Raw genomic sequence first — 101,943 nt, forward strand, 5'->3', positions numbered from 1 at the left:
GAATTGGAGTCCCGGCTCCGCGCTGTTGAAAAACCCGTAAACAGCCGTAGCTACTTAGCTAGCGCGGGGCTAACTAGCTCAGAACCACCCCGTAGCGACCCTCCAGCAGAACCCGAGCAGCCGTGCTTAGGCTGGCTGGGTGACGGTACGCAGGAAGCATAGTTAGCAGGTAGCAATTAATAGCTACAGTTCGTTCGAACATCTTATTCTAGTTTTCCTAATCCAGATTGCAAAACTGTAAAACCACTCTTGTTTGTAGTTTTATATTGTCCACCAGGCCCTTACTCTGAGTTTTTGGATCAGATCTCTGATTTTTTTTTAATCTAATTTGGTGCTAAATACTGATAAGGTCATTGTAGTGGGGGATTTTAATATTCATGTGGACATTGAAAATGATGGCCTCAATGTAGCCTTTAGTAATATCTTATACTCAATTGGCTTTACTCAAAGAATACATAGCTCCACCCACTCCTGCCATCATACATTAGACCTTGTGCTGACTTATGGCATAGAGTGTGAGGAAATAACGATCTTTCCACATAATCCAGTCCTCTCGGACCACTTTCTGATAACCTTTGAGTTTTTTATAACGGAGTTCTCAAGACATGAAAGTAAATTTCACTATAGTCTGTCTCTATCTGACAACGCAGTTGCATCTTTTAAATCAACTGTTCCATCTTTACTGTCCTCACCATCTCAGAGGCATGTAGCAGAGGGCAATATTTTCAGTTCTAGCCCCTCACATATTGATGCCTTAGTTCATCATGTTAATTCCTCTTTACGTGTGGCATTAGATGATGTAGCCCCTTTAAAAAAGAAGGTAATTAGGGACAGGAAGTTGGCTCCCTGGTTTAACTCTCATTTACGAGCCTTAAAACAAAACTCTAGGAAATTGGAGAGAACATGGCGCTCTACGCACCATGAGGAGGCCTACCTATCCTGGAAAAATAGTCTTGTGCTTTATAAAATAAGCTTTGACAAACTAGAACTGCTTATTTCTCAGCATTAATTGAGGAGAATAAGCATAATCCTAAATTTCTCTTCAGTACAGTTGCTAAACTTACACAGAATCGTAGCTCTGAGCCATCTATTCCCTTAGCCCTCAGCAGCAATGACTTAATGGGATTTTTTACAAGTAAAATTAATTCTATTAGAGACAAAATCTTTAGCATCCTCCCTAATGTGATTTCTTCTTCCTCAGTAAGTGAGGCAGCATCAGAGGTGACTGTAGAACCTCATCTGTGCTTGAACCATTTTGATCCGGTTGGGCTTTCAGATTTATCAAAAATATTAGCTTCATCTAAACCTTCAACTTGCATTTTGGATCCAATCCCAACCAAATTATTTAAAGAAGCATTTCCTTTGGTTACTGCCCCCATTCTAGATATAACCAATCTATCCTTAGTAAATGGATATGTACCACAGGATTTTAAGGTTGCTGTAATCAAATCTTCACTTAAGAAGCTTTCTCTGGATCCAGATGAGCCAATGAATTATAGACCAATATCTAACCTTCCATTTTTATCCAAAGTCCTGGAGAAAATAGTGGCCATCCAAGTATGTGAGCATTTAAACACTAATGCTCTGTTTGAGCAATTTCAGTCTGGTTTTAGAGAGTATCACAGCACTGAAACTGCATTAGTGAGAGTTGCAAATGATATTCTCATGGCCTCAGATAAGAATCTTGTGTCTGTTCTAGTCTTGTTAGATCTCAGTGCTGCCTTTGACACGGTTGATCACAATGTTCTTTTAGAAAGATTTGAAAATGTTGTAGGGATCAAAGGAACAGCGCTAGGCTGGTTTAAATCCTACCTGTCTGAGAGATTTCATTTTGTAAATGTAAATGACAAATCGTCTTCATACTCCAGGGTTACTTGTGGAGTACCACAGGGTTCAGTGCTTGGACCAATTCTTTTTTCTATATATATATATATATTTATATATGCTCCCAATTGGTAAAATCATTAGACAGCATGGGATAAACTTCCACTCTTATGCTGACGATACTCAGTTATATCTATCCATTAACCCTGATGAATCTAATCAGTTGGGTAGATTACAGGCTTGTCTTGAGGACGTAAAAAATTGGATGGATGACTCTAAACTTTTTGCTTTTAAATCAAGACAAGGCGGAAGTTCTCATCTTTGGACCAGAAATCCAGAAAAGGAAATTGCTTAGTCAATCACCTGACCTGAATGGCATTAAATTAATCTCAGAGAACAAAGTAAGGAACCTTGGTATTATCTTTGACCAGGACATGGCATTCAAATCCCAGGTTAAACGGGTTTGTAGGATTTCCTTTTTTCACCTTCGGAATATTGCTAAGATTAGAAGCATCCTTTCCAGGAGTGATGCTGAAAAACTAGTTCATGCATTTATTACATCAAGACTGGATTACTGTGATTCATTACTCTCAGGAAGTCCACAGAATGTTGTTAAAAGTCTTCAGCTTGTCCAAAATGCTGCAGCTAGAGTTCTGATGAGAATTAAAAAGAGATCATATCTCTCCTGTCTTAGCTTCCCTACATTGGCTACCTGTTAAATTCAGAATAGATTTTAAGATCCTTCTTCTCACATATAAATCTCTTAATAATCAAGCTCCATCATACATCAGTGATCTGATTGTTCCATATGTTCCTAACCGAGCACCTCGCTCTCAGACTGCAGGTTTACTGGTGGTTCCCAGAATATCTAAAATTAGGATGGGAGGCAGATCTTTTAGTTATCAGGCTCCTCTCCTGTGGAACCAGCTCCCAGCTTTAGTCCGTGAGGCAGACACCTTGTCTACTTTTAAGACTAGGCTTAAAACATTTTTATTTGATAGGGCCTATGGTTAAAATCTGATGTTAGCCTAAATCTGGACAAGTGGGGGAGTACAGGGAGGTGGAGTGTACAGTCTGTAAAGACGGCTCTCCCTTGCCCTGCCTCCAACATGCCTCCATCTAAATAGGATAGATTATCCAGAGTTATCTCTGTAGTTATGCTGCTATAGGCTTAGACTGCTGGAGGATACACTGACCACTTTTCACACTCTACTACTTTCTTCTACAACTGCTCTTTAACTGTATTATTTTCTGCAATTTCAGCTGTTAACTTTATTTTCTCTCTAAGTGTTTTTCTCCCCAGAAGAAGCAACACTGATGTTCTGCTGAGCTGTGGTGGCCTCATGGAGGGGGCCATTGTCTAGCACACTGCTGCTAACCACTTAAACATGCTCCCTCTCTTGATATAAAACTTTTTGCTTTCCTTGACGTTGGATGTGCTACTGCTAGTTTATCTGTTTAATTATAGATCCACTAGGACAGGGGTGTCCGGTCCTGGAGGGCCGGTAACCAGCAGGGTTTGTGGTTTTTCTGCTTCAACACACTTGATTAACTGGTTGAATCACCTGTGCAGCAGCTCATCAGGCTCTGCAGAAGCCTGTTAATCACCTGCTGATTGAAATCAGGTGTGTTGAAGCAGGTTAAAACAAAAACGTGCTGGATACCGGCCCTCGAGGACCAGGATTGGACACCCCTGCACTAGGATAAATACAATAAAGTTTATCTCTCACCAAATAGAATATTTACTAAGAAATCACAATAGAACTATAGACACATTAGTATGTGTGCGTGCCTGCCTGCCTGCCTGCCTGCCCGCCCGCTCGCTCGGTCTTTTCGATCCCCAGTGAGTCGTGGAGGATGGCTGCTTATACTGAGCCAGGATTCTCTGGAGGTTTCTTCCTTTTAAAACAGAGTTTTCCTCTCCACTGTCACTTTATACTTGCTTAGTATGAGGATTGCTGTATAGTCACTGACACTAGTCGGTGACTTGATGCAATTTGCTGGGTTCCTTATATAGGAAACATTATTTCTGATTGGCTTAATGAACTGACCTGAATTGGAATGTTTATTATGTGAAGTGCCTTGAGACGACTCTTGTCGTGATTTGGCGCTATATAAATAAAATTGAATTGAATTGAAGTTTTATTAATTTCATTCTTTTGGCACCACCTAACTGTCCCTGTCTCCCCCTCCTCCACAGTGGTACCTGCAGCATCCACATAAACAGAACAGCAATAAAAAAAAAGCTGATAATCTGAAGTTTGTGTGTGGAGTGTCATTCCTTATGGTTGCCCAGTTACTACCTTCTCACCTTCCTGACCTGGAAGGACGGGTGGGGAGTGGGGTCTGTAACAGTCCTCCAGCAGTCTAAGCCTATAGCGGCATAACTAGAGATAACTCTGGATAACCTAGCCTTTTAGATGGAGGCATGTTGGAGGCAGGGCAAGGGAGAGCTGTCTTTACCAACTGTACACTCCACCTCCCTCTACTCCCCCACTTGTCCAGATCTAGGCTAACATCAGATTTTAACCATAGGCCCTATCAAATAAAAATGTTTTAAGCCTAGTCTGAAAAGTAGACAAGGTGTCTGCCTCACGGACTAAAGCTGGGAGCTGGTTCCAAAAGAGAGGAGCCTGATAGCTAAAAGATATGCTTCCCATCCTATTTTTAAATATTCTGGGAACCACCAGTAAACCTGCAGTCTGAGAGCGAGGTGCTCGGTTAAGAACGTATGGAACAATCAGGTCATTGATGTGTGATGGAGCTTGATTGTTAAGCACTTTATATGTTAAAAGGAGGATCTTAAAATATATTCTGAATTTAACAGGAGCTGATGTAGGGAAGCTAAGACAGGAGAGATAGGATCTCTCTTTTTAATTCTCATAAGAACTCTAGCTGCAGCATTTTGGACAAGCTGAAGACTTTTAACTACATTCTGTGGACTTCCTGAGAGTAATGAATTACTGTAATCTAGTCTTGATGTAATAAATGCATGAACTAGTTTTTCAGCATCACTCCTGGACAGGGTGCTTCTAATCTTGGCAATATTCCGATGGTGGATAAAGGAAATCCTACAAACCTGTTTAACCTGGGATTTGAATGACATCCTGATCAAAGATAACACCAAGGTTCCTTACTTTGTTCTCTGAGATTAATTTAATGCCATTCAGGTCAGGTGATTGACTAAGCAATTTTCTTTTCTGAATTTCAGGTCCAAAGATGAGGACTTCAGTCTTGTCTTGAGTTAAAAGCAAAATGTTTTGAGTCATCCAATTTTTTACGTCTTAAAGACAAACCTGTAATCTAACTGACCAATTAGCTTAATCAGGGTTAATGGATAAATATAAGTGAGTATCGTCAGCATAGAAATGGAAGTTTATCCCATGCTGTAATGATTTTACCAATTGGAAGCATATATATATAGTAAAAAGAATTGGTCAAAGCACTGAACCCTGTGGTACTCCACAAGTAACCCTGGAGTATGAAGAAGATCAGACAGGTAGGATTTAAACCAGCCTAGCCCTGTTCCTTTGATCCCTACAACATGTTCAAGTCTTTCTGAAAGAACATTGTGATCAACTTTGTCAAAGGCAGCACTGAGATCTAACAAGACTAGAACAGACACAAGATTCTTATCTGAGAACATGAGAATATCATTTGTAACTCTCACTAACGCAGTTTCAGTGCTGTGATACTCTCTAAAACCAGACTGAAATTCCTCAAACAGAGCATTAGTGTTTAAATGCTCACATACTTGGATGGCCACTATTTTCTCAAGGACTTTTCACACACACACACACACACACACACACAGAGTTTACTCGTATATACATTTATTTATTTTCCTGTGATGAGGTGATTTTGTTCTTTCTTTATTTCTCTAATGGAGGCAGCATTCTACCAGAGCAAAAGCACCAGCCCACACTGACTGGCAACGCACCACACTGAACTCTGTCCCAGCTTGTAATGATGAGTGTTGGGGAAAGGACCACGGGTGGTGATGAAGAGCCTCTGAGGTGTCTCGACCCGTGGCGGCGCTGGGCAGCTCCTAACCTGCACTGAGGGCCACGAACACCCAGAGGGTCAGACTGTAGCAGCTGGTATGTTGCTAAAAACAGCATCATCACAGCAGATGCTGATCTCTGTCTGTCTTCAGAAGGAAGCAATTATTGAGTCAGAGAGAAAGAGGCTGAAAGACACACCTCTTTTTAATAAAACCACATCAAATCACCTGACGACTGACAGGCTCAGCTCATGACTCACACTCTGAATGTAAACGGGAAGTGATTAGAGGCAGAATCAGGACATCACATGAAGACACCCCTCTATTTATCTCCTGATAATCAGCATGTCTTCCTGCTTAAGCCAGGCCACATCACCTACTACTCCCTCTCCAGCTGCTCTTCTTTCATCTGCATGACTTGTCTCCTCCGGTGTCCTTACATAAGTTCGCCCTGGTAAAATTCCACACTACTCATTCTGCTTCTCTCGACGCTGAGTGTTTCAGCCTGTGGCGACAACAATTTCTTACTGTTCAGATCAAGACGCCCACTCATAGGATGTTTTCCCAGCTGCTCACTAAAAGTCTACCTCTCTTCAAATAAGTCTCAGACCGAGGGAAGAGGCCACACCTTTAAGAGAGTCTGAATACACTGCATTATTGTCATGGACGGTTCTGGCTCCTGATGCTGGAGCATCTCATGAAAATCTGCTCATAAACTGTTGGCCAAAGATCTGAAGGAAGCTGCACTTTTACGTGTATTATTTAGAGAATATTAAATGACTTGAGATGTGTGTGGAAACAATAAAACCTCAGATACCGACTTCTGCAGCCGCAGTTGATAAAAAAAAAATGAACTTTATATGACAGGGTGTAGGCGATTTAAAATGAAAGCAAACCGGCAGAGTATGATTAAGCAAGAGGAAAATCAAGAAGATAAATAGGAAATGAAAGCATGAAAGACAGGTGGTGTTTGTGGGACGAGCAAAGAATACAGATATCAAAAGTAATGAGGATGAACATAAAAACCAGTTTGTAAATAAAACTGAAAGTAAAGGTAATCTAAATATTAAGTTAATCAAAAGTATTTTAAAAAGGACCACAGACAATAAAAACTTGCAGACAAGGTGTCATGTTCTGCGCCCTGCGTCCCCCCCATGTGTTCTCCAGCCCTCTCTAGGTTCCCCTCATGTGTCTCCTTGCGTTCCTCATGTGACTCCTTGTGTTCTCCAGCCCACTCCTGGTTTTCCCCTTAGGTTTCTGTGCCCCCTTGGGTCTCCGACCCCTCCAGGTGTCCCTCTAGTCTTCTGTGCTCCTTGTGTTCCCCACCCCCTCAAGGTGTCCCTCTAGGATCCCCCTCATGTGTACTCAAGCTTCCTGTGCCCCTTCTTGTCTCCAGCTCCCACCAGGTTTCCCAGGTTCGCTTATTCTTTAGTTCTCTTTGTATTTATGTTATCGAGCTAGTTTTTCCCTGTAGTTTTAATAGGTTCAGGTTTTCTTTTAGGTTCCTTCCTTGTTCCTTCCCCACCGGTTTACTAGTTCTCCCTTTCTCCTCAGATCATTTGTTATTTATCTTGTTCTTCTAGTCTTTAGGTTTAGTAATTATTCATAGGTTATGTTTTATTTCCCCCTCCTCAGCTTAGATTCCTCTCCCTAATTAGTAAATTGATTTCACCAGGCTTCCTCGGTTTCTCTCTTCCCACGAACCTGCAGCTCATCTCCCAATCATCCTGCCCCTTGGTATAAACTCCTGTCTGCGTCTCAATGTGTTGTCGGTCCATTGTTTGTGTCAGCGTTGTCTCGTTTCCCCTCTCCTGGTCTCTGAGTCTCTGTTGGTGCTTTAGGATTTTTGGATTTTGGTTTTTTGCTTCCTGCCCTTTTGGATTTTATTTTTGGACAATTATTCCTAATAAAGGATTTTACGTTTTCACTACTCCTGCCTTGTGTCATCCTGGGTCTGCATCTTGGGTCCTAACCTCCTCCTGGCTCGTGACACAAGGATTATTTTTAAGAGGCGTTGCTTACAGCTCTAATTGTGGAAGTCGGGAGAGAGGCTTGACCCTCCCGCTGTCCTATCAGGTGTCCCCTCCAGGAAAGGTGACCATTGAGCAGGATTGATGGTTTATCCCTTGAGGTCCACGTGGCAGAGGTGAGGTGGTGCTCACTCCTCACCCCTGCCACATGGACACAAGGGATAAACCATCAACCCAGTGGTCACCTTTCCTGGAGGGGACACCCAGACAGTGGGAGGGTTAAGGCAAGATTGATTTTTCCACCTGTAGATGGTGGCCTCTAACAAAAAAAAGGTGTGGTTAACTGAAAAACCATTTTTAAATAGTTATTTCTAATTATAATCAGTCACTGAGTTTTACATGCAGGGTGAACCTGAAAATAGTCTCCTACACCTATCTCCTGCATTAGCTTCTGATAGGATGCTAATGCGGGATAAAATGGATTGTGAAACTCTAGGAGTAGAAAAGCCTGACAGATCCGCGTCACTTATGGACTCACCCATGTTGACTCACAATGGAGAAGGTTGTTGTTGGTTTAATGTCCAGGAAACAGCAGAGAATGTCTCGACTAGTGTAAGCTAACCGTTAGCATTGGCAGCTCCACCACACAGCAGAAGCTCCTTCAGGCTTGTGCTATTTGTGAAGCTAAAACATCAACGTTGCATAGCAGACAGACTCCAATCAGAGGCGAGATGTCCAAATATCAGGAGCTGAGAGTCCGAAACCTGCTGCCGCCAGCTGACTTCGGCCCTGCCCCAGTGCTCGCATTCATACCAGAGACCACTGCTAATGTTAAATGAGTGAAACACACCTTTAAGGAAATTTAGCATTTGATTCATAGAGTGTAATGTGGCTGTTTAGGTTTTTCCCCAAAATATTCCAGCTACTTCAAAACTTATAAACTGATCGTTACTCATAAAGAGTTGATTTTTGTAGGAACTGGATCAGCTCACCAGCTGCAAGTTTTTAAACCACAGCAATCAAAGTCAGAGATGACAGATAACTCACCTGATGAGTCACAGGATGGAGGATGACAGATGAGAGATCTAGACCAGTTAGCTCCGAGATGTAACATGACACCACCAAGAGCGCACACTCATGCACACACACGCACACGCACACGCACGCGCACACACACACACACACACACACACACACACACATAGACAAAGTAGACACAAAGATCTGATTAGGTAACTTTTTTTTCATTCACGAATAATTTTAAAATGTAAATCTTTACTTTGCTAAAACAAAACTATTTCAATAATTATTCAATCAACAGCTGCAGGAGCAAATGTGGAAATCAGAAGCAGGCTACATGTTGATCCGCACAAATATAAGTTTTCTGATATTCCTAAAGGCGACTGTAAACGCTTATTCAAATCACCAAAGAAGATGCATGTTCCAAAATTAACCAAGTTTTCCGCACTTATATTTAACATAAAACTCTCCACTGAGCTGCAGCCATGTGCAGAGCTGCCAGAGTTGAGCCTTCATGCCACCAGAGTTTGCACAACACTTCTCAAAGTGAACAATAACTGGACGAATCAAGGTCACTCACTGACCAACTTTATTTCACTGCAGCTCTTCTGTCTGCCAGTACAAGCTTCCAGCACTTTTCTCCTCTTTATCCAGATGATTCACCAAGCTTGTAAAGTTTTCACTGCTCCATCCCACAGGCTGCTGCGTGAGTCAGTCAGTCAGTCAGCCGCTGCTGTGTAAGTAACCCAGCAGACTGGCAGGGGAGAAGCCAAACACTTCATTGTTCCTGGTTTGACCTGAGAGCTGAAAGCCGAGCACCAAGGCCCCCTTTTGCCTTCACCTGAGGGTTAGTTAATAGAGAGAGCAAACATGGCTGTTCTAGTATTTGGACAGAGCTCACACACTTCTAAGAACTGGGTTAATTTGTGTGGGCTGTGTGTTCTGTTTTATTAACTTGGTCTGGGGGAAATGTTGCAATCGTGAATAACCTTTAGCAGAACAGTTAAGCTGATGAGAAGCACGGCATTAAAATCAGCGGTGTTAAATACGAAAATGTGATGTATTCTCTGTGTGTGTGTGTGTGTGTGTGTGTGTGTGTGTGTGTGTGTGTGTGTGTGTGTGTGTGTGTGTGTGTGTGTGTGTGTGTGTGTGTGTGTGTGTGTGTGTGTGTGCACGCGCGCGCACGCAGATGTAGGGACCAGCACAAGTTGCAACACTCCTGAGAGCTGCTCATTCACACAGGCTCATAGGCTACAGACACGAAGAAGAACAAGTTTTTCTGCTGCGCTGGGGGAGGATGAGTCCTTTATTTAACTCTTTGAGGTGAGGTAAAACACTTCCAGAAGTGTGTCTTCGTCTGTGATGACAGTTGAATTTTGTAAACAACAGCTGACTGGGTCATCCTCACCATCCCAGAACAGGATCTCGGTGTTCCCACATCTCCTCCAGCATCACAGACTGACAGACAGAGCTGATTGAGACAGATGGTGTGACATCCTGGAGCTCAGTTTAGTATTTTGCTGCCTGACTGCACAGACTCAGTGGCTGCCCGAATGTCTACACTCTGTGCAGAGAGGCTGGCTAATAATTTGTCAGCCCCTGTGGGGTTTGAGGCCAGCGTGTCAACAACAGGCCCAGTGTTCTTCCGGCCAGCTATGAAGATTAGAGTGATCCGGCCAGTCTGCAGGGAGAAGTAGGGTAGTAGGAGAGAGGAAGCATGGGAGCGTGGGTGGTAGTCCTGGGTCTTTCTCCCTTAGGGAGGGAGTGAAGCTCAGACTGTGTTTTGCAACGGTCAGTCATTTGTAACAGACAAAAGGAGCACTGGTGGCACGCCGCTACGGTACACTGAGACTGTCAAAAAAATCAAAGACACGAGTGAATGTGCAAGATAATTCATTCTTCCCTTTTAGGACATTTAGGATCATCCTATGATGCAAACACTATTTAGAGTTTTCCAACACAAGCAGTGTTATGCAACAATGTTCCCTCCATTGCAGGTAATAAGACTTACCCCTGTAGACATGGTGCCAGACCATAACAAGACCAAACATGCACATCTTCAGATTTTGACCAAAACTACAAATTCAGCATTTACCCAGCTCCAGTTCACACAACGTCATTATTCTGCCTAAATAATGACATTTTAGCAGCCTGAGTGTTGCAGAAGCTCATGAAGGAGACCTATACACATCTGACATCTAGTGGCTGCTGGTGGACTCTACAGGCACATTGATGAAAGCGAAAGCTCATGATGATATCGAAAAACTGAGGATGTCAGAAAATTTACATGGTCAGACTCTTCAATTTATACAACAATCAAGAGAGTTTAGTTTTAAATTTGCCCCAAAACTGAACATCTAATGTAAAAGTTCCTCCAACAAAAGCAAGAAGTCGCTGTCCTGCAGGTATGCACCAAAAATTGACTCGATTAAGGTTTTATTTGTAAAGAAGAAAATGCAAGCTTTTGAGAAATTTACTTGGGAATAAAAGAACAAATGTTTCCACTCCTTAGACGAAGATCCAAATGCATCATGAATGAAAGTTTACTGTAACTACGACACGAGGTGAAGGAGGAGGTCATGCTTTGGAACGAAAGCTGTTCAAGCACAAATAAGATATTATCTAAATCCGCCGTTTGCACAAAGCAGCAGTAGCAGAACTGTGCTCACAGTTAAGCACACACAAGATTAAACCAGAGACATGTTAGCCTTTCTTAATGTTTCTGCAAATAAAACAATCCTATTCGTTGAACAGGTGGATGAAACTCCGACATCAGCTCGGAGGTGGTCGAATGAAGTGACGGTCAGGGTGGAGAAAATCACAGTTTCATCACCAGACTTCTTACGTCAAGATGACTAACAGGATAGGCAACAGAATGCCTCCCTTTTTGTTCCTGAACAAGCTCTTCCTGTGACTAAGATGCCTTCAGATCGCACCTGTTTGAAAACATGAAAACAATTAAAAGATGCAGCTCAGAGAGCCAGTGGATGGCGATTTTCCCAGATTCCCTGTTGTTTGTGACTGTAATGAAACCATCACTAAATGACTGTTAAAGCAGCATGAAGGTGAAAGGTATTTCTCTGCTGCCACTGTGCTCACTGGACCTTTTCCCACCACTTCCTAAACAAATGAGTTGCTTACATTCATACGTTCATCTTCCTGAGACTGTTCGCAGTCATGTAGAGAAAGTCGGAGACCACGCCTCGCACTCATCCTGTGTGGGATTTTACATGAATATACAAAAGATCTGCGAGTACCAAACCCAACTCTTCCTCACATTTTAATTTTGTGGATTTGAGTAACTTTTCATGTCTACGGTCTGATCTCCTCCTGGTGTACAGCAAATGACTGGTGCTGAAAGAAAACCCATCTTAACAGCATTTTTTGCATCATGAATCTGGATTTGTAGCTTTAATTACATCAACTCAATCCTCAAAGATTAAAAAGAAATCTAAATTATAAATGTACCTTGCTTAACCACATTTACCCAAAACAAACACACAAAACATGTCATGGAATCAGCTAAAAGATCTCAAAAAGCAACACATTCTGCCCTGTTCTATTAAAATTCAAGATCAAAAGAACCCAGAGCAACATCTGAAGCACCACAGCATGCACTAGAGTAGAGATCAATGCAGATGTCCAGTTTTTTCTAAGAGGGCGCCATCTAGAGGTGAGAAAATGTATTCCATCAAAAGCCCTTCTCCCTTCTCCCTTCTTCCGTGATTAGAGAATAGAATAGACTGTTGATCCCACAGCAGGTACATTCACTTGCTTTAGCAGCACAAACACTTAGAGAAAAGAAAGAAGAGAATTATAAGATTACAGGTAAATACAAAAGCAGTAAGCTATTATTGCAACCTTGAACCAAGAAAAACAGCGAATAAAAGGAAACTTGGTTCGCCAGAACTAAGCAGCATACAGGACACAGACATGTACATCTGGTATTACACAAGTATGTTCTGAGTATTGCATTGATGTTATTGTGTACCAGGATAATGCCAGTACCAGTTAAACTGAGGAGTTATACACTTACTGCAGAGGGGATGAATGACCTACAGTAGTGTTTTGTTTTACATCTGGGATGTCTCAGTCTGCCTCTGAAGAAATGCTGGAAGCAGTGGCTTTCATTTGTCAACGAGTACCTCTAGCCAGGCAACAGAGCTCTTAGAGGTCATGATTCAACAACCGGAAACAAACAAAAGGGTAAAAACAACATGCACGGGGGAGTTCCGAGGTAAAAACATCCACTGATCAAAAAGAACACCAAGAAAAGTCTCACATTTAAATCATTTAGATGATTCTTAGGAATTTTGTGTAAATAATTGGTGGACTGATGAGACAAAAGTAGAGCTTTTTAAAACGTTTCCCCTTTAAACACTGCATACAACCAGCACCACATCTTTATATCTTATACAGGTCTGGACAGCTGTTTTTTTTTCTAAATCAGTTTGACAGCTGCACTTTTAATTTAATCAGATTATTTTTTTCTGATTGTAAATTTGTTTGAAACATTTTAATTTGACATAATGCCCAAAATAGAAGAAATCCACTGGAGGGCCAATCTCTCAGGGACCGACTGACTGATCAGGTACATCTACACAGTATTAAGTTAAAATTGATTTTATGGATTAGGAGATTTTTTTTTTTAAATAAGATGCATTTTAGGGATAACACCTAACAAACAATACACACTCAAGTCCAATGCAGGTTTATTCAAACACAGTGGGAGGAAGTAGATCTGTGGATGAGCAGCACTTCATGCAAAAGATGCAACATGCAAAACCAACAGCAGGTAAAATACAAAACATGATACAAAATTATGTCATGAAGCACCACGAGAAATGTAGTTTGTCTGTATTAAGACCAGTACTTTTATGAAACAATGCATTATACTACTGTGGTGGTGGCTTTCCAATGCATTTTTCTTTATATACATATATGAGCAATGTGATAACTAGCCTACATGTGAAAACTTTGGTTTGTGAGATGAGGTTTGTTTTTGTGACGACAACTCTGCTCAAGTGGGAGGGAATTTACAGTTTGTTTATCTTCTGACTGAAAGTTACATCTGAGAGTAGCAAAGTTTAAACCATAAGCAAATTTCAAGGAAATTTACAAGAAAGATGAGCTGCTTGTGGAGACAGACACACACGCACGTCAGTTTTATCCTTTTGTACATAAGGACTTAATAACAATAATAATAATAATAAATATCACTTAATTATGTAAAAATGAAACATGCTTTTGAAAAAATAAAAAGGAGTTCTATTACATTAATAATTATAAAGCTCAAATTCATGCAGGACGTGTTGATATTGGTTGAGGATCATTTAGATGGACACCAACCAGTGTAGGAGGGAAGTATGGAATCACTGGAGTGCCCAAATTTTACATTTAAATTTAAATTTAAAATGTAAGACAAAATTTTATAAGATATTAAAAAAAATTTAAAGTAATAAATGAGTAAGTGGAAAAAAGAGATAAATATCCTGTATCTCTACAGTGCCTTATACGGCTCTACAACCCCCCAAAGCGCTTCACAACACAATCAGTCATCCACCCATGCACACACACGTTCACACGCTGGTGATGACTAGCTATGATGTAGCCACAGCTGCTCTAATAGAATTTGGTGAACACTGGTGCCACCAGTCCTTCCGACCACCAGCAGCAGGCAAGATGTGTAAAGTGTCTTGCTCAAGGACACAACAGAAACATTCTTTGCCAGGAGCCGGGATCAGTCCTACAACCATTCCATTACTGGAAAACCTGCTCTACCTCCAGAGCTGCTGCTGTCACAATTCAGCAAAAAAAAAAATGAAACAGAAAGGAAGCATTTGAACTAAAATCATTTATTTAAAGTAAATTATCAAATATGTAAAGTTTGTTGACGTTTTTCCAATCAGTTTATTTCTATCACGTGTCAACAGTCTTTCACTATAACTTTTTTCTGCCATCTTTCAGTGTATTTTCCTTTTCCTTTTGTTGCTTTTTAGAAGCATACTAAACGCAAAAGTGTGATTTTGCTGTGGTTGGTACTAGTGCTGGGCGATATGACGATTTTAGACCGTTTTACGATCTACACATCTGACGGTCTGTCATTTTTGAGAGACCGTTTTATCACGATTCACAGCTCTGGTTGGTACCGTTCGGTAACATTATCTGGCCTTCCTCTAGGAAGAAGTTGGGAATATTTACAAGTCCCAACATGCAAAGTGGGACATTAGCAGGCTACGTGGTGTTGTGTATAAACAGTGTCAACGGTATTTCAGTTGACATGGAAAATCTTCTGGTTAATCTTGGATTTACACATAGAGAAAGCAGGTCCTTTAACCCCAAAATTCCACTATCTCCGCTCCGGCACGAGCTCCGCAGCAAAAACGGTCCGTTGTAGTCAATCAGAGCTGTTCCACTACTGTGGCCGTGCGGCGCAGTGCGCCGCCCGCCGTTCCGCCATCCGGCAAAAATAGGATCGATTCTATTTTTGCCGGATGCCGGAGCACCTCCGCAGTCAATGGACAGAAACCACAACCGCCCAACAGGAGAGGGAGCAAGCACAACTTCCGTTATTTCACAATAAATCGATAAACAAAAAGCGTTTTTTGTTTCATATGCACAGGTTTAACAACTTTTAACGACTATCAATGGCGGCTGAACTTTAAATGCACAAAAATAAGCCATAAATACAGTTTCTACTATCAAAGCAGTCACCCTTTGTTGATCCAAACACTGCTGATCTCTCAACACAAATGATGGGCAGATTAAACAGTTCATTTCGATGCTTCTCCCACACAACAGGAGTTTGGATCTAACTTCCGCGTTTATTGCTCGGACTGTATTGCAAGATCTCGAAAATCCCGCGCATGCCTGTTTGCGCACCTCAGGTCTCCACTCAGGAGCGGAGCCGTTGTAGAGCGGGTACAGTATAATTTGAGTTTGGAAGCGAGCGGCAGCGGAGGGCGGGGGCAGAGATAGTGGAATTTTGGGGTAAGTAATTGAGCGTTAAGCGTGAGACACACACATTTGACCCACACCTCCAATATCTCACGCTGAGCAATCAATACCCCCCCCCCACCACCACCACCACCACCACCCGAAGCCCTCGCCCCCACCCCACCCTACCCCAACACCTCCACCCCCACCCCTCCCCACTCTCATGCATCGAAATGTTCAATAGTTGGCAGCTCTGTGTCAGAAGTAAAAGTTATTCTTCTGTCAGGAATCTAGAAGTGGCAGACTGAAGTCGTCAAGTTGGCTTTCGTTCTCTCACATGTACCACCTCTTTAAGCTAGAAAACAAAATCTTGTTGGTCGTTAAGAGTAAACGATGTAACTGAAAAGCATCAAAAACAAGGTAGAGATGTGGGTTGCATGGAGGGGCAGGTGGTCATCGCCAGGGTTCGACTTACCCTTAAAGGGTGATGCTCCCTCTGAAAACAATCAACTGGCACATCAAAGAGGAGCCCTTCGTTCCCTGCTATGGAGTTCTGTGTACGCCCCCACCTGTTGCTCTTACCGATATTAGATCAAGCACACACACACCTAGGGACAATTTAGAGGGACCCATTAACCTCATATGTTTGAGCTGTGGGAGGAAGTACCCATGCATGCACAGGGAGAACAAGCAAACTTCTGGCAGAAAGACCTCAAGCTGGGATTTAAACCCAGGACCTTCTTGCAACAAAGCAACAGCGCTTGCCACTGCTCCACTGTGTAGCCAATAACAGTTAAATACAAAATTAAAACAAAATGTAAAGAGAAACAAAAAAGAAAAGTTAAAGTGATTAGAAAAATAATAAACAAAATAGTGCAACTTATCTCTTCATATTGTCTATTTTAAAAAATCTACATTTAAATTTTATTTTATTCATTTGTCAAACTTGTACTCTTCTACAGACATTTTCCTCTTTATTTATTTATTTGTTTATTTATTTGTTTGTTTGTTTATTCTTGCAGATATTTATTTGACTTCATTTTGGCACTGTTATCACTCCATAGAGAGGCTGTCATGCTCACAGGTGGGTTTTGCATAGTCAAATGTTGTAATAGGTTGTTACATATCAGCAGTTATATACCAGCACTCTAGCTGCAGTTTTTTGCACAATGGCTTCATGCTTTTTTCTCCTGTGTGTCGTGAGCCTGGTGTTCAGGTCGTGCTGCAGCATGCGCTCACCTGAATGGTTTCAGAACATTTCTACTGACCTGTTCAGCTATCCTGGTGACATAAACCTCGGCGGGCTCTTTCCTATCCAGCAAGCTAAGAATATAAGTCGCATTATAGCCCCTAACAGCATCAAGTGTGAAAGGTAAACAAGCTTTTTCCATTTACGTTGTGTGTGTTTGACCTGACTAACATGGCTTCTGGAATGTTTTTCTCTCATTGAAACAGTTTAAATGAACTTGGACTGGGCCTGGCTTTAGTAATGAAATTTGCAGTGGATGAGATCAACGGGAACCAGAGTCTGCTGCCTGGCATCAAGTTAGGTTATAAAATCTACGACACATGCAGCCAGTCATCTATCATTGTGAAGCCTACTCTATCCTTCCTCACAGCAAAAACCAGCCACGCTCTCTCTGTGGAATGCAATTACACTGATTATGAGACCAGCATGTCAGCGGTCATCGGTCCATACACCTCAGAGATGGTTTCAGTCATTGGAAAACTGCTGGGATTCTTTCTAATGCCACAGGTTTGAAGACAAATATATCTTCCAGTCAGTGCTGATCATGATTCTTAGTGAGTTAAACCTAAACATGTCCAAATGGAGTCAATGTGAATGTGTATCATCATATTATAATAATTTCAGAAGATTTATGCAGTAAATAAAGAAATTTAAAAGTCAGTAATTTCACAAATCCACAAAGAGTCTGAATACAAAAAAATAACTCTTTTTTAGGAAATCCATAACCTAACTGAGCAATTAGCACCTAAAATTATTTTCTAACACAGCTAATTAATTTTTCACTGTCTTGATCTCAAAAATATTACAACTGAAATAAGCACAAAAATCCTTCTTTGAAATAAAACCATGGAATGAAGCACAAGTATGCAATTTGGTATTTTAATGTGGTAGACATGTAATTTAGATTTTATTTGTTTTATTTACTTGTTTAATTCTACTTTAATTTTTTTAAGCACTCTTTGCTTTTTTAGTACAACACTATAGCATGGTGCTTTTTAAACGAATGAAGGAATGAGTATGCTTTTTTCAATTTTTGACACATTTTCAACAAAATATTTTATTTTCCAAACAAAATGCTATTTGAGATAACAAAACAAGTATTAAGAATACTATATATATATATATATATATATATATATATATATATATATATATATATATATATATATATATATATATATATGTGTGTATAATTATATTAAATTCCAAATAAGTTTTTCAGATTATACCAGAGGACAAAGCTTGGTTGCAAAATGATAAAAACAAGCAGTATTTTATAATTTACAACTAAAATGTGTTTTCTTGGTTTAAAATCTTTGGTAGTTATCATTCCATACCAGTTTATTTATATGCCGCATTTATAAACAACATGGGAGCTGAGCAAAGTGCCTCCCTACATAGGACAGAGAATTAAAAAAAAATACAAATAAAGCAGTCAGTAAAAGCAGATAATAACAGCAATCAAAACACACAATAAATGGTAAAAATGAGCCTTAAAATGTATCTAAAACAGTAAAAACAAGCATAAAAGGTAGTGGTAAGCCAAAAACCAGGTCATAGGAATGGGTTCAGTCTTGACTTGAAGACAGAGACTGATGCAGACTGCCGTATGAAGATAGGGAGGGCAATCTAAAGGACAGGTGCATTCACAAAGGCCCGCTGCCCCCTTGCTTTATATTTCATTTTGGGGGTGCACAGCAGCAAGCGGCCGGCTGACCTCAGAGAGCACGCTGTAATTTAAGAGGGTGTCAGGCTGTTCAATGCTTTATAGGCAAAGAGATTTTAAAACAGACCCTGAAGGTCACAGGCAGCCAGTACCGGTGCAATGGGACTACGTCTGCTTGTTGTTGTCAGAAACCTCACAGCCGCATTCTGCACAATCTGCAGCCGATTAAGGCTGAAACACGAGCGCCAATGTACAGTGAGTTTGCATAATCCAAACCGGAGGTAACAAATGCATGTATTGCTGACTCCAAGCGTCTAAGGTGCATCAAACGGTGCAGCTGGAGAAAAAAAATATGATTTAATAACTGTATTTATCTGGGTACCAATAACCTGAACACTAATGTTTAATAATTATAAAGTATTGGTCATTTACAAAACTTTTCTTCAGGGTTTGTGGATGTTCAACTCGTATTACAAATAAGTCTATTAAATGGTACCATTAAATAACCGAGTTTCATCATTCAGGGGGCAAAAGTGTAGAAAAATACAGTGATAAATTATTATAAAAATAAAAAATGGTGCAAAAATGTTTTAATCAACATGATTTTTTTTTTATTTGGCTCTCCAGTCAGATTGCAGTTTTATGTGTGCCGACCCTTTTCACCTGTTCTGAAGATGCCATGATCCTTCCTTCTTCAGATTAGCTATGGAGCCACCAGCGATACATTCAGTGACAGTCTGCTCTACCCATCGTTCTTTCGTACGGTGCCCAGCGATAAATGGCAAGTGGACGCCATGGCTCGTCTGATGAAGGAGTTTGGATGGAACTGGGTGGCGGTGATAGGCAGTGACGAGGCATATGGACAACAAGGTGTGCAGCAGTTCTCTAAATCAGCAGAAAACATGTCCATCTGCGTGGCCTATCAGAGCCTCATTCCAGTCTACACTGATTCCAAACCAGCTGTCAAAACCATCATCGACAATATCATAGCAACAGAGGTCAAAGTCGTCCTGTTGTTTTCCCTCGCAGATCCGGCTGTGTCATTTTTTGAAGAGGTCAGTGAAAGACATTTTCAAAACTCTTCACATGTCGATGCCTTACTGCGAACAGTCTTCCCATTCACTCTCTTCCAGGTTATCAACAACAATCTAACAGGTGTGTGGATTGCCAGCTCCAGCTGGGTCATCCACAATCGAGTGATGTCCGTACCAAACATCCATAAAATCGGTACGGTCATCGGATTCATTGAAAAATTGGAGACACTGGAGTTGTTAGTTCCTTACATGCAAGAGCTGTTGGCAAAACTGAGTCTAAAGGCTTCTTCTCCAAACCTAAGTACTGGTAATCCTGATGACCCCTGCCCACAGTGTTGGGACTTGTCCCCGGCTAACATCAGCCTGGTGACTAACACCCTGGTGCAGAGGTTGGCCTTTGCTGTGTATGCTGCCGTCTACAGTGCAGCAAAGGCTCTGCACAACATGCTCGAGTGCAATTCAACATTGTGCAAATGGGATTCTAACACGAAAATCTACCCCTGGAAGGTAGAGTCGGTGGAGAATTTAGAACTAATTCATTCTTTTATAAGAATTTCAATTTACTTTTAAATTATATCCATGTTTGTAGCTGTTGGAGGTTTTAAGGAACACTTCAACTGACATAAATGGCACAAAATTAGAGTTTGATGCGAATGGAAATCCAAATGTTGGTTACAGCCTGATACAGTGGATATGGGAATCGTCAGTTGTGAATTTTAAAAATGTTGGAAGTTATTGTAAAAATGAGCTTTCCCTCAACAAGTCCAATATCCAATGGCACACTCAAAACTCAGAGGTAACTTACCAAGCACTTCTCTCCAAAGGTCTCTGATTAAAGCTTAAAGCAATATTTCTATTTGTTTCTCCACTTTTATTTCTTTGTTTTTTACAACTTTTGCAGGCTCCTAATTCAACCTGCTCAGCAAACTGTCAGAGTGGACAAGTTCGCAGAGTCAAAGGCTTTCAGTCCTGTTGTTACGACTGCATCGACTGCGTGGCTGGCACTTTCCAGAAAAATGAGGGTAACAATGCGTCTGTCTTTTAAAGGAACAGCGACACATTACGAAAACACAGCATGCTTGTTGCCTTATTGCTGAAAGATGTTTTGTAATAAATATAACCAACAAGTTTCACTTGAATAATCCTTTCAGTAGCATTAAACTAATGCTCTATTTTGGCCATTTGAAACTTGTTTCTATGTAAAACATAAATGATTCCTTTTTTAGCTTCCTAAACAGCCTCTGTTTGGAGAAATGGAGTTTATATCCTTCAGGACTGATGAGCTAACGGCTAGTCTGAGCTCATCTGAAAGCCAAGTTTATTGTTGTCACCTTAAAAAAGCTTCAGTTTTACATGTTTTTTTATTAATAACTGCAACATTTAGAAGGTAATTAGTGTTCAAATATAGCTCTGTGGTGTTTGGGAGATCGGACAGTTTAAAAGGGGACATATTATGTAAAACTTGTTTTTTGCCTCATTTTGTGCTGCCATGTGGGTCTCTACCCCCTCTCTACCCCTCTGTAAACACCACAAATGGGATAAAACGTTCCACCCATTTTCTGTCAGTGTTTGGTTCCAGGAATTATATGCCTAAAACGAGTCATTTTAACCATCTCTTATTGTGACATCCCATTAAGGAAAATCAGCAGCCCCCACTTGTCGATGCTGTAGGAGCAGCAGCTCCACTCCGAGCCCCTCCTGGATATTCAAGCCTCTCAGTTAGTAGCAGTCTGATCGAGGGGTGGGTGGGCATGGCCAGCTCCAGCTTGTTTTCTTAATGTGCCAGAGCCCTGAAACGATTTTTCTGGAAGGTACTGAAAATGCAGAAGCCTAAACAGGGAGGCCCAGATTTTCCTCTACCCAGCCACTTGGGCTAGCTATTCCAGATTAACTCCAAGGCGTTCCCTGGCCAGTTGAGAGACATAGTCCCTCCAGCGTGTCCTGGGTCTTCCTTTATGTCTCCTCATGGAAAACGTCACCAGGGAGGCCTCCAGGAGGCATCCTAACCAGATACCCAAGCCACCTCAACTGGCTCCCCTCGATTGGGGGTGTTTTGGAATAAGACTATTATAATTTTAAAATTCACATGTTCCTACAAAGACAGCAGCAACACACAGTAGTCTTGAGACTAGCCGTTAGCTCATCAGCCCTTTACCGAAGTACTGTTTATTCAAACATAGGCGGCTTAAGCATTCTTCAGCTGGTAAGATAGTTTACACAGAAATGTTTTGGAGACAAAATTAGAAGATATTTTCTTTGATAAAGTCAACATCTTCACAGTCATAGGCCGATTTCTGATACCTGTTGGATTAACTTCTGTCTTGCTTCCTGCCTAACAGATGACATCCTATGCACCCCGTGTCCTGATAGACAGTGGTCCATTCCACGCAGCACCACCTGCACTCCCCCCAGCTTTGCCTTTTTGGCTTGGAACTCAGTGGAAGCCCTGGAAATCTTGCTAATGTTGATTTTGCTGCTGATGTGTGAGGTTTCTATCTTTGCCTTATTCCTGAAACATCGCGGGACTCCTCTGGTAAAGGCAGCGGGGGGCGTCCTGACTTTTGTGTCTTTGCTCAGCCTGATGGGAGGCAGTTTAAGTCTGATGCTTTTCCTGGGACAGCCTGGGGACATGCTTTGCCATCTTCAACTGCCCCTCATTACCATTTTCCAAACTGTTGCTGTCTCCATTACCCTATCCATATCACTTCAGGTAATTGAAACACTCCCCTCTAGTGGCTGAATGTTAAAATTACACTTGCAAGCAATTCAGATTAAAAGCCGAGAGCACTTATGAGACAGAAAGTTAACGATGCTATAAGTAAAAATACACTTTCATCTTATTTTTCTTTTCTTTTAAACTGGCTTCTCATTTGATTATTTTGGCATGCAAGTACTGAAAAACTACAGAAACTTGAAATGCTAGCAAGCTGAGCCAGAACACAAAAATAAAAACAAACCCTGTACCATGTTTAAAACTAATTGATACCTAATTAGACTAAAATTTAAACAACATCAGATTGTAATTTATTCCATTTGGGGATACTGACACAACAATTAACATTCAAAAGAAAAAACAAAAATGTTTCACATGGTAATCATGCTTCCACTTCATCTATTTAAACAGATATTCGTTGTGACAGAGTTCCCAAAGAAGGTCGCCCCTCACCTGCAGGCTCTGAGGGGTCCTGGAAGCTGGCTGTTCATCCTGATCTGCTGCAGTGTGCAGGCGGGCCTCTGTGGCTGGTTTGTTCTAGAAGAAGACTCTCTGTCTGAACTTTTAGCAAATATGGAAATCAACTTCGTGAATTCCTTTCTGTCATGTCCAGCGGCTTCGGATAAACTTGCTGTCATGCAGGGCTTTAATGGTGCAATGGCCCTCGTGTCGTTTATGTCCTCATTCATGGCGGTGAAGCCTCTTCACCAGTACAACCTTGCCAGGGATATAACCTTTTCCACCCTGATCTACTGTGTGATTTGGGTGGTCTTTATTCCGGTCTACACAGGCCTGAAAACCTCCAGCACCACTGGGTCTAAGGATTTATCCATGGTTCATGTTTTTTTCACCTTTGCGGCTAACTTCGGATTGGTGGTTGCATATTACTTCCCAAAATGCTTCTTGCTGCTGAGGAGAGCTGACTTAAACAAACCAGAACTGTTCTGTACTTTCTTGGATGGCGTCCCGCCAACAGCATCACAGGAGGATCCACAACCACAGATGGAGTTAAACTAGATCAATTCCTACAGTAATATCATCTCTACCTAGTTTGCTTTGTGTGTATTTTCAAAATGACATAAGAGAACATTTGACCTTTTTTCTGTTTGCTTTACTGATAGAATTGTTAACAAATACAGTAAATGAATATTGATCCTGGTGCAATTAAACATTCCCTAATTTAAGGTGCTGTTTTCATTACATGTTTAAATTTATTCTTTCTTTGAATGCATCAGGATGCTGTTTTTGTAGAAAATATTGCAACAATGCTTCACACTCAGCTGTGAACTAATCAAGTTGGAGGTCACCTTCTGATGAAGCCAATAGGACCACATCATCTGCAAAAAGCAGAGTCCTGATCCTTATGCCACCAACCCTAATCCTCTCAACACCTTGGCTTCACCTAGAAATCCTCTCCATGAAGGTTATAAACAGAATTGGTGACAAAGGGCAACCTCACCAGAAACAAGCCCGACTTACTGTCAGCAATGTGGCCCAAACTCAGGGACCTAACAGCCCACGTCGAAACACCAGCGTCATGTTCTGGTTTAGGTTCCTGACCCAGGACATTCAGAATCATACACGGAGACTGGATGAAAGGGGTAAACAATATTTGAGCGCCATCAACGTGAGGCGAGGGTCCGAGTGAGGTTGAAGTGTGGAGGTTGGTTAGGGAATGGAAGACGAGGAGGGTGGTCAGGCCTGAGGTGAGGGTCGAGCTTGACAGGGGGAATCCAGATGAGTGAAGGTGAGTGCGGGGTGAATAGCTGAGAGCGGGTCGGTCAGGTTGAGCAGGGAGACGTGGTCTGGTGAGATGATCCGTGGTTATAGCTGACGAGGTGGTGATGGTGAGGATACCTGAAGACAGGGAACAGGAATTACAAGTATGCTAAAGCTCAAGACAAGTGCAAGATTTCTAAAGCTCGAGAGTCGGCCTGTGATCTCATGTTGGAGTGTACCAAAGTGAGCAATCATCCGGCGAGGTGATGTCGTCTCCCTGCTCCTTTTATACACCAACTGGTTGAAGACAGATTGGCTGCAGCTGCCCGCTCCTCAGTGCCACTCACCTGCAATTAAGCACCCAGAGGTCATGAATGAACCACTCACCTCAGACCATGACAACCTGGTGCAACATACTCCCAGAATACCCCCTAGAGGAGTCCTTGAAGGGCATGGGCCAACGCCTTCTCCACGTCCACTAAACACGTGGAAACTGGTTGGGCAAACTGCCAACAACCACCACACCCTCCGGGGGGAGACCACCTTCTTAATAAATCCAGTCCTGTTCACACAAACCAATCATTAATCTTTTTAATCAAGACATAAACGTCAAAGCCAATAAGACAATGTTTTAATAATACAATTTTAATAAATAATATAAATCACAATATATGAGGCTCACCATCTTCACAAACAAAAGAAAGACAAATCCCAACAGCTTTTGTGGACATTTTTGGCTGAAACAGCAACAGGTAATTTAAATGTTTAGTTAAAAAATAACTGAAGCATACAATTTGAAACAAAAACTGAAATATCTTAGGTGTGTTCTTGCTGTGTCGTTCTAAGTCCATATAGTCGTTCTTTTTTTTAAAACACAGAAACTGTTTTGTTACCTGTTGACGCTACGTTTCGCCGACGGCTGCCGGCTTCTTCAGGCTGATGCTGATGGTGGCGCGTCCCTTCCTTCTCCGTTTATCAAAACCGTTTCTGTGTTTTAAAAATAAAAACTGAAATAACTGTGTGAGATTGTCTTTTGTCTGAGATGTTTGGGGTTATCAAATTTGAGGTAAAAGTGTGGGATGCATATAAGGAATGAAGGATGCACAGCTACGCTAAACTCACAGCGTTACCACAGGCACTAATGGGGTGTGCCACCCCAAAATTTCCCAGGGCCCATCTGCCCCTCCCAAAAATTTCCTGGAGGTCACAGGCAGCTTAATGTGCCTGACAGCCTGAACCCAGGGATTGTTTGTCCTGGAGAACTTAGCAACAGTTGCTAACAACTTGGGCTTCTGCTGAGCTGGTCGCTGCTGAGTTTGTCCTTTAAAAGCTCCACTGGTGAGAAAAACTCTTATTCATCTTTAAAAACAAAACACTATGTTAAACCTCTGATGACCTGTAGCTTCTGTTGGCTATAACAACTAGTGTAAAAGCTAACACTATTAACCATAATAATTAATTTAATACACATTTAATAAACTCTGTGTAAACGGCATGATTTCCTTCTTTTTTTAAAAAAACGTTGTTTTGATATAGATCATCCTAATCATGATCCAGGGAAGATCTCCGATAAGCGCTCGCTCAGAGATCAGCGAGATGGAAGGTACAGGTCTTTAATGTTGCCATGTTTAAGTATTTCCATGTTGTTGTTTTTTTCAGCATTATTTTCCATTTGCATGGTTTTAAAAATAGCTGTCATATGCACTTTAAATTTTGTCGAGCAGAATCAGAAATAACTAAACTCCAGAGACAGCTCAGGATAATGGAAAGAGATCGACAAACCTACAACTTCCAGGCCCGCGAGCAGATTCGCAAGCAGCAGTAACTAAGATCTACCCTGAAATGTGTTTCTCTAACGAGTGTGTTTAGTGTAAACGGCTGACAATTTAGTTATGTGTTTAAAGACAGGAAATAGAGAAGCTGATGAAGGAGCAAGAGGAGCTGCATCGAAACCTCGGTGCCTGCAAGAATCTGTCTCGCCAACAGCGGGACGACAAGGACAGTCAAGGTCTCCAAGTTCTTCTTGAGCAGAGAGACATGATAGAGGAAGAGCTGGAGAGGGAGAGGCATACTCAAAAACAGCTGCAGAAAGAGGTTTATGTCTTGTTTGATTTCATTTTAGAGAGACGTTTAGAGGCAAGAACCACAGGTTTTGTCGTTTGTCTGTAATGTGGGCAGATCTTGAGTGTACAGGTGAAGCTGGCAGAAGTGAGAAAAGGAGCAGTCAGCAGCAGTGACACACAGAGGTCAGAGGCTGGGAGGACGCTGAAGGCCATTCGTACTTTGGAATACAAACTGGACAGAGTGAGTAAAGAAATTCAATGAGAAATAATTAGAAAACCACCTGAAATCTGTCTTTTTATTTTATTTTTTCTGTTTTAAAAATCTTCATGTGTCATACGTTTAGGCGTCCACCCGCTTCAATGAGCAAATGGCTAAAAACAACCGTCTCAAGGAGGAGTTGCAGACTCTTCACATTGAGCGAGCTCGTTTTCAACATCTGCGCAACAGGCTGAACAAGGTTTAACACTTTACCTGTTTCATTAAAACACAGAAAGGATTTACTCACCTATTTGTCATTAATTGTAGTATTCCTAAATAATTATTTTGCTGTAGGAGCTGCAGGATGTCCGTAAGAGCATTGGGCAAATCATCAACCGCTCTACTGCTGCTTATGACGGGAGGTGAGATTTTAGATCACAGGGTGGAACAGATCAGGTCAAAGAGACGCTCACATTCAAAGCTTTACGTTAAAAAGGGTGGAGGCCCAGGCCAAGATGAACACCATGAAGGCGAAAGCAGAGAAGGACCGCGCCCATTATAATGCAGAGATGAAAGAACTCGAGAGAATTTTCTCTCATGAGTTCAGCACGAAAGATTTTATGAGCATCAAAAGCAGGAAGATAGCTGAGAAAGATGACGACCATGGAGCAACACCCAGACAACGTAAGAAACTTCCTGTTTTGTCCTCAGACCCAGAAAGATGCTATACAAGTGCGAGTCATTCATCATTGATCATTTATCAACTGTTTATTGGAAGTAATGATCCTTTTATTATGGACTTGAGTTTAAACAACAGAGCTGTTGGAGGTTGGGATGGATTTGTTCGTTCAAATTTAGTGGAAAATCAGACTTTTGAGGGAAAATGTGAGAATACGTGATTTAATAGGCTGAAGCAGTACGGGATAATGTTACAAGTAGTCTAATTCTGCCAAGTGTTGGATGTTCTGCAGTTTCTGCTCTGAAGGAACAGAAGGTGGATTCAGGGGAGGAGTCGCTGGTAGCTCTGGAGGAAGCGTTAGAGAAGATCCAGACTGTGATGGGAGATGACAACCTGGACCTTCTGGTCAACAGGTTCATCCAGGGTATCTCTTCTGAACGCTTTCTGAACTGCATTTTGTGTTTACTTGTGTTATCTTTGACTAATGGTTAAATGTGTTTGATGATCAGAAACATTTTGTGTGACAAACATGCAAAAGAATAAGAAATCAGGAAGGGGTAAATAGTTTTTCACACCACTGTATATGATATACTGATATGATCAAATTCCTAATTTCTGATAATCTATACAGGGTTCCTCCTCGAGAAACAGAAAAACTAAAATATTTTAGGTAACTAACATCACAAATCTCACATCGTGAATCCTTGACCTTTAATGGTGTGGTAGTTGGATGAATGCCTTGTAAGTCGTACTCGGTGGGGGGTTTGTCCAGATGCGTCAAAAACCTGGAGGAATTCTGCTGTGTTGTGGAGTTGCTAATGCTAACGGTTAGCTTCTGCTAGTCGAGTCAGTCTTTGCTGATTCCTAAACCAACAACAGCCTCCCCCGTCACAAGTCAAGACGTGTGAGTCCATGAACGTTAAGTGATAGTTTGACGTATCTGTCAGGCTTTTCAAATCCTAGCATTAGCTTTCTATGAGAAGCTAATGCAGTAGATAGATGTAGGAGACTGTTTATGTTCAGCCTGCATGAAAAACTCAGTCACTGATTATAATCAGAAACAATCATTTAAAAATGCTTTTCAGTGTTCCACATCTTTAAACATTACCTGTTCAACAACTACTTCTTAAGTTGGGCCAAGTTGGCCAAACAAACACAGGTATCTCAAAAACTAGACCTCAGGTCTGTCACATGCTGACATATTAGGTGAGAGAAGTAGCTGAAGAGTTTGATGTGTAACATGTGCATGGTTTGTACATGTTGTGTTATTAAAAGAGTAAAAACTGATACAGATAATTTTCTGATATTACTTTAATGCCAGTATCGGCCGATACTGTCACACATCGTTCAACCTGTTTACGATGTGGAAGGTGATGCAGAAGTTAGTCCAGCATTCCTCCAGAGGCTGGCAGCAGTAAAGTCCCGCCCCCTCCATTTATACAAATGAAACATTTTTCTGAAATAAAAACTGAGCTTAAGTTTCAGATCAATTTTTCCTGTCACCACCCCTGTTCCAGATATACAGCACGGCAACACCTGTAAACAAAACACCATGAATAATAATAAGCAGAGATGTTTCTCCCATCAGTTACATATCATAACCCCTAACCCTGCCACCTGAAAAAAGACGCCGACGGGTCTTCACAGTGTCTCCATTGATCAAGAAGACATAGTTCTGTCTCAGGACATGAGTTTAACCACATTACAGTAACATTTTTTTCTTCTTCCGTGTGTCTTGTTGCTGTCTTCCTGTACAGCCGAGGACAGAAACTTTGCACTTTTCAACTTTGTCAACGACCAAAACAACGAGGCTGAGACACTGAGGAAGCAAATCAGTCAGGTAAGTAGTTTCTATTTGCTGGTTCTTCTTGCATAAATGTCGTTCCGGCGGGTTTGTGGTTAGTTATTATTTTGTGTAACTCTGCAGATCCAAAAACAAATGGAACAGTTGCAGCTCGAAAGTTTACAGAGGGAGGAGCAGCATCGCTCTTTGCTCAGAGGCATCGATGAGCAGCGAAAGGAATGTGAATCTCAAGCAGAGAATCTTGAAAACCAAGCCAACGCCGTCAGCAGAATCCTGGATGAGATCAAAGAAGGTTTGGTAATAATTTATTCTACAGATCTAATTTTCTTATCTACTGTTCAAGGGTTCAATAAAGTCCTTTCAGATTGCACCCAAAAGAAAGCCAAATCCTTTGATTTTTAGACACAAATTATTAAAAAGTAGAGAAACTGTCAACATACAGCTGATTTATTTAATGTATAGACAAGAAAACATACTAATACTATTTCTATTGTCTTCCTATCTCACAGGAGTGAACAGCCTTTTGTCTAAAATGGAATGTGACCGCTCAGTGATCGAGGATAAGCTAGGCTCTTCTGTGGGGATCACGGAGAACAACGTAATGTTCTACCTGGGTCTTGTAGAGCAAAAGACCAATGAGCTCCTCACTGTTCACACTTTCCTCAAATCTAAAGTAAGCACTGGCTAGACTCTTCATGTTAAATTTTCATCTTTTCTATAATAAAATGTTTTTATATGTCTAGGATCAGGAAAAGGACCAGAGTCCTGCAGATTTGGCCAAATTCCTTTTGGGTCAAACCCCAGAACTCTTTCAGCAGAATCTCACCATCCAACCCAACCTCAAAAGGTAGAATTTTTAAATCTGCGCATGTCAAACGAATCCCGCCGAGTTGATAAACTTGTTTTGTATTTGTCATCAGTCACCCAGATAAGTTTTCTCTCACCGATGAGGAAGAACGTCCCTTTTCACAGGAGGAGCTTCGCAGAACAATAATGAAGGGGGTCAGTCCAGTTAAGCTCCAGATTTGACCTTGAAATAATTTGCTGTGGTGTGCACACTCATCTTCTTCCACTGATTTCCTGTATATGTTTTCCAGGTTCTTGGCACAGGGAGTTACAGAAAGCTCAAAGCTCAATCAGCAGCCCTGTGATAAACAGCACCCCCTGGAGGATGAAAGTGTGATTTCTCAGAACCGTGTTTGCTGCTGTAACAAAGCCACCATCAGTCCTGTAACCAACTTTACAGCCACCGCTTGCAAATGTAAACATGTAAACCTTCGTTCTATCGTGTGTAAATCACCTTTGATCTTAAACTTTGGCCTGCTGTGTTTTGTATTCTTATGGTTTGTTTAGTTGGAACTAATGATGTTTGTTGCTTTAAAGACTCTGGCAGCCAGCTGTCCCTTTGATGTGTGCCTTACCATCTGGCTTTCACTCATTCTGGTCCAAGTAAAGTCTTTCCAAGCTGGCAGCGCTTCACAAGTGTTGTTTTGCTGCTATGCTTTAACAGTAAGCTGTGTGAAGGTATGAGATAATCAGACACTGACTGCAGAAAGTCGTAGACCTTCGGTCTTTAGCCTGGTGACAGATCATTTGCTGCTGTGGCCCCAGACTCTGGGACTCTCCCCCTGAGCCTGAGATCAGTGGACTCGGTGGTCTCCTTTAAAAAGCAGCAGAAAACTCACCTGTTTCTAGCTGGCTTTAGCATGATCTTCATCATCAGTTCCTCCTTGTTCTGCTCTTTCTACTTATTCCACATTTCTCCATCCACTGATTTCCCTCTTTCCTGTTCATTTTCTCTCTACCTTACACTATTATTTTTAATCCCATTTTTTCTTCTCATTTTTAACATATTTTTATTCATTTTTTTAAATCTTTTTTACACTTGAATTGTTTTTTTTTTGTTTGTTTGTGTGAAGAGCCTTGCAATTTTTATCTAGGGAGGCACTTTATAAAAGATTGTTTTCTTTCTTTTTTCATCTAAACTTAGTTTTCTTGTGTGATCCCGAAAATAATGCCTTAAATTTTTTGCTCAATACGGTTAAACAAAAATGTCTGATGAGCGTTTTGAAAATTCACTTTGTGTATCATAAATCCTGTGTGTGTGTGTGTGTGTGTGTGTGTGTGTGTGTGTGTGTGTGTGTGTGTGTGTGTGTGTGTGTGTGTGTGTGTGTGTGTGTGTGTGTGTGTGTGTGTGTGTGTGTGTGTGTGTGTGTTCTTGTACTTACTACATACTGAGAACCATTTTCACTCCATTTTCCCTACAATGTGACGACATTTTTCAAAGTGAGGTCATTTTTGCAGTCCACACTTTTTTTTAGAAGCTTACCAGTTGGTTATAGAGGTATGGTGTGAATGAAGCTTTAGCTAAGGTTAGAGTTAGCAGTAGATCAGCATTGGTTAGGCTTATGGTGTGGGCCAGGCATATTACAGTCACAAAAATGAATGAATAAATGACAGTCCTCACAACGAATGCTATAAAAGAGAGTGTGTGTGTGTGGGGGGGTGGGGGGGTGGGGGGGGGGCTTGTGTTCTCATTAGGGTGATTTAAGCAGATGAAATTTTGAATAATAAATCTATAATAATAAATCTCCATTTTTGTCCATGTTGATGTTTGTGGGGTTAAATCGGTGGATCGTCACAAAAAAATGGTCTGGTACTAAATGTTGCATTTTCCTAAATTCAAACTGACTCATCAAATGAATATGAATATATGTTTTAGGTCTTCTAACGTGCCTGAAAGTTTGTTTGTTTTTTCCAGATATTTTCCTTGTTAATCACGATCATAAATGGTTAACACAAATTCCAGTTTCTGCACAATTTGTGTGCAGTTTTCACATTTTTATGCATGACAAAAAAGACAGAGGCAATCTAACACAGTTAGTGTGCACTGACACTAAAGAAAAAAAACACAGAAGAACTTCATTTTGTTCTACAACTGTTTTAGATGTAATTCATCCAAACATCCTCCATGAAGCACAATGGTGCAACGATGGCATATCCACTGCAGAGAGCAGCTTCCTGTGTCAAAAACAAAAAAGAAAGAAACGCCTATTTTAAGAAACATATTTATACTGCCAGCTCAGTAAAACAATTAACAAAGCCTGTTACTGGCTGTATTTATATTTTAAAGGTCAAACTAATGTCTTGTTTTTTAAAACAGCTCTACACAGGAAAAGAATAATTTGGCAGGAATGTTGAAAATAAGAAACTGACACATTTGGGTCATTGTTTTAAATGTCTTCAGTTTTGTTATTTTTATTTACTTCAAGGGTTTCGTCCACCCCAGGTGCGTTTTTATGAAAGCATTTTCAGGAAGCAAAACTGCTTTGAGTCGGATCAGCCAATGACTGGATTTGCTCCAGACAACCATGCACTTAAGTGTGTGGCTATATGAGAAACAGATTATCAGATAGAAAAGGGCGTGCTGTGGTGGCAACGCAGCTGGGTGGTAGTGGTGGGAGATGAGATGGAGGAGGCTGCTTTCTTTGAAATTCAACACTCACTCAGCCCCCTCCGCTCCCTAAATATTCTCTGTGCACACGGCACTCTGCATTGCCATAGTAACCTTCCTTTTAATCACAACAGAGACCTCATTTCCTGCTCCTGACAAAGAGTCCTCATTGCCTGTGGAGGCCGTCTGCATCAGCCACCTCTCCAGAGCCCACCTCCTTCTATGGTCTGGACCTACCAGCAGCCTCCTCTCTTCACTCCTCCTTTCCACCTTTTCTCTCCTGTTTTAACTTGAAAATCCGCCTATTTTGTTTTCTTCACAAAAACCCTCTTTTTATGTTTCTAATTTTCTGCAGTTACTTTTCTTCATCCTTCATTTCCACTCAGATGTATTTGTTGCATTTAGTCATTCTAAAAGTTACTAGAAACTCAGCTGGGCAAGCTAGAACATGTTAATTTACAAACTTGCGTGTGGCTGCTGCTTACTCATAAAAAGGATTGGAGTGTGTTTCAGTGTAAAAGTTGTAAATAATTATATTATCTGTTATAAGTTCATGAGTGGCAATAAATTGGCCGGTACGTCTTTGACGTCACTGGTCACATGGCTCAATCTAAGCCAATCAGTTGCTGCACCAAGCAAGCAGCAGCCGTGAAACTCACAGAACAAGAGTGAAAAAGTGACTTTTTGTTTAGAAAAATGGACTGCAGTACCCACACATCCACATAAAAGATATGTTTTCCTCAGGTGTCTTTATTCTGCTCCCGTGTTTGAATTTCTGCCTGGCCTGATCTGAACTGCTGAGCTTGACACATTCTGGAACCGTAGCATGTAAATGAAATGATAAATAAATGATAAGTGACCCACACTTGTTCAGTGCCTTTCAGAATCAGAGGACTCCAAAGCGCTCTACACTACAGTGTACAAAGAATAGGCCTGAAGCATAAATTCAGTGGAGGGACATGACACTATAGCCTCTTTAAGACAGACCATTGCATCATTACAGAGTGATAAATCCAAATTTGTGGGTCTCGTAAATGCGGCAAGGAGCAAAGGGGAAAGGTGATAAAACTCGATTCTGATGCGCTTAGCCTTTTAACAGCGTCCTCGTCTTTTCCGACAGTGCGAGCTATTTCTCTCCAATAATTATTAACAACATGTTGATCACGATGATCTTTGAGAGCTGAATCATACAAATGTCTGTATTTACGAACCTCTGCCATACTAGTTCTTGCCAGTCCGCCATGTTTTTCCGTGTCCGACCGTCCGCGTGGTTAGAAAATTTCCTAGGTGCGCGGTGCGGAAAGTTTGGGTCATACGGGGGCGCGGTGGAGGGGCGTGGCTGTTAAAATGACGCAATTTTGCAGCGTGGAGCCGTGCGAACCTCGCGGACGCGTCAAGCATAAACCAAGCTTGAGCCCCTCGCCTCTGACGGCTAAACGCGTGTCAGCCCCGCCTTTGGAGCGACTGTGGGAGGCTCTCCCGCGACAGAGGGTGGTCACGTAAGTGACGTATACTGCGCACCGAGTGCCGGCCGAAAGGGATATTAACACAGATAGACATGGTCTCTCACTGGTATCTTTCAACCACCTACAATATGACAAACTGGATGGACGCGGAGACCATGGAGCTTTTGGCCGTGCGAGCGGATGAACAGATTAGTCGCATTTTACGGGGACAGTGAGAGACAGCCAGTTGTTCGACAGAGTGGTGAAAACACTGGCTGGGCGGGGCGTCAAGATGGAAAAAAAAGCAGGTCACATCAAAGCTAAAGGTCCTGAAAAAGAAATTTCATCAGTCTGACGTGTCTTCCGTCTGACGCTGAATGTGCGACCCTGCACGTCACATGTGTGTGTGTGTGTGTGGGGGGGGGGGGGGGGGGGGGCAGCGACCTCCCTTTATCCCGTCTTGGTTTGAGAGGTGCCTGATGGCAGTTTATTCTAGCATCAGCTTTGCTACTATAAATGTCAAAATCCTCCCCAGGGAGCTGCGGCAAATCCCGTTTTGCAAAAGCTATGGTCCTGTAAAAACAGCTTGTGATTCTGGTATGCACCTAAAATGTTCTGCTTTGTGACTGTTAGCTGTGTATTACAGTTTGCAGACACAACACCCCGCTTAAGCATCGGTTGGAATGTGGGTTATATTTACACCCATAAACATAAATATTGATTTGAGTAACTTTGTAGTGCAAAAATGATGTCAGTAGCTAAATTAATGTTGCATACACCACTATCAAATGTTGGAGACTGTAGCTGATTTGAGTGGTCTTGTCACTAGCTAGCAGTTAGCTCATCAGTCCTGTATGACTCAGTACCACTTAACAAAGGCTATTCAGGAAGTCTTTAATTGTCCTTTTCTCACCATCATCCTGACTACCCAGTCAGACAGAAATGTTTAACTGAGAGGCTTGAAAATCTAGGAGGGGCTCAGAGTAGAGCTGCTGCTCCTCCAGCATCGACAAGTGGGGGTGCAGGCTGCTGATTTTCCGTAATGTAATGTTACAATAATCTGCTCACAGCTCTAGCTCTGGTAAGTTGTATTCAAATAAAAAAAACTGTTTTCTGCTAACTGTGCTCAACTTCCTGTTTCCATTCTTATTCTGTTTCTAGGGAACTACTGCAGGTCAGAAGTAAAATGGTTTGTTCCTCTTATCAGAGACCCAAACTGTTATCTGAACCTTGAAAACACTTTGTGTCCTCTGTCTCCTCTCAGTCCTCCTCCTTTCTGTCTCCCTTGTTTGTTTATTTGGGATCATTGCCAGGTAGTTCCCCAGTCAGACTGCCTGCACCCACCATGCTCTCCTCCCCCTTTAAGTAGGCCACACCTCCCCACCCACCTTCCCGTCCTCTCTCCCATCCAGAAATGTTGCTAAGCAACCACCCACCAAGAGAGCTGGTGCATTTAGCAACCAATCAAATCACTAAAGAGATTTTCAAACACTGTTGAAGAACCAAAGAACCAAAGATAATGCTTTTATTTTTAACAAAGCCATTTTCTCTCTCTCTCTCTCTCTCTCTCTCTCTCTCTCTCTCTCTCTCTCTCTCTCTCTCTCTCTCTCTCTCTCTCTCTCTCTCTCTCTCTCTCTCTCTCTCTCTTATGAGATTTGCAAATTACAAACCATTGCAACTGTTTTACATTTAAACTCAGAGGCAAGTGTGCTTTTGTTCATTTTAAAATGTATATTCCCTCTGCACGTCCCAGCAGTTCACCACAGGGTGGCAGCACGGCAAGTTCCTCCATCACAACACAAGCTGCAACATTTTTTTCTACTGCTGTTGCTAAGCAATTCAGACTCTCATATCTTACCTGTGAAACATTTTTTTTTTATTTTTACAGATGTCCCTGACACCATTTTGTTTTTGTTATCACCATTTTGAAATGCATTTTCACAGGTAAAGCTAAACACTCGAGCAATGTTTCACCAATCTACTGACATGAAAAGCATAGTAAAATCACTCATTTCTACAGATGTAAACTGCATTTCTCTGTTGCTTTAGTGGTTAAAACATGCTCTTTGATGAGGATCCAAGTGTAGGTTAAATATTAGCCATGAACCGTTTCAGTTGGCTTCATCCCATCATGCAGGAGGCAGGAAATGTGCTCTTGAGTGATTAGGCCTGCAGCTCTTGTCTTCCACTTTACAAGCAATTGGAGCAATGTGTGCTCTCTTTGATTCGATGTGTTGTGCAGCTTTTTTTTATGTGTCTAAAGCTTTGAGATCTTACACAGAGTTAATCCAGCTGAATTATTACTATTTTTTTTATCACCCAGTTGTTTCTTTCTTTTTCTTTTTTTCCACTCCAAGTCCCTGCCCCCCTCCTCAGTCCCCATGTGTGCGAGTCCCTCATCTCCGCTTTGGTTGCTGTGCAGATGGCTCTTTGTTGGTGCTTCACAATGGGTCTAAGGTCAGTGTGCCTCATTCCAACACACTCAAACTTCTTCACTCCAGCTGACTCGTGCCGTTTTATAGAGTTTATCTAAACAGATTTTCCATCAAACACCACCACTGCACGTGTGTGAGAACGGTTGTGTTTTTGTGCTCGGTCAAGAGGAAGTTGTAAAACCACAAATGTAGTAGAGAGACACCGTGGACTTCACACACATCACACATCATGTCTAGTTTTTCATATCGGATCGACATTAGAGGCCCCTCAACAAAATCACAACCGTGCTCATCCCGCTTCTTATTCCCGGATTAATGTGTCTCATTGTAGCATCTCTAAAACAAACCAGACACGAGAATATCAGTCAGATCAGCCACAGAAATACAAATGCAAATCTGCCATCTGCTCTGTGATCTTAAACCACCCTTTATTCATCACTCAAGATCTGATGTGATAGTGCACATTGCTCAATCCTTCACATTTAGTCCAAAAAGCAACATGATTCTGATTTTTGGAATGATATAATACACAGGCTGACAAGTTTTGGTGCTGCAAGGACAAGTGGCGACAGTGTCCTTATATGTGGAATCCTCTGTGCCAGAAACAGGAGCATGAACATCCCATGCAGAACTATGATGCTAGGAAGAAAGCCTAAGAAGCATGCTTGCAACGAAAGGATGAGAAACACAACCATGAGTTTTCAGGCCAGCATGCAGAAAAAGAAGGCAGGTAGAGTGTAGAGAAAGGCGGGAAACATGAAGGAGGAGGAGCCCTTCTTGCAAAGCAGTAGGAATTACTGGAAATTTCCACTTTCCTCTGGCAAGACGGTGGCAGGGGAGGAGCTACGAGGCGAAATAAATAAGACGGGAGAGCACAAGTTAAATGCAAGCCGTGTGCTGTCGAAGAAAACTTTAACTTTCTCCTTTTTGTCCTAGATTTATGAGACCTTGTGTTTGGATTACGGCAGCAACTTCAGCTAAGTATTGTTTACTGCGCTAAACACTTTGTTACCATCAAATGCCTCCTGCTGCTTTATTTTCTGATTTTTTTTTCTATGATTATTTGGAAAAGAAACAGGAAGTCCTGTAGTCACCAAGCAGCAAACAGACTGCACAGAGCCATGTCTCTGCCGTGCGTAAAGATGCACAACATGTTTACACGTCACGTCTATCATCCGTTCATTAACCCACTTGGCCATTGTCTAGTAGCTTCTTAACACATCTGGTGTAGCTTTATACCTAAATACCTCAAGTGACCCTTGCTCCCTTCAGCTCCTTCCAGTGCTTCCACCCACACCTTGATGCCTGCTGGGAAATGCAGTCCCCATGGCGCATTCTGGGTCTGCTCTTTGTCCAATCAGCTGCTCCTTACACAGCCTCAGAGGGAACAGTGCACAGTGTTTATTATCCTGTCCAACCCTGATATTCTGCTCTCGATGATCACAAACAAAAATGCAAAAACTTTTGCAGTCTGAAGTGACTTGAAGTAAATGAAAAACACTGCTTCACATAATCAAGAGGTGCTCCTGACTGGCAAAATGTTCATATTAATAAAAATACTGTGACGAAGCATCAGTTTGAAGATGATCCAGATGTTTATGACGCTGGCTTTCTTTGTTATTGCTCTGCTTTATAAAGTAATTACATTGTTGTTGATGCACTCAGCCTCTTTGATTTTAAAATGTGTTTGCATTTCATTGGCCAGCTTATGGTGCAAAATGTTATGTGATCTTTTTGCTCTTGGGTCATGTATTGTGAAGGACTCAACATCCACCAGATCAAATTGTATCTCTGTACAACCGCCTGAGTTAGAGATATTGTTGTGTTTGTTAAAGGTGCCCAAAGTAAGAATGACACCCTGTGGTCAAATATGGGTACTGCAGTCCCTGGTAAATGGCCTGTATTTGATATACCGCCTTCTAGAGTCCTAGATGGCGGTAATGTGGCACGATCTTGTCTTTTTAAAAAAGATAAAGTAATGGCGGTATAAAGGGTTTGTGCAGCAGTCGATGCGTTGTCACGGACAGCTTAGACGTAACTTGTTTCTTTTATCCCGATTGAAGCCACGCTACTTACACTTTTTCGTGAGCCACTGAAAAAGGTCGTTGTCCTTCACAGTCCTCGTGAACCGTGCTTCAGCTCCAACGGCCAGAAGCTCCCAAACCATCTTCGCTCTGGTTTGCCATCTCATCTGATGCTGTTTACCAATGTAAACAGACTCCCAATGTTTACGTGCATTTTCAATAATGTTGCAGGCCGGGGCTTGGCAGACATTCCACACGAGATCATCATGACATCACCATCTGTCGCATGAAGGCGTGACTTTCATTTAAAAGTTCAGCATTGCTGTAATATTATTATCAAGCTTGCTGGCACGAATGCAACAATAATCTTGCCTCACCATTTTGCCATGGCACTTTCAAAAGACATCGTGGCGACAATATTACCATGATTTGCCGCCACGGTGTGTCTTTTGAAAGCGGCTGAAGCAACCTTCCTTCCAAGGTGATTGAGACATTAGACTGTTTTTTAATTATTTCACTTACTTTTCGTACCTTTAAATCATCTCAAAAGGAGTTGACTCCTAAATTTATTCAGTTGTAGATCTACAAGCAGTGATAACCTTTGGGCATTTCGCTCCATGCATGCAACAGGCAGCTGAAATGTTTCCACCATTATTGGACATGACTTTACTAAAACGCAGCTACTGTAGATGAGAAGAGTTTAAATGCCTTCTCATTTCCTGTGCGTTTGACATCAAGTGTGCCAGCGTGAAGTCAGCATTATGTTGTCCCCTACAGGTCGTCTGAGCTGCAGAAAGGCAACCAGACCTTGCAGGACACTGCTGTTCAAAACAAAAGAGCACAGTTTGGCCCCCACCAGTTCTTCCAATTATTGGGTCCCCTCCCCCGCTTAAGCCTGATCTTTGCTCTTTGATGGGCCCCCACTTTGCTCTTCCCTTCAGATCTGAAATTCCACAAGTAGGATCAGCTTTTGTTCTCGAGTAAATTGGGGTGAAATTAACCTGCTTGTACTTCCCATCGTTTATCTTAAAGTCTGTGACCCCAGCAGGTAAAGAAGAGCTCGATACAATGATAAATGTTTCCCGAGAGGAGCTGCTGCATAACATTTTCATTTATTTTCAAGCATGACACACACAAAGAGGCTTTTCTTCTTTTAGTCAGTAGTACTTTCTGTGGTCTCACAGTTTTGAGTATCATAAAAAGGTTTTTCTATCCCTGAATGTGGAAAATGTGGTAAACAGAGAGGCTGGCAAAGAAAAAACTCTCACTTTTTTTTTTTTTTTTTTTTACTTTACTTCAGTTACATTTGTCGCTTGGTCACTTTTACCTGCTTTAACTGAGATAAGTGATTTTTTTAGAGCAAATCAGTCGCAAATGGAAACGTTTCTTGAGGTGGGCAACAAGAGAGGGAAAAAAGAAACAGGAAATGATCTCACAAACAATCCTCCTCTCTTTGATTGCTCCCATTTTCCATTTACAGAAAATGTGAGTAATGCCTTCTGGTGCTTTAAAGTCTGTTGCACTCATCCTCCCGTGGATTTACAGTAGTCTCTAGGCTCATTTTGGCTCTAAAATACTGCAAATGCCTGCTTTCGATGCTCTGGAGATTTCGCAATCTCCTCCTGCAATGTATTTTTAACTGCAAGATCTAAAAATAAATGAATTTTTTGTATGATATGGATGAAAATGCAACCCTTTCCTCTGGAAATACAGTTGAATAACATAAACAAGAGAAGAGATTAAAGCTCTAAATGACCAGCTCACTAAAACACAACCCTTTGATCTCTATGTGTAATTATACTCCTCATAATTATATTTCTGCTGAATGTAGGGTGAATGACAAGCGTTTGGCTCGTAGACTTCTCCATAGACAGCAACTTTAAGGAGTGCATCAGACTGAGATGTAAACTGAGGCGTCTTGGGATTAAGATACGCTGTGGGAATGTGCTGGGACAAGTTCAAGACCCTTTAAGCCTCTTTTATAAGACAGACAAGACCATCAAGATCTGAAACACTGACCCAAATGTTCCCAAAATAAAGGTGGAAATTAGAATATTGCGATAATGACCGCAAGTACAAAATGTGTGGATAGTGAAAAAAAAATTATGAAGTGCTGAACGTTGGAGGATCATTCCATAGCATGTGTACTGTACTTCTGACAATCGTGCAGTGACTGGATGCACTGCAGGCTTCAGAATTCAGGAATGTTTCCAGTGTATTTAGTTCATCAGCTAAAGCAGTAAACTCAATGATGACACACCTAGCCTTAGTGAACTCCTCTGAATGAGCACTGGTGTGTTTAGCAGCATTTACACTAACAAATATAATGACTTTTTTTCAAAATAAATTGTTTAAACAGTGCTTCATACATTCAATCAAAAGTGTATTTTTATTAACATCCAACAAAGGTTCATTAACCTTTGTAGCTTCTCACAAAATGTAGTTAGTAAATCACTTTTTAACATGGAAATTAAAATTGTTTTAAGGCATTTACTGTAAAGGATTTTTCTGTTAGCCAAGCAAACGTGTTAAGCTCTTTTTAAATAAATACCTTAGTAAAATATCAGCAGTAACTGAAATGAAAACTAAATATATTTATGTAAATGTATACTTTAGTCAATGTAAGTGTGTGTGTGTGTGTGTGTGTGCGCGCGCGTGTGTGTGTTCCTGCAGTTGAGACAAAAAACTAAAGTTTAAGTGGTGTGTGTGTGTGTGTGTGTGTGTGTGTGTGTGTGTGTGTGTTCCTGCAGCTGAGACAAAAAACAAAAGTTTAACTATACTTGATCTGATCAGATACGTATGTCCTTACTGGAGTTAAATATGGAAAGGAGGAGTGGCCGTCTGCTTCTCACACCCGCATATTACTCCTTTTTTTTTTTTTTGGTCTGTAATTTGATACCTCATTTCTGCAGAACAGACCGTTAAGACAAAAGAAGTAGCCCGTGGCCATGTGTGGTAATATTTAAACAATATATCATACTTTAAACAGCCTTTATTTGTCGCTAGAACTGATAAAAGTAGTAAAACTTTAACAGCAGAAAGCTCGCATCCACTGTTAAAAGAAATCTGTTGAAAACAAAAACAAATGTATGTGCAGTACGAGAAAATAAGTAAGGTCCGACGGCACAGCGCTTTAAAAGGAACCGACCAATCAGCGACGAGATAATCGAGAGGCGGGAATTTTTTGTGAGATTGACAACACTTTTGTTCAATCGCTTGCCCCGTTGGTCGATGCTGACCAATCACGTGCGGGATCTTGCCGCCGTATCCAACGAGAGTGGATTTTCAACGAGCTCGAGAGAAAAGCGGAGAAGGGCAGACATCATTTCTCTCTCAGCGTCTTTCGACTAACCACACGGGGGCAACGAGAGGAAAAGAAATAAATCTTTAGAAATTAAAATAGACTTGTAATTATCTATATTACTTCAATAACTATGGCCGATACAGTCGCTGACACAACCGCCATCACAGAGGTTACAGCTAAGGTGCGTTTCATTCATTTTGATTTGGGGGTGGGGGTGAAACAGTCGTTTTAAAAGGTTTTGATAACTTTTTTGAGTTATTGTCTTAAAAACCGTAAAGCGAACAACAGTAAGGTATTAAACGAAAGTATGAATTTGTACCGTCAACGTTACTCCGTGTAAGTTTAAACTGATTGGCGAAACGTGTGATGCACACAATATTGTTTTCTTGAATTGTCTTTTCTCGACGCGGATATTAAGTCTTGAACAATTTACGTCGTCGAAAGCAGTTTTTCGGTGTCTTTGACTGAAAACGAGCGCGGTGTGGATGGTTGTGAGGTTTCGTTGAGCAGACAAAGCGGTGAAAACGGTGAAGCGGAGCTGCTGTGGGCGGGAAGCTGCAGCGCGTTCACAGCACGCGGCGTGAGGAGATGAAAAACACCGCCGCTCTCTGTTTCTGTCACGAATTATCTCTATTTTCTAAACATATTCTAACAAATCTTTGTTTCAACCACACTACCGGTTCTCGGAAGAGTCCACTCTTTGATCACGGCGTGCTTTTATTTTGTAGGAGCTGAAGGAGAAGAAAGAAGTGGAAGCAGCAGCAGCGGAGGAGGAGGAGAAGACCGACAGCGGGGACGCACCTGCCAATGGCACAGTGAGTCTGAAACACAAACCAGCCTCATGGCCTTTTGTCTTAGCGCCGCTCGTCATGCAGGTGTCGCTGCACCCTTCCCCAGCTCCCGTTCAGCTGCTCCCTCCACACGGGGCTTTGTTTGGGTTGTGAAACGACACAGATGTTTGCTAGCAACCCACAGACGTCTCCATTGGTTTCTCTAGTCTGTGGTTTCTCAGAGCTTTCGCGTTAATCCTCAGAGGAAGTAATAAGAGGTAAACACGTGCTTATCTCAAGGGGAGAGTTTACATGTTGGTGTCTGGATGGTTATTTAAAATATCCGCATTAACTCTACTATATTATCTAAACCTTTTCTTGTTATAAACCCAATCATTAGTCTTGTTATAAAAATTAAATTGCCCTCTGTTTTCAGAACGGTGCTGAACACACTGAGAAAAAGGAGGAAACTACAGAGGAGGAGCAGAAGAATGGAAGTGGTATGTTTCATTTTTGTCTCACATGTGACCTTAGTACATTAATATTTTAGTTGTTGACCCGGATCATGTACACCTATTGTGAAAACATGCAACATGTTTTCTTGATTGCACTTTTTTTTTTTTTTTTTTTTTCAGAAAAAGCAGAGGAAGCGCCCCCTGCTGAGGAGACTGATGCACAGCCTGTAAAGCGTGCAGCTGAAGAGGAGGTGGGTTGTCATCAGGCTGAAGACATGTTTAATCACTTGATTTTGACTAATCTGGTTATGTCAGGTCTTTGCTTATGCATGGTATCTTTTATTTTATTTATTTATTTATTTATTTTTAGGAAAAAGCTGAGACAAAAAAGCAGAAGACAGAGGAAAACGGAGATTCGAAAGAGGCAGATGTGGAGGCTTAAAACGCCGGTTCCCTGCTACATGTTTTTGCGGCACTGTCTCACCAGCCTGGTCAACATCGTGTTCTAGAGCTTGTGCTTTCTGCGGAAGATTTGTTTTTGGTTGCTCCCATGTTATCACATTGCACTGGAGTCTTGAAACCTAGAGGCCCTGCATACTTTTTATGTATGAAATGTTATTTATTGGTCTTTAAAAGGAGCTTTTCTTTTTGTACTTGTACGAATCAGGCCGCAGCATAAGATCAGTTCTTTTTATTTTACTAATGTTTCACACCATTATTAGAAGCACAGCCTCTATTATATCCGTGCTGACCAGATGATTCATACATACAGGCAGCTGCTCACCTTTAAGGCTCATGTTGACCTCTCTGATACATTTAAAAAGGACCAAAGACAAGTTTTAAGCAGGGGGTAATGGACAGTTGTTTTGGCATTTATTAGGTGAGGTGTCATTCTTTATTTTGTGTTAAGCTGCTACTTAATCCCTGGCTGCCCTGTTAACATAACAAATGGTGCAAATAGACAAGAGCTGTGCGTTGCACCTCCATGGATGGATTGTTTGACCTTTTTTCTGTGGAGGCAGGACTTTTGCAATGTTAATTAACCCCCTCTTAAATCTTAAAGCTTTGGTCATTTGTTCTGTATGCATTCCACGCAAGTTTGTACCATTTATACGTTGTTCTTGCATTTCTTGAATTTTATGTTATGGTTGAGTATCCCAATTCTGTGTAGACTGCCTTTTTCATAACCAGAATGGCATTTGGTTACTTCAGCCACTGCTTTGTATATTCTGATTAAGAAATAAATTTGTCTTTTTACTTAGTGTGTTTGTTTTGTCTTTTATTATTTGATAAATCTGTAAAATTGTGACTTTTAGATCTGATGTCACTTGACCCAGTTTCTCTTAACATGGAAAATGGCTGGCTCAGATGAAGGAGCTGGGGTAATTGATTTTCACTCACTTGGTAATGGAACAGGATGCAGAGGCTTGCTGTGCGCTGGTATACTGTGGCGCCCTCTTGTGGCAAAGTTGGACATCTGAGCACAAATTAAAATGAGCTACATGGATGATTAAAGAATGGACATTAGTCAAAACTGGCAAAAAGATTGTTTAAGTTTCAACTGAACCCTGGATAACAGCTTTAACAGTAACACTAACATGAGCTGAAGGTGATGCCATGTGACACAACCTGTGTCTCATCTTCCCCAGGCGAGCTGCAGCGTGATCTGTACAGTTACGGTTTCCAAAGAAACAAGCAGGGTGTGCATCTGGTCAGTCCAGGAGGCTTTAATAGGCAATTACTCAAGGAGCACGAAGGTGCTCAATGGATCCATCACAACAATGGGCTTCACATAATAGTAGTTTGTCTTGTGTCTAGGCCAGACGTATGCCGTGGTAGAGCAAATGTAAACAAAAACAAAACAAGATGGCTTCCTCAGGATCGAAGAAGGAAGAGCAGCTTCCAAGTGAGGACTGATCATTGTACTGAGATGATGGACTGTGCATGGTGGAGCAGAAGCCTATTGAATTGATCATGCACCCTAACGATGACGAGAAGCTCTGGCTGCTGGCTCTGAGAATCCCCACAGTCATTTCTAACGCCGTCCATCTTCAGAGTTACCCACAATCCACATGGGTCTTCTGTCCGTTTGCTGTTCTTCTGTTTTGCTTGACTGAATGCTGACTCACACCCCAGTTTCAACTTCTCCTCTTCCTGACAATGACAAGAATCATTGTCATTATTACAATGGAATGGCCGGGAGTACGGTGTCGGCTCAGAGAGCTGTCCGTGGCTTAGTGAGGGCCCAGAGAGAGCTACACCTGTGTGCTATGATGAACTGAATATTAACTGATGTGAATTAATAATGTGGGTGGGAGTATCAGCAAAAAGTCAAATTGGTCTCTGACGAACTAGATTGTGAAAAGTCTTTGCAATACAAAGGCAACCATGTTAAGCCCTTCTAATACTATGGAAAAGTGTATTCAGTATAATCTTATGAAAGTTAAGTAAAGGTTTGCTAACTCATGCTAAAATAGCTTTTAGGTGTACTGTAAAAATTTGAACAGTGTCATAAGTTACTTGCAGCACATTGATTTGACAGAAAATCCTGCTGTAGATGTGAATGCTGTTGATCTAACTCAGAGAAACAGGCAGGTAGACATTCCTTTGGCCATGTGACCAGAACAAAAACCGTGTTTCTTTGAGGGATCTCACTGCAGCTCATGCAGATGTTTGGGGACTGATCAAAGGAAAAAAAATGATGGTTAGCTTGAACGAAGGGATCGACACTGACACCCCAAACACCAACAAGCAAGCAAGAACAAAACCTGAGCTTTGACCGCAGAGAACTCGACAGAAAAACATCTAACTGATACTCAAAAAGTTTTTTCTTGGCTGTCACACACACACACACCCACACACACACACACACACACACACACACACACACACACACACACACACACACACACACACACACACACACACACACACACACACACACACACACTGTTTAAATCGGATGGAACAGCAAAGTATTAGTTTAATGAAAACTGAAACCATTTGGGCTTGACAGATAAAGATGCGTCAATAATTTAGCTTTTGTTTGCAGCTACACCCCGTAGGTTCGAAACTCGGCTGCGGCCTTTCTGCGTGGAGTTGCGTGTTCTCCCCATGCATGCGTGGGTTTCCTCCGGGTACTCCGGTTTCCCCCACAGATCACAACATGCCCTATAGGTTATAAATTGTAAGTCGCTTTGGATAAAAAGCGTCTGCTAAATAAATAAACATAACCCCCCAAGAGGTGACCGGGGGGCACCTAGGCACCCCTTTGTCACCCCAGGGAAGACCCCCACCCCCTCAATAACTCATATGTTAACACACATCATGCTGCATCTTCTGTAATCTGCAAATACATGTTAAATCCTATCAGAGCCTCCCCCCTACCCACCCACCATTTTCTGGTGGCGCCACTTGTTTGTTTGCAAATTTTTACAGAAGGATCTACAACACAACTTAGATAGAAGAGCAGCTGCCAACACCAGGGATGGGGCATCAATAAGTCATCTCCGTGCTGTGCTTTTCTTCAGCTCAGCAGCTAAACCAGGTGATTTCACTCAGCACAGTGAATGAACCTGGTTCAGTTGCTTAGCAGGACAAAAACATGCATGGAGATGACTTGTTGATGCCACAATTCCAGACAAGTCGTACAAAATACAAAATGACTAAGATACATTAATGAGAAAAATATCTATCTAGCAAAAAAAAGAAGATCTAATGACAAAATGCTCGTTTCTCTTAAATTTGGGTTTGTCAAATTTAATAAAAAACTGTAGATTATTAAACAAAGTCTCTCCAAATCATGACTTAAAGTCCACTTTAAATAATATTATCACACATGTTGGTCTTCTTCATTTGGAATAGTTTTGCAAATTGATTTGCGAGCTAGTGGCTCTCTCTGACATGGAGCTGAAGTATTTGTACTGCGGAGGAGAGAAGATGATGTATTTCATCCTGCTGTGGTCATGTGTTAAACCAAAGGTCAACACACTGGTTACGTGTTTCCTGCTGATTGTCAAGCTTAGCAGGACACAACGTCTGCGGCAAGGCCTTAGCCTCGTTTAGAAAACACTGCAGCCAATTTGCTGCAACGCTGAGTCGGCATCAGGGAGCCTTAGGTCGTTTATAAATGGTCAAACCGCGGTGGTTATGTGGTGCAATTGTTTCCTGTTTTAAAGGGGTAAGGGGGTAGTCTCTGTGCCGCTGTAGATGTCCGTTTAACTTGGACATAACTTGCTTTTTATTGCGACCGAAGCCGCACTCATTACGTTTTTTTTGACAAGCCGCTCCTAAAGGTGTCTGTGCTCAAGAGTTCCTGTGCAGTCTCTGGTGATCTGAGCTCCAGCTCCATCAGAGAGAAGCTCCCGGAGCTCTGCATCGCTCCAGTTGATCATCTCAGCTGGTTCTGTTCACTAAAGCGTAACTTACGGCCCGTGTTTACTTTCATTTTCAGTATAGCTGCTGGCCGGAGCTCAGCAGTAACTCCCCACTTGAAGATGACATCATCCTTTGTTGCGCCAATACTGCAAAATTCCCACAACGCCACCTGCCACAGCGCATTCATAAGGCACGCCATGGCATGGCAGCAGTATTATGCTGATTTGCCGGCATGGTGTGTCATAAAAAAGACTCTTTTTAGTAAAAATATGTTTTCTAGTTTAAATCTGGAGACTGAATAGGATTTTTTGGGGGGTACAAAAACAAAAATGGTCAATTTTGTCCATTTACTGTAATACATTGGTGGTTTTGTATCTATTAGATTTTACAGAGATGTAAAATACTGGAAGTGTACACCTTTCTTCACATCAAACCCAAACAGTTTCAAAGTTCATCCAATAAAAGAAAATTTATGCTGTTCGGATATATTCTCCCTTTTTTTGCAGGGCCTACTCGTTCAAAATGACCACACACATTCATTTGAAAAGGTTGGTGGGGAAGATGCGTGGGCACACACACTGTAAGAACACACACAGGTCATGTTTACACTTGTCAGAGAGGTGGTCAAATGTCTGTCTATCTGTCTGTTGAGCTCTGAGGAGAGCAGCGTGAAACATAGGGAACTGTGCTGTACAGTGTGCGGCAGGATGTGCGGCGTGTCTGTTGCTACCAGAGACATGAAACCCACTCAGGCGCTAGCATGGGGGTGCGTGGCGTTCAGTGTTGTAGTGAGGTAAACAGAATGAAGAGGCTTTGTTAAGAGTGCGCCAATAATGGCTGGGTCTCGTTATCGGGGGGCTCACCCTCAGGGGGGGGCAGCTGGTACACCACGCAGAGGGACGAGTACAGGCAACCCACGAATGACATCAGGCTTGCAAAGTACATCACTCCCTGAGCCCCGCCCACCAGCGAGGTCAGAGGTCCCATCGCCACAGAAACCAGGATCTGTGCCAGGAAATACTGACAGCTGAGAAGAGAGATGTCCACCCCCATCCCTCGTCTGGTCCCCTCCTCCGACGAGCCGCAAAACTGGAAGACAGGCATGATCACAGCAAACACTACAACACGATGAAGACGAGTTTCATATCCTGGGAAATCAGAGTTGTGCTCGTTGTGTCTACACCGAGCACGAAGGCAGCAGTTACTTTAATTCAACCACAACATAAAAATAGCTAACTGGAGAGCTTTTGAGAGGTTAATGCTGTAGGCATCCAGCTGCTGGATCTGCTTCATAATTGTCGTAGGCCCCTTTCAAATGAGCATTCCTTTTTATTCAGCTTCATGTGTGATTGAGCATCAAATACACATGCAGGAGCCCCTATTGTCTGAACAAACATATACTGCATGGTATTCATGCCACTATAGGTGCAGCCTCACAGTCTTATTCTGCATCAAATGTAACAGAGAGCTGAAAGTTACGCTCATACCTGCACATGAAAATGTGTTTCAGCAGGAAAACTTGATATAATTAAAGGTGTAGCAATTCATGAAGGAATGCCCCCCCACCCCCCCCACCCCCCCCAGCACCAGAGTTTAAAATGATAATTTTCTGAGAAATTATGTCAGTTTTGTCGAATCTTAAAAACAATGTTTGCACACAATTCTCTAAGGACTTGTGCGATCGGTTAGCTCTCAGAATATGTGGGGTGAATAGCTCTCAGCTACTACTACGTAAAAATATAGCTCAATAATAGTAATTTTGACTGAATTATAGCCATTTCTGTGTTGGTTAAAGTGAGCTGTGGTGGCCATCTTGAATTGGATTGGCTCCAAACATGAATCCGTTGCAAACGAACATCATGTGAATAATTTCTGAGAGTTTCATTAAAATCCATCCATTGGTTCATGGAATCATTTGCTAGCAGATGGACAAAGTCGACTCCAACAGCTAATGACAAGGTTTTAAACAACTATGCCGTGCAATGTGTGTTGCTTAGAGTTTGTCTTAAACATCAGAGCACCAGATTTTTCTAACAAAAAAATGTGTTGAGTGAGGTTACCTCTGGCAGCCGTTTTTAAAAAGGATTTACTCTAATCTGTGGGTTTACCTGTAAGGATCACCCTAACCCTAAACCTAAGGATTGCTTTCAGAACATTTCACCAATATCAGCTGGTGGCTCATGAGGTTTGCTAACAGGGTTGACAACAATGAAAATGGATGACTTGATCCCAGTGTTTTTGTGCAATTAGTAACACTCAGCCACTCCGAACGTTAGCTGAATGTTTGTAAAATAGTCTCAGTCACGGCCGTTTTGGTGTTTGTTACTACTAATCAGCTGTGGCAGATATCTTCACTTGGATTGACTCTGAAAACAAAATAACTGTAGATTTCATTCAAATAAATCACATAAACTGTGTGGTTAAAGAGCTACACATCAAGAAGGATGCCTCAAATAAACCACAAGTGAATGAAAACACACAACTTGCACGTTTTAAGTCAATACCAGGAAAAACAATCTATCTCTGCTCGTAAACAGACACTTACTTGAGGGCTTTGGTAGTATTCACACAGCAGAGAGTAAGGCAGCGTGCACAAAGAGGAGAAGAGCACCCCGTAGGTGACACAGAGCGAAAGCACCACGTAGAGATTTGTGGATAGCGTTGCCAGGCCCGTGCCCAAACCAAATGCCAAGTAGGCAAAAAAGTACAGCGTGCGGAGAGAGAAACGCTCCTCCAGTTTCTCCAGTATGGCTGCAAGATGTAGAAGATACAAAAACTGTAAGCATGAGACAAATTTTTATACAAATTCATCTCCCATGTGACATGAATGTGGGCGTTTTACCTGAATAGAAAGCAGCACTAAATGCATAGATGCACATGCCCCAGCAGCCCATGCTGACGCCGGCGTTGTAGCGCTGGTAAGCCTCAGAATCATGGGGCGCTTTGGGGTCTCCTTCAAACACAACCTCCCCCATGAAGTCGGTGTAGAAGAGCAGCATGCCCTCGAAGGACAACCAGCCTACGCCACACACAAGCAGAGTGTGTTACCCCACAACGCATGGTGGGATCAACAAGATTTTAAGAAAGCAACAGTTCTCACCCAGAAAATGATTAGTGCATAAACTCCTCAGTGAGGGAGGCATCCTGTAGATGGCTATACACAGCAGCTTCATTGACATTTGGGATTCTCCGGTTTCCACATTCTCACTTAGATCGCTCTCGTAGCGTACTCCATTCAGCAAAATGTTTGCAACCTGCTCCAGGGAAAAGAAAGGTTTAAACGGTCGTGGTGGTTACTAACTAAACAAGCTCATGTCAGAGCTTAAATTAGTTGCCGACCTGCTGGCTGAACGTCACGGTTCTCCTGCGTCCGTTATCCAGTCCGACGATCTGTGTTGCTGTGGGCTCCTCCATCAGCGCAAGACTCTGAGGTCGCTTCAGGATCCCAGCAGTGGATCCCCGGTGCAACCCTGCACCAGGCTGAGACTCCGCTGAGACCTGACCTTTCTGAGTTTGTGCATCCACCTCAGACTGAGGCCCTTCTGCAACCTGAGACTCACCAGCTGAGCAAGACCCAACGTCAGCCTGAGTTTGCTCTGCAGGAGGGTTCCCTCCCCCCTGTGAGGAGGCAGGAGGGGAGTCCCCTGGAGGCAGGGGTACAGTGATGGAGCTGTAGGCCAGGGCTGGGGGAGTCTGCTGACCAGTGTAGCAATCTATAAGCACACGGTCTATATAGGAGGTTCCTAACGAGGAGGCAAACTCATTGATGCCTGTCAGCGAGCTGTCCCTGCTAATAAAGCTGCCATATTTTGGAGTGAGGGGGCTTAGGGGGGAAATGGGACTCGTGAGGCCAACACAAAGACGGGCATTAGCGCTGCAAGAATGCGCCAAAGGGTCAGAATTACCTGGATGCGATTTAGAAAAACTGTAGCTGTAAAGTCCTTCCTCATTTTCTTCGTCCGGTCCCAGAGTCACTCCAGGGGGAACCGGAGGGGAGGGGGGAAGAGGGAGGCTGGGGCTTTTTAAATGGTTTTTACTGGAGTTTTTGTTTGGCTGGCTTTTTGGTAACGGCCTCTCGGGTATACTGATCAGAGTCATGGCTGTGGCGAAGACCAACGTGACACACGTAAACAGATAAATGACCCGCAGCTGACCCCCCATCGACCTCCCAAACTGCGTCTGGTCCCAGTTGATGCCACCTACAATGTAGCCAAATCCTCCTCCCAGTCCTGTGTGGTAAAAGGAGAAACCGTAAATAGAGCCTTTGGTTTGTTTTATTGAGGTCTGGTGATGCAGTGACTGATGATGTAACAGAAGGCAGAAGATTTGCTAGAAGTACAGTACGTCCTTTTTGACTGTTAACTTTTTTAATTATTTGGAATGTGTCTGTTGTATAGTTTTCTGGATAATTTTGTGACAATGATGCATAAAAGCACGCCTATCACTGACCCTTATATACCTTTTTTCACTGTTTCATATCCTTTAATGGAAATGCATTCTTCAATTTCAGTGTTTTGATTCCCACTAGAGTTGTTAGTGAAATGATATACCCAGATCATGTTTGTCTTCACTTCACAATGAATAAAACAAGAATTAAAGGATGCTTCCCATCACCTGCTAGTAACGCATGAATGTTCAGCCCTCGATCCTGATCCTCCGGGCTGCACACGTCCATCATGTAGGCGTGGCTCGGGTTGTCCGCTGAATCGGCGCTGAAATCCATCAAAACCACACCGCACACTGTCAAGATGATTCCCCACTTGTGGTTTGATGCTGTGTCAGCCAGGACACCCCCCATGTCCCGTCCATTCAACACCAGCGTTAGACCAACCAAAGCTCCTACATTAGATGAAAAAGTCAATATGTGGATGCTAAAATTTGTGAAAGGTATACATTTAAGACCTGAGGCATGTTTTTGTCTTTTCTTTGAAGTTAAACTCTGTGATTCAGTGTTAGTGCCACAGTCTTACCTACAGCCAAAGCAAAAATAAACGGTCTTCTCCTCCCAAACCTTGATGTACAACGATCGCTCCAAGCTCCGATGAGAGGCTGGACGAGGAATCCTTCAAGTCAGAAACAGGTGACGGAGTTAGAATCCTCGTTCAGAGCCAAACGACGGATCTGCTCGCGCATCCCCTATTATCCACTTACCAAGAATGGGACTAATGAACCACACCAAGCTGTAGAACTGATCAGGTAGGCCCATCTGTAAAAGCACAGGAGTCACATAAGCTGTTTCCATCGCGTAGCTAAACTCAATGCCAAACAGGATGCAGCCGTTGAAGAGTAGCTCTTGAAAAGTGCGCCTTGGGGGAAGCTCACTGAGGTCCAGCTGGTCCAGGGGACAGGGTGTGTTGGGCGGGGGAGGAGGGGAAGGCCGTATTAGCTTCCGGCGCTTTGGCTGTCTTTGGAAGTTGTTGGCCCTGTGGCTGAGGTGGCGAGTGGTGGATGTTGGGAAGCTGGCAGTCTTGGGTAGTGAGCTCCTCCAGATCCCTTCCTGAGCTGTGGATAACCTCCCTCCTGGACTGGCCAAGAGGGGGTCACTTGGGGTGCCCATGCCTGGAGATGACATCTCTCTCAAGTGGGAGTATTCTGCAGCATGGGGGGAAAGGAGTGGGGGAGTTATGTAAAATTATTAAAAACATGAAACACTTTGTTTGAATTTGAACAATCAGATTAGAGGTGACTCAAGTTCATTGTGACACTGTTTTGTTGCTGCTGATGGCTGCAGCTCAGCTACCAGGACACTGCAGTGATCAGCTGCCGGGGCTGATGGGCACGACGCACTGCATCCAGTGCGCATGTAATGCGCAGTCAGAGCCCATGTGCTTGCCGTGGCTGGCTACAGCAGTGTACTATGCGGCATGCAGCGCTCCCATGACGCCTGTTTCCATTTTAATTTTTCATGTGGAAGCAGAAAAACACAATGGAGCCGCTGAAAACACGGCAACAATGGTCGTCGCGCGCATTTAAACGATCATCCGAAAAATATCCAGATAGATCAGTTTTCCTGCATGCAGCGTCCTTCTGTTGCTGCTAACGACCGCTGACGTTTTTCCTCGACGTGACATTCAGGTCATAAAGGTGAACGCCCGGCAAGACAAGAGGATGAAGGAGGCGTGCAGAGAACGACAGAAAGGGCGATAATTACCTTCGCGGGCCGGCTCGTCATTTATTGCAGCGTTCTGTGAACAGTGGAACGAATAACCTCGTGTCAATTTCTGAAGTCATGACTGTTTTTGAAATGATCATTATTATGAGTATTTGTTTTGTTTTCCTTTGATCCAGGCATCCCCCCGCTCTCGCCTGTGTGCCTTCTCCTCCTTCCCCCTGTCTCGTCTCTCCATTCGCCTCAATTCCCGGTCTCTCCCGTGACGTCACGCCCCTCCCTGCAACATCAGCACCACGGATCTTTGCATCAGCATGTGCACAGGTTCATGACATTTAATCTGCCTCACATAAAAAAATAAACTTTCATTACATTACAAAACAGTACGTTCAATAATTACTGGAATGAAGCAGTTTTACTGACATCATCATCATGTTGGTTGTTCTAGTGATTGTTTTATTTTTAATGAAAACATTTTGCGAAACAATAAAAACTGCAGAATAGCGTCACACTGATTTCATTCTGATCATTTGTTTTCCTTCGTTTTTGGCTTTAACCTTCCTGAAAGGAAGGTGTTTACTAAACTGTTCCCATATTCACAATTAAAAAGAAATGGCCAAATGTATTAAGATGCAATAGATATTAATGGTCTCTGCAGAAACACTGACATCTTTTTAGAGCCACTTCTCTATAGCAAACTCATTATGTCTAATTAAATTATAGCATTATTATCTGACCTGCAGGTTGCCTACCTTTTAAATGACAAAGGTAAAATCAACCCAGAGGGCGACTTTACTTTAATTCGCTGAGAATTATTCACAATTATACTTTTTCCTTTTTATATGGCTATAAGTGATGCCACTTGTTCAAGAAAAAACTCATAAACATTAGAATGAAAGCTAAAGTTACGGAGCTGATCTTTACTTAAAGCTATTTTAAAGCCACCCTTTTAGTCTATTATATGAATTTAAATTCATCTGTTGGAAAATGAGAACAATTCCAAAACAATCCTTAATTTTCCATTTATGAACCAGTTTTACAGCCATTTTTGTCTTTGATCACATTTAATTTTTGTCCTTATTTTGTTATCTAGCATAAAACCTCCTTCACACTGGAAACATCAGCAGCATGGAACTTCAATGAGGTCCATTACACACCAGGAGAGTCTTGGCTGAAGAACGGCTTCCTCGCAGTGCTCCTCACTGGACTCGCGAGATCACAAACTCGAGACTTCAAAGGTGGCTTGTTTGCGCAATCCGCCACCAAACAAAAGAGAAGGAATCACGTTTGACATTGCTGTCATATATGATGTTGTTCCTTTCCACTGCCAGGAATAAAGCTGCGAATGAGCCGCCACTGCCATTATATAAATAGCACCTGCACATGTCATCACAGAGAACACTGAAATATGTTTCACGCTTACTATTCGATCATACAAGACTGTTAAAATAAATACATTTGAATTATCCTATTACTGTTTTCCTGTTTTATTCTTAAAAGGATCATTTGCAGCATTTGTGCACTGAGACTATAATTTCCAACAGTGTAAACAATATCACACAGACCATGTCTTGTTTTTTTGTTGTTGTTGTTGTTGAAGAAATATTGTAAATACTGACTACTAGCTCAGTGGCCTAGTGGTTGAGTGTCCTCCCTGAGACTGGGAGGTCAGGGTTCGATTCCTGGTCGGGTCATACTAAAGACTTTGAAAAAATGGGACCCAATGCCTCCCTGCTCAACAATCAGCAATAAGGGGTTGGATTGGGTAGTTAAACCACCAAATGGTTCCCGAGCGCGGCTGTGTCTGCAGCTCACCGCTTCCCCAGGGGATGGGTCAAATGTGGAGAACAAATATCGCACACACATCACTAATGGGACTTTAACTTTAATTATTCACTGAATTAGTTAACAAAAATGACTTATCCCTGGCAAAACACTAAACCCATGATATAATCTCCATACGTCAAAGAAAACTAATTTGCAATAGCTTATAGATTCACCATAATTGTTAAAGTTGTCATAAATAAGTATGAGTTGTAATGGTTTAATTTTAATGTTATTTAATGAGCCATAAGACATAAGATTCCATAGCCGATATGAAATCAGTCTTATGGATCTGTGGGTACTGTTTAACCAGAAGATTGGAACTTTTTATTGCAGGGATTAGGTAACAGCTTCGTATTAACTCAGAGAACACAGAAGAGAGAGTCAAGTTTAAAAGTTTAAAGATTTATTACTAAACAAATTAAAACTAGACTAACTTAAACACTAAATATAAGGTGTAACTAAGGTGAATGAGACGGAGAATGGTGTGGTGTGGAATGTTGCTCAGAACCAGCAAATCTGAAGAAACGATTAGTTCTGGGAGTGAAGGTGATGTCTTTGCGTTAAGCTTTGGCTAGGAGATTCATAAACACATTCAACGCCATTCTGTCGGCCTACGTACCCTTAGAGGAAGTCCCCGTCTAGATCAGGAGGTGTACAGGTCCAGCTTGACCTTTGTGGAGCCAAAGCTTGTAGAACAGCCGCGGCAATCGACCACCAGTCTTGAGATACTTCCGGGTCATGACAGTTTATCGGCATCCAACAAGACCCAAAATGGGGTCGTGATGGTTCAGCTTTTATTCTGAAAGGAACCATTGCAGCAGGTGGAACGGCAACAGGTTCATCCAGCTTGTCATTGGTTATTTCGGCTGAAGAGGTGAGTTTACGGATTGGCCACTCCGACAACTTCTCTTGAACGCTTTGAACTGGCGTTAAAGATGACGTGAGCATAGTTTTATACTTCGGATGTTTTGGTTTATGGTGGAATGAAAAGATGACAAATTTACCAAGCACCACCAAAACCACACCTCCGTCAGATCTGGCAGATTCTGATTGGACCAGTAAAAGCAATGTGTCGTCTCTTGTGCTACGTGTGATCAGTCCTAGTGGAAACTTTTAAAGTCATATTACTTTAATATAATCCTATAGAATAAAATAAGTATCATGACTTTAAATGTTTCCACTAGGACTTCTTAGTCCTAGTGGAAACAAAGTAATTAATATTTTGATTTCACAGATTGGTCACATCTTATTATTGACTAACACTTTGTTTGAATAGCTTTATTAAAAATAAAGTTCTTTGATTTATTAAAAGGAGAGAGTCCTTTCTTCATTCTTCTCTTGAGCTGGAAAGAAGCAGTTTAGAAGCAAATGCATGAGACCTCTAGGCCATATGTCATGCAGACTAGTTCTGTGTCAGAGTGGGGGGGGGGGGGGGGGGAAATTACTTTTAGTGGAAACGGTCATTTCATTCTGTTACAGAGTAATATGCGGAGGAGTGGACTTGAGTCACATGATTTGGACTCGAGTTATTATTTCAATAACTTCTGACTTGACTTGATAAAATCTATAAACACTTATGACTTGACTTGGACTTGAAAGCCAGTGACTTGCGACTTGAATCGACTTGCATCTGTTGACTTGATAATGACTTGAGCATTTTTTATATTTTAGCACAAAAGTGACACGACATGGACAAAAATCATAATCATTCTTTGTTCTGGGTTTGATGTTGTACTGCTAAATGCAGCAGCTCTTTGTTTATAATCCATTTGAGTTGATTTCTGCTTGCTTGAGCAAATAAATTAAGCTTTAAGAAGCTTTATTTCTGGAATTTAGTTATAATCATTCTTATTAAATTGAAGCTGGACAGATGACTTGATTATCACTTAAAAATTCAAAGTTAAGGACTTGGATTTGACTTGGACTTCCAGATCATTGACTTTCGACTCAACTTGGACTTGGTTGTCTTTGACTTGGACTTGACTCGAGACTTGACTGGAAAGATTGTGGCTTACTTGTGACTTGCAAAGCAGTGACTTGGTCACACCTCTGGTAAGATGGAGATGTTTATTATGTCTCTTTTTCATTATCAGTGGTTCAAGGCAGAAAGGTTTGACCACTGGCATGAAGTACCAAACATCTCTCTCTTAAATTGAGTATTATTGGGGGGAATGAAAGCATCTGCAGAAACATTTCTAATGGGTTTTAGTAAAGATTGGCTTTTTTCTGCCTTCTTTAATCATCAAATCAATATTAAACAGGGAAAAGGGCATCCAGTGAATTAAAAAGCGAGCTACTAAAGTAAACTTTTAAGAAGATAATAAACTAAAATCTGTGTGACTCAAGAAAACGGGAAGCAAAGTCCACGTTATAAAATCCACCACCTTTGAACTCTCTGACACGCCTTATGAAACCTGCATTATGGGGGGAAAACAACTATTTCAAATTATTCAGGCAAGAATTTAGTTATGATTAGTCAGGTTAGTCGTGTGGGCCGGTATCTTTAAGGGGAAACTGTTTTATTTAGATGGAACTTCATAATTTACAATCCACTAAAGTGAGCACGCGCGAGACACTGCCCTTACTAAGCCCCGCCCTAGATTTGAAACAGGCTTTCTGATTGGTTACATTGTCAGGGGTAGCCGATTCTGATTAGTTCAGTGGGCGTTTACGGAACTGGTTGTTTTGCAACAGATGCGCTAAAGTGGGTGTGAGGAGGAATACTTACAATCACACATTCTGTGTCTCACGCGGGTTTGACCTACTAGTGTCGTGTAAAAGTCCTCAGTCTTTAGAAAATGGCTAAAGTCGACCTGGATAAGGTTGGAAAGAACTTGTTGAAAAGTGCCGACAGTGGTGAGGTAGGTTCAGGCTACACGACTGCTTTTCTCGCCTGTCTGATGAATATCTTCCGTTTCGTTTTTTTTTTTTAGCATTTAATGTTTTTATTTTGCAATGAGGCTGTACTGTTTGGTAACAAAGTTTGTGCACAAACACCCATAGCTAAACCTGTTTTGTGTGTGCATATGTAACAGCTGACATAATTATTGACGTCATTTGAAGGGAAACTCATGACCATCAGTCACGTCGTCGTGGCTTTTAAGGGAATATATTAAATCAGATCATCCACATTATTCTTCTCACCTTTCCAGGTGATCGCGTGTGTTGTTTTGCTTATTCGTTTGTTGATTTTGTTGCAGAAGGTGGAGCTGAAGTCTCTGTGGCAGGATCAGCCAGTGGTGGTGTTCTTCCTGCGCAGGTTTGGCTGTCAAGTGTGTCGATGGACAGCAGCAGAGATCAGCAAACTGGAGCCTGACCTCAGAGCCAGTGGGGTCTCGCTGGTGGGAGTGGGACCAGAGCAGTTTGGGCTGCAGGAGTTTACAGAAGGAGGATTCTTTAAAGGAAGTAAGCAGCACCGACTCATCTTATGCAGCTATAACTCCTCAGTGCTATGAAAAATGCAACCAAAGCATTAAAATTGATGTTTTAATGCTTCTAAAATGCATTTAGAAAATCTGATTAGAGTGTATAATCCAACTCTATAATAAAAACAAAACTGAAATGATTTTATTCCTCCTGGTCCACAGAAAATATCACCATTGAATTTCAAATTCCCTCGCTGTTATAATAGTCAAAATAATCATCGTTGATTGTCTTTTTTTAGCCATTTATGTGGACGAGGAGAAGAAGTGTTACAAGGATTTGGGTTTCAGACGGTGAGTGTGTTAAATTTGTGTTTACATCATGTAGAGGGGCAGCAGTTTAAACAATGCATTTTTTTTTAGTCAGACATGAATTCATTGGGTTTGTCAAATGTAATTAGTTCATGTTTTTTAGTTTAGAGTTTTAACTGTAGGCAGTAACTAATAACTTGTAATAACTGTATTTTATTTTTGCTTTTTCCTTCTCAGGTACTCAGCCTTAAGTGTGGTTCCTGCAGCTCTGGGGAAAAAAGTTCGAGACGTAGCTTCAAAGGTAGACAAATGCATGTGTAGTGGTTGACTACGGATGTCTTTTGAGGTTTAATTACAATCAATAAGATTTGATGATTTCTATATAAATATATAAATATCAACCTGATTGATCTTTGAATGTTTAACCAGAAAAATTAGAATTCTTTGTTTATTCAAGGATCGTAAGACACTTTGTATTAATTCAGAGAGTCAAGTTTATAAAAGTAAGACATTTATTTTCTAAACAATTAAAAATGTGACAACTAGGAAAAACTTCATGCGATGAATGAATCTAAGCAGATGGAATGTGAGGTGTGATGATGTGTGAATGTGATGTTATCAGAACCTTCGTATCCGGAGAAACTTGAGTTCTCAGTGGGAGTGAATTTGGTCTGCTATAAACTATAAGTTGATGGTTTATAAGACCACATCAGATGCAATCTGTCGAGTCTACGTACCCTTTCGAAGACCCCCGTGGTAGATCCGGAATGTGTTGAAGTCCGGGGGACCCCAAAGGTACCGAAGTCTGTAGAAGAAACCACAGTGCCACTAGACCGTCTCGAGATGTCTGCAGGTCACGACAGGTAGTTATTTGCGTCTATGGAGGACTCTTAAAGAGTCGGAGCTGGTTCAGCTTTATTCTGAAGGAAACGTTTGTGGTCAGCTGCAGCGTGCAACAGGTTTTGACAGCTTGTCAAAAGATGCGGTGGGAGAAGAGGCCTCCTCCGATGGCCAGACAGAGTTGGGCTCAACTGAATCACTCAGGAAGTGATTCTGTTTAAATAATGGCCAAATCTTGGTTTATTGATCAATCAGAACTTGCCATTTAAATGGGTTTTATCAACAACCTCAGATACACACCTCCCTCAGACATAAAGATGCTGATTTTGGGGATAAGATAATATCTGTGCAGTGACGTTAACTTAACTTGCTTCATGGAGATATGTTGAGTGTGTCTTGTCCAGTCAGTACGCTGATGAAATATATGACCCATATATTTAATTTCATCCTTATTAATCTTCCAATGTAATAGTAATATTCATTTCAACTTCAGTAATTTAAGCACAGATTATTCAAAACATTTCATTTAACCATATTGTTCATTTCATTATATGATTTAATTATGAAAGTTCATCCTTCTTGTTCTGTGAAGCAAAGCAGTCTTAGATAAGAGGAAGCTGGAGAGAGACCTTGGTCAAGCAACAGTATCTTTCTTGCAGATTAAAGGCGCCAGTTAAGACATATGTCCCCATATGACCAGATACTGAAGAGGTCAAACTGTAGGTGAAAAACTGACCATTCCTGGAGGCTACATAAGATTATTTTATTCCTAAACGCTCAACATTCTGAATCAAAACATTTCTGTTTTCATGCATTCCTCAGTTTTAGAGTGTTGTTGTTATGGATGCTGGACTCCCGCTCCTTGTGCAAGCCCAGCGCCGCTCCCTTTTGTGGATTTCAGGACCTCGGACAGGTCCTCAGCCAGGCTGGCCTCCACCTCTGCCTACCTTCTGTGCCTCAGCTGCAAGTCATCAGCTAACGAGAGCTGATGACTTAAAAGCAGCTGCTAGACTTCTGAGAGAAAACTTCCACCGACAAAGCAGTTTTTTAATCTCCTCGGTCCTCGATGACAAATAATAACAAATGGTTGATCGGATATAGGGCTTTGTATATTTGGTTTAAATCCTTTTGTTAAACATCCATTTTCTTGGTGTTTCTTAGTTGTGCGTTTTGGTCTGCTCATAGAGCTTGATTTTCAGTTATTGTAGTCGGCGTTTGAAAGCCATCTTTATTATTTGATTCTAGTTTCAGCTGTAGAGCTCGTTTTTCTTTGAGTGGATTTTAACACAATTTAGCTGGATCCTGAGGAAGGTGGAATAGGTGGAATAGGTGGGGAGAGCAGAATAAAGAGAGTGGTGAAGAAGGTCATACAAAAGCCAGCCTGAACAAGTGAATTTTCAGCTGCTTTTTAAAGGAGACCACTGAGTCCACTGATCTCAGGCTCAGGGGGAGAGAGATCCAGAGTCTGGGGGCCACAGCAGCAAATGATCTGTCACCTTTGGTCTTTAGCCTGGTGTGCTGCACAACCAGTAGGCTTCATCACTGGACCTCAGGGACCTGCTGGGGGTGTAGGGACTAAGAAGATCACCAATGTAAGATGGTGCTTGTCCATGTAAGGCCCTATAGACCAGAACCAGGATCTTGAAATGAACCCTGAAGTTGACTGGCAGCCAGTGAAGCTGGAGGAGAAGCGGGGTGATGTGGGTGTGTTTGGAGGACTTGGTCAGAAGCCGAGCACATGCATTCTGAACCACCTGTAGACGGTTCAGGGAGGTTCTGCTCAGACACGTGAAAAGAGAGTTACAGTAGTCTAACCCCTTCTTTCCACTTGAGCCGTCAGCAGCACGTCATAGCTGCTGATAGGAACCGCTGTGGTCAACAGAACCTTTTCCACCGGAGCCGTCAGCAGCGAGAGTCGGCCGCATCTCAGGAGCAGCATGTCACGGCCCTTACGCGCCGGTTCTATTTTCTACGCGTTACGCCTCTGAAACGGGTCAAGTTCGACATTTTTGGGGAAGGGAAGACAGGAAATCGGACGCGGAAACAGAGCGAAGCTACCCGAGATTTTCAGAATAAAGAAACGTACTGCCTTCCGGTTGCTTTACTTTAAAAAAAGTTACTAACTGTGCGGCCCTGTGAGAAGTTATCACCTAGCTAGCGGTCTCCTTTGTTTTTCAGGTCCGTATTGGCGATTATAAAATAGACAGAACATAAAACACAAACCTTTTGCAGCCATGTTGTAGTTTTCTCCTGCTTGTTGTTGTGTTTACTGACGAAGTCACTCGTGTGACTTCGTGCTCTGTCGGTGACAGCTGCTCCCCTGCTGCTACGTGTCTCTGGTGGGAAGGGCCAAGCAGCAGCTTACGCGAGCTAGACGTGCTGCTGCAGTAACGTGCTGCTGACTGCTCCGGTGGAAAGGAGGGGTAAGCGTGAGGAGATGAAGGTGTGGATAACTGTCTCAAGTTCCGAGCGGGACAGAATGGGACTCAGCTTTGCAATGTTCTTGAGATGGAAGAAGGATATCCTCCTTTAGATTTTGTGTAGCTCCGGCTTTGTGTAAACTTAGTTGTGTTCTCCCTGAGGCCCTTTTGGCCTCAGGTGTTTTGAGTTCTTTCCCCTTCGTCCTCCGTGCACTTTTAGTTTAGAACGTTAGTTGTCCCCGTTATTTCCCCGTCCAGGACAGAGTATTTGTGTTCTCCCTTTAATAAAAACACTGTTTTACCTAACCACACCTTTTTCTCTCTCCAGTTCTTATGTTACCCTTCCTTCCACAACCACTTACCACACTAAGGTTGTAACAGTTGTATTCTAACTAAATCTGTTTTGTAATCAATTTCAAAGAAATCTTCCCAAATGCAAACTTTCATTATGTCCATTACCTGGGTTTCTTATCTACATAGAGACCACTGTCAGCTTCCAAGTTTCTGATAGATTTGGATGTAGGTCTTCTCTAACTGTCATCTCCTGCTGCTTCCAGGCAAGTGCGGCAGGAATTCAGGGGAACTTCTCTGGAGATCTGCTCCAGAGTGGAGGGATGCTCATTGTAGCTAAAGGTAAAGTCACCACTAGGGGGTGTTAGGGTTGGTATGCAGCACGTTTGGTTTCTCTGCTCCAACACACTTGATTCAGTGGTTTAATGACTGTGCGTCAGCTCATCAGGCTCTGCAGAAGCCTGTTAATCACCTGCTGATTGAAATCAGGTGTGTTTTAACAGGATTAAAACTAAAACGTGCTGGATACTGGCTCTCCAGACCTGCAGTTGCATGCCCCTGCCATAGAGTTTAGTTCTGAAAAGGTCCAGAAAAATAATGCGTTTCTAAAGTTCACCCTGTAGAGGGCAGTGTTGCACAATGTTTTTGTTTGGCAGTAATCCTCATTTAGAACCACTCATCAAGGATGCTGACTGCACTATCTTTATTACTTCTGTTCAGACCAGTTTAAAGGTTGATTTTCCCAAATTTCTAAAATTGTTTTTATCTTAAACATTACATAAACTTTACATACGTCTGTAATTGTGAAACAACAAAGGGATTTCATAGCTTAGAAAGTGTTTGGAATCATTTATGGAAAAACTAAGAAGGGTTAAAACATAATTTTGTGTTTTTGGTGACATAACTTTTGTGTCAGACAAAGTCATGGTCCAGAAATATGGAAAAAGGTGACAGGAGCTCTTAGTTGATGACTAAATGTGTTCTTATTCTCTGTAATTTTGCTGTAAGACATTTTGTCCTTCATTTAAAAAAAGTCCTGCGTCTCTTCAATTAACCGTCTTTGCAGAACGTTCACTGAGCCCCCCCTTATATACACACACACACACACACACACACACACACACACACACACACACACACACACACACACACACACACACACACACACACACACACACACACACACCCTTATGCATGTTTAGTTAGACTGCGTTCTGTGTTTTTGTGGGTTTATTTGGAATAATTGCTGCTTGATACAACGTCGGAAACCATTTTTTTCTATTCCTTTTCTCTATAAAGGTGGAGAAAAAGTCTTACTACACTTCATCCAAGACTCACCTGGAGACTTTGTCCCTCTGGAGGACATTTCCACAGCTTTGGGCCTCTCCTCCTCGGTGAAAGCAGGTCAAAAACCAGTGGTAAGACTTTTCCCTCAGAATAATGTAATTTTAGTCAGAGTCTTCTGAATGCTCGTTTTTCTGTGTAATAAAGGATCAGACTGTATTATTTTTGTCTGTTTGTGTCCTACCAGATATTGGGCTTTTTTTTTTGTTTGTTTGTTTTTTCTCAAAAACGACCCAGAAGGGACACGTGCAGCAGACCGGTCTCTCTACAGTCTATTTCACACTTATTTCACTATCTTCATGGTTCATCAGAGTCTGTATCAAAGGTTTTAGAAACCTTTTCAACCTGATGAGCTCTGTTGTTCATTTGTTTTTGAGACAAGAAAGAAAGAAAGAAAGAAAACATGTTTTTTCTATGCATCAAAACAGTTGGATTGTGAAAACAAATCACTCCTACATTAGTGAGCTAACATCCAAATTTGGAGTCTTTTCCTTTAATCGTCAGATAAATATTTTTTGTTTTCAGCACATGCTGTTGTACAAATTTTTCTTCTGGTTTTGTTGTTTGTTGCCCTCTAAAGCCAGCGTGTCGGCGCTGTTGTGGCGTGACCCCATGACCCGTCTGTCTGACGACTAACAGATGTCATCCCTGCAGCCTGCAAACAGAGTAGCCCTTGTTTTCTCTGACGGGTCCTAAGTCGTTAGGAACAAGTCACATGCAGACTTGGGTTTAGGGGAGAAAAAATATAATGACATCAACAAAAGCTGAGAGTATTGGGTTAATATACATTCAGGAGTGAAGAAACAGTTGCTGCTGCTGTTTACTGAATCAGAAACTCACTTGTTTGTGTCCAGAGGTGGAAAGACCTTTAAACTAGATATGCTGGGGGAGTGACCTATGGTGTGATTCAGCTTTTTCATCATGCAGATGGAGTTTTATCCCAAAAATTTAAGTTATGACTATTATCACATCTTACATCTGAAAAAAAAAACCAAGTTTCTTAACCATTAAATTTCAACCTGCAACATTTTAAACGTATTGGATCATTAAAGGTGTGGAACTAAAAAAAATTAAACAAATAAAAGGCACCAGCCCCCCGCGACCCTGCGTGTATAAGCGGGAATAGAAACTGGGTGATTTCTTGACTTTGGAGAACTTTTTATTATCAAAAATTTGCCCCACCTGCAAACTATTCACTGTGCAAACAAAAAGTCTACAACATCCATAGCCTTGAGATACCCAGGACGAACCTCATCCGCCCCCGGGGCTCCGCCGCTGTGTAGTTGTTTGACTACCTCAGCAACTTCTGCCCTCGAGATCGGACAGTCCATCCCCAGGCCTCCCAGCTCTGGTTCCTCCTCGGAATGCGCATTGGTGGGATTGAGGAGCTCCTCAAAGTATTCCTTCCACCGTCCGACTATAGCCTCAGTTGACGTCAGCAGCTCCCCATCCCCACTGTAAACAGTGTGAGCGAGTTGCTGCCTTCCTCTCCTGAGGCGCCGGACAGTTTGCCAGAACCTCTTTGGAGCCGATCGATAGTCTTTCTCCATGGCCTCACCAAACTCCGCCCACGCCTGAGATTTTGCCTCGGCAACTGCCACTGCTGCACCCCGCTTGGCTATCCGGTACCTGTCTGCTGCCTCCGGAGACCCACAGACCAGCCACGCCCTGTAGGCCTCCTTCTTCAGCCTGACGGCTCCCCGAACCTCTGGTGTCCACCAGCGGGTACGGGGGTTGCCACCACGACTGGCACCGGCCACCTTACGACCACAGCTAGCAACAGCCGCCTCGACAATCGCAGAGTGGAACAAGGCCCACTCGGACTCAATGTCCCCCACTGCTCTCGGGACGTGGTCAAAGCTCTGCCGGAGGTGGGAGTTGAAGACCGTCTTGACAGGTTCTTCTGCCAGGCGTTCCCAGCAGACCCTCACTATGCGTTTGGGTCTGCCAGGTCTACGCGGCATGTTCCCTTGCCATCTGATCCAACTCACCACCAGGTGGTGATCAGTTGACAGCTCCGCCCCTCTCTTCACTCGGGTGTCCAAAACATACCGTCGCAGGTCAGATGATACGACTACAAAATCTATCATCGACCTGCGACCTAGGCTGCCCTGGTACCAAGTGTACCGGTGGGCATCCTTATGTTCGAACATGGTGTTCGTTATGGCCAAACTGCGGCTTGCACAGAAGTCCAATAACAAAACACCGCTCGAGTTCTGATCAGGTGGGCCGTTCCTCCCAATCACACCCCTCCAGGTCAAGCTGTCATTGCCCACGTGAGCATTGAAGTCCCCCAGCAGGACAATGGAGTCCCCTGATGGAGCACTATCTAGCACTCGTCCCAGGGACTCCAAAAAGGGTGGGTACTCTGAACTGATATTTGGCCCATACGCACAAACAACAGTCAGGACCCGTTCCCCGACCCGAAGGCGCAAGGAAGCTACCCTCTTGTCCCCCGGGGTAAACCCCAACACACAGGCAGAGAGTCTCGGGGCTAACAAAAAGCCAACCCCAGCCCTCCGCCTCTCACCCGGAGCAACTCCAGCAAAGTAGAGTGTCCAACCCCTCTCCAGGTCTCGGGTTCCAGAGCCAATGCAATGTGTCGAGGTGAGTCCGACTATATCTAGCCGGTACCGCTCAACCTCTGCCACAAGCTCCGGCTCCTTCCCCGCCAGCGAGGTGACGTTCCATGTCCCAAAAACTAGTTTCCTTGTCCGGGGATTGGACCGCCAAGGCTCCCGCCTTGGTCTGCCACCCGATTCACATTGCACCGGACCCTTCATGTTCCTCCTGCGGGTGGTGGGTCCACAGTTGGACGAGCCCATGTATCCGGTTCGGGCTGGGCCCGGCCGGGCCCCATGGGCGAAAGCCCGGCCACCAGGCGCTCGCTCACGGGCCCCAACCCCAGGCCTGGCTCCAGGGTGGGACCCCGGTAACCCTCCGGGCCGGGTACTCCGACTCTTCGTTTTCACCGCCATGAAAGATCCTTCGAACCGTTCTTTGTCTCACCCTTCACCTAAGACCAATTTGTCATGGGAGACCCTACCAGGGGCACTAAGTGCCCCAGACAACATAGCTCCTAGGATCATTAGGGCACTCAAACTCCTCCACCACGATAAGGTGACGTGGTCATCGGGGGCAGTTCCTAGGGAGTGGCAGACCGGGGTGGTGGTCCCCATCTTTAAGAAGGGTGACCTGAGGGTGTGTTTCAACTATAGGGGGATCACACTCCTCAGCCTCCCTGGAAAGGTCTACTCCAAGGTACTGGAGAGGAGGGTCCGATCGATAGTTGAATCTCAGATAGAGGAGGAGCAATGTGGTTTTCGTCCTGGCCGTGGAACTGTGGACCAGCTCTATACCCTTGCAAGGGTGATGGAGGGGGCATGGGAGTTTGCCCAACCAATCCACATGTGCTTTGTGGATTTGGAGAAGGCTTATGACCGTGTCCCCAGGGGCACCCTGTGGGGGACACTCCAGGAGTATGGGGTGGGTGGCTTTCTGTTAAGGGCCATTCAGTCCCTTTACCAGAGGAGCGTGAGTTTGGTCCGCATAGCCGGTAGTAAGTCGGACCTGTTCCCAGTGAGGGTTGGACTCCGCCAGGGCTGCCCTTTGTCACCGGTTCTGTTCATCACATTTATGGACAGAATTTCTAGACGCAGCCGTGGTGTGGAGTGTGTCGAGTTTGGTGGCAGGAGAATCTCGTCTCTGCTTTTTGCGGATGATGTGGTCCTCCTAGCTTCATCCAGCTCTGACCTTCAGCTCTTGCTGGGTAGGTTCGCGGCCGAATGTGAAGCGGCTGGGATGAGGATCAGCACCTCCAAATCTGAGACCATGGTTCTCGACCGGAAAAGGGTGGCTTGCCACCTCCGGGTCGGGGGAGAGGTCCTACCTCAAGTGGAGGAGTTTAAGTATCTCGGGGTCTTGTTCACGAGTGAGGGTAGGAGGGATCGGGAGATCGACAGGCGGATTGGTTCGGCGTCTGCAGTGATGCGGACGCTGAGCCGATCTGTCGTGGGGAAGAGGGAGCTGAGCCAGAAAGCCAGGCTCTCGATTTACCGGTCGATCTACGTCCCAATCCTCACCTATGGTCATGAGCTTTGGGTAATGACCGAAAGAACGAGATCGCGGATACAAGCGGCCGAAATGAGTTTCCTCCGTAGGGTGGCCGGGCTCAGCCTTAGAGATAGGGTGAGGAGCTCGGACATTCGGGAAGGACTCGGAGTAGAACCGCTGCTCCTCCGGATCGAAAGGAGCCAGTTGAGGTGGTTTGGGCATCTGGTCAGGATGCCTCCTGGACGCCTCCCTGGGGAGGTGTTTCGGGCATGTCCTGCCGGCAGAAGGCCCCCGGGTCGACCCAGGACACGTTGGAGAAGTTACATCTCCAATCTGGTCCGGGAACGCCTTGGGGTCCTGCCGGAGGAGCTGGTGGACAAGGCCGGGGAGAGGACGGCCTGGAGCTCCCTAGTTGGGATGCTGCCCCCGCGACCCGGACCCGGATAAGCGGAGGAAGACGAGAGACGAGAGAGAACAAAAAGTCTTTAAAAGAAAGATCAAATAACTTTAATAATTTCCATTAAATGTAAGAACAAAGACTTGAAACAACAGATAATAAATATTTATAAATACCAAAATGCAAATGAAATCCTTCAGTAAATTATTATACATTTTTTTGTTCTCTGAATTGATACACACATCCTTTCCCATAAATGTCCCATATATCTATAAACCCCCTTTTTTAAGCAGAGAACAATCATGTTTTTTTCCTTGTGCAGGTTAATGCCTAATGCTTGTGTAGCATTTGATGGGTGGTATAAGATTATTAATCTTTATTTGTGTATTTCTTGTTTAATCTTTTGCAGTGCAACGATGACGTTTGCACACGATAATGAAGAAACTGCCGGTTCTACCTGCAATGCTCCTGCCAGCAAGATTAAGTGAAAGTGGAAATATGTGAAACTCTTTAAAGGTGTTAAACACTTGTTTAATCAATACATTTGCAGTGATCCTTTAGTGGAAATGAATGCCTTGTAAGACGTACTCGTAACACAAGCCCGAAGGAGTTCTGCTGTGTGGTGGAATTGCTAATGCTAACGATTAGCTTCTGCTAGCCAAGACTTCTCTGCTGTTTCCTGGACGCTAAACCAACAACAGCCTTCCCTGTTGTGAGTCGAGGTGGGTGAGTCCATGAATGTTAAGTGACAGTGTGACGTAGATCTGTCACGCATTATAAATCCTAGAGTTTCATCATTTATTCAGAAGCTAATGCAGGAGATAGGTGTAGGAGACTGTTTTCATGTTCAGCCTGGATGAAAAACTCAGTGACTGATTATAACCAGAAATAATAAAAAAAAAAAAAAGTTTTTTTAGTGTTCCTTTAAAATGAAGATTTAATCATTGTTTATTTTGTCATTTTGATCAATAAAAATTTCTCAAACTCCAGTTGCATCTGCAGCTACTTTATTTTTATGCACAATATAAATATGTAAAGTTAAAGCTACTTACCCTAACCCTCATCTAAGACAACATAAAGTGCATAAAATTGGTGTATCTCGAAGCTTTTACATTTAAAGAAAATCATCTAAACTAAAATACAAAAAAGAAAATAAAGGAAAGTTCTATAACACATGCATAGCTGCACCATCTTATAGGTGTTTTGTTAATTCTGAAAAGATAGGTGACGGTGGCTTGCCCTGTAATCGGAAGGTTGCAGGTTTGAGCCCCGCTCAGTTTGTCGCTGTGTCCTTGGGCAAGACACTTAGCCCCCCTTGTCTGCTAGTTGTGGTCGGGGGGGACCGGTGGCACCAGTGTACAGCAGTCTTACCTCTGTCAGTGTGCCCCAGGGCAGCTGTGGCTACAATGTAGCTCATCCCCACCAGGGTGTGAATGACTGATTGTGCTGTAAAGCACTTTGGGGGCTTCCAGGACCGTAGAAGGCGCCATATCAAATACAGGCCATTCTCCAAAGCACTTTAAAAGCAGAGTCTTGAAATCACACCGGTCCAGACAGTCACTTTAATAGCAATAATTACAGATCTGAGTCACAAAAATAGCAGTCTAGATAATTACATAGCAGCAGGAACATTCATAGAAACATCTTTAACATGTGAATTCTCACAAAGCAACATTTTTACTTGATACATTTTTATTTAAATAAACTCTTCTGGTGTGTTTACAGGTGAATCATGTTAAGTAAATATATATAAAAAAGTTTGTTAGTTGTTTGGTAACTTTAGAACAACACAGTTTCACAATTGAAATAAATGTGACTAAGGTAAGCGCATTTTCCTACCTGATTTTTTTTCTACCAAATTTTCTGCACAATATACAATCACACATTTTATTTTTGTATAACTTTTGTGTTCAGTTAACAACAGCTGCAGTGTTACAAGAGGCTATAAAGTGATGCTCAATATTGCATTTTGATTTACATCTTAACTTCCAGTGGTTCTCATCTCCAGTCACCATAAAGGTGTGTTCACACAGTTTGACCCTTTTGGGAAATACTCTTCTTTGTTCACAGGAAAGAGCTCATTTAGCTGGTAGCTTAACTTGTAGACTAGCTTAGCACAAAGGCTGAATACAAGGAAATGACAGCACACATGTATGCTTGCAAGAAAGGCTGCATTCCACTTCTGCAGCTCATCATGCTGGTTGTTCTGTAAAAAATGCGTGTGAGCTGAACTTCTAAATGGAATGCAGCCCTTGATAAAACACCTGTATTGTCCGACTGTGTGAAATACGTCTAACATTTCAGTTTTTTTTTTCAGGTGTTGCAACAATGACCTGTTGGTTTTACTCAAAAAAACTTTCATGTCAAATTGTCTTACGAGCTATTTTAGCTGACCTCAGTGTGTTTTGATTTCCTGCACTTACCAGATAGTGTCTTTACCATGACCGTGTTTTACGAGGTTTCATCATTATTTTTGCCTGCCTGCTGCCAAAATCTAAGTCCTAAATTATCCAAGAAGTTTTCCTGTATCTGAAATTGAGCAGAAGCTTGAAAATAATGGTTTGAGCATCTGTCCGCAAACGCAGACCAACTTCAATCCGTCAGATCAAAGTAGCGTTTAGTGGAACCAGTGGATGAAGGTGAGAAGCTCAAAGGCTAAACGGGGCGAGGCATTGCCTGTATATACAGTAGGTCACCAGTGGTGTTGAGCAACAGAACTCCAGATGATTTGTTAGGTCATATGTTGTAACAAACCATACACGTATGCTGCCCTAGGTAATGGTACCATGCAAAAATGACAACACCCCACATTAAAGATAACAAAAACAGAAAAAAGAAGACGTCAGCTGCCTCACAGCTAAGCTAAGCTGTTGATGTTACGTGATTCAGGTATGCATTAAAGGTCTTATGCACAAATACATTCCTGTTTAGATTTATTTAAATTTGTGAGTTTTTAACTTCCTCCAATTTAACCAGATTAGCTACACATGTGAATTATGGCTCAGTGAGCCATTTATAAGAATAACACCTTTATTTGGTTTGATCTCTATAGTGCTGAGTGCAACGCTAATGCTTATTTATAATATTTATAACATATTGTTATTGTCTGTATTACACAATTGGCACAACAGATGCAGTTCTTTGGTTTAAAAAAAGGTGAGCAACTCTCCTGGTCCCACGGGTGGATTAAATTATGGTCTGCTTTAACAAAATAAAACTTTCAAAGTACTCCACTTCCGTTGACACCTTTTGGTGCTGATCAGTGACATCACTCATTGCCAAATCAGTTGCGATATGCTGAACACAAAGTCTTGAAAGGGTCGATTTGGTATGGAGACACACCGACTGAGAATTCAGAGCCAACATCATTTTTCTGTAACCTAATTAACTAATTTACTTAATTTCCCTCTGGGATTACTTAAGTGTGTTTAAATTGACTTTGAATTTGTAACCCTTCCCCTCCCAGAAATTTCCCAGGACTCGTATTGTAAAAACACATCTTGAGATCATTTTTATGACAAATCTTAAAAAACGACATATGATTTCACACAACTCAGCAGGACATCAAGTAAATTGTTTGTATCTGAGGTATGTGTTATGAACGACTGCCAGCTACAGTCACCAAATGTAAGCTCCATATCTGTGAAATTGACTGAGTCACAATAATTTATGCGTCCGCTAACGTGTCGTTGCTGTGACGGCCATCTTTAATCAATCTCACAACAAAGGCTAATCAGCTGCAGATGCACATCCAATGATTACTTTCTGAGATTTATTGGGTGAATAATTAAGTGCATAATCATGTGCTTAATTATCCACTGATGAATATCAAATGAAAAAAATATATATATTAACTTCTATTTTGTTTGCATTTGCACACTGTAAAATGTCAGCCGCTGGGAATTATTGCCGTCACAATAAAACACAGTAATAAAACGACTGGGTCTGGAGAACCCTGAAGAACATCATCTGACTGGAGAACATGGAGAACAGTTATTCATTCATTTCTATTTTTTTCAATATAAGCATCGACCGTCACAAGGCTAGTAAATAAAAAAACAAACACATGTCCTAATAGTTCCCTCTAGTAAGCCTGTTTTTAAAATTTTTTTTAACCTTTTTATTTAGTAAATTCAGATAAAATGAGTTATCCGACATGTTTGACAGCTTGAGAGTCTCTTTTCTAACATTACTTTCTATTATTGGAGTGTATTTCCCAAATGTCAAACGTATGTTTACGACTGAGGCAAACTACCAGCTCCTATTTTACGGGGAAAACAGTTTTAATGTCATCGTGCATTTCACAACAGTACTTGCCAAATGGTGAAGACTAAGAGACAGGCTAAAGAGCATCATACACATTCGGTTAAGCAGCCTCTGTTGAGACCTAACAGTCGTGTTCAGTTTACCAAGGCATAAATATTCAAATCAGCTGTCCGTTAGGATTTCTCTGCCCTCCTCAATCAGCATCTCCTACCTGCTCTTAAGAGGTCCGCTCTGCTTTGATTCTCCCAGCACCTGTTAAGGTTGAAAGTAAAGTCCTGGCCCAAGTCATCTGGTTCATGAGAGCAAACTCCAGTATTTCTGCCCGTGGGCTTGTGGATTAGCTACAGCGGTAACCTCACTTCAGCTCTCCGCACCAAACCTTTTATCTTTTTTATTTTTTCCGAACCTTTTATCTTACAGATCACTGATCAGTGCAAGATCATAAGGGAAAGATCTTCATTAGCCTCTCCTTTCCGATGTACAAGCGTACTGAACAGGCTTCTATTTCCTTGCATTTAATTGGCTTGAAACTAAAATTCATGTCAACTTTGAGTTTTCTAACAATGGACCCGATAGGAATGAAAAGAGGTTTTTCCCCCCAACCAATTAAACACAATTTGAACAATTTAAAACCATACATGTCATAATCGTGGTCCGATTCTCTGGTTGCTCAGCCCCATTTGAAAACTGTGTCAAAAAAGAGAAAGCATCAATCCAGCTGACGAAAACACATGACTCTGCCTTTAGCAGGGGCTGGACAACGAAACTCTACAAAACCAATTTTTCTAACAATGAATTTTCATGAGAACGTGCCGAATTCTGCAGCTCATATTGAATAACAATCATTCACAGAAAATGGTAAAGAAACAACCTTTGAAAGAACGCAAAAGCCAATCACAGCTTTGTAAATGTTGAATATTTCCTACCTCGGTTAGTGTAAAAATATGGAAAGTCACGTCTCTCTATGAATGTCAATTCAAGCTTAAAGCTGCAAAGATTTAACAGTCTTAAAGTCATCAGGTAATTTACTTTAACACAACAGAGTGTGACTAATTCAGTGTAGCTTGATTTCAGTGAAGATCCCCTTATTTATTTTATATTCAACACTAAGAGTTTTATTTAGTTCTCTAGTTTTCCTTCTGGAGTGACTACAGTTTCAAATAAACCCAAGCAGAGCGGATCGGCAGATAAATCTCAAACATTTACGAAAGAGGTTTTCTTAATGTCTAGTCAAAGGCTAGAAAAGCATTTAGAGCCAGACATGTCGCTTTAATTTTCCCTCAAGATTTTCATTTGTTCCCACGTCTTTGTCCGTTGTTGGACAAAAATGTCATAAAAGTCATGAGATGACTTGTAGATGAGTTCCAGTTGCTATCAACAGTGAATGTGAAGGTTTGTGTCATCACCCTGCACCAAATATCTCAGCAAGATATCTCTGGATTTACAAAGGAACATCTATTTGATTAGAATTGCCCATTTTTAAAAGAAGAAGATCTACCAGACACGACACTTCTGCTCAGGATTCATCAGACTGCCCTTTGGGCACTGAAAAGCTTCTGAGAAAGCTTCAAAGTTCTGGAGCGATCCAAGGACCCTGGGGACATGAGAGGGAAACAATATCAGCGAGGACAATAACTTCTAAAGCATCACAGGGATACCAATAGGGAGCCCAAGTCACGCCCATCTACTTCCGGACCATGGGGGGTCGATAAAAATGAATGGGAGTTTAAGAGCAGATATGATATTTTTTGATCCAGTTTTATTTGTGCCATTGATTTCACACACGATGTCTGTGAATTTTAAAAGCACATTTTGATGCCAACAAAAGTGCTTATTTTCCAATGGAGGCAAAGGTGACTTAATGCTTTGTGTGAAAAGACGTAGCGGGCTACAAATGATCATGTCACCAAATTGACATAATTGAACGAGACACACAGAAGGGGAGAAGATTAGTTTAGCGAGCTTCAAATCCTTCTTCCAAGATGACAGAAGGTGCGTTAAACGTGGCAAAAACTGTATGTCTGGACAGCTGTGGCCTTACGGTGTGTTGTGCAGCCATTTTGCAAAGCCAACACCTCGCATTTTCATGAAATAACCCACAAAACCTCTCAGGATCAAACATGATTATGGAGTAAACAGACATAGCGAAGGAGGACGAGGAGGATTCTCCTCGCCCCAGGCAGCATGCTACGCTACATTCACCTTGCTTTCTGATTGGTTACATGTCACATTCAACTGTAAGTACGCTCATTTGTCCTCGGCATGCACCATAAACACTGGCCAAGACAATCCAACATGTTGAAAATTGCAGATTTTTAATCAAAATCATCCTGACATCCTTCAGAGCAGACCTGAGCCCTCTTAGCACACCACACATGGCATGGATATCTGATAAGATTAACTTTAGAGTCATCACTGTAATTGGGACGTCCTTAAGATTGTTGGGGGGATGAATTGGGTCAAAAATTAGCATAATTATCTTGCCTTGTGAACTGGGCCTTAATGGAGAAACTAAAAGCTTAAAGATCTGTACATTTTTGCCTCACTGTCTAAGATGTGTACAGAAAAATAAAGAAAAATATTTGAATTAGAATCGATCCATTCATAAATCCCATTGAGACCGGATAAAGGCGTCCCAGGATTAGTGTGAAAGTGATTTGTCAAACTAACTTTTGACTCAGTTAAAATAAAAAAGCATAAGGGAAAAATGTTTTAATGAACGTTGAGACATTAAATGGTTCCTTTATAATTAGCTGGGGAATAAAATACTCTTTGTAAAATAATGATTAAACATTTGAGACATTTAAGGTTATGACGATGTATGGATGTAGGTTCACGCTGACATAACGTACCTGTATTCTAAAGGACTATGTGAGTCAGTTTTGATAGACTGGCTGGCGTACTCAGGTCGATAAGCACCACACCACACCTAGAAACAATATATATGCATCAGTAAAGTTGTAAAACTCATTAAAGCTCATAAAAATATGTTCTTTCCACATTTACTTGGGCAAAGTTTAGAAAAAACAGTTGTTTGTGATCCATGTCCAGACCAGGTAGCTGAAGTTCCTCCCCCTCCATGTCCACCCACTGTAGGTAAGCCTGTGAACACACCTTTACTTTAAAAAACAGCTCACAGATAAACATCTAATTATGGGCATTCATGAGTTACTCATCGCTCCCAAAATAGGTAAACAGCTAAGATCTTACTTTATATGCCTGACGAACCCCTCCATTGTCTGCAATATTCTCCCCCAAAGTACTGATTCCACTGACCTGCAATCAGGCAAATAAACCCATCAACACACAATGGAATGAAAACACATTCTGTTGGTGGAGTGATAGGGCATTAAAGTATAAACCAAAATCTGCCACAAACAGGTCCTTACATTTTGTCCACCTGCGAGTTTCCAGACGAAGTCGCCATATTGTTGCACCATACACTGTGACTGCTCTTTAAAGTGCTCGGCTGAGTAATTACTCCACCAGTTTAGCATGTTACCATCCTTGTCGAAGTTACGCCCTGTAGAAACACACATTTTTTAATCATGATGTGTCTGAAAATTACTAACAACGGATGTGAAATAAGTAACCACCAGATGAGGAAAACAAATGAGCAGCTTAGGTTCCTAAAAACATAGACGATTAGTGAGCGCATGTCTCACCATTGTCATCAAATCCATGTGTGATCTCATGTCCAATGACCATTCCTATACCTCCAAAGTTAAGGGCCTGTTGTTGATGTTTACTGAAGAAAGGCGGCTGCAGAATTCCTGCAGGAAACACTGGAGGGAAAAACGAGGTGGTGAGAACCAAGTTCAGCAGAAAGGGAACGAGGAGTGACTCTGCGTTTACATGCAGTGTCAAGAAAACCGGATTATTGCCTTAGTCCGACGCAAATCGAACCAAAATGGACTATCCCTAATCAAAGGGCATCCAAATAATATGATTAGAAAGGCAAACGTCTGTGCATCCCAGCTTAGCCAAGCTATGACTAGCCCAGGCACTCCTCCCTCCTGAGGCGATGAGATCGCAGAAGCATTTTTCTGATAATATTGTTGCCACAATTTAATACCATCAAAGTATGGACAATATATACTGTTGTGGAAGATCTGAACATGCTCATTTCTCCACCTACTGTCCTGAAGTCAAATGCACTTCATTCAATAATTAATTTTTGTGACAAACATGTAAACAAGGATGAAGGCTCAGTCTGGTTTTTAGCTCGATAATTGTTGTAGCTTAACTTGGGTGTATGTGCAACCACACCGAGTGTAAGGCAAACGTCTGTTACATTTATTTTTTGAAATTCTTACCTATCTGGTTTCTGTTTGGTGAGTAGAAAGCATTCACTACAGCAGCACCAATGATCCACCTGAGATTTAAAGAGGAGATCTTAAAATACTTCTTTGCATTTATTGTTATGAAAAAGTCAGTTGAATGACGTTCACCATTTCTGGCTAAGCTCCATCTGCTTTGATCATAAATTCAGCAGAAAAGAGGGAGGTTTATCTCTCTGCTCTGCATCACACACTTTAGCCAAAGGCACAAAAACGTCCCCGTGATCATCAGCCTGACCTTTACTATCAACAACAACTTTTAGGTCCTTGTTTCAGACTCACTGATCTGGATCCACAGGCTCTCTGAGCTTCTTCAGACTCTTGTGTGCTTCGGACATCAGGTTCTCCAGGATGTTCTCAAAATAATTTTCTTCACTGAAATTCAGCTGGTGAGAGACAGGATTGTATTGAGTTTGCTGTCTCCAGAAGGCTCTGTTTGAAAACAGACTTTAGTTTTTACTCACATTAGCATACTCCTGGTCTAATTTAGGATTTTTTTCCTCCAGTATGTAAGCTGGATAGCCTATATGCTCCTTGATTGCCATTGCCTGAAAAGTAAAAAAATAATTACTGTAAATATATTTTTGAAATACCTGAAGACCCATCGTCCGAGTGTCTCTGGTTTGGTTACCTTTTCTCTGGCCTTCTCCTTTGAGGAAGCATCCATCCAGCTCAGCTCCTCCAGCGTTTCCACAAAAGCTTTCTGGATTTTACCAATCAGGTCACTCACCTGTGAATATTTCACAGATAAAAATAACAAAACTCTGTATTCACAGTCACACATACAAGAAGTACAAACAAAAGTAATTCACTTTATGAAGAGGAAACACTGAGGAGGAGTCTGTTACACTGAATGCTAACGTTTTGTTTACTGGCATCCGGGTTTAAAAATAGCTGATGAATTAAAAAAGTCGTTTATTTTGTTAAATTTGATCTGAATGCCAATTCTTCATTTTTAAAGGAAAATGTCATGCATGGTTTTTCAAAGTTTGTTCATGTGTATCTGGATGCCCTCTCTAAAGTGTGGAGCATCAACAAGCCAAGGTTCAAAACCCCCTTGAGGGTTTTCAGACATAAGTTTATGAATGTCTATCAACAGGGTAAGATCCTACAAAAGGTTTCACCGTTAGTGTTTATTCCTATTGTAACAAAGGCACATTTTGTGCTTTTAAATAAATCTTGTGTCTTTAACTTAGGGATTCAACGATACCACTTTTTTCCATACCGATACCAATTACCAATACCGATATTTCTGCCACACACAAAAAAAAATGCTATGAATTGGAATACAGGTTTTATTTTCTTCTCTGCTTTCAACAGGAAAAGACTGAGGTAGATAAATGGTAAAATGTGTGAACTAAAATATTAGGTGAACAAAAATGACAAGTTGCAGTGAAACCGCTTTCAAGCAACTGCATTGGTATCGGTTAACTTTTATCGATACTGATACCGGTATCGGTGCATCCCTATTTTAAATCATTAGAGTTGGACATTTGGAGGCCTAAAAACACTTAAATCATATGATTTCATCTGAACTTTTGTTATTGTGGCAGAAAATGATATACTACATGAGACTTAAGGGCTAAGAGGACTCACCATTCGTTTACTCTCCCCTGCAAATGTCTCACTCACATACAAGGCTCCAACTGCATTCTCCATACTGCTCTGAACATATCGGACACAGTCTCGCCACCAGGCATCCTCCACAGTAGTTCCGTAAAGAGCCTGATCACACACACACACACACACACACACACACACACACACACACACACGCACGCACGCACGCGCGCACACACACACACACACACACACACACACACACACACACACACGGTTATGTTATGCCAGCACAGATTCATGTTAACTTGTTTTAAACTGTTCTTCTCTTTGTACCTTTCGGTAACGGGCCCGGGCATCTTTGAAGCGCCGGCTCAAGCTATTAACCCTGTCAATAATGAGCTGCCAAGTGAGGTAGTTCTGCATAGTTCTGTAGAAATAAAAAGGAGCAGATTAATATGCTTCACCATCTTTTCTGCTATAATTCATGTTTTATAGCGTCTCCTTGGACTCACCGAACACTGTGTCTGGACAGAACGTCATTCATCTTCTCTAGATAGGGAGTGCTGTACACCACCACCTCCTCCTCCAGCTGGACATCGATGGAGACACTTGACATCACACCTCGGATGAATCGGGTCCAGTTAAAATCCTAAAAGGCAAAAGCAAATATTGTATTTTGTGTATTTTGGTCAGTAGTGAGAACAAAATTATTTTCACTAGGTTGTAACACAAAGATCTGATTTCAGTCTAACCCTAACGCCAAACAGAAGCAAGATAGCTTCAGTACCCAGATCTTGCAAGATATTTCATGAGGAGCTGGGGCCTAACTCCATAGGTCAAAGGGGGAGAGGCACCTGGACAGGTCACAAGTCGATCACAAGGCCACATAAAGATGAACATTTTAGAAATGACCTTCATGTTTTTAGTATGGAGGCAAAATCAGAAACCTGGAGAAAATGCACACATGTATTTTCAGTGAAAGACCCCAAAACATTCTTATTTAAAGGGGACATATTATGACTTTTTTCTTAAGTTATAATAGTTCAATATGAAAAGATGTCATGAACTTCTTTACACAAACTCCCTCTCACTTAAAGCACTTTTTTCTCAACATTTTCATTACCTGCCAGAATGAGCTTTATCAGGGCTCTGTCACTTTAAGAAAACAAGCTGTGGTTGGCCACACCCACCAACTCAGCGATTTTGTTGCTATTCCTATAGACTTTTTGACCACTCTTAACTTTTTTCCAAAAAGTGCCTAGCGACAAATCTGGCGGGGTTTCTGAGGACCCTTTGCTACTGTCTGTAGAACTTTATTGTCGATATTCCCTGCAGATAAGCAAAAAAAAAAAACATGTTTCGCTGTGGACCATTCTTCCAAGAGCAAGGAAGGAGCATGTGCATGAGGATGAACATGATCACGTTACATCGACTGACCAATCGTAAACCTTTCTCTGTCGGACCGACGAGAAAGGTACAGCTGCAGAGCTGAGACCGCCAATATTGACCCTTTGCACGTGACGTCATGCCACTCATGTGACCGCCCCCTTCGCCATGAAGGACGGCAAAAAGACCGTTTACACCCGTTGAAACTCCAGTGAAGGTAGTCAAAACAAGCCAGTTTGTAGCCTTTTATTGCTTTTATTTAGTTGATTTGACAGTAAAATGGTTTTAGCTTGCTGCGTGGTTGGCTGCACTAACAGACAAGGACGTAAACTCAACTCATTTTTTCTTTTCAATAACTTTGATGGAGACTGAGGACGGAGATGAACTGCAGCAATCAATCAATCAAGTGGACTAGCAGCCCTCAGATTTGCAGCGAACATGTTTTTACCGGGTAAGATTAACGTTAATTTATTTCACGAGGAAGACAGGGACAGGGATAAATGTGATGTGTTATTGATAATCCTGATGGACGGGTATTTCACCACGGAGGCTGCGCTCCGTCCACTGTAGTGTAAAGCGAGACAATTATTAACAATATTAAAGCTCCGATATATGATTACGTGTGTTAAAATTACGTTATTTATTTATATGAGCGTCTGCGTTCAGAGATCTTCTCATTCCGGTGTGAGAGCAGCAGCTGAACTCGGTAACACCACCAGCAACAGAAGCTGGTAGGGATCCGGACTTTTTAAAAATCAGCTTTGGTGTAAAGTGAAACGCTGTTTACAACATAAAGTTATAAATCCAGACGGGTGAATTCAGGCAAAGTCAGCAACATGTTTACATCGGTGAACTGCTGCAGAGAACGTAAGCTAACGTTGTTAAGCCCTGGCTAGATGCGCTACTTCTGATAACTGAACATGAACTAGTTGAAGGAATGCTGGAGGAGTTTTGTTTTTGTTTTGATCGCAAAAACAATTTCAGGCTCTACTTTTCCCTTTGTAATCGTGTCGCTCACTGTTTACATGCTTTTGCCGTCCACCATGGTGGATTCACGTGATTAGGTGACGTCGGTGCAAAGGGTCAGTACGCTTCTACTGACAGCGCAGGCATTAATCTGCAGTCTCTGAGACTGCAGCCATCAGGTACTTTGACCCTGCTTGCATTTGGCAAATAACAAATTCAGCAGACGTCTGAACCACTGACCCGTTCACACGCAGCTCTGTAGCTCATCTGGATTTCCTTCTGTGACACGGGGATGGTTATATCAGGAGACACCCGCTCCTTTTTGCTCAGCGCACAGGTGTGCGCCGTTATTATCACAATCGAGATGGAGAGAAAATAATGGAGAAGTGGCGAAACTATGACGGGAAAAAGCTGCTGTTCAAAAAAATGCTGGTAAATGTGTAAAAATTTATGAAAATGAAAATAAATGACAAAAATTCAAATATGAAAATCATTAAATGTTACGTTTAATGTTACGCCTTCTTCTGTTCATCTCTTGTGTGACGACATGAATAATATAAGATCAAAGTGAAATCAGACTTACATTAAAGCTGAAAGTACTCTGTAGTTCACCGAGTGTCATCTTGCTGTAGAGAACAGTGACATCTTGGCGCTCCTCTGCCGGTGATGTAGCCTGTCCATCAACAAAAAGATAATATTTTTTTAAATAAAATCCATAATTTTATTTAAATTTTGCTCTTTATTTTCATTAACACTGCCTCAACAGATGGTCGAAGACTTCAATTATTCTCAGATTCACAGTAAGTCATCTTTATTAACTGGAACCAGAAAAATGACGCTTACTTTTTATTTTGTCGTTACTCATTTTCTCCCCATCCTACAACCCCACTTCCTGTTGTGGCTGCGACTCACATTAGCGATGTCTGTCTCCAGCTCCAGCACTTGCATCATCTCCTCCCACACCTTGTCATCGTCCTGAGTTAGGTTTCTGTCTTCTCTTGTGATTTTGGCAATAGAAACCATGAACTGTAAATAGGCTTCCCGAACCTAAAGTACAATCACATGAATCCATCAAAAAGTTACAGTGCTTGTGATTTTAAAAATCCTGTCTCGTTTTTATTCAGCAAGTTGGTGAAACATTTGGGTGTTACCTTTTTAAAGTTTCCATCGTTAAAGTAATAATCTCTAGATGGCATCCCGAGTCCCGGCTGATCTATCTAAACACACACACACACACACACACACACACACACACACACACACACACACACACACACACACACACACACACACACACACACACACGCACGCACACACACACACACACACACACAATAAAGAACAATATTATATAAATTATACAGTATTATAATGTGGCACTCAGGAGCCAGACTCCTAACTTGTGCAAAGTTATTTTTTGTTTTTTAACTTCTGCACATTAACAATAGCCACACTTATCTTGTGCATTGATGGCAATGAGAACTATATCATAATAAAAATCATATTAAGATAACAACAATGAAATGATGTTAAACTTTTCATTCAAATAGCCCCATTTTTATGTTTCTTTTGGTTGTTTTTCCCCTCGGCTCTGACGTCAGTGATTAGGTACAGTAATCAGCTCACCTGTCCCTGTTTTGGAATCACTTCCCTCGGTATAAAAGTTCCCCTGGTTCATGCGCCACGTGTCAGATCCTTCTGTTTTATCTGGTTGCTTACCTGTCTTGTCTTTTGTTTATTTATTTATTTTTATGAATAAATTATTTTAAGTTCACCTGACTGCATCCTGAGGCCTTCACTTGGGTGCATTTAAATAAGAAATTAATAACAATCTTAATATTTTGTATTTTATTTTAAATATCAAATGTTGAACTACTTATCAGTGCACAATGTTTTGTTTTGGTGCCCATATAAAACCAAAGTAAATCATATAAGTCTTTACACCTGCTGGGAAATGAACAGTTTGTTACTATAAACTGGGGCTCTGGCGTTTGTCCTGTAATCGGTGGGTTGCCGGTTCAAACCCAGGCTCTGTCCTTTTCACTTGTGTCCTTAGGTAAGACACTTCAACCTCCTTACCTGCTGCTGGAACTCAGAGGAAACAAGATGGCAGCCTTGCCCCTGTCAGTATCTCAGCCCAGCTATAACTACAACGACGCTCGTCACTGGTGTGTGTGAACGTATGGATGCCATTTACCATTTAAAGTAAAAACATTTTCACCTTTAATATTTACATCTGTGACATGGCCGCTTTGTAATTTTGTCTAAAAGGTGAGATTTTAATAAACAACTAAAGTAAACATATCTGTGTGAATGTGAGTGGTGGAGTAAATTCAAAACTAAAAGATGACCTTTAAAATTAAACTGGAGTCGATGTTCGAAGTCCCCTTGGTCACGTCGAGTCTGGTGACTGCTGTAGCCTTTGGCTGCAGTCTGAGCTGTTTATCATCTCAGAAGATTTCTTTAAAATTATTTTTACACGCTTAGGTTTGTTTCTTAGATGTTTTAAATTTAGCAGAAAATCAACTTAACTGTTTTATTGTAATTTTGCAGAGATATGATCATGTTGCAGGGTTGTCATTAAGTTTCTGCGTTTAACTCATTTACACTTCAGGTTTTAGTTCACCTTTACTTTTCAATTTAGAATAATATATAATAATTTAGTAATGTTCAAGCTTGATTTGGTTATTTCGTTTGTTGAACAGATCTTTTGTAAAATCATTAGTCAGGCTTAAAAAGCTGCATAAAAACTCAAAGCTAAGTCTTTGCACATGTTTGCAACCTGAATCTATATTTTGATTTTAATTTCTTGAAGTATGTTTTTATGTCCTTTACAACGTTCATTATGTCCTCTTTTTAATATTAAACAAGGTTCTTTTTGCTTCAGACATGGAGGTGTCTCTAGTTACCTTTACATGTTTCGACCGTCGTCTGCAGTCTTCTTCAGAAGTGTCACAGGTGTTTGTGTGATACGTCTTTATCAGCTGTTCTTCTGGTGGGCGCGACCAACCCGGATCTGTCAGATCTGGGTTGGTCACGCCCACCTCCGCTGGCTGGTCTTCGGAGAAGGGAATCCCAGGTACGAGACAGCTGATAGGCCCCCTCGTCTCTGTTCCTGTTCCAATGTTCACGTTTCCTTATTTCTATTGCCTCCCTGATCCAATGTTTGAACCGGTTGTTCTCTGTGTTGATAATTTTCCCATGATGTGATTATTTCGTTTGCAATGATCTGAGATGGCTGACTTGAGGGTTTGGAAGAAGGAAGAAGAACACATCAAACAAGCACTAACCCTGTGTCAGTATCCAATATGGGCCATAGAAAAAGGAAAACAACAAGTCAAAGAAAATCAAAAAACAGAGGGACCGAAAAAAGAAAACAAAAACAAAGACCAGACCACACGCACACAGACACCATCACAATTCCATTTATCCGGGGAGTCACAGAACGTATACAAAGGGCCATGAAAAACCAACAAATCAACACAGCCATCAAACCTCACATGAAACTCAGACAGCTACTAGTACACCCCAAGAACAAAATAGAACCAGACAAGAAATGCAATGTAATCTATGAAATACCATGCATGTCATGCAATAAAACATACATAGGGAAAACCGGCAGAACATATGACATAAGAAGAAAAGAGCACCAGAAGGAATGTGAGAAGGAAACAACAGAAAGAGCCACAAGGTCAACAAAGAAAAAAGCAGAGGAGCAAACCCTCAGGTCAGCCATCTCAGATCATTGCAAACGAAATAATCACATCATGGACTGGGATCAAGGGAAAATTATCAACACGGAGAATAACTGGATCAAACGTTGGATCAGGGAGGCAATAGAAATAAGGAAACGTGAACATTGGAACAGGAACAGAGACGAGGGGGCCTATCAGCTGTCTCACACCTGGGATTCCCTTCTCCAAAGACCAGCCAGTGGAGGTGGGCGTGACCGACCAGAAGAACAGCTGATAAGGACACGTCACACAAACACCTGTGACACTTCTGATGAAGACCGCAGACGACGGTCGAAACATGTAAAGGTAACTCGAAACACCTTCAAGTCCGAAGCTAAAAGAACCTCGTTTAACATGTTTTTATGATGGTTTGAACATATGTCTTACATATATGATGTGCTTCTGAGAGTCCCGGTCGTCTGTCCACACGTACATGTCCAGAACAGCCTTCTTGTTGAAACGAGCTGTAAGCATGGCCAGAGTGTCCTCAAGGCTCCACTCTTCCTCTGAAATGACAGAATAATGAGATCCCCGTTGAAAAACGGGCATGAAGAACTGGTTAAGTTAGTGCTCCTGAATCTGCCTGTGCGATGTAAATCTGTGTGTGCAGATGCAGCTATGCATGGTTAATTCTATTTGAGCCACTATCCATGATTACATTTAATTAAAGTGGCAAGAGCCTGGAGCACGAGGAAGAGCAGTACAGACTATTTAAAGCATGCTTCAGTGTCCTGATTGAGGACCTGCTCCTCTGCCCACGCACCACCGCCCTCCTAAACCCCACACCTGACTGCTCAGCTGAAAAGCCTCGCCGGGCCTCTTGATCCCACCAACAAAGCTTGTGCTCAGTGGTTCACTGAGTGCAAATATAGCTCCACGAGCCCTGTGTGAATGCATGGGTTCGAAGAGGAACGCTGCATGGATGCCAGTTTGTGTAGGAGACAGAAAGTGTTAGAGAGAAAATCTTCCAACCTGCTGTGGCGTTCCAGTCCTCTGAAGCCACAGGCCAGCCGCCAATACTGTCAATGAGCTTCAGCAGGGGCTGCGAGTCACGCTGTTCGATGAGGCCTGTGTGGATCCAACACAATGTACATAAGACACTTCCACTATCTCAGTGATGTTCATTCAACGTGAATCTTAAAGACCAAGTTCACTCGTTCAATCGAGACATTTACTGTGGTCTCTATTATAAGTACTATAAGCTTGTGAGTCGATCTCTGTGGAAGAAAGCTCATGCACTCCTGTTTCAGGAGGTAGACGCAGCCAGGGCAGAGGGGAGCAAAACACAGCTACTTGGATTAATTGTTATTTCCTGATATTCTAACATATCACCTCTTCTTGGCTAACAGCAGCTCTTCCACTCACTCCTTTCTCTCCTCAATGTGGATGTATTATCTCTGCAATTAGCACAAACCTGTAGTGAAGGGGTTCTGCCATGCTGTAGAGTAGCTAAAGCTAACAGTTAGCTTCCACTAGCCTAGATGGGTGAATGTATAGATTCTAATTTTGCAATGTGACGTTTTAGTCTGAACATTTCCCCGTCCATTGTCTACCAGCAACAAATGCAGGAAATATGTGTAGAAGACTAGTTTCACATTCAGCCTGCATGTGAAACTCAAATTTTCAAAATAACAAGTGAAAATGGCTTTTCAGTTCAAAATCAATGGGGAGAATCTTTAGAAAAACAGATTTAATTGTCTTTTATTGTCCGTACAGGAGCCTGTATTCCCCTTTAAGTATTTTTTGCAGTCAGAGACAATACACTGTTGCATCATTAGTCACATGAGAATACTGATAAAACAGAAAAGGCCCATTTTAATCAATATTATGCAAAATAGTGATATTTGGGTTTCTTGATTTTTTTAGGTTTAAATTCTTCTAATTTCATTTTTATTTGCATAAATTGCATTTTACTGGTTGAACTTCTGTCTCTCTCCTGTTATAATTAGTGATCTTTCAGTTAATTATGGTTTTAGTTTACGATGACTCAAGATTTTTAATATCGCCTTTCATAATCCAGCCATACTCGTGGCTTGTTGTTTCTCCAGAGGTGTCAAAGGTAGGCTAATCTCAAAAGAAACGTTATCTGTAGAAGTTGAAGTATCCGTTGAAGGTTTTCTTCAAATAAAACTCCAGAGCACTGGTTTAAAACTACTAAAAGTATGAAAGTTAAAAGTTAACAAAATTATCTATTCACAATCATGTTCACTGTGTCCAGATGTTGTAATTAATCTGGATTTACACTTTGCCTTTGGAATTTTTTAAACAATGGCAAGTCAAAATAAAATAGTAACAAGGCATTTTTTTATGTAAGGAGTAGAAGTAAAACATCAGTTAATAGGTCACGTGAACACTCTTGTCGTGATTTGGCGCTATATAAATAAACTTGAATTGAAAAACTTGAATATAATTACTATAGTGATTTATAGATACCCAACATTTTTGCTCAGGTAGGATGATGAAGTATTTATATTTTGTTACTTGACACCATTTTTTTTTCTCACACACCAAACTGTAAAGAGTCTTGATGCAATCAGCTGGGTTCCTTAATTAGGAAATGTAGAACTAATTTGGCACGATAAACAGAACTCAGCTGGGATGCTTACTTAGTGAAGTGCCTTGAGACCACTCTCGTCGCGATTTGGAGCTATATAAATACACTGAATTGTACTGGATTAAAAACTTGAGGTGGTGTTGCCATTTTGTTTGTTTTGCCTGGAATTCCCAAAGGTGTATCATCACGATTTTACACTTGACCGTAATCAGGACACAAAAAAATATTTCAAAGTGAGTCTAACTGTTGTTCAGCTTTCTTTGGTTGCAAAAAGCACATCATCATCATCATCATCATCATCATCATCATCATCATCATCATTTGATGGCTTTAAAAGAATACAGATTACATTATTCATTCATAAATTTAAAATATAAAAAAAAATCCTGACACTTTGAGAAACCATTGAATTTTACTTCAAATTAAAATATCCTGACAACTAAAGGAAGTTTAGACATTTGTAGAAAAAAACACCATTGCTTAGGTTATGGTAAGAGAGCCTCACTTTCATTTATGCAGGAGCCATAGAGGACTTTCGCCTTCTTGATGGCATCCCTGTCCTGTTCTCTCGCCGTCTCAAGAACACCTGCAACAACATCACATTTGCAAGCCTTTCCGGTGTGAATGAAGCCCACAAGCTGCTCCAAATACTGTAGCCCACTGAGCACCAAAGGTCGGGCACTGCTGACCTTTGAGGACAATCTCCAGCTTGTCCCTCAGAATGTCAAAGACACTGTGACGGGAGCTTGTCTCCGGGATGACATGTCTCTCCAGCCAGCCCCCGCAGGCGTACTGATAGAAATTATCACAAGGATTTATGGATTTATCCATGTTCTGCAAGAGCCGAGCAGCTGTGAGGCATCACAAGAGAAAGGATGGAAAAACAGCTTCACATGTGGCTCAGCACATGGAGTTCACAAGAGAGGAGGGTGGAAATAAGTTCATCTTACCTGCAGTCACACAGTCAGATGTTGTACATACATTGTTGGCACTGGAGCAAGACAGCTGTCCTGGAACAACCAGTGACAAGTAAATTAGAGTCCAGCTGACACAGCTGAGATGCTGTTGTGTAACTTAAATAGTAGATCAAGCAGGAAAATCATTCACTAGACCCTAAAAGGACATTGGTAAGAAAAAAAGGTTTCTTGCGCGCACCAGAAACTTTCGCAGAGATACTATTTCATACACACCAGATATCATGTCAATGAGATTGCATTGTATTTGCACCTGATAGGCTATCATCTCATGCCTACCAGAAACGTGTGTCCATGAGTAAATATCATGTATCTACTAGATAGTTTCTCTTGCACACAGATACTTTTCTGTGCACACCAAATATCTTATGTGCACCAGATATTAAACCATCTTGTGTGCACCAGTTATCAGATATTCTATCACGTGCACCAAGTTGTAGCTCTTGCTGACTAGATAGCATCTTAAATGCATCAGATAGTAAGGTATCCCGTGCACAGCAGTTATAGCTTGTGCCATAAAATGTAGTACACATTTTCCCTGTCAGTGCGCCCCAGGGCAGCTGTGGCTACAATGCAGCTCATCACCACCAGGGTGTGAACGGGTGTGTGAATGGGTGAATGACTGATTGTGTTGTAAAGCACCTTGGGGGGTTCCAGGACTCTAGAAGGTGTTATATCAAATACAGGCCATTTACCATTTACACCAAAGATACTATCTGGTAGGCATGAGATAATACCTTACAATATACTCTTGCGCCCATAAGATAGTGTCGCGCACACGTCAGATAGGCTGATATCTTGTTCCCACCAGAAACTTTTGCGAGCGCACCAGATAGTACTTTGTGTGTGCCAGATTTTTTGTCGTGCCCACTAGATTGTATTGTATTAGGATTGTAATAAATTTTCTCATGAATGTCCCTTTAGGGACTCTGTGTGTTTAGACTCACCATCACCTGTCGAGCTTCTGGACATGCTTGGCCTGTTTGATTGTTCTGAATTAAAAAAAAAGAAACTAGTTTAAAACAACATGAAACACGTCGTCACCCATAAAACTCATTAAAGACACCAGAATAAAGTTTCTATTTCCTCAAACCCTCTGCATGACTACAGATGTGGATATACCGGTAAAAGTTTTGATGAGCTTATTCTGAGTGTGATTGGTGACTGTTGTCATGCTCACAGGTCCGAGTCATCACCTTTCACAGCTGATGTGTAGAGGACAACCAGCCCCGACAAGGCACAGCTGACCAACAGCAGCAGGACAGACAGACTGATTTCTGCAACAGTCCAGCGACGTTTTCCTGGTTTGCTAGTTTTCTCCATGATATCCATTTGGCTTTCGGATTTGCCCATATTCCTCCTGACTGCCGGCTCTGTGGGAAAGGCACTGTTAAAGGAGTGTGGGATGGTCTATGCACAGAACTACTACCGCTATGTATGTGTTCATGTGTGTGTGTGTGTGTGTGTGTGTGTGTGTGTGTGTGTGTGTGTGTGTGTGTGTGTGTGTGTGTGTGTGTGTGCGTGCGTGCGTGCGTGCGTGTGCGTGTGTGTGTGTGTGTGTGTGTGTGTGTGTGTGTGTGTGTGTGGGTTGCGATCCATCAGTAAACAGTGCCAGCATGACCTGCAGTGAGTGAACACCTACAACAGCTTCACTGAGAACTGAGAAAAAGCTGGTCTGGCAGGAGCACTGGTCGTTACCTTTTTCTAAAGTAATCTACTACTTTTGAGGCCGATATCAAGTTTACTTAAATAATCAAGATCCAGAATACAGACTCAAAATTGAGTGAGTGATGAATTGGTAATTGCATTGTTGCTGTCAAAAAAGTATCTATGGAACTAAACTATGGTCCATTTCCAGATATGTCCATAAACCTTTTGATCTTAGACTCAGCTGCATGCTTGCTTGATATGAGGATTGCCATAAAGACACTGACACCAGTCAGTGACTCAATGCATTTTGCTGGGTTCCTTATATAGGCAACTTTTACTGATTGACTTAATGAACTGACCTGTATTGGAATGTTTACTTTGTGAAGTGCCTTGAGACAACTCTTGTCATGATTTGAAGCTATATAAATAAACTGAATTGAAATGAACCATAAAATAACTGAGTACAACTGTGTCAAAAAATGTAATTGAGGTTAGATTCTTGACTAAAACATAGACAAAAATAGTTTTTTTAGAGCACAGTATGCTAATGCATAGGTTAGCGCCTGATGTTTGAGTGGGATGAATTGAACCCTGGTCTCCTGGTTGAAACAACAAATTTCTCTTATTGTTTGGCATGCTTGTGACGTGAAAGATATGGAGATATTAGACTAAATAAAATATTAATGTATCATTACCAGTTAGGGTTAGGTCAGGAGGCATTACATTATTTGGAAGTAGAGCTGCTTTTCCTTCCCATCGAAGAGTCAGCCAAGGTGGCTAAAGCCCGGTTCACACATATTGAAACTGGCAATTTTCAATGCATGAGAGACCACACATGTGGTTATAAAAAAAATAACTGATAACATTTTTGGCCACGGACTGGCCATCGGGAGCACCAGGAGAATTCCTGGCATCTCCCCCAATCTTAAAGTTGTGCACAAATGCCATAACAGCTCTTAAGATAATCTTGTCAGATTATCCTACCATGTGTAGTGTGCTATAACCGCTCTGGTCTGCTCAGTAAGACGCCGGTACCCTTCCAATCATAAATCAGAGCTGTCAAGTGTATTGGATTGTCTTGGTCTGTGTTTTGGGGACAATGGAGTGTGTTGCCTGTCGAATGTGATGATTAGCCAGTCAGAAAGCAAGATGATAAAAGCACACTCCTAACTGGTCCCAATCTCTGGAATTCTATGCTGGCTATTATTACAAAGGCTACTTGTTAGAAACTTTTAAATCGTTGTTTTTTACCTTGTCATGTTTTAGTGTTGTATTGACTTTAGTTGCACTTTTATTGTTTTATCTTGTTAAATGATTTTATGCTCTGGCGTTCAGAACTTTGTTCAGTTTTGGCCATTTTTAAAGCGCTTCATAAATAAAGTTGGCTTGGCTTAAAAATCCTGCCATGTGAACTGGGCTTAAAGGGAGAGTGTAGTCTGGGTTTCTCCTGTTCCCTTCGTGACCCATCCTTATCCTTATGTTAGAAACTAGATGGATGGATGGATGGATGGATTGATTGCTTCAGCATATGTAGGGACCAAATAATAACTACAAGGACCTTTTCAGTTGATGCTAATCAATATATATTATTTACACCTGGTTTCAGGGTGCGGCTCTGGATTTGTTTATGCATATTGTGAATAATTAACCTCTCTGTCTGTGGCCCATTCCTAGAGTGCTGCAGCACTTAAACTGAGCATGGTGTTGTAATTGTGGCTCATCATTTTACTCGTCCGGTGTAACAGCTGATTTAGGAACCTTTGAGATCCATATGTTACAACAGAGCAGCCGGGGTCGTTGTTTCCCGAGTGACATTCAGTCTGGAACCAATTTGACAAACAGCAAATGAAACACTGATCATTACTGTTTGAAACATTTGGTCCCACCTTGCTCCTCTAACAGATGCACACATAAACTCATAAGCCAAACTCATTTCTATGCACATTAATTACACATGTGCAACCTTAGTATAGTGAACGAGCGTTTATGCAGAGGACAAAAACAACAATCAGCAGCGGCTTTCAGCAGTGATTTTCTGTATCTGTAGACTCTGCAGCACCTGTGTCCTCATAACTGTCCTCATTGGTGCCCCGGTGGACATCTGAGGTTCACTCTGCTGCGCCTCATTAGTTTTGCCCATACTCATCATGGGCTCTGATCTGGCTCTACACTGGGAGCTGTGAATGGGAGAAGCCTGTTGGAACGTTTCTGTTATTCAAAATTTGCATTTACGTATGTGCAGACACTATTCTATTTTCATCAAAGTAAAACCTAAAGGAGAATGATCAATAATCTCAGCAAGCAAATAATCTTTTTTCTGTCCTTTTTAGTGCCTTAGTTTTGAATTATTGTTTAATTCTGTTTAAAACATTACGTTTACATTTTTGGATGGTTAACATCCTCACTAAAAGAAATGGGTCTGATTAAAAAGGTGTCATTATTTAGTGGAGAGAAAAACATTTTTGTTCTTTACTTTTTCCTTTTTCATAGATGTTTTACCTGTGTGTTCCACCTAAAGGGAATTGTACCTTTCGCTCATGTTCTGCAGAGCAATCAGTTTTGTCAGCACTAGATTTGGAATGCAGCCCTTGTTAGCACACCAGTGTATGTTTTGTTTGTGAATGGGCTCTCGATAAGTGCATTTAAACTCTAATTAAAAGGGCATCACTCATCTTCTAATCAACTTCAAAAAGAATAATTTAGAGAAAATATTTTGAAAATGTAGTTTATGAAAAAAGTATAATTTTTATTTTAAAAAGAGGCACTGTCCCATTTTTAGTTCTTGCAATTTGTGCACCGAAGACTTTTTGTTGGTTTTGGGCTTTTAATGTTGGTTTTAAAGGCAAAACCCATCCAACTGAGAATGAAATGCGTTTCATTGTAACCTTTCTTCATCCAATCCAATCCAATCCAATTTTATTTATAAAGCGCATTCACAAGGCATTACAACCAAACAAGGCGCTGTACACTAAAAATGTTGGTTAATTAAACAGGCGTTATATAAACATGTCGAACACAGATAAAAGATAAAAAGGAAATACAACAAAATTCCCAAAGATAACAGCTAAAAATCATTAAGACACAGGGTGAAGTAAAAATAGGAAAAAAAAAAAACATTTTACAAAGAACCTCAATAATACGGAAGTCGATAGTTGCGGAGTCAGTTTATAAACAGTGCAGATGTCAGTGAGGTTCATAATTATGTTGTATAAGCTAGGTTGAAGTAGTGAGTTTTCAGGCGTGATTTAAAAATGCTAGCTGTTGGTGCTAGCCTCACTAGCAGTGGTAATGCGTTCCACAGCTTCGGTGCACAGACAGAGAAAGCCCTCTCTCCACGGCTTTTTAAACGTGTATTGGGAACAGCTAGGAGGAGCTTATCTTCAGACCTGAGAGCACGCGGCGGGTTGTAGTAATGGACCAGTTCACACAGATATAGAGGAGCTTGATGGTTCAAGGATTTGTAAGTGAGAAGCATAATTTTGAAGTTTATCCTGAACTGCACGGGCAACCAGTGGAGAGATTTCAGAATTGGAGAAATGTGTTGTCTTCTGTCAGCTCCAGTCAGCAACCTAGCTGCTGAATTCTGGACCAGCTGAAGTCTAGAGAGAGCTGCTTTACTGATGCCATATAAACAGGAGTTGGAGTAATCCAGCCTTGAGGTGATAAAAGTGTGGACCACCAATTTCAGAAGACGTACACTCAGGATGTGCTTTAGTTTTGAGATGCGTCTTAGTTGGTAAAAACATGATTTAACTGTGTTATTGACCTGGGCATCCATCTTCAGAGCCTGGTCCATTTTTACTCCAAGGTTGGAGATTACAGAGGATACATTAGGTGAGAGATAGTTGAGGTCAGGTTGTTGAGTTGCCGTGATACTGTTAGGACTGAAAACGATTAAGTCAGTTTTGGAGTCATTGAGATGGAGGAAGTTGTCAGCTAGCCATTGCTTGACCTCAAGGATACAATCAGACAGAACTTGCGTTGACTGAGTTGGCTTAAATGAAAAGTAGATTTGACAGTCGTCAGCGTAAAGATGGTATGAGACATCGTGCTTTCTGAAAATGGCTCCTAAGGGCAGTATATAGAGGTTGAACAGTAACGGGCCGAGAATTGAACCTTGTGGGACACCCCAACGTGTCATGATTGAGACATTACACTGTTCAGTGATTACTTATCTGTATTCTTACATATTGCTCCTTTAAGTTGTAATAGTTCTATGGTTTATACCAAACATGATCATGAAGTTCTCAGCACAAAATCCCTCTCACGTAAAATGCTTTCAGCAGCTTCATTCTTGATACTTTCAGTATTTTCCAGAATTGATCATTTCAGGGCTCTGTCACTTTAAGAAAATGAGCTGGAGCTGGCCACGCCCCCCCCCCCCCCCCCCCCCCCGATCTGATATCTGGGAGGGGTTTCGAATAGAACCACTGCTCTTCCAGCATGCTCCCTCTCTCTTGCACCTGAGAGTTGGTTCTGTTGTAACTGTTCCATTGTTTGTGATGTCACAATCAGGTTTTTTTTAAACAGCTTGTTTAAGCAAAACATTCCTAAAACTGAGACAATGACAAAACACAGACGAATTGTTGTTTTTATGTTTCGAGTGTTTTTAGATGCAATGTGACCCCCCCAAAACGACGCTAACGGTGAGTTTTACATAATATTTACCCTTTTCGTTTTTCCCCAAGTTTTTCTTAGAAACTAAAATTTACTCTATGAGATGGTTGACCTTCTACATTCAGGATAAGATTTGTTAAAATATAGTAAGTTAAAAAAATCAAGAGTCTTTTACTGTCTAAGAGCATTGATGGGTGTAAAATGTACAGAATATTATGCTTTGGAAAGAAAAAAAAAACCTTCTGAGTTTATCCAAACTCCAGAGATCAATTGGAATTTTAATGGTTTTCCACCTGTTTTTTTATTGTCTCACCTGTTTCCTTGATGTCATGGATGTTTTAACATCTGCAAATTTTTGGTTAGAAGTGCTTCTTTGATGAATTTTTGTACTTTGTCCCATACTTCTGTCTTTGCTGTGACTTTTTTGTCTATGCTGTAGAGTTAGGTTAGGCCCTAACCTCCTGACCGTGCATGTGTACCCTAACAGTTAGGGTGCACGTGCACGGTCAGAATCAAAGGTCCTGGTCTGTCTTTGTGAGTTTATTTTAGATCTTCCTCAAGGGTTGCTGTCGTTTGAGCCCTAAAAATTCCCAATTCCTTCATTTCTTTGTGGAGATTTGGTGTGGAGTGGTCCCGTTTGGGCATCTGTGTTTGCAGCCTGATTTACAACAAAGTGTTTTCTGTGCAGATAAAAGTTTTGTGCCGTAAGCACTTCATGGTTAGAAACATAAATCTTTAGGAAAAGCATAATCAGATACAAATCTGTTGGCCCAAAGTAAACAACTTTAGGCTTTATGAATAAAAAAAATCTATTGAATATATTTTTTGAGTACAAAAAGAAGAAAATTTTCATCACAATCATATCCAGAAAAGCTTTTGCAAAAATAAAATCAATCAGATTTTGCTTGACCAAGTGGCCAAAAACAGCACGTACAACTCAACTGCCACGAATCTTCAAACTGAGATGAACGATTCCTGAACTCCACAGTAACTTTTTTTTATGAATTTGTTTTCCTCCGTGCAGAGATTTCTTGACAATAAACCATCACATCAACTCTAACAGCACGGTGACGGTGCTTAGTCAATGCAAACTAAACACGGTTGTAAAGGGCTCACGCCTCAAACATTCATTCACTTGACTCTGGTGGGATTGGCTCATCACCATTGTTGCTGCATGTCTCGGTCTGTCAGAGGGATTTTAGAGGGGAAGTGTAGCGCCGTCCGCCACAACGAGACTGGCTTGTTGTTTATCCATGTTTTGTTTTGTTTCGTTTGACCAGAAAAGAGACTTTGTCAGGATTAACATATCCTGAATAGATGAGATGGGACCCCAACACTGAGCTTCAAAACGCCAACTAAACCAAATACCACTTATTTTTGATGCATTAAAAGACTTTGGAACAAATATGACTTTTTATTCAATGAAGCATATGCAGTTAAAGGTAAAAAACTATGACTTCATAGCTTTCATCCGCTAATGTAATTTATGCATAAAATAATCTGTTTTGATTTTTATATTTAACGCAACAGCACTTTTGGTTTTGGCATCTAAGCAATTTTTTTTCAAAAGCTAATCTAACAAAAGAGTATTTCGGCTTTATTCAGAGTCAGATTTTCGCTTGTCCCTGTGCTGATCACAGAATCTTAAGTGAATTTGTGAAAATGATCAGTTAGAAATAAAATGGAAATCTGAGCGGTTTAGTGTGTCAGAAGTCCTGAACCTGTTCCCTGGACCTGTCAGCTGGATCATTTGCCCCTAAATCAGTGCTAAATGTTTTAAAGGCTCCTAGTTTTGAGTGTATTAGGAACCACGCTATGTTCAGAGGCTGTTCTTAGCTAAACAAACAAAACAAGGATTAACCCACAGGTCAGGCTGTGCCAGCAATCTGCACACTTCAATTCCATCCTATTCACTGATCCTTAAACATGCAGAATGTGGCTTTTAATGTTTTTTGCATGAAAAAAAGTGAATGGCTTAAAACTGACGTGTGTGGAGTTTAATCCAGCTGAGGGGTGCATAGACTCTAACAGGAGCCATATCTAAAAAGGAGCCCTTTAAAGTTTTTGGGACTTGACAGGGAGTAGGAATTAAAAACCAAGAAGCTTACCTTTTCTTAGGTGGATGAAGAAGTCCCTGAGTCGTGTCCCCCCTCAAGCACGCACACACATGCACACACAGCTTGCTAATATCTCAAACACCCCTGCTGAGCATCCACTCAGAGCTGGTGTGTGGAGAAATGAGTCTGCCCTGCCAAGTGAAGGAGCCGTTATCCAGTTCAGCGTGCTGCTGCTCGGGGAAGGAATGAGGCAGCAGAGAGGGAGCGAGAGCATAAGAGGAAGGGAGGGAGGAAGAGGGCGGTGGATGGGAGGTGATAGAACTGGATTTTTCACCATTACATGACAAGGATGGGAAAAACACAAAGGAGGTGTGTATTGTGAGGGCTTCAGGTGGGTTGGGATGTGTGTTTGTGTGAAGCTGAGGGGTCAGGAAGAAGCTGTGAGCATCACTTCTCTTTCTAACTGTAAAGTGTCTGCAGCTGCTGAGCAGAAAGAAAGAATATGGAAAGCTTTCAGGGAGATAAGACAAACGTGTCTAAACTGCTCTGCTGTCAGATATTTAAGGCGCACTGTGACTAAACCTTCCTTTTTTCCTCCTTCCTGCTGGTTTTTTATCATCCTGGAGGATTTTCTTCCCACCAGTCAGCCTCTGCTGTCACCCCTCTGTCCTCCCCGTGTCCTGTAAAACTCCATCTGCTTTGGGATTTGAACTCTGGCCTCAGCTCTGATTGAAATGCTTAATTGTCAGGCTGACTAATTAGCTGCTAGCAAAGAGAAAGTGGCGTATTGACTGATGTTTGAAGTTGCTCAGGTGCTGCTAAAAGACAAAAGCTGAACAAATGTGATCTTCAACACACAATAGCGACAGATGAATCTCACAGAGATGTTGCACTGAAGAAGCTGCAGCGATTTAATGCAGCTGATGGATTGAGACTTGTGGCTGAGTTTACAATTTATTCATTTTATTTAGCTGAGAGAATGTTTCCTCTCATTTGTCTGCTGGGTTAGATGTATCTGCAACTGTGCTTATAAATAAAATTAGATAAAATCCTGTATTTACTGTCTGGCTCAATATTTAGACATAGTTTGGGGAAATTTAAAGGGGAATTAGGCAGTTTTGGCTTGCCTTTAGCACCCCTAGTGTTCTTTCATAGAACCTAAAGCAAAACCCATCTCCTTTCTGTAAATTTGCATTTTTAACACCTTAATCCAACATCTAAAATGTCTCCCAGCCTTTTCTTAGTGTCTCCAGGAGTGATTCATCACTACATTAAACAAATCAGCTGTGTTCATGATCCAAAACATGCAGGAAACAGGCTGGAACCACACTACAGCGCCAGGTATGTCAGCAACATTTTTCTAAGTGGAATATTCTGGCCACAGGGGGGCGATGGGGCTGGGTGACCTTTCATTAACCATGTAAAGGGTCATTTTAGCATTGATTTTCAGATTTCTATACATCTTTTTGTTACTATCTGCTAAAAAGCATTGTGACCTGATAGAATACACTGTCAGTCTATAGGCTTTGCAGGAGATTATTGACCATATTGACATAATTCAAGTGACACTCATTTAACATAAAGCTGCTTGGTCAAAAATGGGTTGAAATATGTCATGTTGGTGAGGCTGGCTGATGGGTACCAAAAATGTGGCCTAAGTGAGCGAATAAAAGCTAACGCAGGTTTCAGGGTTCGTATGTTTACAAGTAAATTAATCTACCAAAGACCTCCATCTATTTTTCCAATACCAAAGAACTACATATTCTTCCCCACAGGACAGCAAGAAAATGTAGTTCTCACTCAGAGATCGCAAAACGTCAAGCAAGAACACGTAACAAGGCAGAAAAGGATTAGATCATCTCAATGTCTCCATGAAATCATCCCACAGCCACTGAGGTAGAGCAAACACAGGACTTACACATCTGCTCATTTGAGTATTACAAAACCATGAAATTATTTTCCATGAGGGGACAATTTTAACAAGTGTGTCTGAAGGTCCTGGAAGAAAGCTGCTCCATCTTAGCGCTCATTTGCAGAAACACATCTGCTTTCATTAACGTGCTTTGTCTGATTCATTAAAAGAGCTGGTTAGCTGCTCGTTTTTTCTGCTTTGAATAAAGCTGCTCTGCTTGTCTTCCAGGAATCGCAACCTTACTTCCTTATGCGCTGTGCTTTAGACTCGTCCTGCATGAAGCAAATCTCCACCCTGAGGCAGTGTAGTTTGGTTTTACATTTATATTCCTGAGAGAAGGCTATATTGAAGGTTTTGAAAGAGTCTAATTATGTTTAACTAGTGAACCTCAGATTCGTTCATCAGAGATTTATTTGCTGTAAGGTCGTTTGTTCTTGCACAACAAGTACTGGAGTGTCTTGGTGATTAGTGGATCTGAAAAACAGGCTTGAAAGCTTTTTAATTAGGATATTGTTGATGGATGCTACTGTACGGGTTTGGAGAAGGCTACTCAACTTGGCTAAAAGCTTCAGGCAGAAAAGCGAGATGTGTACTCAGAAAATGACACAGTAGAAAGACAAGTGGGATTTTATTCATAGATGGCAGTTTGCATTTTATTTTGGAAAAGATAACAGTGACACAAATAAGACAAAACCATAAAATCCATACTGACTGATATGAAACAATATTTAGAGTTTGTCATTTTGCTTACAATCTCGGGCACTAAATATATCCAAATGTAGTTTTTTTGGGGTGCAGAGACTTGCGTGTTGGTACTTGTTAGTACTTTTGTAGTTTTTACCTTTTAGAGCTCAGTTTTGTACTTCTGGTAGCTGCCTTGAACCCTTGTGTTCCAGGACAAAAACAAACAAATTACAAATCACATTTTTGAAATTTCAAAAGTTTTCTTTTTCACTGTCAAACTCAAACATAGGGTCTCATTGTGCTGTACCATAAAATAAAATAAATAGCACTTATTTGTATTTTTGTTACTTTTCAACATAAACTGGGGCGGCAGTGGCACATGCAGGAGTTAAGCGCTCGCTCCATAATCAGAAGGTTGCAGGTTCGAGCCCCGCCCAGTCTGTTACTGTCGTGTCCGTGGGCAAGACACTTAACCCACCTTACCTGCTGGTGGTGGTCGAAGGGACCGGTGGCGCCCGTGTGCATGGAAGTAATTTTCACTGTAGAAGTGGGGGGACACGGGGGTGTTATCTTAACAGTATGTTCTAATGGGAAACAGGCTTCAACACAAACAGTTGTTTTCTGCTTGGTCCTAGAGCTCAACCAGTGTCACTTTAATATAGCGTAATTTTTTTTTTTTGGATGGTAAAAATTGCAGGGGTCAAAACTTGACTTTGGAAAAAGTGGGGGGGAAATGTCCCCCCCCCCTCCCCAAATTACATCCATGCGTGTATGGCAGACTCGCCTCTGTCAGTGAGCCGCAGCGCAGATGTAGCTGCAATGTAGTTAATCACCAGGGTGTGAATGGGTGAATGACTGATTGTGTTGTAAAGCACCTTGGGGGGTTCCAGGACTCTAGAAGGCCCTATATCAAATACATGCCATTTACCATGTTACCATAAATTAATTTCTCTGGCATTCATAAAGATCAAGTTTCCATTATGAGGGTACATGAGTCCAAATTCTATGCAGGGGCAAAATTGTACTTAAACAAAGTGCAATTTACAGTAATTAGTTAAATAAATACTCCGTCCATTTTTTAACTATCAGTTTCACTAAAAAAAAAACATTTTTTAATATTTTTTTCTGATTATAATCAGTCACTTTGAGTTTTTCATGCAGGTTGAACCTGAAAATAGTCTCCTACACCTTTCTCCTGCATTAGCTTCTGATAGAAAATAGACGGTGAAACTTTAGGATTAGAAAATCCTGACAGATCTATGTCACACTGTCACTTAACGTTCATGGACTCACCCATCTTGACGCGCGACGGGGAAGGTCATTGTTGTTTTAGCGTCCAGGAAACAGCAGAGAATGTCTCAGCTAGCAGAAGCTAACTGTTAGCATTAGCAACTCAACCACATGGCAGAACTCCTCCAGGCCTGTGTTATTTGTGGAAATAAAATATCAACGTTGCAGATTAAACAGTCAGTGGTAGAGTTGCGTTGTTGTTTTCCAGTCCGAGACAAGATGTCCAAATATCAGGAAATAAGACTCCAAATTCTGCCATGTTTTGTCCCTTTCTCCTCCAGCTGACTTCGTCACCAAAGATGTGCACTGGAGCTTTTTTCCCCCCAGACTATGTCTTACACGCTATTCCTTCCCACTACAGACCACTGCAAATGTATTAAAAATAAGAGTAAGACTGACCTTTCATTTCCAAACCTTGTTTTTGTGTGTTTTCAAAGTTTGTCCTTTAGAGACAAAGTCCTCCATATAAAGGTGCTAATCATCATGTTAGAAGCAAGAAAAGGAAAAAGGGAACAAATAAAGAAATACCATTCAAATGGATGAAATAGTATCTAGATGTGACTTATGCAACAATACACAGAGAACAAGTAAAAGAAGCGCAAATAAACTGGAGAACAAGAATACATTTCTTTTATATCCTACTATGAATAGTTTAAAGTGTATTTAATAAAATGAAGTTGGGCTCATAAGGGGAAACATCATTATACCTGATGGCAGAGATTGCATTTTTAATGATTAAATGAGGAAATCGGAAGGGTCGTGGCTGGATTATTATTTGACAAAGTCAGACCTCAGCAGGATGAAGGAGCAGACCTAGTATGAGCTGTGATCGTTCGTCAGATCTGTTCAAAGGTTAAAGATGAAAAGACCATGTTAGTGGAGTTTTACCAGAGTCCGTAAACCACCACTTCATAGACAACATGAAAGCACAAACAGGTGGCTGCTTCAGGCACCAAAGACATCCTCAAACAACACTACTACAGTTTTAATTCTCAGCGAATGTCAGTCGGCAGAAGGTGAGAAGTGTTAGGGATAGCAAAACTCACATTTCATTATTTTATTGTATTGGTTCAACTGTTGCTCGTCATGAATTTTTGTTTTGTTATGGTGGAGCTCACAGGTTGATACTGAGTCACACACTACCAAGTTCTTCTTCCCAAGCTGGTTAAAGACCTCAAAGCTGACTAAATAATGACCATGGATCCTTTATTCACCTGGTTTAGATCCACCTGAGAACCTGTGGGCTGCTTTCAAACGTGGGATTTAAAGTGAGGGCAGACAACACTCATGTGGGAGCGAGGCTGTGGCTGCTTCTTCAGCAGGCCTGAAAGACTCTGGATAAGAGGGTTTGTGTCAGAATAAAAAAAGGTGTCAGTGCTCACTACATGCATGTGGAGGGCCAAAACGGCGTTATTACACTTTTTGTGTTTAGCTGTAATAGAGATACAGTGAAGCAGGCCAAGCTAACAATTGTCTTGTGAAACTTTCAGTTGGAATATTTAGTTGTTTTAGATGATCTGACAGCATTTGATTGATTTAGCGATTACCTTGGGTAAAGCAGCTGTTGGTAATTGTACAAGCAGTGCAGTTTCCTGATAAAGAAACAGTTCAATAACTGGAAGACATGGTGATAATGACTCTTGTTAAGCACAGGTGGCTGCCGAGGCAGTCTGTCTGCATGACCTGACAGTGTTAGCGGTCCCTTACACGCAGTTTGTCAGCCTGGCGGCGTTCAGTGAGACTGATTGTGTTCCTGCAGCCTGAAACACAGGCTGTGATTAACTGGTATGTTCCTTCTCTGATAATTTACTGTGTGTGTTTAGTCAGCCTCAGGGACAAGACACTGGCCATT

The 101,943-nt window shown here is 41.7% G+C and overlaps 6 protein-coding genes across 7 annotated transcripts; 4 read left to right on the top strand and 2 right to left on the bottom strand.

Moving 5' to 3' along the window:
• Positions 1–16,922: 16,922 nt before the first annotated feature.
• On the top strand, positions 16,923–23,432 carry tas1r3 (taste receptor, type 1, member 3). The gene is made up of 7 exons (XM_054729992.2): positions 16,923–17,125; positions 17,209–17,509; positions 19,367–20,209; positions 20,292–20,498; positions 20,604–20,724; positions 22,042–22,412; positions 22,827–23,432. The coding sequence occupies exons 1-7, from the start codon at positions 16,923–16,925 to the stop codon at positions 23,430–23,432; spliced, it is 2,652 nt and encodes an 883-aa protein (XP_054585967.2).
• A 1,926-nt stretch (positions 23,433–25,358) lies between these two features.
• odad1 (outer dynein arm docking complex subunit 1) lies at positions 25,359–31,371 on the top strand. Of its 2 annotated transcripts, XM_015959044.3 has the most exons (15): positions 25,359–25,472; positions 25,671–25,737; positions 25,859–25,955; positions 26,039–26,228; positions 26,313–26,438; positions 26,542–26,655; positions 26,751–26,818; positions 26,893–27,080; positions 27,368–27,499; positions 28,833–28,915; positions 29,003–29,171; positions 29,389–29,552; positions 29,623–29,726; positions 29,800–29,881; positions 29,977–31,371. In XM_015959044.3, exons 2-15 carry the CDS (start codon positions 25,683–25,685, stop codon positions 30,028–30,030), a joined length of 1,626 nt encoding a protein of 541 aa, XP_015814530.3. In that variant the 5' UTR covers positions 25,359–25,472; positions 25,671–25,682; the 3' UTR covers positions 30,031–31,371. The 2 variants fall into 2 exon arrangements, with proteins under 2 accessions (XP_015814530.3, XP_054585962.2); XM_054729987.2 differs by having other exon boundaries at positions 25,432–25,472; positions 25,671–25,955.
• Positions 31,372–41,512: 10,141 nt separating this feature from the next.
• si:ch211-222l21.1 (parathymosin) lies at positions 41,513–44,028 on the top strand. Its single transcript, XM_015959042.3, has 5 exons — positions 41,513–41,722; positions 42,270–42,356; positions 42,748–42,811; positions 42,947–43,017; positions 43,137–44,028. The coding sequence occupies exons 1-5, from the start codon at positions 41,672–41,674 to the stop codon at positions 43,206–43,208; spliced, it is 345 nt and encodes a 114-aa protein (XP_015814528.3). The 5' UTR covers positions 41,513–41,671; the 3' UTR covers positions 43,209–44,028.
• Positions 44,029–44,477: 449 nt separating this feature from the next.
• slc45a1 (solute carrier family 45 member 1) lies at positions 44,478–53,555 on the bottom strand. The gene is made up of 10 exons (XM_015959040.3): positions 53,295–53,555; positions 52,295–52,735; positions 52,114–52,206; positions 51,758–51,982; positions 50,483–51,372; positions 50,244–50,397; positions 49,986–50,162; positions 49,689–49,894; positions 48,007–48,232; positions 44,478–44,920 (listed from the first exon to the last, which is right to left on the bottom strand). The coding sequence occupies exons 2-10, from the start codon at positions 52,713–52,715 to the stop codon at positions 44,892–44,894; spliced, it is 2,421 nt and encodes an 806-aa protein (XP_015814526.1). The 5' UTR covers positions 52,716–52,735; positions 53,295–53,555; the 3' UTR covers positions 44,478–44,891.
• Positions 53,556–57,745: 4,190 nt separating this feature from the next.
• prxl2b (peroxiredoxin like 2B) lies at positions 57,746–69,087 on the top strand. Its single transcript, XM_015959038.3, has 7 exons — positions 57,746–57,940; positions 58,280–58,484; positions 58,744–58,795; positions 58,991–59,054; positions 62,571–62,646; positions 63,604–63,722; positions 68,508–69,087. The coding sequence occupies exons 1-7, from the start codon at positions 57,878–57,880 to the stop codon at positions 68,532–68,534; spliced, it is 606 nt and encodes a 201-aa protein (XP_015814524.3). The 5' UTR covers positions 57,746–57,877; the 3' UTR covers positions 68,535–69,087.
• A 1,265-nt stretch (positions 69,088–70,352) lies between these two features.
• On the bottom strand, positions 70,353–96,446 carry mmel1 (membrane metallo-endopeptidase-like 1). Its single transcript, XM_015959037.3, has 24 exons — positions 96,257–96,446; positions 89,078–89,254; positions 88,829–88,873; positions 87,858–87,917; positions 87,597–87,758; positions 87,413–87,493; positions 85,326–85,421; positions 84,741–84,859; positions 81,771–81,836; positions 81,532–81,666; positions 81,203–81,292; positions 78,780–78,916; positions 78,601–78,694; positions 78,301–78,429; positions 77,336–77,434; positions 77,169–77,252; positions 76,987–77,090; positions 76,681–76,739; positions 76,030–76,149; positions 75,754–75,887; positions 75,575–75,640; positions 75,371–75,466; positions 75,217–75,293; positions 70,353–73,958 (listed from the first exon to the last, which is right to left on the bottom strand). The coding sequence occupies exons 2-24, from the start codon at positions 89,232–89,234 to the stop codon at positions 73,859–73,861; spliced, it is 2,310 nt and encodes a 769-aa protein (XP_015814523.3). The 5' UTR covers positions 89,235–89,254; positions 96,257–96,446; the 3' UTR covers positions 70,353–73,858.
• Positions 96,447–101,943: the final 5,497 nt, after the last annotated feature.

The sequence above is a fragment of the Nothobranchius furzeri genome, chromosome 3, assembly GCF_043380555.1.
Source record: "Nothobranchius furzeri strain GRZ-AD chromosome 3, NfurGRZ-RIMD1, whole genome shotgun sequence".
Taxonomy (NCBI): domain Eukaryota; kingdom Metazoa; phylum Chordata; class Actinopteri; order Cyprinodontiformes; family Nothobranchiidae; genus Nothobranchius; species Nothobranchius furzeri.

Bases quoted from the DNA above. Each gene is read 5' to 3' on its own strand.
- prxl2b (XM_015959038.3), top strand. From the start codon at position 57,878: ATGGCTAAAGTCGACCTGGATAAGGTTGGAAAGAACTTGTTGAAAAGT. The intron at 58,485-58,743 runs GTAAGCAGCACC...GTCTTTTTTTAG, and splicing joins AGGAGGATTCTTTAAAGGAA to CCATTTATGTGGACGAGGAG. The intron at 62,647-63,603 runs GTAAAGTCACCA...TTCTCTATAAAG, and splicing joins GATGCTCATTGTAGCTAAAG to GTGGAGAAAAAGTCTTACTA.
- slc45a1 (XM_015959040.3), bottom strand. From the start codon at position 52,715: ATGTCATCTCCAGGCATGGGCACCCCAAGTGACCCCCTCTTGGCCAGT. The intron at 50,398-50,482 runs GTCGGCAACTAA...TCCCTGGAGCAG, and splicing joins CCGTGACGTTCAGCCAGCAG to GTTGCAAACATTTTGCTGAA. The intron at 48,233-49,688 runs GTAAGTGTCTGT...CCTGTCTTCCAG, and splicing joins AATACTACCAAAGCCCTCAA to TTTTGCGGCTCGTCGGAGGA.
- mmel1 (XM_015959037.3), bottom strand. From the start codon at position 89,234: ATGGGCAAATCCGAAAGCCAAATGGATATCATGGAGAAAACTAGCAAA. The intron at 81,667-81,770 runs GTAACACCCAAA...ATTGTACTTTAG, and splicing joins ACGATGGAAACTTTAAAAAG to GTTCGGGAAGCCTATTTACA. The intron at 75,888-76,029 runs GTGAGACATGCG...GTGTTTCTACAG, and splicing joins ACATGGATTTGATGACAATG to GGCGTAACTTCGACAAGGAT.
- si:ch211-222l21.1 (XM_015959042.3), top strand. From the start codon at position 41,672: ATGGCCGATACAGTCGCTGACACAACCGCCATCACAGAGGTTACAGCT. The intron at 42,812-42,946 runs GTATGTTTCATT...TTTTTTTTTCAG, and splicing joins GGAGCAGAAGAATGGAAGTG to AAAAAGCAGAGGAAGCGCCC. The intron at 43,018-43,136 runs GTGGGTTGTCAT...ATTTATTTTTAG, and splicing joins AGCGTGCAGCTGAAGAGGAG to GAAAAAGCTGAGACAAAAAA.
- tas1r3 (XM_054729992.2), top strand. From the start codon at position 16,923: ATGGCTTCATGCTTTTTTCTCCTGTGTGTCGTGAGCCTGGTGTTCAGG. The intron at 17,510-19,366 runs GTTTGAAGACAA...TTCCTTCTTCAG, and splicing joins GATTCTTTCTAATGCCACAG to ATTAGCTATGGAGCCACCAG. The intron at 22,413-22,826 runs GTAATTGAAACA...CTATTTAAACAG, and splicing joins CCCTATCCATATCACTTCAG to ATATTCGTTGTGACAGAGTT.
- odad1 (XM_054729987.2), top strand. From the start codon at position 25,759: ATGTTTAAGTATTTCCATGTTGTTGTTTTTTTCAGCATTATTTTCCAT. The intron at 26,656-26,750 runs GTTTAACACTTT...ATTTTGCTGTAG, and splicing joins TGCGCAACAGGCTGAACAAG to GAGCTGCAGGATGTCCGTAA. The intron at 29,553-29,622 runs GTAAGCACTGGC...TTATATGTCTAG, and splicing joins ACACTTTCCTCAAATCTAAA to GATCAGGAAAAGGACCAGAG.